Below are 104,334 nucleotides of genomic sequence, written 5' to 3' on the forward strand. Positions count from 1 at the left end.
AGGAACGACCCCCCTGATCAGAACCCAAGTGGTGATCTGTTATTGTACTTCTATGCTCACTACGGATTGTCCATATCAAACACCATATTGAAGAATAAGGATATCCATACGAGCTGCCCACTGATCACAACCTCGTGATAAGTTGGGTCTGACGGTGGGGGCAGATTCTGGTACGACGTGGAGTCCCAAACATTCAACGTCTGGGACAATCTGCTGTCAAAAGGAGTTCCAACTCCCACCTCCGGCAGAACTTCATCTACGTTCCAAAGGAAGCGATGGACATTGAGTACAAGTAGACCATGTTACGGCTATACTGCACTACTACAATCTTCGCACTCATTGGTTGACATCAGCAGTAAAGACTATTGTCACGATGAAAAAAAGAGTCCTTTGTGGCTTTTTTGGCCTGTGAGACTCCTGAGGCAGCCGATGGGTAACAGCTATGGTGAGGGAAGTCTGGATTTCCCTGGAAAAGTTACTGCTCTGCGACCCAACCTCAGAAAAGCAGAAGAAAATCGATGGATGGATGGATGGATGGGTCTCTGCATTAGTGTAATACTGAGTTTACATTTACTTGACTGAGGGTTTCTATCCAGACTACGTCGACATGCTCATATTTTTTTTCCAAGAGCCAGTAACTTTTTAGTACTTTTGATGTTTTCAAATCATTACGCTGGCTCTCTTTTAGCCAAAGGACAAAGTTCAAAATTTGATGTTCTCGTAACGAAAACATCCTGGGTTTATTAGCTTTGTATTAAGCGTCCAGAGTCCTCGGGTCATCAGAAGCGTTGATTGTGAGGTCCTGGAACTAGAATTAAAAATACTGAGGCAGCATTCAACTGTTATGCTTTTCACATTTGGAACAAACTTCCTGAACAGCTGATCTGCTCAAACTGTCGCATGTTTTAAATCAGGCCTGGAAAACACTTTAACGCAAGTTTCTTTTCGATGTCGAGTCTTTTTTTGATTTGACTTTTAATGCAGTTTTAATGCATAAAGTATTTTACATTTTCTCAGTTTCAGTTTTATGCATTAGAGCATTTAATATCAAACATATTCCAGTTTATAGTGTTGCAGTAGGATTGTGGCGATTAAGTTTTTTATTCACAGCCTTGTTTACACTACTTTTCAAAAGTGCTGAAATAGAGAGGCCTCAATTCAACTAATTTTGCTTTACTTTAGCCTGAAAACCAATTATTGACCTTGACATAAGAGATTAATATTTTAACCTTAATTTCCAGTGATGCACTACATCTCCTGAAAATTTAGGCTATAGGACCTTATATTTCTGGGCATAATTATTGTAACAGAATGAAATATAGAATGTATGTACCCCTGCGTGTTTGTAATTCTCTACTCACAGATTCACCTATTTTAATTTTTAATCTATCCTCTGTTTTTTTTGCTGAAATACTATCCTATTGTAGCCTAATGTTTTTATTTCCACATTTGAATGCTTTTAATCATGTAAAGCGCATTGAATTACTTGGTTTATGAAATGCCCATTTAAGATAAATTTGCTTTGCTTTGATATTAGTCCACAGGCTAAAGTAGGAGTATGTGTGTGACAAGTGGCAATTATTCGCATATTTGCCAGGGTACTTCAAATACGTATATGGAGTGGATTTGCCATTGATTCGTTATTGCAGTAGTAGTTAGTGGTTTTGCCTTGTCCGATACTTTTAACTATCACTTATTTTGTTGGAGTATTATTTTTTGGCCCACTTCCTGGAGAAAATTAATTTACGATGTAAAGTATACACAGAGAATTTGGGCAGCTAGGTGACAATTGATGTTAAAGTAACTGGAAGAATGGGTAACTAATAGGGCTGCTTGATATCAAATTTTCTCTTCATCAACAGTTAAAGACTTTAGAACATGTGGCTGTTGGTGTAAAATGAGATTTCTATTGCTAAAAATGACAGAGAGAAGACTTTGTAAGGACAGATTATGTGTGCTCGAGTATAAAATAGAGTTATCAAATCAGTCACAGCTGAGATCACATACTTTCTCCCCTGGAGAACCAGCCAGACACATGAGTCATTTTGGTTCAAGAACAATGCAGCTCCATTGACTGACTTGGTCTTAATTGCATTTCTAGTTTAAAGAAATTAGCATAATGCCGACGGGAACAAATGCTCAACTTCTCGAGGTGCCATGCAGTATTTCATCCAACATGAAGCCAAATGTCCAGTTAATTGAAATTAGGTTTTGAAGTTTATTAAAAACTATGTTGTTCTCTGTCTTGAACTTTCTCCAAATTGATATCGATGGAAGAAACCGTGGGCCTACCAAGTTAAGTGCATTATGCATAAGTGACAGTTTTCCAATGCATATCGTTAGGCTTTAAAAGTACTTTCATAATGGGAATTTAAAGAAATAAAAGCCATGATACTATGAAAAGCCAAGAAACGACATACAGTACATTGTCTCTTTATCTAAATAAAAAGTATACTATAGATGTACTTTTACTTTGGATGACAACTTTTGAATTTCTGTTCCATAACTGTGAAATGCCGTGTCACAAATTATCAACCTATATTATGCGCCACACCACACACAAAGATTCCGATCCACTACCGGTCCGGAAAAGGTTTCAGTGGAAACAATTCCACCGAAGCAGAAATCTCGCGTGATCACATGCGAGTTTCCGAAAACGGAAATTAGAAGACCATTCCTTGCATTCCTTCCAAAAACATTCAAAAACAATGCTACCCAATTGTTTTCGAATGCTTTCGGAAATTGGGCCATTGTGAAATGGCAATGAAGTCTCACCCTCTTTTATCCAATAAAACCACATCAGGTTAGGCATGTTTGTGTTGAATTTCCATTTACTGAATTTCTTTGATCCTGAATCAGTGCACTTCTTACCATTTATATTCTGTTCCATACCGCAGTTCACAACACTTACTGACTTAGCAAAGCATCCACATTCCCCATACAGATGAATATTTTTCAATGTAAATATTGAACTTGTTAAACATTTACGACTGTCAGCCCTGACCCGTTTCACACCTTATAACCAGGGACAAACACAGCTCTGATCAGATGACATTTTTATATGATTATCTTTTATCAATGGGACATAAAATTGCCTGCTGTATGACATCCAAAGTCTACAATTACCAAAATCGGGACTAAAACAGCCCCGTTCTTTGTGTGTGTGTGTGTGTGTGTGCGTGTGTGTTCTGGGCTTGACTTTGCTGCCTTGCTTTCGCCATTGTTCTTGTTTTGTATTGGTTGGCAGCACCTTGATCTCCGTTTCGTTCCAGTCAGTTGTAGTTATGTTTTTTAGGGTGTACTTGTAGGTACTTATATATATTTTTGTTTTTTTTTTGTCCACTTACCTACTTTTGTTAGGTAGATTTATTTATTTATTCATAACTGTACCTTCCTTCCACTGTGCCTCTGTCCCCATCTTTTCATTCCTATTTGCTACCCACCTCTATTTGTTTTGCGTTTTTTTTGGGTTAAATAATCCTGCTTGATTGCTCTGTATTTGGGTACCTGCATGGTGATACGATCTTCAGCTGTTTGCCAATCAAACCAAAACCCAAATCAGCTTCATACATGAATGACCTGTGCATTGGCCTCGCACTTCTGAAGTGTGGAGTCTGCATGTTCTCCCTGTGCCTGCGTGGGTTTTCTCCGGGCACTCCAGTTTCCTCCCACATCCCAAAAACAAGCAACATTAATTGGACAGTCTAAATTGCCCCTAGGTGTGATTGTGAGTGGGACTGTTTTTCTCTATGTGCCCTGCGATTGGCGAGCAACCAGTTCAGGGTGTACCCCGCCTCCTGCCCATTGACAGCTGGAATATGCTCCAGCACTCCCCCGCAACCCTCGTGAGGATAAGTGGCAAAGAAAATAGATGGATGGATATATATATATATATATATATATATAGGGAAGGAGAGAGAGAGAGAGAGAGAGAGAGAGAGAGAGAATAATAAGAACATATTACTCGGCACAAACAATGGTTTTTTTCCGTGTATTATGAATAGAGCCATTCTTTTCTCAATGATTTTTCCTTTACATTAGTTTAGAAATATCTGTGATAGAGTGGCCTGGTACAGGGAAAATATACCTTTAAAATGAATACATGGAAACTTTGCTCATTTTGAAACTGAAAGCCGAAGACCAAGGCTATCTTTCTATTTGAGAAGTTATACAAACAGTATCTAAGATGAAAGTTGCATTATTCACCTCAGTTTAGAAGGGGAACTGTGATTTTGGCCCAAAGTGTACGAAACGCTGTCACGGAACCAGTACAACTGCAAACAAGAAACACACCTGTGTTTGTTGAGGCAAAGTAAAAATGAGCAGTGAGGCAGCTGGAAACCTATAAAATAGTAGTAGCTCCCAAATTATCATGCTGTTGCCACTATCACACTGAATACTCACTTTGTCACATGATATGCTACGCGACACATCTATCACTGTTGGTATAACACTACATGGGATTAAAAAAAAATAATAATTCAAAAGTGACTTGAAATGAACATGCTCTCTCATGCCTACCTTGAGCTATGTTGTGTCATGAAATCAGACTTTCACATGTCATGCTTAAAACTGACCACAAATCCATTTTGATTGGATTTGTTGTGTCCACACATTAGTGCTCTGTAATGACTTATCTGCATGGGTTGCTATGGCAACAAAAGGTGCCCATTCCGTACGTTACCAACATGGAATACAAACACGAAAGTACTAAGCAGTGGAAATACATACATATACATATTCCAGACTGATGTGACTACCTTCTTTTAGAGTTGCATTCTCATTTGGTCTCAGCATATAAAAGATCAAATCTAAGATGAAGTGGTTTGTCTTCTGTGTCGATGTCCCCATGTTTTTTTTTTTTTTTGTGCTGATTCTAATTATAAAATCTATTTTCTCTATTCACTTGGAATTTGGTTTAAACAAACCTTATTGTGTGATATGGTATTATTTCATGTGATTTTTTTTTCTTTTTTGCAAAATTCATAATATCTTAGTTGGGTCGGTTGGAGTAATGGAATACATGTAATTATGAAATAAACATAAGGTCACGGTATTCTGCTACAATTGCAAAAAAAATACAACACTCAAATGACAGGTACATTTAATTAACCCCCCACCCCCCACCCCACACCCACACACCCGTGCAGCCCTCGTCTGATCACTGCTTAAATCACTAAAAACTGATATCCAAGAACCTCGTGGTGAAAATAGTGAAAAACTGTACAAACGAAGCAAAGATAGTGCTTCAAGGCGGTTTAGACTGTACAGAATGGAGTGTCTTTGAAACTTTAACTGCCAGCCTGGATGAATATCTGGACTGTGTCAAATATTTTATGAGTTTCTGATATATGTGTTTACCATCAAAAACACGTGGGATGTTCAAAAATCAATAAACCGTAGTTCAGTGCAAAACCCTACCAAATTCACCAGGCTAAAGAGGACTCCTACTGAAGTGAGGACAAAGCTCTGTCCAATCACACTAGAAATCACCCGACAAAAGAAATTCACATTGCAAAGAAAAATCATACAGAAAATCAGGGAAAACTGTTTTCTGCCAAGGACTCAAAATCACTCTGGAGAACATTAAAGTCGCTAACCAACTACAAGCGACTATTCTCCCAAGCAGAGAACAAAGAGGACTAGCTGATGACTAGAACGCCATCTGCAGATTTGAAAAGGACACTTTCCATTCCCACATCCACTCAGCCACCCACTGCTGACCATAACACCTCGGAATTCTGCATTGACCATTCAGGAACAGGATGTGAGACCTCTTCAAAATTGAAATGATCAACAAAGACATCTTTGCCCCATCCTGCTTCAAAATATTGCTGCACTCATCACACACATCTTCAATTGAACCCTGGAACTGTGTAAAGTACCATCCTGATTTAAATGCTCTACCATCCTCCCAGTCCCCAAGAATCCTGAAATCTCTGTAGTCATGAAGTCCTTAGAATGCATCATTCTGGAATACCTCAAGAGCATTACAGGGTGCCTGCTGGACACCCACAGTTTGCCTACCGAGCAAACGGGTCTCTGGCTGATGCAGTCAACATGGATTCACTTCACCCTAGATGGCATGGAGACCTACGTGACGATCCTGTTAATGGACTTCAGCTCTGCGTTCAACACCATCCTCCCCAAACTGCTCTCTTCATGCTTCTCCAGCTGAGTATCTTACCTGCCATCTTCCAATAGCTTACAATGATTGCAATCAGGTTACTGATGAGCAGGACACAGCAGGTGAGGCTGGGGGACACCACCTCATCCCTGTGTACCATCGGCACTGGGGCACCCCTAGAATTTAATCTTCTCTACTCTTCTCTTTCTACACAGATTACTGCACTTCATTGCACCTATCTGTCAAACTCCTGAAGTTTGCAGATTACAGCACAGTCATCAGCCTCATCAAAGACAGTGAGAGTCTGCGTATCAGCAGTGGACCAGCTGGAGCTTTGGTGCAGCTGACACAACCTGGAGCTGTACACCTTCAAGACTGGAGAGATGATCATGGACTTCAGAAAGCATCCTTTGCCACAATTTCCAGTTGTGCTGTTTCTGGGAGTCACGGTCTCTCAGGACCTGAAGTGTAAGACCAACATAAACTCTGTCCTAGAAAGGGCCCAGCAGAGAATGTACATCCTGCAGGTTTTGAGGAAGCACATCCTGCCACAGGAGCTGTTGAAGCAGTTCTACAGAGTAGTCATTGGATCAATCCAGTATTCATTCATCACACTCTGGTCCAGTGGCGTCACAATAAAGGACAGACTCTGGCTGCAAGAGACAATAAGGACTGCTGGAAAAATCATTGTCCACCCCTACCTGGCTTTGAGGACTTACAGACTGTCAGAACTTAGACAAGGGCATGCAAAATCCTCGTGGAGCCTCCACTTACTGGTTTCCACCGCTTCCAAATACTTCCCTCAGGTAAGCGGTATTGAACATTGCAAACTAAACGCTGCAGACATTCCAACAGCTTCTTTCCTCTTCTTCTTGCCATTAAATTGCTAGAACCCAAGTGACTCTCTCTAGTTTTTTCATGTCTCCAACGTATTCATTGTCAGATGAGCTACAGTATCTATTGTTGCACTAGAGGGGCTCCTACTCCCATAGAAAAATCCCTTGTTCCTTTATGACATACTTGCCAAGTAACGACGATTCTGATTTTGATATCCCTCATGGATTTGTGAAAAACAATTAGGTGAAGCAAACCATCTGGTTTCTCTTAATGTAACACCAAAGACATTTGAAATTGTTTCTATCATCAATGTGGAGGCACCAATCAAATTTCAATTATGTTAATCCTATTTAGGGTTACCTTGGACTAAAAACAACTTTAAATTGACCTTTCCTTAACCTCCACAGAGTGTATTGTCATTCAAATTTGTTCTATACATTCTTTCACTGTGATGAAAGTGCTTCATTGCTTTGAATGAAAGACTTTTGTTAGTTAAGGTTTTATGCAACTCCAATAGAAATTTACCAGAACAGCCGACTATATTTTATTGTATCATATCTTTGTCTCCAGACATGTAGCATAAATGGCAAATAATGTCATAGCATAAAATGGATTTTCAAGGCTTTGCATGCAGTACTCTCTGTAACTCTAAACTGTTTTCAATACATAAGCGCCAGTCCTGTCATTAACAAACATACAGAGCTGCCCCAACAGCTGCTCTGCTAATTACCCTGTTAATGTGGACCACTGTGTGTTGTTCTATAGTAGCTGTTCTCTTCCATGCATGAAATGATTTCCAATGTTATTGTAGAAATATAAAAAAAGTCTTTATTGTAAATATTGACTTTATAAGATTTGAATTTGATTTGACTTGACTAATTACAGTACTGGTTCCGGTAACCCATTGGTATTTGTCTTCATTTTTTGGTGTATTTTTGTACTTTAATTGTACAGTTGGATGGTGGTGTCTTATTCTACTCTTTACTTCAATTATGTCGGGCTATGTATGTACGTATATGTATGTACAGGGTACATAAAGCTACCTGGCCCTGTGTCAAAAATTATTGGACCCGTAAACCTAATAATTAGTCGGGCCACTCTCAGCAGCAACAACTGAAATTGTGTTGGGTTTTTTTTCCTTTTTTTGTGTTTTTTATTACTGGCAATGACATTCTCTGTGGAGATATTTTGTCCCTCTCTTCCTGGCAGAATTGTTTTAATTCAGCAACACGGACAGTGGAGTGTGTGTGTGTGTGTGTGTGTGTGTGTGTGTGTGCATGAATGCCCATTTTAATGTCATGCCATAGCATTTAAATTCGATTATATTGGAGTTTGACTAGGCCTTTCCAAAACGTTCATTTTCTTTTTGTTAAGCCATTCAGAAGTTGACTTGCTGGTGAGTTTTGGATCATTGTCCCCAGTGCAGAATCCAAGTGTGCTTCAGCTTGAGGTCACTAACTGATGGCTGAACATTCACCTTCAGGGTTGCATCAATCACAGCAACTTGTGTCACTTCTGGTTGGCCATTGTTTTTCTGAAATGCTGTGCTACATTTACACCAGATGTAACGAGATACACATCTTCCCAAAGTTTTTTTTGTTTTTGTTATGTTTTACAAAAGTAAGAAAACATTTATCTATCTTTGTGGTCAGCACTGGTTTTTGCCTCAGAACTCTGCCATGGATGCCATTTTTTTCCCCAATCTCTTCCAGATTATTGAGTCATGATCACTGACCTTAAATAAGGAGAAGGCCTGCAGTTCTTTAGATGCTTTCCTGGGTTTCTTTGCAAGCCTTCTGCATGAGTCCTCACTGGGCTCTTCGGGTAAATTTTGTAGAATCCTCTCTTAGGAAGGCTCACCGCTGTTCAATGATAGTCGACAATGCGCCTCCACATCTACCAGGCAGGCAAACAAACAAACCAAAACTGAATGATTAATAATTAGAAACATCCACGCAAGACGTTTTCCTTCTAGGTATAATCAGAAACCTACCCATGCTTTTCTCCTACACAGGGGGAGTGTGATCGCAGTCCAATATTGCTGCATAGTCTTGTGCTCCAGACAACTTGCAGCACAGGCCGCAAAATAGCCCGCAGACCTAAAAACTAAGGAAAAACAAGGTGAACAAGATGAAGACGGTGGACCCTTAAAGTACTGTATCTGGGTGTTTACCTCAACAAAAAATAATAAACAACACAACAGATTCCTTTGGTGTACAGATGTCCATTCCCCATATGATAAAACCTGACAACTATAAAATGCACAACATTTTACTCAGTGATATACATTTGATCTGGTCGCAAATCGCCCGACTGGTTAGCACATCAGCTTCACAGTTCTGAGGACGCAGATTCTAATCTGGCCTCCCTGTGTGAGGTTTGCACATTGGCCCCGTGCCTGTGTGTGTTCTCTCCAGGTTCTCCGGTTTCCACCCACATATAATTGAAGAGTTTTTTTTCAAAATGAGACATATCCGTTTTTTTCATTTTGAGAAAAGGGCTTGGTATTGAAGTGAAAACATCAATTTATGTTTCTAACTATTGGGGGATGGATAGAGATGCTAAAAAGTAACTAAACACCATACTACAAAAAAATATTGGCTTTAATATTCACCGAGTTTTTTTTGATGACAAATTTCATTTTTTCTCCAAAATGAGACATATCCAAACATTCTATTCTTGGCAAAGTGAGACATATCCAAATTTCGACTTAAACCTTCAGGAGCAGCTTTATTTTTTTTTAAAAATCAGTTGCTTTTGATAGGCAATCATAAAAACTATTTGCCTTTCAACATTTCAAGCATTTTAAAATAATATTTAAGACCATGACCACCACATTTAGAGAGTTAGGTATCAGAAATAAGGGTCAGTCACCAGTCACAATTTTCACAATTAGCTCACTAATGTCAGATGTTGAAAAAGGAGATGAAAAAATGGGAATTTCTTTTAAAAAGGTGTTTTTCAGTTATTTAGAAACTGTTTGTTTGTTCAGTATGAGGTCTTGGAAAGGCTGAGTTTACATCATTGTAATTTTGTGTATCTGTATGCGATTCTGCAATCCGACATCTGCAGGCATTGTGTCACTCAGTTGATTAATTTTGGTTCTAAGTTGATGTGAGATCATTAAGAAAGTAAACTGCTTCAAACCAGTCTGCCAAGGTTAATATGGGTTGCGAGGGATACCAGCAGAAAAAAAATGGGTAGTCGATCTCATACACACATCTCCAAAATGAAATCAGTTTCAAACTCACAAATTCACTGTTTGAAATCAGACTCATTGAGTCTGCTTTCTTTTGATTTTATTTATAGCTGTCGCTGTCGGGGGAAAGAACGCTGCAGAATAGGATATAAGTCTGTAGTAACAATAACAGTATTCATAATGCTCATAGACAGAAATTGAGTCTACTCCAAGGGTGTTGATTTCCTTTTAATGTCAACTTTTCTTAAGTCATAGCCGATAACTTTCCTTATAAAAAATGGCAAAAAAAAAAGATTGCATAGAAATATAAACATTTATTCATTCATTAATGATCGTTGGTGAAATATTTTGAACAACAAAATTACTATTCAAGCATTACACAATCATAGACAAAACAGTATGTTTATTACATTCAGATACAATGGTACTTGGATGAGAACTGAAGTATTAAATTGCAATAATTTCATAAAGAATTAAAATTAAATAGGAAAAGCACCCTCACAATGGGACAGCCTGCAAGTAAACCAGCACAATCACTGATTCATTTATTCGATATTATTGAACATTGATAAACAAAATACAAGACTTAGTTCAGCTTCATTCTCTCCGGTGTCTCGTACATAAAATCAAACTCGGCATTAGCATCTCTCTCAAACGTGGGCGCAGCCATTTTGGATGATGATGTGGAAGATACCGGAACTTCCCTCTAGACGAATTCTGATTGGATGCTGCTTGCTTCAGCAGCGCACGCTGATTGAACGAAATTATGTCGCATTTTGCTCTAAATAAGATCTTGATATGTCGCATTTTGAAATAAAACGCGATCTTCCTTGGCTGATATAGAATGATATGCCGCACTTTGAACAAAAATCAGAGTATCCCGATAACTACCATTCGGAGCTGGATAATTTTGGCGCGAGTTTCGTAAATCTGAAAAAAATGCCTATGTTGCGTTTTGAAAACAAACTCTTCAATTATAACGTGACTCTTTGTTTAACACATGTGGCCTTCTATTTTGAAGAGTATGCAGCAGAACTCTGGATTTTGGCACAAAAAATCATCTTCAAATGACACTAGTAAAAACAAATGTAAAATTTAAAAAAAGAATGCTCTGTAAATTTGATTTAAATTTCTTTCCAGTATTGTAAAGTAATTTACATTTTACTTTTGTCTGTCATCAGCTCTTAAATTAGTTTGAAGACTAAAATAGACAATTGTTCAATTTATTAGCCTCGGTGTTGGCATCAACTCATTTTATGATTTCACTCGCCCAACTGACTTGACTGAAGGTGCACATAGTGTAGGCAGAGGCTCGTAGTGGGAGGGAGCACGTCAAACTTCAAACTGTCGTTTTACTGATAAAACAGAAGATTTAGAGGAAATCTTTCCAATTGTCATTGCTGCTTCTCCTTGAAACCATAATGTGTGCAGCACTGTACTTATAAGTGCAGCCTAGCAACCACATTTGTAGTTTATGCCTTTGCGTCATGAGTAGAACCTACTGAGAAGCAGACTAAATTGAAAACGATGCAAAACTGCCTTAATGTAATCTGTGGGGCAGTTATAAAACAAAGCCATTTAAGATTTTCAATTTTTTTCTTATCTGCTTCCTTATTGTTTTTGACTACACGGATCTAAGCATTTCATTCATTTCATTTCTTCCTAATTGACAGAATTATGCTTGCTTTTCCACTGCACAGCACTTATTTGCCTCGACTCCCTGTTGTTTGAGTACCAAAAATAGTATAGCAGGTAAATGCAAAACCCATGTCGCACTGAACACATCAGTTAAAGCCACGTGTTTGAGCTGAACCAATAACAGCAATGGAAGAAAATGGCAGTCCCGTACACTGTACTTCTTGAAAAGTGGGTGTCTGAGAGACTGAACATTTATCTGACATCTGACTGAGGCTGACAGGAAAATAAATTAATACATCAGTAAACAAAGGAAGAAATTGGCAAAGTAGGGACTGTGGAGTGTAATACTGCAGCGACTAGAGCAGGGATGGGCAATTTAAATGAAGGTGGGAGCACAATTTTTCATAACTGCTTCGATTGGACCATCTTTTTTTTCTAAAATCACAGTATATTTTGTGAAAAGTTAATGGAAAACAATTGTTTTGTGCATCCCCCCCCCCCAAAAAAAAATCAACTCACTCAAAGATTGTTATGTTATACTATGTTCCAGGATATTATTTGAAATTCCCAAATTTAATAGGCAACCTCACTCGGCTGACCTAGTACTGTATAGGGTTAGGGTCCACCATCCGTCAAGACTGCCACTTGTCCACCATACACGGTTGCACCCCATTACCGTTGTTAAATACTCCAAGTGTACCTACAATGAACTGTCAGTGGTGCTAGAAAAAAGTATTGTTTTTGTTTCGATTGGACACTCTAGGGTTCAGTATTGTGTGTGGCATTACAGAACTGTTCCTTCATGAAGACATTTATCATTACTGTTCAGGTGTGTTTATGTTACATGTGGTTTGTTGAATATGAGTCCTAATCAACTGCTGGATTAAATTTACGTTGCATGTTTTTTTTTTTTTTTTTTTTTAAAAATGAGAGTAACCTTGACTAGTTTGCAATAAAGTAACATCCTCGTCAATACTGTCGACTGCTAAGTTAAAGTACAGTAAGTGTTATCAGGCATCTCAGCAGGATATGTGAGCATATAGAATATTATGAGAAAAAGTCTCCCTCTTTTCCATGTAAAAAGTCTCTTTGTACTTAAGAGACTAATCAGCACCATATAGTCATTAAATGGCTGACACTGTCTCTATATTCTTTTTCTTTTATGAGGAACTTGTGGAAGCACTTCAAAGTGATGTCTGCTTTAAGGGACAATCTAAAACGCCATACTGTAAAGAAAGAATTTTATTATTTTAAAAAATAAATGGAGGGGTAACTTTGTGTGTGGGTGTGCTCCGCTACTTCCCGTCTCTGATCTCGAAGTAAGACTTCCTTTTTTTTTTTATCACCAAACACCACCACTAGGAGATCAGATTAATAATTGGGGTCAAATACTACTGACTGAGTCAGAAGTCGTTCATTATTGCCAGTCACCATGACCATGGCTGCCCATGCAAAAGCCACATGAATTGGTCATCTTGAATAGCAATTATACAAATGAATCCAAAATTTAAAAAATGCGTATGACACCTTAAATTATACAGATTAGCATATCTTCCTACACAATGACTGACCTTGGGGCTGTCTGTCCATACTGAGGCTGATACCTCTCCTGTCTACATGTGCCGACCCAATCAAAACATAGCTACAGAAAACCCTTTCTTGTTAACGCCCACCTGTCACACGGCAGACACCGACCTCATTGCACACAAGCCGCACATACACATTGAATGGGCTGGTCGACTGTGCAATGAGTTGTGTGAAGAAGTGTGGTTTGCTCCCTGACTACTGCGACAGTCTTGGCAGTTCTCAGAAAGCCTCGTAACCGCTTGGGGATCACACATAGGTAGCTGTCTGGCAGCAATTGACAGGCGAGCTGGCGACGGTAACACAAGGCCAGTGCAATGTAAGAATACATGCTGACTGAGAAAATTAAATTTGTGGGGTTTTTTTTCCCCCTTATGTAGTGATCTAGCAAAAAGAGAGCATTTGGCCACTCTTTTAGATTAATTTTTTTTACAGCTTATGCATGAACAATTTCTTCCCATGACCAGTTCACGGCCAGAAATTGAACTAACGGTTAAACTCAACTCAAGCTGCTCGGTCTACTGTACAAGAGCAAATCCAAAGTCATCTATCCAAAGTCTGCTGGAAAGATGAGAAAAAGCGTCCTCTCTCATCTTTCTCCCCCGAGATGCTCTTTGTCTTAGCACGTTCAAACACACACAGAGCATCCTCACTCTCTGTCACACACAATCACAGACTGAAGATTCTATTAAGATTAACCTGTATGAAATTGTACAAATTGAAAAACTGAGACAAATAAAGTACACTAAGCTGGAGTTTCACCTTTCATCAGAGTTTGTAGAAAGAAAGTCCTTGATTCTCTATCTTGAATACGCCTGCAAACACACAACTACAAATACACCGGTTTGTGGAAACTTTGCAAACAATACCTAACCACCACAAGCTTCATTGCCTCTTGGATAATGTTTACATTATTTAGTCAGTAGTTCACATTTGTGTTTAATTGCTAGAGCGCGACTAATTATGGCCCACAAATTAGAGCAATAGTGTCCAAAATCCCCACATGTCGTTTAATCCAGATTTCTTGGGAAATAAATCAAAACTACAAAAACAAAATAGCATTCAAATCATTATCATGTGAAACTTTTAAGTATAAATTTGATACCACAGCTAATTGGGTTGACTCAGCAATTGACTTTTGCTTCCTGCTTCGCCTGCTGACAAACATCCATCCATTTTCTTTTCAGCTGGTTCGTATTAGGGTCACCGCTGAGCCAGAGCCAATGCTGACTTTTGGCAAGAATCAGGATACACATTGGATTGGCTGCTTGCCACTCGTAAGGCACATATTGTATATTAAATATATCTATATAGAAATGCATTTAAAATCACCTTCACATTTGTGGTCAAGGTCACATCCATGTTTTTGGATTGTGGGAAAAAGCTGAAGAACCCAGAGGGGTCTGCAGCAAGCATGGGAATGAGCTGTTTCGGCAATGGTAGGACAGTCATGGGAAGCGGAGCCTTCTCAGCTGGCATAAACACGATGAGAAGCTACATTTACAAACTAATTTGTAAAAAAAAATAGCTCCATGAAGTGGTATTAATTTATCCCCAGAAGTCTATTCTCTTGATGTTGAAGTGTTTGTCTTAGCTGCAGGGCCTTCAGAGTCAGTAGTGCTGGCCAAAATTATTGTAGTAATGGGCCTTTGTCTTTATATTTAAAGTTGTTCCCTGGAAAGCCATCAGTGACACCTGCACTTTCCTATCCTCTGATTGGTTGGTCAAAGCAAACCTTGGTAGACCAAAACATATCTATAGCAATCTGCACACATTAATATGATTTGTAATCATGCATGTAACAAAAATATTTTGTGTTATTCAATATCAGTACGGTGCGGATGTGTGCTGAAATGCGTGAAATGTGTAGTGTATTTCATTGGATTACAATAGTGGTGGAATTAAAAAAAAAAAAAGTTGATTAAGTGGGGTGAGTCTCCACGGAGGGTCCAGGTACCAAATGCGAAGCCCGCCACTGCTCATTTCATTTATAATGAATGAATGATGAATTTATGATGGCAACAGTTTGAGTCAGGAAGGATGGAAGTAATTTACATCGTTTCTTATGGGAACAAACAACAAACTATCAACTTGCATTATGGAATTAACTCTGATTAGGTTTTAGAGATTTCACTGTATAGAAGCTATATAATTTATAACATAAACCCCTCAGGGTGTATGTACCATATCTTATTCAGTGTTTGTTTACTTCAGTCTGTTCTCCGTAGAGAAGCCACTCCTGGTAGTACAATTGAAGCCCGTAATTCTTGAATAGGAATTTTCTCCCAGTTGAATGTAGAAAATCGTTTTTGCCTCTTTCAGGCAGAAACATATTGATACAATTTTTTGCTTTTTTGTCGAACGCGTCTGCGACAGTGAACTCACCATCTCGCCGATATCTCTTTAAACCACGGTAACTCTGACATCTGTCATGTTTCTCGCATCCCAGGATAATTGTCAGCCAGTAATGGAACATAACAACAGGAGTGATGTGATAAAGAAAGATGGCTGCCAAGTTGAAACATTTACCATTTGCTATTCACAGCACAATGCCTTATTGTCCTAGATATGACAGGAACTTTTTAACTTGTAGACGGCCCAAAAACAAAACCACACACCAGTGCTTGCCATTATCGTCGTCATCAACATCTCAGCCACACATGACTTCAATAATGCAGTCAATTTCTTGAGAGCAATTGTATGTTTTTTGGAAACTTTACTAATGTATGTTCACCCCTCTGTGAGCATATTCATGTTATTTTTTGGTCTGCTCAGCATTTAGTCCTTTACATATTTAACACACTTGAATCTGTTGGATTTTTTTTTTTAATAAAAGTCTAAGTAAGATGAATGAAACTTTCTTGAATAGTGCACAGAACTTAGCACTTAGTCTCGTAAAACCATTTCACATTACAAATTCCCAACAGTATTTTCTAGTTAGCAGTGGTAAACCCACACAATCATGAGTTCGGACAAATGCCTCATTGGAAGTTCATAGAGGCACAGGCGGTTCCCTTTGAGCTGCACATCCCCAGAGTTTTTAAAAGGAATGGAGCAGCGAGTTGGGTTTAGGACTCACTTTTAGCCATCAGATCAGGTGCTAATGAGCTCGATTTAGCTGGTTGTTGGGATGGAATTCTATGGACCATGTGCACCAGTTATGTGCGAGCTAGTATGCATTAACTTTCCTCCTCTGGTCACAAGAGTGGGAGAATGGACAAACACTAGAATAAGTGCACTTCAACTGCCAGAAAAAAAATGTGTAGCTATAGCATGAGGGATAGATTTCAGTTCCAGAAAACAGAGTTGGGTGGCTCAAATGAGCAACGTTTCGTGCCAGTTTGAACCAGATCAGGTCACTATAGGAGAGAAATCCGCGCTCTTTCTATGGAACACCGTGAGGGCCAAATAAATGTAACAATGGTGTTTAGCCATGCAAAATAATGAGCTGAGTCTGAGCCTTAAAACGAATCAGTCCTAAACCAAAACACACAACACCAGGAATATTGTGTTCAAATATGCACAAAGACATACAAATTATGACTGAAATTAGTACTTGTCGTGATTAGTGCACTGTTGATATGCTGATCAAAGTTTGAGTTTCTTGAAGTAATTAGCATTTCATGCTTTTTCTGGAAAAAAAAAAAAAAGACACACAGGGCCATTAAATGTAAACAAAAGCAGCATCCAATGGTTTTCATTGTTATTATGAAATAGCATTTTGATAAAAAGTTAAAAAGTCAAGTTAAAAAAATAGATCAAATGTTTCTTACTGTACTGGTGTTTTATTAAAAAAATTAGACATTATGCTGTGTTTGTGTTTTTTTTCTAACATAGAAATGATCCGGTACAAAGTGGCACACAGCAATGCTCATATGAGCCACAGACTGTTCTCTGGAACTGAAGAGTGTCCCTCACAATATATTTGCTCATTTTTAGAGCAGTTGAAACACTCATGTGTTTGTGTTCATCAATTGTCCCTGGAGGGGGAAAAAAAAAGTGGTACGACTCGCTTGCCAAATCCATGCAAAACAGTTGCAATTAGAAAACCCTGAGTTGCTCTGCCCACAAAGACTGAACCGCAATATAACTGGGAATGTAAATTGGCCATAATGGTAAATGTGAGTATCTATGGTTGTTTGTCTGTATGTTATCCAAAGCGCAGTAAGTCAGGGCATACCCCATCGCTCACCCAGTTAGTTATGCCTGTGTGTCTCACCCAAAAAACTGCTCTATGCAAAATTTTATGATGTCGTCAGTGTCTAAATATGTGATGGCCAATGGATGATGGAGAATGAGATGCATATCACTGATAGATAGCTGGCTAAACACTGTAGTTTAATGCAAAAACAGCCTATTTCCCAGAAACCATTTGTGATTTCTTTGCACCCACCTTCTTGGGTCTATACTGTAAGATTTTCTAAGATCTCAAGCAGCGAGTGCTATATTGCGTGTTTGCTAAAGTTTTGCCTATGGATGGATCCGTGAGAATGACTTACAGCTCCCTTTTGACCAATCAGTGAGTGTCATTTTCTGAACTCCGCCCATGCTGCCCACATCCGGGATCTTGTACCCACAAACAAAGAGAGTGCATGGTTACTTTAAGCCTCTGAACTGCAAGTGTATAGTTCTGCTTATATCCGATTCGGAAATATGGTGCTTAGATGTGGCTAGGGAACGTGTAATGGAGATGAGGGCTATCCAGAGACATTACTGGAAGCATATCTGGTGCACTTTCCCACCCCAAAGTGTAATTTAGATAAATGCAAACGGTGGATTAAGATTTGTACCCGACCTCACGACCTGCTGAACATATTAAAGATAAATCAGCACAAAGCCGTCTATTCCGAGGTAAGTTACTCAATTAGTTGGTATAAAGTACAATGACGATGAACATCTCCTGGAATGTGACAGGGGCTGGGCTTGCACTACAAGATGACAAAGACCATCCTATTATTTTCACTATTATTCATTATTTATTTCATTATTTTAACCTGTAGTTCATATCCGTCTGACAAAGACTCAGTTTTCTTTTCCTCCTTTCTGTTGGTTGAGCTACTTCACTCATCCGCACTGGTTTGGTTTTGGACCCTCTGGGTTTATTCCACTGTTGTGGCAGAGACGTCCAGCTTTGCTCACATGGCACATGAGAAAAGTTATGGAGTTTGAGCCCTTGTAGAGTTTTAATCAAACCACTAATATGGGAGCACACCAACACACACCAACCGCCCAACACATTGCAGAAACTTTAACTGGCGCTCCCGTTTGGGAACCCTTGACATTATGAATATATCCCTGTTGAAAGTAATTCAGGCCTTTCTGTACACTTTTTGTCGATATTTCTGACACAATGGGCACAAAGGAAACAGAAATACTATTGGGAATTCGCTCTAATGAATCGCTCATAACATGCTTCAGCCGGACTGCGTCCGACATTTTGATCGGTAGCCTGGGGTGCCTAACAACAGTATCCAAGTAGGCCTGGCTTAGGCGCCATGTGCGGATCCATCAATTGCGTACTAGATCAGCTTCCACATCTGCCTGTGTGACCATTCAAGTTTGCTCCCCTTTTTGCAAACTTATAGTCAAGCTTTTTCATTGGTTCAATCAAGTTCTCAACTGTCCTTTCCATATTCAGCCACACTACACCAAATGTTTTCTCAAGATTCCAGTTAAAAGTTGTACATAGCTCCACAAAGTATGGTAATACCAGCATTCTTCATAATGAAAGACCATAGATTTTTCTCACAAAAAAAAGCACCACAGTTGGTTCATTTGGTGGCATCCATCCTAGACAAACTGATGTTAGTCTCAAATAAAGTGAACTGAACTAACATGCAAAGAGGCTCTGACCCAGAAAGATGATTGTGGTACTGTCAGCTTTTTGCCCACAGGTATAACAAACTACTTATTAGGTACATAGTGCTTTAGATCGTTCATGTTATGCTGAAATCTTTCTGAGCTCATCACAGCATCTAACATGTTCAGTTCGATAGAGGAACGGCACGCATTATTCTAATACATTCAAAGATATTCCAATTAGTTGCTAGATGTTTTGTTGTACTTTATATGATATTTATCAGCTGTCATCAGTGAGTGACAGTGTTGATTTTAAGCCTCAAAAGGCTGCTACACTTTGGATTGGTTGCCAATCAATAGCAGTGCAAATATAAAGAAAGATAACCTTTTCATATTATCACTGAATATTAAAGTGAAGACACTCTGCCTGCACAAAAGTCAACTGAGTGAATGACTACACTGTGACAATTTAGAAGGTAGAATTGGAGGTGTGCACTACTGTACGCTACCTTTGTATTCACCCTTGAAGATGTTGCAGCGCTTCTACCAAGTCGGCATCCGGGTGCCGATGCATTCCTTTTCTGTAGGTGGGTGTCAAACTCCTACATTGCACTTGTGTTCCTCTCACGGCGCTGGTCATAACGGTGCAGCTGCATACATGTCCTTTAAAAACAAAGTTCAACAGCTTCATTCTTTTCTTTTCAGCAAAGTGCAACTGTAGTGGGTCTACTCTGCGTTGTGCATTTTTTTCTGATGATTGATGAATGACAAGACACACATGTTGGCTGGTCTCAACTTGGTTTAATCCTTTCTCTGTATTATAAAGGAGACACATTCACGGATGCTCACAGATTTCTCTTCATAATTACTCTCAAAACTCTTTCACTCTGAAGCCTCGAAACAAGAATAAATAACATATGATTTACATTGCAATCGATGGAAAGAATACGAAAAACAACTGCACAAACTCAAATACCTGTATTATAAAGGAGACACATTCACGGATGTTCACAGATTTCTCTTCACAATTACTCTTAACTCCAAAACACGGCCACCATGCGGCCTCTGCTAACACTCGTTCACACCGAACAAACCACATGGTCACTCACCAACGCACGCATGGCAACCTCACCACTCCTCCAGCTAGCAAGTTTATGTTTGAAATTAATGAAACACATTGAACACTGCACCTCTTTGACTACACCAGCTTTGCAAAGGTTTAAAACTAACTTCTATTCACATTTTATAACAAAACAATGGAAATAATTGGAGGACAACAAAATGCATACCTTTCACTCGGAAGGCTCAAAGAAGAGGAAGTAGTTCCTCCCCTGATACGACAAGTGTGGCTTCCAAATAAAATATGCACCCAAATTCCTGTGTTTCTCAGATCTTCCATGAACACTCTCACGACATTTTCAACCATACAACAACCCTGGCTGGCTAGAGGGAGAACCAAGTACACTTCTAAGTTACTTAATATTGTATGTTTCATGTGGAAATGCTAAGATTTTACTATATAATATTGCGTAATTCACCCTGCATTCGGTTATTATTTTCTTTTGACTAGCTTTTGGCAAATCTTTGGCAATTTTTTGTGGGCCACACTAAATGACACAAAAGGCCAGATTTGGCTCACAGGCCTTGAGTTTGACACTAATCCTTTAAAACATACACATAGGATTTGTAGCCTTTGCCTCTTTGTACAAATATCAAATAAATTGCAGTTTCAGACACATTCTCGCAGACATTTTACAGCAAGTCAATGGGGAAAAAAAGTGAATATGGTGACTTTGAGGATCTCCTACAAAGACTTTAATGGGTGCGATGTGATGACAATGTGAGAATAGAGTGAGATGTAATTTTACAAATCTGTCATGACAAGTTTAGAACTGATACACTGCTGGCTTGTAAAAACATTTGACGGGACAAATCAGTGTCTTCTGAGGACACAGGAGCAGCCGATAATTGCTTTACAGTGGACTAAGAGAAACTATAAGTATAGTTACAATAATGGACAGAAATTCAAGGCGCAGCCAAGGATTTTCAGAGGTCCGGTTTCGTGGCTTCAGTAGAACCTTTCTGCTTTTTGCAGATGATGTAGTTGTGTTGCCATTATCAAGTCGTGATCTCCAACTCTCACTGGAATGGTTTGCTGCTGAGTGTGAAGTAGTCGGGATGAGAATCAAATCTGAGACCACGGTACTGAATCTGAAAGAAGTGGAGGATAAGATCCTGTCCCGTGAGGAGGAGTTCAAGTATTTTGAGGTCTTATCAAGAATGAGGGAAAAGTGGCTCAGGCATCTGTTTATTATGCCTCCCAGGTTAGGTGTTCACGGCACGTCCCACCAGGAGGAAGCTCCGGAGACGACCCAGAGCCCTCTAGAGGGATAGAGGCACTATGGCCCCCTGCTAACCTGGGAACACCTCAGGATCCCCCCCGAGAAGAGATGGATAAAATGGCTGGAGAAGAGGTCTAGGCTTCCATACTAAACCTGGTGACCCCTGACACCAGGAAAGGGGAATGAAATAGATAGATGAATGGAAGGATAACAGCGGTTACCCATAAAGCAGTTTTAAAATATGTTTTCGTTTTCATTAAACCAATAACTAAAATACATCAAATGAAGGCTCTTATCACTGAAAAATATAATTTTACCAGCAGTTTTTCTCCCAGGTGGCCCAGGGACCTCACATCCTAACTAGTTGTCACTTTGCCAGAGGTAGTGTTTTGATTGAGGATCGATATTAAACTGACTACAGGCATTGGGGCTTTTTTTTTGTTAGAAAAAGGGGTTCTTTTGCCAAGCAACGCATGTGCACACATCTTATTGCAGCTCAAATTTGGGGAAATTTAAAAGCCTGACTGGAGACAGTGTTTATTGTCAAGACTTTCCCCCAAGCCATGTCATTAAACTCTCAAAGAGTTATCACATTGCATGTCAAGGCTGAGGGTGGTGGTAGCTTATCTGTAACAAGTTTAGAGCAGGAGGGTTACAGTTCAAGTCCGACTGCAGAAAATTAAAAATGGGGACTAGTTGTTGGAGAGAAGGATGTCTGCCTCTTAACTTCTGTTGAAGTGCCCTTTAGCAAGGTATTCACCTCCAAGCCCAGTTTAAGAAAAGCACTTCAATTCTGACATCTATTTTTCGATACTATCATCTATACTATACAGTTTGGGGTAACAAATCACTGCTAACCATTTGCTCCTCATGTCACCCAGTATTTTATCAATATAATTGGGTAAATGAAACATCTTTCAAAAGACGTTATTGAAAGTCAATCTAGAAAGACCCTTTTGCGAAAGACCCTTTCTATTTTGTGTGTGTTTGTGTGCTTGTGTCTGAATTTTCTGCATGGACCCAGATATAAACTTCCCTGCTCTGGAGATCCTGGCCAGATTCCCTTTAAATTCTTGTAGAGTCCTGGCAAGCTGACTAGCTCTCAAAACAGGCCAGCGTCAACAGACAGTGGGGAATGAGCTAGCTCCTTCTGCTAAGGCGTGGTGGGCGGGGCGCCGCTGATGCCCGTGGTGCACTGGTGAAGTGTATGCCCCCGAGACCAATTTGTTGCTAGTGGGGGGGCATTAATATATTGGCACCATTGCTGCCCATGAAAGCATGCACCCTAAGGGCTATTATCAATGGGGGAGGGTAGGGGTGTGCGTTAGATTCCCCCTCTACCCAGTTGTTGTGCTCATTTTAAAATGCCCTCAGTTCCTCATAATCCATTTGCCATTAACAAAATCTTACCCGTATTGTGCTATATTTTGGGAGAATGAACAGTCAATTACAAATATAATGAGGGATTGATTTTCCCGACAATAGATGAAAATGATGATGTCACTGTTTGTTTAATGATAATTTACAAACCCAGCATTATGCCGCTGTCCATGCATAGGGCACCAACATTATCAAGCGGTCGAGTAATGCATGAACAACTCCTTCAAATGTAAGAATAAATCTTCTGTGTAAATGTATGGATTGAAAGTACTTCATGAACTGATTCATTCCTTTCACAGCTTGTTGGAGCTCAGCTACAAGCAAGTGACGCACGGAAACATCTCCGCAAACATCGCCACTTGCGGGGTGACAACAGTGCCTGGGTTCCCAGGGGACATTGACAAGGTTGTCTTGATGCACAACAGATTATATGTGCCATCAAAATACCTGTATGTCTTTACATGAAACCAGACCGCAAAAAATATTCTGGAGTGCTGCCCGAGAGACCTGTGCCAAATCGGCTGATTGCGTGATCCCATGCAAACAGTAAGGATGTACTCTACCATCCACGGGCTGGCTGACAGCCAATGGCGATGGTAGCTTGAATAGTGTCCTGTATGAGGCCCCTCGGTTGGGCCACACCCCCCCACACACACACTATTCCTTAACATTGTGGGCTGGGCCAACCGCTCTCATTCCTCTTTTGGGACAAATTAGAAATAAATATCATGAAAATATAAAATGTATATTTAAAGTGAAATAAAATCTACCCGTAAGTACATTGGGACCTTGATAGAATGGAGCTCAATATAACAAACAGTAGAGAGAGAGAGAGAAGAGAGAGAGAGAGAGAGAGAGAGAGAGAGAGAGAGAAGAGAGAGAGAGAGAGAGAGAGAGAGAGAGAGAGAGAGAGAAGTCTGGGACATGTATTTTTGGTACCTCATTATTTTTTTTTTTGTCCAGCTGTACACCTTTGTCAGCGAATTGGCAACTAGGAAGCACACTAATTCCTCGCGGGACATGAAAACGACTCACCTACGATGACTAGTGTACGGCAACAATGCCACCATGACCAAGCACACTGGCATGGTAAGTTTGGATAAAATGAAACTTTCAAGCATTTTGACGCTTTTTGTATCTGTATTTACAATGACATTGTACTGCATAGGGGGCATATGGCCTTTAAAAAAAAATGCTTATCGGACAACTCCCCGACGCTATTATTGTGTTCTATCGAGGTACCACTGTACTGGTACACAGTATGGATGGTATGAACCAACAACATGTTTACACAGGTATGTTTGTTTCGGCCGCTTACAAGATCTGAACTGGTTCAGACAAACAATACACAAGCAGTATAGTGTGTCAAAAAAGTAAAATAAAATGTTGATAAGGTAATATGAACAAGCACCAAGCAACAAACTGGTGATCATTTGAGAACCAGAACAAAGTTTTTCCCAGTTATCCATGAAACTGAGTTAGAAGCTTTACAAACTGACATTTTAATAATATTCTATTTTCAGGTCATAGAGACATTTTTTTTTTACATATGAGAAAATAAAGAATTAATGAATTTATTAAATGCAAACCCTCCTTGACGTGAATTCATTTCTGAGTACATGTTGTTAGTGAACAGTACTTAGTAAAGAAATCAATACCTCCTCACAAACACTTTTCGCACATCTGTTCGTATGCACTGCATTTAGCACTCTCAGCAGCAATAATTACGCAACGTGGGACAGGCTCAAGATTGCAGTGTGCACCCACTCATTCCGTAATAATTAAAATCCTCCGGCATATGTCCCCCCCACCCCCCACCTCCACCCAACAACATAAGCGCGGCGTTGAGTTTGGGGAGCGATTGGTGATTGAACAAAGCACAAATCTCATATTTTTTTTTCCAGACGCGCCTGCAGCTGTTCAACAATGCATCGAGAGCGTGCACGTTCACTGTCTCGCGGTCTCCCTCGCGCACGCGATCCCCACGCGTTCAGGCGCGCACACGCATCTGGGTAGGCTGAGCTCGCGCCCCTGCAGAGCCCTCACACTGTCGACGCGCACTTGCAAGGGGAACCTGCTTTGGAAGGAGACCATACGATCTTATCTTAGCCCCACAAGACTTTGTTTACCCACCACCACCCTCACTTTCGAAACCTACAGAATTTTTGCCCGCGTTCTAAAATCAACTTCCAAAGAGGAAGAACCCTTTTTTTTTTCCCCAAGTTGGACTTCGATGGCACATTTTCTATTATACTTGGCAAGTTACGCAGCGTCAGAGCGCGCCGGAACAAACTTTAAACTCTTCACCGGAAGATTTTGTGATTATTATTTGTGGGACTCGAGGAAGGTGAGTCACCGCTCGCTTGAGGGGTTCCGCCTGTTTTGAGGGTCTGGATTGGAAAAGCGACACAAGGGGAGGTCGTGATCAGTGCTGAAGGATTGCACTATTGCGTATCAAGACGGAGCGGACGCGCGGATGAGACAACATGGGTGAGTTCGGTGAGGCCCAGAATACGCGTGCAAAATTTAGTTGGGCGCATTTAACGCCCCTCTCGATAACAGTGTGGCATGTTAGTGCATTGTGGATGTGCTAGAACAAAACCCTCCAGCGGTTTAAGAGTACTTTCAGCCGCACTCTCTACAAAAAGATGCATCGCAAAAGCAGTAGCGTTCACGAAATGAATATATGCTCAACCACGGGAGATTACACACTCACATTATAGTTTGTTAAACGACAGGGTCACGCGTAATATTGTCGAAGTGTAATTGCGCAGTGGACTAATGTGGGATAAAGGCGACGCATCACTCGGCACTCACAAAACGGTCCTAAAAAAAGATGAGGTTCGTCCAAACGGCGATGCGGGGATCAATCGGGACTTTTCCACAGCATTGCAAGCTGTGGCAGATTTGAGTCATTCCTCCAACTTCTGCCGCCCCCCATCCCCGAACAGCTCCTCCAATCTCATCCCACACGCCTCCTCCATTTTAGTGCTCAGAAGGTACAGCTCGCAGAAGCCACAAACCCACACTTCCCTTGCCTTCTGCAGCTTCAATCAATCTTCATTTTGCTGTGTGGGGTTGGCTGGTGAAAAACGCACCGCGGTTGTGTCTTTGAAAGAGTTTTGGATTCAAAATATCGGGAGTTTTTGCAAGCCTATGGTGTTGGCTATGCAGTGGACTCATTTCCTTGTCTGCTCGCACACACAGTGAAAGAGATTTGTTTATTTATTAAAGGTGCCTCTCATTGCCACGCACCCCCAACCCCAATATATACTGCCCTTTCACAGGTAAAGATAAAATATGATCATTACATGAGCTATACGAACAATTCTGCATTTACAATGATACTGCCCAGTTCGTCGTTATACTTGTTGTCAGCAATCATGAAGAACAAAACTGCATAATGTCAAGCTGTGCTTCTGTTGTCATTACATTTACATTAAAGCTAAAAAAAATACATATTTTGTCAACCAGATTTAACTACACGGGAAATACTCACAATGCTACACTTGCAAAGCATGACCATGCTAATCACCTTTAAAAAATAAAGATAACTGTTTGACAGTGTCATTCAAAATGGAGCATTGTGATTCTTGTGGAGACAGACTATTTTCTGGATCTCATTATATTGTAACACATGGTGTGAGTCCACATGACCCAGGCAGAGGGCCTTCCACACTGCCCACACACACATAAATAAACACTGGCTGATTTTTAATAAGCAGCTTAGTGCAACTAATTTCCAACCACAATTAAGCTTTTCATTATTTATTTGCTACTGTAGTTATTCTACAAAATCAGAAAAGTCATGTGTAGCTGCAGTTCACTCAGCAAGATTTCCCATCACGACCCCATCGACTCGTTTTCCAAACAAATTGTGCCACTTGGGAGAAGAAGAAAAAAAAAGTTTGAATTCGTGCATGTATAAAATCTGACCTGATGGTTTGTATGCCCAGTGACATCTTCCAAAAATAATGTTGTGTTGTGCTTGTCTGCATCAGTTTTCTTCCCTTTCAGTATAAACTGAGTGATGCTGGTCTAAACAAGCTAAGAGCAGCATAACGAGCGAGTGTGACAATGTAATAGGGCATGCACTTTGGCTGTCCTGAAGATGAATAAATTACCAAACACAAGAATGCTTTGGGAAGCACAGTGCCTAGTGGTTAGAATATCTGCCTCACAGTCAAGAGGCTCTGGGTTCAAATTTCACTGCATCTGTAATGGAATAATCCGAATAATGCTTGTCGAGGCAGAATATTTGCAAACACCTCTTCTTGAACCGGCTCTCACTAGACGTTCCATGTGTATCAAATGTTACTTGCTACTTGATCATGTACAAATGTAGTCGTTAATTTCCATGTGGTTTTATGTGTGGTGTCTCGGTTCAAATAGCAGCACAACTGTTCAAATATGGCAATCAAGCAGCATTTCTAATTTGTAAAACGCAATGAAAGGGAAAATAAAAGAGTCAATTGATTCCGTAATACACATTATTCTCATTCAGAAATTGTAATTGGTCCTCAGAGGAGGCCTAATTATTTTGGAAAAGTACAAATTGTGAACAGAAAAAACACAGGCATTTTAAGGAATGCCAACTATTGTTGGGAAGCACGTACAAAGCAAAAAACTAGCAGAAATATATTAGCTACTGTAATAATCATAATTTTAAAAATCTCGTTCCATTTTGTGCTTTCGTCATTTTTAAATTATCCTCAAGACATAAAATAAATGTTTATTTTGAACAAGGTACATAACTAAACAGCACAGAAACACAGATTCTTCACTATATTGTAACAAAACATATATAGACTGTATTGAATGAATAAAAATTGGTTTGAGTTGGAATTTTTAACAAAGCAATACCAGTTTTTAACCTGATGAGTTATTCCCACCAAATAACATGATGTTGCACGATTTGTGCTTCAATAAGCGAAACATTGGCTGCGGTTACACGTGCAGTTGGTTAATCTAGTTTGGACCAAAACACTTGATGGTACTTAAAATTGCCTGGTGAAAAAAAAAATTCCACAAAGTCAAAGCAATGGTCTTGCCAATCTATTTCTGCGACTTATTTAATTCCCCTAATGCTTTATGCTTCTTTTAACACTGGCCTTAAACGTAATCGGACTCCAGGTCTAATCACATTTTGTTTTTCAACAGTCGACAATTAATTTCATACAATCAATAGATTTTTATTAACCAACTAAACAATTATCCGACTCAGTCCAATTATCCAGAACTAAAGACGGCAAGTTACAGAACATAAAACTATAGAGACAAACATAAAAACTGCTGGCAAAGAAAACAAACTCCTTGGCACAGGTAATTAAACCTCCCAGGGAGAGCATGAAACACATCGACCGCACACACAAGAGAGATTAAAGGTGAAGCAGCGTGTCTCAGAGGGGTAAAATTCAGATCCGTGACCTCTTGAAATGATTGTGGCAGACAGGAGGAAACGAGATCTAACCGTGGAATACCAATTGTTCACTCGCAAGACGATACGAACAGAAACCGAAAATACAGAAGGCAGCAATTTGGACTGTCATATCTAATGATTCGGTGTGGTCAACAAGAATCAGCTAGTTAGCCCAAGGAATTGAGAGTGGACTTCCTCCAAACCAAGACTCAAAGCTCAATCTGTCGGTAATGAGGGTCAGACCTTGGACTGGAGCGGGACAATAAACTGGAATGGTCAGCCAACACTACCGTAATTTATAGCAAGGGACAGTGTCCGCTTTACTTCACGAGGCAGACGGCCGCCTTCAGTGCCTGAAGCGGAGTTGTTCTGTCAGTCAGTTCTAGCGGTCTGTCTCGCTTCTGTGTTGACAGTATATCAGAGAAACAAGAATACAGTCATTACGAGCACCATTAAAGAGTTCACACAAAAAGGAAAGAATGAGACAATGGAAAGGGAGTAACGTAGTAAAATGGTGAAATGATTTTGATGAGTGATGATCCCTGGCACAAAGTGAACCTTTGTGAATAAAGCCTTGCATTAATCTTGGCTCCGTTAGCCAGGAAGAGGAAAATCCGATTGCTGCCTGAATTTCCGAGTTGGAAAATGTGGTTCTGGTCATTTAATCATGTGGTCCATCCATACATTTTCTTTGCCGCTTATCCTCACAAGGGTCGCGGGGAGTGCTGGAGCCTATCCCAGTTGTCAACGGGCAGGAGGCAGAGTACACCCTGAACTGGTTGCCAGCCAATTGCAGGGCACATAGAGACAAACAGCCGCACTCACAATCGCACGTAGGGGCAATTTAGAGTGTCCAAATCATGTTGCATGTTTTTGGGATGTGGGAGGAAACCGGAGTTCCCGGAGGAAACCCACGCAGGCACAGGAAGAACATGCAAACTCCACACAGGCGGGGCCGGGTTCAAACCCAGGACTCCAGAACTGTGAGGTCAACGCTTTATCAGCTAATCCACCATGCCGCCCTAATGATCTGGTCATTTAATAATATTAATTAATGAAATTATTAAAAGTAGTTTTTTTAATTTATGATAATGGTTTTTATCCTAAATGTGCCTCCTTGATTGTCATATTGCTCTGATGTCATCAATAAACTGCTCACAGCAAATATTATTTCGACCTGACAATCAAAGGGTTTTGCCTTGCGAATTCCAACCCAATTTTGTGGACTGTATGTCATCATACCAGGGCAGGGATTTAAAAAAAAAAAAAAAAAAAAATCTTTCAGATATATTCATGTCAGTTACTAAACTAAATTGGCTCACCCAGCACTTCCTAAACCACAGTAGTAAGCAAAATAATAATAATAAAAAGCAAGCACAGTAGCGCTTTTTAAATGCCTTTATTTAACTGATGGATAAACACCAACATGAATACAAGCCTCTGCATTGCAAAATAATGAATTAGTGGAAGTATGTTGGATTCAAATTATGGAATCCAAATGAAAGTTTAATCAATGGTTCCACACCGTTGCATATGCCATTTTATATTGATTAGCTACCAGTGTTGGTCAAATGTGCATTTACTTCCTTTGAACTTCACTCACAAACACCAGACATCAGACGATTCAATGTCTGGAGAGGACTTTCTGAAGGGGAAAAATCTTGACATTTCTTGACATTTGTCAGTTAAAATTGGAGCGTAGCTACTGTGCATCTCTGCTGAAGATCAGTATGATGTCGTGACGTACGAACAAAGCCTCGTCATTCATGCCTCTCTCTTGTATTCTTGTGCAATTTCTGAGGGAACTGCTATTTCTAGTCGGAGTTGTGATATCTGCATGAATCAGCATATCCAACAAAATCTCATTTTAATTTGGTTCAGTCCAAGGGAAAGCTGCAGGCGGTACGTGCAGTAGAAAATATAACCAAAAGTCAGAGATTCCAGTGTGACAGGAGGAGGAACAATCGCATAGCACTAATGAGTCTGTGTGCGTGACAAGAGACAGTGTGTGTGTTATGGAGATACAGATGTCTCTACTCTCAACTAGATTTGGCTCTTGTGCAGCGGAGTCCTGTACAGTCTTGTGTTTTATTTTGATTGCGTGAATTTCAATACATACTGCATAGCGAATACATTCCAGCCAAGAGCTATATTCCATGACCCTTCAATGATACACGAGATATCAAATGTGCTCGGTAATGTCACAAACAGTTCTAGATGCTTAAATTGCCCTGATGTCCAAGTGCAACGCGCACGTTGAGAGACAAGAGCCAAAGACCAGTCTGCTCACTTTCGGCTAATAAACTCCATCGCATTTTATTTGCTGAGCTGAGGCACTCACCTCATCTTAAAATTGCTGTACATGCTTTTTGAATTTATCCTCAGTGTGTTTTTCATACAGGCTGCCATAAATATGAGGGTATATTTATTTGTTTGTATCGTGTAACAAAAAAACAAAACAAAAAAGATCTCGGCCAGTTCTGTGATGCTATCTTACTCTGGGCATCATAGTCATGTCTGATAATAGATACTTTTATTGTGCCTGATCTATTCAAACTTGCTGAAAGATTGCAGTAACGTCCTCACAAAGCAAGTAAAAAATATCCATCCATCCATACTATGACCCTACCTTGTTTTATGCATTTTGCCTGAGGGTCAGTTGTGTTTACTCCAGACCAACCAGATAATTTCCCACAGTGCCCAAATATTTTCCCAATTAAAGGGTGTGCAGTGCTCAAGTCAACGTTTTCAAATGAAGGTTAACAGAAGGGATAAATAGGAACAATTCAAAATTCAAAACAAGTTTGTTTTGATGAATTGCAGACCTGCCAATCTTGGGAAGTTAGCGCATTACGTGAGGCTACGACACTCACACAATTGCAGTCATCTGTCTAGATTATAAAAGTTGCCTTCACTGATTAGATGGAAGAGGCTCCAGCCCTCCTGTGACACTGATGAGGATAAGCGGCTTGGAGGATAAGCGACTAACCAGTCCTCCACTGGCCACCTTTGTGCAACTTCACCGGGATCCTTTTAGGATATGAAATAATAATACAGTAAGATTGTAGCTATGAGTATATTATCTTAGACCAGACTAACTAAACTAAAATGAAAATTAAAATGATGATGCATCTATAGGGATATGATATTTTATAGCCAACTCATTCTTAGAGTGCTGACTTTATGACGTTTGAGATCTGCACTATACATATTCTCAATTACACTATTATTACTACTACTACTAACAGTAGTAGTAGTATTAGTATTAATTTAGTCTTGCTACAACCAGTTCTTAAATGTGTCAGTCTGTAAATTAAACTATCACGACATTATTGTATGTTTATCTCTTTAGTGTTACAGACATAATATTGAATATATCAAAACCGAAAAAAAAACCAACAACCAGATGTCACTATTTTGACACTCAAAACGTTTCAAAGAAAGCAAATATACAACCTAAAATAGTTCTGAGTTGTTTTGATGGTGTGTGATGGTTTGGGTGAGATGCCAATGTTCCTGACAAAATCAGAACCTTCTTGACAAAATATCCAGAATGTTCCTGAGAGGTGATAATAGGGGTTGGCGTCTCATTGGGGAGACCACGCGTAGTTCACATGGGGAAGCCGAGATTCAATTTCGGAGCCTCTTGACTGTGAGTCAGATGTGCTAAACACTTAATCACTATGCTCCTCTCGACCAGACTCACTGAAGTCAAAATTTGGCGCTGCGCAGAGTAATTCTCAAGTCAACAATGAGTCTTGCTTGGAAGATTACAAGCTGTATGGAATTGTGAAACAATAAAAAAAATAAATTAAAATGGAAAAAAAAAAAAAGCAATCACTCAAGTGCAGCCTCACAGTTTGTTCTTTTGAATTGAGTCCCACTTTGTTGAGCCTTAGCAGTGCTTTGTCATTACTTATTTATATACTCCTCGCTGCACAGCTATTGAACAGTTTTGCTCACAACTAAATTAGCAGCTTCTTACTTTTTACAACGGTAGTAAATAATCAAACTCCATCAACCAGTCAATAAGACTCAAAATGCCTCAGTGGCCAGAAAGTACAGTGAATGACCGTGACAACCACTGCAATCAATAGAAAAATCCACATTGCAGCACATTTACTGTGCTTGAGAACTTGACATATGTTCATCAAGCAGAGGAATTGGCGTTCTCCTTCCTATTGTGATTAATCACAATAATGTAGAATGTTAATGGCTGCCATTCCCTTCAGGTAGTGATAGAGATGGATGAGTTAATAATTCAAAGTCTTTTCTGACAAAAGAATCAAAGAGGACCTAAAGCGCAGACTTTCATTTATCCAGTTTTATACTTTCCGAGGTCAGCGCACTCATGCGACCTCTGATATAACATCCCCCAGAAAGGCTGTCAGCATAAGTTACCTCACAAAATTGACAGTTCATCACATCACCTTGGAAAGTAGCGTGTCAAAATGCAGTTACTTATTGCTACTTACCACCTCTCTTTTCCTCCATGTCCAGTATCGTTTTGTTGCTCTTGTGCATTTAAGAAATAGTTCTCCTTTTTTCTCGGGTTTGTATGAGCAGCTCCAATTGTTGAAAAAAAAAAAGTAGCTTTTATCATAAATCAGCCACTTTAAACAACTACTTGCTTTTGGTCAAAGGTAGTAGTACATATGGAATAATAGGTTTTAGTTCTCTAAAAACATAGTTAATTCCAATATTGTTATGACAATGTGTCCAGTGAATCACCGCTGCAAAAGATGGTCCCCACGACTTATAATATGTCACATACTTTAAACTCTGGAAGTGCTTTTCATTTTATGTGCCCTAAATCTAAGTGTGCATGGTCAGTCTTGTCGTAAATCACAATACTAAAGTGCCCATTTCGGATTCTGCTTGCCTAAGCTCAGTCACACATCATATTCTTTCAAACTAGCAGCTTTTACCACTGGGCAAGAGATCCAATGGAGCTGAACTTTCCAATAATTCTGTTTTGATTCACCTAGAAGAATTTAACAGCATATTTGACGTAGTGTAAAACAAATCCGCTTTAGCTTTTCTAATACTGTATGGTCTTATTTTATATTAGGAGTGTGGCTACACTGGAGAAAATAAGTATTTGAACACCCTGCTATAATGCAAGTTCTCTCACTTGGAAATCATGGAGGCGTCTGAAATTTTCATCATAGATCCATGTCCACTGTGAGAGAGATAATCTAAAAAGAAAAAGAGAAATCCCAATGTATGATTGTTTTTAATGATTTATTTGTGTGATACAGCTGAAAATACATATTTGAACACCTCTCCATCAGCTAGAATTCTGACCCTCAAAGATCTGTTAGTCTGCCTTTAAATGTCCACCTCCACTCCATGTATTATCCTGAATCAGATGCACCTGTGTGAGGTTGTTAGCTGCATAAAGAGACCTGTCCACCCCATACAATCAGTAGGACTCAAACTTGTAACATGGCCAAGACCAAAGATCAGTCCAAAGACACCAAATTGTTCAACTTCACACGACTGGAAAAGGCTACGGAGAAATTTCCAAGCAACTTGGTGAAAAAAGGTCCAATGTTGGAGCAATCATTAGAAAATGGAAGAAGCAAAACATGACGATCAATCTCAGTTGGAGTGGAGCCCCATGCAAGATATCACCACGTGGGGTCTTAATGATCCTTAGAAAGGTGAGGAATCACCCAAGGATTACACAACAGGACTTGGTCAATGACCTGAAAAGAGCTGGGACCACCGTTTCCAAGGTGACTGTTGGTAATACGGCGTCATGATTTGAAATCATGCATGGCATGAAAGGTTCCCCTGCTTAAACTAGCACATCAAAGCCCGTCTTAAGTTTGCCAATGACAATTTGGTTGAGACAGAGGATTTCATGGGAGAAAGTTTTGTGGTCAGATGAGACCAAAATGGAAATTTTTGGTCATAATTCCACTAACCGTGTTTGGAGGAAGACGAATAATGAGTTCCATCCCAAGAACACCATTCCTACTGTGAAACATGGGGCTGGTAGCATCATGCTTTGTGGGTGTTTTTCTGCACATGGGACAGGACAACTGCACTGTATCAAGGAGAGGATGACCGCGGCCATGTATTGTGAGATTTTGGGGAACAACCTCTTTCATTCAGTCAGAGCATTGAAGATGGGTCGTGGCTGGGTCTTTCAACATGACAACGACCCGAATGAGTGGCTCTGTAAGAAGTATATCAAGGTTCTGGCATGGCCAAGCCAGGCTCCAGATCTGAACCCAATAGAAAATCTTAGGAGGGAGCTGAAACTCCGTGTTTCTCAGCAAGAGCCCAGCAACCTGTCTGATCTCGAGAAGATCTGTGTGGAGGAGTGGGCCTTCCTGCAGTGAGACAAACTTGGTGAACAACTACAGGAAACGTGTGACCTCTGTAATTGCAAACAAAGGCTACTGTACCAAATATTAACATTGGTTTTCACAGGTGTTCAAATGCTTATTTGCAGTTATATCACACAAATAAATTGTTAAAAACATCATACATTGTGATTTCTGGATTTTTCTTTTTAGATTATCTCTCTCTCAGTGGATATGCACCTACGATGAAAATTTCAGACCCCTCCATGACTTCTAAGTGGGAGGCCTTGCAATATAGCAGGGTGTTCAAATACTTATTTTCTTCACTGTACATACTCCAAAGCAGTGCAGCGGTACACCACCACAAAAAACATTTTTAACTGAAAAATAGTCACTAATATAACAGCAATAGTGACTTTTTTAAGGAGTCTGTTCTTTTATTAGTTTTGCCCCAACTTCGACTTCATCAAAATGGACCCATAAAGAATTCCTTCCTGCATACTAGCTTGGTCAAATTTAAAAGAAAAAAAAAGAAAAACACACACACAAAGGGGAAATGGCAGTTCGCATAATGAAAGTAGTTGATTTTACTACAGTTTTGTGCCAGTTTCTAATCCCCAAATATACTATAATGTTCATAAACTGTTGAGCAGCTGAACATTTAATGATAAATAGTGGATATAGTTCATTTTCTGGCTCTTTTTTCATTTGTTTGAAGTGCTTCAGAATTTGACCCGCACACTGCTGGCCAATTCACTCAGGCACTCTGGCTAATAGCCTTTGCATCGGTGCTTCGAGCATTGTGCATTCAAATGAAATATCAAGCCGTCGCAACGCCAAGCGACATGACAGCTGACACTTTGGGAACTGGCACAGCCTTCTATACCCTTAAGCTGGAAGGTAGTCTCATTTTTAGGGGATTAAAAAAAAAAAAGATGACATCACTGCATAACCTTAGGTGACTCGAATATGAAAAGATGTGTTTAGAGAATTTCTTGAAACACTGCTGGGTGGTGGATTTGCACACCAATTTTCATTGTAATTACAGAACGTTGTAGTTAGATGTTGCACCAGGGGGGAAAACACTGCACATATTTTAGTATTTCAATCTATTGTAAACAGATTTAAATAAGCAAACCGAGATCTACAGTGCTTCTCGCCCAGAGCCAGCTGAGATGGGATGCTGCTCACCCATCACCCTAATGAGTAGAAAATGGACGGAGGGATATATCTGACAATGCATCGTTACGAAATGCAAATGTTAATGGGTTGGAAAAAAAAAAAAAAAAAAAAAAAATATATATATATATATATATATATATATATATATAATATATATATATATATATATATATATATACAGCCAAGCTGTTTTAAAATGCTTGAGCTTTGTTGTCAATCAACAGTTCAAAACTTTGCATTACTTGTCATCGCTGCATTGAGTATATTAAAAAAACAACAATTACCTTCTCCCTTTTTGTTGATGTTGTGATTTATAACTTCCATCCATTTTCCATACTGCTTATCCTCACTAGGGCCGCACGCTTGCTGGAGCCCATCCCAGCTATCTGCGTGTTAGAGGCAGGACACACCTTGAACTAGTTGCCAGCCAATCACAGGTCATATACTTACAACTGCATTTACTGTTTGTTAGTTTCTGTTCTACAAGCAATAACTACGCCATATACTATATTTCTGTGAATATTTTTTCCCTCGTTGAAGAGAGATAATTCCATATATATTAACATGGTCATTTTGTACCACCACGATAGATTAGATAGATTGGTTGAGGTTTGTTGTTTGGGTATTAATTCACTTTTCACTGTATGCTTAAATAAAGCAGCAGATATTACACACTTCACTTTCAGATACTAAAGGATTTTTTTAACCAAGAATCCTAACAGTTGTCAATATTTTCAAGAGTTACTTTATATAGAAAAGCTCAGACGCCTCTGGCCACAATTGGTCATGCTCAGCACACAAGAAAGAAAAGTGAGATTATCAGATATTTGTGGAGCAGATTAGATTTAATATCTTGGGTTGCCAGCCAAAAGTATTTTCTCTTTTTCAACTTTTAATTGCCCTTTTTTTTTGGGGGGGGGGGGGGGGGTTCATGAGCATCACCACAAAGATGAAACTTCTGGAGTATTTTACATTATTTTGCCTTTAAAATATTGAAGATGATTAACTGGCACCAAGAGTCACTGAAAATATGAGATCTTAAGGTTTTCTAACACATGACAGGAAAAAAAAAAGAACAAGACGATAGCACAGAATTGCTTAATCAAGCTATACTGCACTCAAATTCATTCCCCACTCTGTTAAACCCCAAGAGGGGCCTGATACACACGTGTTTCTTAATCTTTCATCAAGCAGGGATCCATACGAATCAATGTACGTTAATTAAATATGCTGTCAAGCTCCGACACCAAGAAGAAAATGACTCAGTGCCATAGCTCTCATGCACATCATATAGCCTGAGGTTGCACGACATTGAAAATGGTCACACCCCCTCTTTGGGCTAACAAAGACCCTTGCAACTGCTCCAATGAAAATATCATTTTAAGAAAACTAATGAATGGGTCCGGTGCATTGAACATTTAGCCACTTCACAGAGCAACTAATGGATAAAATGGAAGCTGTGGTGCATTTGTGGCTTGGAGGAGTCAAGAGATTTATTAATAGAACACATTTTCACATGGCACGTTTTCCCTACTCCCATTTACTCACCATCAATTTAACTCATTTACATTCTCTATCACTGTTCTTATTCGTCGTCCAGACTTGTGTCAATTTATTTCAAATGTGTGCTTCTCAAAAGAAAAGGGAAAACAAAATATACCAGGGGGTAAGATTTGAAAGAAAAATAATTCCATCCAAAGATTATGAAGTAATTGTACCATAAATAACTGCTGTGTAATGTGTGGTCCTCTATGTGTAATGATGAGGATAACATCTGTCATTACCGTCGTAAAACCCTGCATTATCTACTTTAATGGTCTTAAATAGTGGTACAGTATAACTTGTAATGGTGAGAAGTGATAAATTTGCTTTGCTTCAAGTTTAAAGTTAGTTGCGCCTAAAAAGAACCTTTACTCTCAATAAATACAGAACTTTAATGTATTTTCTTGAGCCAGAAAATAACTTGAAATAATAGGTCACAAGACATCAATTAGCAAAAAACAAATGTGATTGTTTCTTCGCTAATGCTGGTGTTGTCAACTTTACGTGTTTACTACGCTCTGCTCTTATATTAGTTCAGTAATGAAAAAAAATCAAATGCTTATCCAAATGTAGGACCATTTTTAATGAATCATCGGTTTCCTGATTTATATTATGCGACTTTAATCAAAATTGCGGCCAATAAAATCTATTTTCTTCCCTTCTAGGTCATATGCTGAATGATGGACGAGTGACACACCTCCTCTTTCCACTTCTCCTCCTTTTGCGAATTCCCTTATTGTTCAGCTTTGGTGAGCGCACATGCCCGAATAGCTGTCGATGTGAAGGGAAAACTGTTAATTGTGATTCATCAGGCTTCTTGGATGTCCCAGAAAACATTTCAGTTGGGTGCCAGGGCCTCTCCCTGCGCTATAATGAACTGCACACCCTGTTACCATATCAGTTTGCTCACCTGGGTCAGCTTCTCTGGATATACTTGGATCACAATCAGATTTCAGCAGTCGACAGTCGGGCATTCCAGGGAGTTCGTAGACTAAAAGAGCTAATTATGAGCTCAAACAAGATCGCGTCTCTGCATAATTCAACATTCCATGGAATTCCCAATCTTCGCAGTTTAGACCTATCATACAACAAACTGGAAATCCTGCAACCGGGACAATTTCACGGTTTGCGAAAGTTGCAAAACCTACACCTGCGGTCAAATGGTCTCTCTAACATCCCCATACGAGCATTCCTTGAGTGCCGAAGTTTGGAGTTTCTAGATTTGGGCTACAATCGAATCAAAGCTCTCACACGCACCACATTTCTAGGGTTACAGAAACTGATGGAGTTGCATCTGGAACACAACCAGTTCACCCGGATAAACTTTTTTCTGTTTCCTCGTCTTGCTAATCTGAGATCACTCTATTTGCAGTGGAACCGCATCAAGGTCGTCAATCAGGGACTTCCATGGACATGGTATACACTGCAGAAACTTGACCTCTCTGGAAATGAAATACAGACCCTGGATCCAGCCGTGTTCCACTGTTTGCCCAACCTTCAAGTTCTCAACCTGGAATCTAACAAATTGTCTAACGTGTCACAGGAGGCGGTGTCCGCATGGATCTCACTGACTTCCATCAGTCTCGCCGGCAACATATGGGATTGTGCCACAGCCATATGTCCACTCGTGGCTTGGTTAAGAAATTTCCGTGGCACCAAAGACACCACTATGATATGCAGCAGCCCAAAGTATCTCCAAGGAGAAAAGATTATGGAAGTTACAAGAAACCATGGCATTTGTGAGGAAACCGATTACGTTCTGACTGAGACACCCTCACCAATGTCAGAGCTTTTTTCTGAAGCCACCAATGAGCCAACATTTGGTCCCACAAGTGGTTCTCCACTCGCGCCACCAACCTTTGGTCCGCACCTGCCTTTTAGACCTCAACCTATTCCTCATCCTACATTCCCAGGGCACATGAGCAAAGATCCAAGAGACTCAATCGCACGCAGTCGACCAACTCACACACTCCCCCCAGAGATGGAACACATGACTCTACATAAAGTGGTTGTGGGCAGTGTGGCACTCTTCTTCAGCATGTCTCTAATTTTGACCATTATCTACGTATTGTGGCGACGCTACCCTGGTGCAACCAGATTGCTCCACCAGCGATCCATGGTGGGGCGAAAATGCCGCAAAAAGAGTCCAGAGCCGGAGCAGGACCTAAGCACACAGCTGCAAGAGTATTACATGAGCTACAACCCTGCTGCCACTCCAGAGGCATTGGAAGTGCTTGGCAATGGCACTGGCTCCTGCACTTGCACAATGTCTAGCTCCAGGGAGTGTGAGGTATGATCCATCGCATCAGCCTATAACTAGCAATCTAATTCAATATACAAAGACTCCTGAGAAAGGTAAATATTTCAGCAAGTATGCCCTTTAAAAATACTAATTAACTTGAATTTCACTTTGATTTGCCACATTATGTAAGGCCTCCAATTATTCAAGTGTTAACCTTATTGTCATCATTCTAAATGTTTTTTTAAATGCACAAAAATACAATACATAGGTTTTAATTTATTCATCTTAAAATTAAAAATTAGTTTTTGTGTCAAGATTAAGGCAACCATGAATAATTGGACACTAACACTAGTCGGAATGCATTAGTGTTGCATGATTCACAATTTTAGTAAATATGGATGTTTATACAACAACTTCACTACTTTTTTTACTTTTGAGTTTAAAGGGAATAATTTTGTTTTCATACTACAAGACAGCATATGAAGCCCAAAAGACAGTCTAACAAATTGGTAAACATGCCATGCTTATTGAATTGTTTACCAGAGACTAACGTCACCACGTTTTGTTCAAACAGCATTTGGATTGCAAACTTTTGCCCAAAATAATTGAGAAATTCAGCTGTCATACATGTTTATATTGATATAGTAGCAGCGCCATCTTGCACGGCGTTTTTAATGTTTCTTCTTTTTAAATGTTCAAAGTAAATTTGTCTCCTTCTGACTAAATGGGCAATTTACTTTTGGATGAAGAGGGAGTTTCATTAAGTAGGTGGTCATTTTTAGAAAACAGTGATAAGTCTTCTGGATATTACAGGCCAGGATTTGACTAATGCAGAATGATTTGGCTTTGTTGAAATGTAGCTATTACACTTTGATACATAAATCTATGTTATTCAGATGCCTAAAGATGGAGTCTTCGCAAGACGATGTGTGAATATACAGTTAAATGGACAAATGCGTGTGACAGATGCTATCAGGTTTAATGTTTATTTATTGCAAGGCTATAAGCACACTGTTTTAGTTTCATGAAAATAGTATTTTGCTCGTCAACAAAGCTGCATCGTCTTTTCATTTGTGTCTTGGTACATCAGGTATAAAGTATTGTGTTTTGGATAAAACCGATATCACTAATTTAAGTGTTTTTTTATTTGTTTTTTTTTTTTACAAGACATTCATTCTATCATCTTCAGTTCCACTTAGCCTCACTGGGGTTGCGGGCGTGCTGGAGCCAATCACAGCTATATTTGGGTGAGAGTGGGGATACGCCATGAACTGGTCCCCAGTCAATGGCATGGCACTGATAGACAACCAGTCAGATTCACATTCACACCTACGGGCAGTTTAGAGTCCTCAATTAATATACCATGAATATTGCTGGGATGAACAGTTGGGAAAACATGCAAAGTCCAAATGGGCGGGTTTTAACCACAGTCCTCAGATCTGTGAGGCAGATGTGCTAACCAGTTATTTACCATGTCACCATTATAAGACAGAAAATGTATATTTATCTTTTTCCGGGCTTATTGGATGACATATTCTGCATTACACCCAGTGATTACTTAAGTATCTCTTAATCATAAATTCCCCATATTGCTCGCCACCAAAGTACTCAATCCGTCAATCGTGATCGACTGTTTGAAGACGTGAACAAATCATTCGTCCCGTCACTTGGTTCAGGTATGCCCAATATGCTGATCGCACACATCAACTGAATGACAGTTGGTATGACCAATCATGGCCTTTTCTGACGTGTCACTGCACATGTGCACATAATGGCACGCTCTAGCTAGCTAATGAGTTGGCAAGAACCATCGTTACATGATGCCGTGAAGCCATAGCTGGGGATTTGACCAAGCGACTTTGGAAGGACATTGCAGACTGTAAGTGTAGCTGTAGCTGTATGAGTCTACAAACGTGAGTGATAGAGCCCATTTGTGCATGTCTATTGGATTCTAATCTGTGTTTAACAAATTCATATCTCAGTGGAAGAAGCTGGAAAAGCACTACTGACCAATACAAAGCATGAGATAAATAATATAACCCCCAACACCACCCTCGTAGGTAGATTGCAAGTGTTTGGCTGGTGAAAAGTAAATCTTGAGGCAAAAAAGTTTGGACACCTCTGCTTGAGATGATAGTGCGAGGCACGACAGTCTAAAATAATTCTACACAGGGTTGCTAACATTGTGGCTTTCAATTGTCAGGGTTGGAAAAGCACACAGCGTCTCTCTGGTTGTTTCATTAAGCATTCCTTATATCTGAAATCCTGTGAGTGTAGCCTCTTCCCCTTTGAGGACGAAATGATGCCACACAGTCAGCCACGGTGCTCACTTGGCATGTTTTCTGGCTAATTTCCCCTCTAGACCTGTTCCACTTGACAGGCATCCCTCCACAAACCATTTAGAAGAGCACTTTCATTTTCCGCTCCCTGTCCCGTGTGAAGCTTCAAGTTTTAAGGAAGGATTAGGAGCTGAGGTGGAAAAAGGCGTGCAACTGCTTTAAAATATAGTTACACTGAAGTTGGTGTTTTCACTGCTGAATTTTCTTTTACATTCCATCCAAGGTAGAAAATCCTTTGTGCACAAGTTCAAGCAAAATTTTGTTCCCACATCAATAGATGACCCCATATCCATTGAGCCTGATTTTTTTTTTCTTTTGTTGCTTGTGTTGTTCAGAATCATATCTATGTCAACAAAATGTGCTTCTTGTACTTTTCTGGTTCACAAAACTAACAGCAAATTACAACTGCAAACAGATGCATGCGCATAGCGAGAGCAGCTGTTTGGGCAACAGCCCATGTATACCCCTTGTTGAGAGAGATTCTCACTTACTCAGTGAAACAACCTCTTTATACTGTATAACCAAGGGGCAATTTCATGCTCTCTTCTCTCGATTGCTAGGTCATTTTCAAAATAAGCCCCTGCAGAGAATGACCTGAATGATGATGCATGCAGTGATGTATTGTAATCGCCCAAGGCTGCTATTACACATGCAGAAGTCCTGTCACACTCAAAACAAACCCTGATGAATGTATTATTGGCCGGGTCTGGAAGCACCAACAGAAAGAGCACATTTTTATTTGAGCAACATGATATGTTATGCTATGGTTGTTGGTATAATGTAGCAAACGTTTTTTGTTTTTTTTTATGTATCATACTGTATTTAAATTTCATCATATTTTGTGATCAGCGTAAAAAGCAAGTATGTGGCATAAAAAACTAATAATAATGGCATATGATTTTAAATATTTTTTTTCAGAGGAGACACACCAAGTCTACGCTGATTGATTCATTCATAATTAAGAAAAGTAATCAAAATGTAATCAAGTGTAATTAGTTATATTGGTTTGAGAAAATAGTTAAAACAGTTCGACTGCTAAATACATTTCCACAGTAATCTTCCCAACACTGCCTGAGGTCTGGTGGTAGTGAGTTCCAAAGATGGTGTGCAGAGCAGTTGAAGGATCTGTCTGGAGTGAGTTAGTTATGCAAAAATTGGCTAATTTGTTGGTTTTTTTTGAGAAACTTGTGTAGGCTATGGCTGCGAGACAAATAATAATAATAATAATAATAAAAACATTGATACTAGTGGTGGTCTGCATAAAGATCAATTGTATTATACATGAACTCGTTCTTAAGATGCACGCAGTGGACAGATTTGCGATAAGAAACGTATGTTCAAATACAAATAATCCCAATCTCCTAAATTACACTGACCTCCTCATATGCCATATGTATATATACTGTATTTTTCGCACTATAAGGCGCACCTAAAAGCTGTTAATTTTCTCAAAAGCCGACAGTTCGCCTTATAATCCGCACCTTATATGTGGATCAATATTGAGCCTTTAGTGCAACTCCATCTAATGGATGCATAACATAACCCCAGCCCATCCTGTAGCATCTGTTCTGTGCAACTTATATATGGGAAAAGTGTTAAAATAGGCCATTCATTGGAGGTGCGCCTTACAATGTGGTGCGCCTTATAGTCCGTAAAATACGGTACATAGTATACTGAAATTCCATTAAAGAATCTAAATCACCGCAAATCAATCCAACTCAAATATAATTTTTACTATCCTCAAAGAACAACATAAAATTGTGTATCTCAAAAGACTAATCCAAGAGAATTGGGTAAAAACCCAATTTTCAAGACACCTACAAAGCAAGAACCCATTTTGCAGAAACAGAATCAGACTTAGATTTAATGGCCAAATATGTAACAACACACAAGGAATGTGTCTCCGGCAGTCGGTGCCGCCCTGGTACAACATTCATGTTGATTACTGAAAAGAAGAATAAACAAACTAACAAGAACGAAGAACAATAAACATTCAATTAATTGGAATTTATTCCTTATAAGTTAAATAAAAACAATGAAAGGGTTACACATCCTGTTTTTATTGTTTCAGTTATGGCAGTCAAATGGAATAGTGATACATTGATTATTATTACAATTAAAAAATCGGTTTAACTTGTACAGTCCCTCAAGTCTGTTACACATTTATGAGAATAGTTTACTGGTCCTTTTTCTGTCTTTGCTTTTTAAAACACAATGGAACCTTCTCAGTTTTTGTGCGACTCAGAGTTATTATAATTATAAATGTGATGTTTAAAAGAGAGTGGCAGCAATGTTCCATTTCTTTTTTCTTATTTGTTTGTAACTGGTATCATGTAGACTCAATAATTGTACCATCACAAGACTGCACTTAATTAGCGATGCTGTCTAAAGTTGAACCTTAAGGGTACAGTGGTATTTTGCTCCAGCTAAATGCCTTCTTCCGCCTGTTATTTATCCAAGGTTTAGCATGACGCTTTCATGCTCACTTGCGCTGCTGTACCCTTGAGCAAGTGTCAATTGCCATTCCAGTGGAAAGATGTCTCCTGCAGCCACTTTGCTTTTTGCCAGCATTATGTTTTATTAAATCAATAAGTCACAGTTCAACTTAACCTCTTTGAATTTAGTTACGAAACCACAGTTTTCTTCACAAGTGTGCAAAGAAATGGTGCACAACTAAAGGTTTACCGTGAATACTGACTTATAGGGGAATTAATGAAACAATACATAAAACTGTAAAAAAAACAAAAACAAAGGATCATTACTAATAAATGCATTTTTGGCCAGAAAATGGGAAATTGAAACCTCAGTTGACTTACGAGGTGTAGTAGCTATACACTTCTTCTTCTTCTTCTTTTCCTTTCGGCTTGTCCCGTTAGGGGTCGCCACAGCGTGTCATCTTTTGCCATCTTAGCCTATCTCCTGCATCTTCCTCTCGAACCCCAACTGCCCTCATGTCTTCCCTCACCACATCCATAAACCTTCTCTTTGGTCTTCCTCTCGCCCTTTTGCCTGGGAGCTCCATCCTCAGCATCCTTCTACCAATATACTCACTCTCTCGCCTCTGAACATGTCCAAACCATCGAAGTCTGCTCTCTCGAATCTTGTCTCCAAAACATCCAGCTTTGGCTGTCCCTCTAATGAGCTCATTTCTAATCCTATCCATCCTGGTCACTCCGAGCGAGAACCTCAACATCTTCATTTCTGCCACCTCCAGTTCAGCTTCCTGTTGTTTCTTCAGTGCCACCGTCTCTAATCCGTACATCATGGCCGGCCTCACCACTGTTTTGTAAACTTTGCCCTTCATCCTAGCAGACACTCTTCTGTCACATAACACACCAGACACCTTTCGCCAGCTGTTCCAACCTGCTTGGACCCGTTTCTTCACTTCCTGACCACACTCTCCATTGCTCTGTATTGTTGACCCCAAGTATTTGAAGTCGTCCACCCTCGCTATCTCTTCTCCCCGTAGCCTCACTCTTCCCCCTCTACTTTTCTCATTCACGCACATATATTCTGTTTTACTTCGGCTAATCTTCATTCCTCTCCTTTCCAGTGCATGTCTCCATCTTTCCAATTGTTCCTCTGCGTGCTCCCTGCTTTCACTGCATATGACAATATCATCTGCGAACATCATGGTCCAAGGGGATTCCAGTCTAACCTCATCTGTCAACCTATCCATTACCACTGCAAACAGGAAGGGGCTCAGAGCTGATCCCTGATGCAGTCCCACCTCCACCTTAAATTCCTCTGTCACACCTAAGGCACACCTCACCATTGTTCTGCTGCCATCATACATGTCCTGTACTATTTTAACATACTTCTCTGCCACACCAGACTTACGCATGCAGTACCACAGTTCCTCTCTTGGTACTCTGTCATAGGCTTTCTCTAGATCCACAAAGACACAATGTAGCTCCTTCTGACCTTCTCTGTACTTTTCCACGAGCATCCTCAAGGCAAATAATGCATCTGTGGTACTCTTTCTAGGCATGAAACCATACTGTTGCTCGCAGATACTTACTTCTGTCCTGAGTCTAGCCTCCACTACTCTTTCCCATAACTTCATTGTGTGGCTCATCAACTTTATTCCTCTATAGTTCCCACACCTCTGAACATCCCCTTTGTTCTTAAAAATGGGAACTAGAACACTTTTCCTCCATTCTTCAGGCATCTTTTCGCCCGCTAGTATTCTGTTGAATAAGTTGGTCAAAAACTCCACAGCCATCTCTCCAAATTGCTTCCATACCTCTACCGGTATGTCATCAGGACCAACTGCCTTTCCATTTTTCATCCTTTGTAGTGCCTTTCTGACTTCCCCCTTAGTAATCATTTCCACTTCCTGGTCCTTCACTCTTGCCTCTTCAACTCTTCCTTCTCTCTCATTTTCTTCATTCATCAACTTCTCAAAGTATTCTTTCCATCTATTTAGTACACTACCGGCACCAGTCAACACATTTCCATCTCTATCCTTAATCACCCTTACCTGCTGCACATCCTTCCCATCTCTATCCCTCTGTCTGGCCAACCTGTAGAGATCCTTTTCTCCTTCTTTCGTGTCCAACCTGGTGTACATGTCTTCATATGCCTCTTGTTTAGCCTTTGCCACCTCTACCTTTGCCCTACGTCGCATCTCGATGTACTCCTTTCGCCTCTCCTCAGTCCTCTCAGTATCCCACTTCTTCTTCGCTAATCTCTTTCCTTGTATGACTCCCTGTATTTTGGGGTTCCACCACCAAGTCTCCTTCTCCCCTTTCCTACCAGATGACACACCAAGTACTCTCCTGCCTGTCTCTCTGATCACCTTGGCTGTCGTCGTCCAGTCTTCCGGGAGCTTCGGTTGTCCATCGAGAGCCTGTCTCACCTCTTTCCGGAAGGCCGCACGACATTCTTCCTTTCTCAGCTTCCACCACATGGTTCTCTGCTCTACCTTTGTCTTCTTAATCTTCCTACCCACCACCAGAATCATCCTACATACTACCATCCTATGCTGTCGAGCTACACTCTCCCCTACCACTACTTTACAGTCAGTAACCTCCTTCAGATTACATCGTCTGAACAAAATATAATCTACCTGCGTGGTTCTACCTCCGCTCTTGTAGGTCACTATATGTTCCTCCCTCTTCTGGAAATAAGTGTTCACTACAGCCATCTCCATCCTTTTTGCAAAGTCCACCACCATCTGCCCTTCAAAGTTCCTTTCCTGGATGCCGTACTTACCCATCACTTCTTCATCGCCCCTCTTTCCTTTACCAATATGTCCATTACAATCTGCACCAATCACAACTCTCTCGCTGTCTGGGATGCTCAGAACTACTTCATCTAGTTCCTTCCAGAATTTCTCTTTCAACTCTAGGTCACATCCTACCTGTGGTGCATAGCCGCTAACCACATTATACATAACACCCTCAATTTCAAATTTTAGTCTCATCACTCGATCTGATACTCTTTTTACCTCCAAGACATTCTTAGCCAGCTCTTCCTTTAAAATAACCCCTACTCCATTTCTCTTCCCATCTACTCCGTGGTAGAATAATTTAAACCCTGCTCCCAAACTTCTAGCCTTACTACCTTTCCACCTGCTCTCTTGGATGCACAGAATATCAACCTTTCTCCTAATCATCATGTCAACCAACTCCTGTGCTTTTCCTGTCATAGTCCCAACATTCAAAGTCCCTACACTCAGTTGTAGGCTCTGTGCATTCCTCTTTTTCTTCTGACGCTGGATCCGGTTTCCTCCTCTTCTTTGTCTTCGACCCACAGTAGCTGAATTTCCACCGACGCCCTGTAGGTTAGCAGTGCCGGGGGCGGGCGTTGTTAACCCGGGCCACGACCGATCCGGTATGGGATTCTTTAGATGAACGCTCATATTTGTTTGGCACAGTTTTTACGCCGGATGCCCTTCCTGACGCAACCCTCTGCATTTATCCGGGCTTGGGACCGGCCTACAGATTGCACTGGTTTGTGCCCCCATAGGGCTGCATTTGTAGTAGCTATACACATGCAGGCTTAATTGTTGGTACCGTTCCCTTAAGGAATTTAAAACTCTTAGCGGTCCTGGAAATGCCTTATAACTTAATCCCAAAATATCTTCAGAAGAATCTGGCTTTACTTTTTTTTTGTGCTCCAATATAATTATTTAAAAATAATGAAACTGACCCGGTTTTTAGCCCTTAATTTTCGGTCTTTATCCTGTCGGAAGTTCCATAACCTCATCAAAGACACCAAAAATGTTGCCTGTGCTGTGTTCGAAAAAAAAAAACAACACTGTAGACTACCGTCTGTGAATCATGGGGTGAGTCTGAGATATGTTGTGGTGGTCCATGCAGCATACGACACATGATGTCTTGAATCTGTGCAAGGTGCAATGGAATCTCAAGACTATCAGAGCAATACAGAGTGAAAATTGTGCCAAACATATGTGCGTTCATCTGAGATGACACGCTGTGGCAACCCCGAAAGGGACAAGCTGAAAGAAACACACACACACAGAGTGAAATGTGCTCACCAGTGTTACAGCAGTTTGCCAAAAAAAAAAGCCTGACAACGGAAAGAAAAGTTATTGGTGTGCCAGGAGTCAGGATACTGGTCTCTGGACACTGAGAAAATCTGCACCGCCTGAGTGTGGGAAAAGGAAAGTGTGATTAAAATTGCCTTTTTTATTAATACATACTGTATATACATACTGTACACAGAAATGGCAAATTAGTTTTTATTTCATGGGGAACACATTTTGACCTTTCTTAAAAAAAAAAATAAAATAAAATGATGGATCAGGATGAGAAAGCATTCTGGTAAATTGGATTGATTATGCAAAACAGCCCGTTTGTGAAAAGGTCAGCATGGTTTCCGAATTGAGGGTGGGGAAAACTGAATAACTTAGTGTTCTCTGTGTGCCTGCTCATGCTGCTTTTAAAAATCATCACCACGCATTGTATTCTCAAGGTATTTACATGTCATTCATGAAGCTCTGGAAAAACATGATGACAAATGTTTTGATTTAAAAAAAAAAGAATAACAGTAAAGTACTGGACAATTTAAACGCACACTGCTTTATATATTGGACCTTATCACACCACTTGATGCGCCTTGTTAGGTATTACGGAGATGCCAAAATGTCTGTGCACATTTTGTGAGTGATAAAATGCTGAATAATTTGAAGCGAAGAATGTAGAAGAACTGCCATTCATACCAATTAGGTATTAACAGTAAAATTAAACACTGAGTACTCACTATAATTTGGACGACACTGTAACACAGAGTGACAAATATTAATGTGAAACTGAGTAGACCAACAATAGCTATGTGAATGATTGCAAAGCTCTTCTTCTTTTCCTTTCGGCTTGTCATACCATCCTTTTCCATATCATCTTATCTCCTGCATCCTCTCTCACACAGACGACCATCATTTAACCTTCTCTTTGGTCTTCCTGGTGCTCTCTTGCCTGGCAGCTCCTTCTCCATCACCCTTCTACAAATATACTCTCTCTCCTCTGGACCAACCCAAACCATCAAAGTTTGCACTCTCTAACTTTGTCTCCAAAACATCTAACCTTGGCCGTCCTTCTGACGAGCTCAATTCTAATCCTATCCAACCTGCTCACTCCTACAGAGAACCTCAGCATCTTTTATTTCCACCACTGCCAACTCTGCCTTCCTGCTGTCTCTTCAGTGCCACCGTTTCTAATCCGCACATCATGGCAGGCCTCATCACTGTCTTATAAACTTTGCCCTTCATGCTCTTCTGTCACATAACACACCTGACACCTTCTTCCACACGTTCCAAACTGCTTGGACTTGTTTCTTCGCTTTCTTACCACACGCACTATTGCTCTGGATAGCTGACCCCAAGCATTTCTTCTATTTCTTCTTCCTGTCACCTCACTCTTCCCCCTCCACCTTTTCTCATCTTTTACCACATGCTTCTCTTCTCTCTCTTTGTCTGCTTCATATTACTCCCCACCGGCAGTCTCATCTTACATGTCACCATTCTATGGTGCCTACCCACACTCTCTCCTCACAGTCAGTAACCTCCTTCCAATCACGTCTGCACAAAACGTAATCCACCAGAATGCTTCTACATCCACTCTAGTAGGTCATCCTATTTTCCTGCCTCATCTGGAAAAAAGTGTCAACTACTGCCATTTCCATCCATTTTACCATCATCAGCCCCCCCCCCTGTTCCTTTCCTGAATGCCAAAACGTACCCATCACTTCTTCATCACCCCTATTTCCTTAACCAACATGTCCATTACTAGTTACCCCAGTGGCTTCTCTCTCTTTGTCCTGGATGCTCAGAAGTACTTGGTCTTTTACAGTATTTTCCAACAATATTTCAACAAGTGACCCATTGATATCAAGGAGAAAGAAAATGGAAAAAGTAAACCTATGAGCATACTAAACACCATTTAGTGTAACAAAGCCTCTTCTGGTCATTCATCCACATGGCTACTGGCAATCATCTCTATCATGACACTGAAACACTCAGTATTTTGACACCGCTGTCATCTTCACTTAAATATGAGTCCACTTACCCCACAGAGGGAGTGAAGAAGCCCAGTCACGATCTAACTGCTAACATTCATACTCTTATATAGAGTGACAGTGTTGATCAGATTTGAGTTTACTCTTGTTACTTCAATTCCAGCAACACGGTGGAATGGTGGCCAGTTCTATTTTTTTTCTTCACATTCAGAAGATCCAAGTTCAAATTTCTGGGTGAACATCATCTATGTAAAATATGCCTATTTGGCATTGCATCAGGGAGAGGATCCAAGTCCCACAATACTGAACAATATAAGCGTATAGAAATGGAATGATGGAGGGACATTGTGTGTACTGCTATAATAACTTAAAAGAATAGGTTGTGTTTTGTATCTTTATATTGCACATAATGCTGTAGTGACACCTCACAATCGCATCCAATTGTTCTTTTAAAGATAATGTTAATAATGGTTACTATCTCTTCATAGAACCATTTGAAATTGTCCATGTGAGCTTGCTTCCTGCACAGCACCCCCCCCCCTCCACCACCTGTCTTTATTGTTCCTGCACATCAGAGAGGATTCATTTACTTGGCATATTTACCCGTATGTTTTCATAATGGCTGGCATTTTGGAACAGCTGCCAGTATTTAACATCAGACACCTTCAAAATAAATTGAGGCGCTGTCATCTCCCCTAAATCATATTCACGTTTTGTTCTAGAGCACATAAATCCGACGAACAGCCATGGAGCTGCCGTCTGTGTTCACATTTATTCTCCGGCCTCAGAACCACAGAGCTTACACGTTGTTCTGACAACCGTTTGTGGAGGATATTCCATAAAAATAAACCGGAATAGGCATAGAAAGTCAAAAAGATGCACAACATTTTATACATATCAGCTATACAATTACATTCCTACTTTATTTAATATAGAGTAGAATGAAAGAGAAACAGTCATGCAACTGAGCTGGTGGGGTTCTGCCTATAACATCTCTATGCCTTTGCTGCACAGAGATGGGAGTGATGGGGTGAGGGATGTTGTCGTAATTGTGGGATAACGTGTGTGTGTGTGTGTGTGTGTGTGTGTGTGTGAGTGTGGAGTGAGAGGCAGAGAAACGTACTCGCTTAGAAAAAGAAAGAGGTTATCTGACACAAACCTCGGTGGAGGAGATCTTCCTCATATCCTGTTTTCGATAAGGTGACAGTATTTTCTTCTTGTCATAACGTGGATGAAATGAGAGCAGAAAATCAGCAAACTTTATGAATTATGCCTACAATAAAACCAACCAAATGTATATGCTTGTCTGTGTCACCTGGGCATTTATTTATTTATTTATTTTTTTTTTAGTTGGTTTGCTAGTTTGCAGTCTTCCAGAGTTAGAACAAAAAATATTCCCTGGGGAATGTTATTGTTGGGTTGGGGCGTGATTAACTTTGGTGCAATTCATGATAAAAGATGCAAAGATTTGTTATCATTCTAAGATAAGGCATTTTTTCACATTTTGCACAATAGCTCAACCAATGAATACACATCCTGAGTTTCTTTTTGAGTTTTTTTCCTTCATAGGTCCGGTTCAATTGATCAGGTGTGATTACAGCAAACAAAAGTCTGTATGTAAGTACGTAATAATATAGAAAAAATAGTATTTTTAAAGCAAATGTTCCTCCTGTTTAGTATGTTGTTGTGTCCAAGAAGAAAAGTGAGGGATAGCTTTCTACTGTCTACACATAAAACTCGCAAGAGTGAGCCACGGAAGGATCTCAGTGATTGCTAATAGGAAAAATTTATGATGACCATAGAGCTGGAAATGGAAGACAAAGTGAGAAAGCAGCACGTCTCTGTGCTGATTACTCAGTACAAAATGGCTCTGTCGAGATTAATCGTAAAGCCTCCCGACTCCCTTACAGCCGGTTACGTCGCCATTTGCAAATATGGGATGGATGTACCCACTTCGCCTCCGTTGTTGTTGCGCTATGACGCAGGGGTCTTCCACGCTGAGCAAGTGGAGGGTGAAAAGGCTTTTAAGCGGTAATCATCTCACTCCAGACATTGTTTTTGAAAGTAAAGGAAGCGAACATATTGCATTGTTTTTACATTTCATCCTTAACAGCAGTTTGGTTTACAGTAAATTATTTTGGAAGGCCGAATAGTCAACTTCAGAAATAGACTTAGTTCGCCTTTTATGTATGAGGAAAACTTCCAAATCCAAAGAATCAGAGCTCAACCAGCATCCCGAAAGGGATTGTGATTGATTTCCGAGGTTCCGCTGTATTTCATTTTTATTTTAACTGTGAGAATAATTTAATATCACATTGAGTTGTTTTAGATACTACCACACAATATATAGTGACAGAGACTTAGAGAGGGTTGGCGTAGCTGTAGCTCCTAATGTGCTCATCCATCACCTGGATAAATCACAACCATCATAAATCACAATGCCAAAGTGCTGATAAAACATGCACATATTCACTGGCATTCTGTAAATAAAGTGCGCACGCTACGACACCTCCCTGCGGACGTGCTGGCTTTGCTCTTCTCCAAAGTCCATTGGATATGATATCCTCTGGGGGATCTTGGAGGTGTGTACACACAAAACAATGCTTGCAGTTCAGTTTTACATGATTTTTAATACTACTCGTGCTCACTGCTGCAATCCGCAAAAAGTATATTACTACTATGTACTATATAAATAAAAAACCCCACATTCATGTACAGTTGTCTCTCCTCTGCTGCTGGTGTTTATTTCATTCTCAACTTCTATAGACCATTTTTTGGTCCAGTAGGTGTATTTATTTTTTGGAGCAAACATTTTTGTTCCAATGACACTATGTAATGTACTGTTTCAATATTCATGTATTTTGACAATCACATCTGCAATACATCAACGCGTACCTTAGTATTTTATTTACCCGCGCATGTACAAAGAATTATTTGCATTTCCATTCACACCTAAGCGCAATTTAGAGTCTTCAATTCAACTATCATGCATGTTTTTGGGTTGTGGGAGGAAATCGGCACGCCAAGAGAAAACACACTGGCATGGGGAGAATGTGGAAATTCCACACAGGCAGCGTTGGGATTCGAACCCCGGTCCTCAGAACTGTGAGGCAGATGTGTGCTCGAGAAAAGTGTCAAAGATGTTTTTGTCCCTTCATTCTACTGCTTTTTATTATTGTCCTGGTACCATTTCAGTACCTCTATTGAAGTACCAGTAACCAGTATGTGGGTTTTTTTTCCGGATGCGACAGAATTTTTGCATGCCAGAAGCAGCTATGTTTTAGACTGGCACAAGCCATGAAGGATTTGCGATGAATCACTCTTCGGGTTGACGGTATTAAAGGGTTCGCTTTAATAAGGTTATGATTGGTTTCTCTGATTGATTTAGGAATATTAATTTGACTTGGTAAACTGTGCAGTCAGCTGGGCGAAGTGGCCAGGGTGGAGGATGTCAAGCATTCCCTTCTAAAGCTGCTGCACTCGTAAACTGATCCAGATAACGGGAAGAAAACGGATGCATGGACTAAACAAACAAACCGACTGGCAGCTAATGAATGCATAATCAATATTTTGGATGTTGGATCATTCGGTATAATTATTCTGTATCGTTACAGGTGGGATATTGCCTTCGCGGGCGAGATTGATATTTTCTAACATTCACGACTTGAACCCGAGTTCCAAGATGGAAACTGATAGTGTCCAGTATCAATGCATTAAAAAATTAAAGTGCATTGGCAATAAACGAGTCTTTTGCATTCTTTGAATTGTTTTTGCAGTATGCGTGAAGACATAATAATTCATAAATACATAAATGAACATCACAACTGGAATCACAACATAACTAGCACTGAGGTCGTTGAGTTTCTAGCGATATATTTGTCACATTATTCATTTACGCTTATAATCGCTGCTGTGTTTTGCTGCATTTTTATTTATTTTAACTAAAGACAGTTTCCCTGGAAACACAATTTGAAGCCATGTAATTAGTAAGACTGTCATTATCATTTCTTTGATTTAGAACAAGCGTCGCCGTCAAAAGGATTATTTCATTTCCTCTGAACGAAGTTATACCGACGCGGCTTTGTTTACCCATTTATAGCAGAATGTTAATGCATCTCGCTCTCTATTCGTCAGAGGATCGACTGTTTGAATGTCAGACGGAGAGCACTCAAGAGAAAGTACAAGTTACTGTGTACCATCCATCAAGAGCTTATTCAAGCTTCCCTGATTTTCCTTGTAAAATTCTTTTTTTTTTCACCAAGAATAAGGTTTGTACTGGAGCTTAAACCTGATGTCGTTTGTCTGTATGCAATGAGATTAAAGCTGTTCCTTCTTATTATGTTTCGTAACAGTGAGACATGCAATATGCAAATATGTAGCCTGATTAAGCACACGGAAGATTACAAATGAGATCCGATGCTCATTTTCCTACATCTATCGAGTGAGAAGGCGCAAACTGATCTTAATAAAGATAAATATCCAAGTACTAGAGCAGACGTGGGAAATTAGGGCCCCAGCCCTCAATCAATATGGCTTTGCAAGTCTTTTTTGTATTGTTTTGGGGTCACTACTTTAGTTACATTAAGGCCACACTGAAAAAAAAAGACCGTTATCTTCCAGCCATCCACTCACACCCAAGCAAATACAAATAATGTCCAATGTTCTTGGAAAATATGCCATTCATCCTTCATCATATGTTTGTATTTTGACTGTACATACACACCACTTGAATGGAACATGTAAGGCCCAAACAATATGGATTTTTTAAGGCTGATGGTGATTATGATGTCACTGGAGGGAAAAAAAAAGAATAATAATTTCATCACCCAATTCTTTTGAAGAATAGGGTTCCTTTAAATGTTAATTCATATTTTTCAACATTTTTTTTCTTTGCCACGGGTAGATGACTTTGAAATGAAAGCAGAAACCAGAGATGTCAAAACATCGATTTTGACAGAGTTGCATTTTAAATGTATGATATTCAGAGAGAGAATCAAACGCAAATGGGGGCCAGTCTTTTTCTTTTTGTTTTAAAGGAAAATGGTACACAGGGGCAAAAGTTTAAAAACTAGGAAACATGTAGTGTAGTCCACCAGGGGTTTGTTTAGTTTCATGGTTTTCATACATTTATTTTTTCAGCTGAAACATTTATTGTTCCGAAATGATCGAGCTGATTGTTTGTTTTACAAATTGATAAAAATTCATCATACCGACAAAAGGCAATGATGTTCCATTGATTTAATGGTACATATTCCATTATTTCTTGCAGCACCAAGAGGAATATTTGGCTGCCCTGGCTCATTAATTTCAATCTCATTAGATATTTGGCCCAAAGATAAAACAATGTTGGAAAAGAAAATTCTCTGTAAACTTGCATTGACGTGCTCTATCTGTGCCTTTGTCTCGATTCAAATGATCACAAAAGATATTGTCAAATTTATGGGATCGGACAGCAGACTCACATGAGTACATGTGTTGTGTTTTGGTCTCACTTCCAAAAACTTACTTGAACCAGTTGGCTCACTGGGATTCCAATAATGCCCGATTAATACTTAAATGCCTTTTTATCAAAAGTAATCGAGATTTCACATTTAACTTTCGTATGTTCCTCTGTATCAGTGTCAGTGGTTACAGTCTTATCTTGGTTGGGTGGCAACAGTACAATATGTGAATGTTTTTTCTTTGGTTTGAATCTGGTTTAAATTAAAATTAAATTAAATTTAAATGTTTACTGCATTAGAAATGTGGCAATTTTCTTGTATTTCGACATCATTACTTTAGAGTCAATAAGGTTGAAAAGTGTTTTTCAAAATGCCTGTTGACCTATGATTTGTTTGGATTGTGTTTAGTTAATAAATTACAGTCATAAAAACACGTACTAAGATGTAACTTGATGACAATTGTGTCAGAAATGGACCTCATCTCACTTTTCATCTGAGCTGCAACACAAATTTGTGAGTCACTGTAAAATGTTAGCTAAAAACAACAAAAACTTGGATCACAAGTGACTGCTTTGAACATGAGCCTTCTACATGTAAATTTCAGTGGAGGTATTTTCATTTTCTTCGCTCCAAAAACCCAACGAGTAAGCAAAACGAATACAGAGTTAATCCTTTGCATCCATATCTGGGGTCCTATGAGGTATGCTGAGGTTTTGTGTGAAATGACGCATGACAGCAGTTCGTATGCTGAACTTTATAGACACACTTCCTCAAAATGTTTACTCAATTCTGTATTCGATGCTTTAGCAGTATTCACCACAAGAGGTTTGAATGTAGATGTAAGGCAGCAAGTCTATAATGTTCATCGTAACAGTACAATGTTCATCAAGTGTCCAGTTTCGTGGTTTATGTGGTCAACTGTAGCTTCGAGTAACATTTCTTTTGCACATTTAACATTTCATGAATAAATCATTCTAGCCTCGATAGGTCATAAAAGATCATTTATATCTACATGTTGCTCTGAGCAAAACACAGATTTCTATGAGACAGTTTCAGACTCACGGGCTACCCCCACTCGGGCTTTCACATTTGAGTGCTCACTGCGAATATAATGTGGTTTCTCCTTTGGCGGGCTGCAAGAGAATTGAAAGTGTGACTTCATAAGTCAAGTTATCGCTGAGTATATTCGGCAAGACAGCAATACTGGTGGTTTAAAAATAGTCTAATTTGAAACCACCCGGATCTCTGCCATAATTCCTTTTCTTTTGTCAAACAACTCCAAGCCAAGACTTGGGGAAGAATGTCACATGAAGATGTGCGAAGGGAAGTATTAGGGGGGGCCGTAGAATGTCCTAGAGACTCAAATGTTTAATCAGTGTATCTTGTCAGCTATTGGCTTGTCTCCGGACATCATATTAGTGATTAAATGCCTCGCTGTCCTTCGAGGCAGAATATCCCCTGACGTGACCTGTTAACGCGGTTACCGAGACCATCAACAGTATCAATGGCCAACCGACTGTCACCCCGCATTCGTGTCACTAAAGGGTTCATGCCAATCTGGCCTGCAGAGTTTCTCCTGGGATCTCGCCAGCTTGGAATCTAAACTCTAAATGCAAAACTTAAGTGAAGTTCATCATCTACTTATGCAAAGATTGCAAAAGTCAAGCTAATCTCTGGTGACGGATAAGTCTGTAATACTGGGCAACCTTCCATGTCCTCATCAATGATGTGAGTGCTTTTTTTTTTTTTTTCGGTAGCTGGCTGATTATATCTAAAGGGGCACAGAATATTTTTCATATTTAATATTAATTTTCAGCTATCATGCAAAGGAAGGATGTCTTGAACTCATGGCTAAACGTTGATATTAAACTCCAAGAGTTCTGAGGACCGGGGTTGGAATCCTGGCCCCGCCTGTGTTTAGTTTGCATATCCTCCCCGTGCCTGTGCGGGTTTTCTCCGGTCACTCCGGTTTCCTCCCGCATCCCAAAAACATGCAACATTAATTGGAGACTCTAAATTGCCCCTAGGTGTGATTCTGAATGTGGCTGTTGTCAGTCTCTCTCCATGTGCTCTGCGATTGGCTGGCAACCAATACATGGTGTACCCTTCCTCCCGCCCGTGGACAGCTGGGATTGGCTCCCGCAAACCTCGTGAGCATAAGTGGCTCAGAAAATGGTTACGTGTGTATGTGTTTTTATAGCTGAGCTCAATATTAATGAAAGCTGGATGCTCTTCTATACATGTTTAAAGAACAGGAACAAAACAATAAAACACAGTAGCATAGTAGACTATGTGAAGCACATTACGGCTTGGCCATGATGTATCAAAGCACTTGTACAGTAAAGTCTAGCAAGAGAAAACAAGACAACTAAGTAGCAAAACCGCTACACCACTAATTACTTCATTACCCGTTGCAAAGCAAGACACGTCTACGATTGATTGGACCATGCTGAGGCAGTTATTAAAAGCGGGTACGTCTACTAATGTGAATTAACTTACTCCCTTGTATCCATCATCTATATTTTAATTTCTCTCATTTCCACCGCAGGAGTATTTATGTATAGACAAAACATTAACTCCCCAACACCATTTCTCAGAAAATGTTTGCACTTGCGGTTGGCAACCAGTTCAGGGTGTACCCTGACAGCTGGGGTAGGCTCCAGCACTCCCACGCACCTTGTTAGGATAAGCGGCTCAGAAAATGGATGCCTGGATGGATGAATGTTTGTGATTTAAGTGTTCACATGATATTTTCAACAGGTATTAGTAACAAGCCAAGCAATACACAAACAAATAAGGCATAATGTTCACATATGATGTAAATTTGTATTGTGTTATTGTTTGCTGTTGACTTTTGGGTACAGAAAATTAAGTTTGTTTGGCCGGATGCCCTACTTGACACAATCCATCCGTTTTTTATTTATTTATTTTTTTTAAATCAAGGCTTACTGCTGACTGTGACATTGGGACATTGGCCAGGAGTCAAATCTGTCATTTGCACCAAACACATGGACAAGTACACATTATATTTGACTTAATAGAGTGACATGCATTAAATGACATGAACATGAAAAAACTAGCTGAAATATGCCAGTTCTGTATTTAGAAAGCAAGCCTACTCATTATCATGTGAACATTAATACTGGCCTTATTAGTCAAAAATGATGGCCTACAGTATGAAAAGGTCTCTAATGATCGAATTGTCACACAAGAAGCAACTTCTAGCGCTCACTCAATACCGTTTGGATGCAACGCATACCGATTGTGATAATTACAGAACTAATGCAAATAGCCTCCATTCGTGCTCGCAGGACATTTGGACAAATGTACTGCATATGGATTACCGTTCTGAGGAAATATACTCCAAATTGAACACATGTTTGGTGTCACAGTACACGCAATGTATGACAGTGAACCAGCACAGCAGTACAAACCAAGGATGAGAGGGAAAATAGTGCGAAAACATTTTTACTAAGAATTCTCTGTCAAGATTTGCAGACAGGTTGTGTCATTTATCAATTGTCCAAAGTCACAGGTGAGTAATATACAGTATAGCTTTGGAGCTATCAGTACTAACAAAAGCTTTGATATTTCATGTATTTCAATACACTTGACTGTGTGAATGCTGGAAGTATTATTCTAAAATTCCCAAAGTTCTCAACATTAAATTTACCAAAGATTCCTAAAACTTAGGACAAGTGAGGCATTATTTTATTTACCCTTTCCAGAAATTGCCGGTTTTCTCAAAATTAAAAAATGTTCACCACTTCAAATACGAGTAATAATCGAATGAGCCATTGAACGACAACACTTCCTCATCAGTTGTATTCCAAATGTTCAAGGAGAGCAATTTTCTTCAGTCCAAAAATTCCCACATTCCCTGAAATCAACATTTATTCCCAGTAAAATTTTAATTTTTTTCCCCTCAAGTTTTCCTTTCGACCAGTTCAAACCATTACGAAAGTTCATCTGATTCATGCCAACCAGGGGTTGATCCCCATGACTTAAATTCCCCTGTTTCCATTTAAAAAATTCCCAAATTATGAATTTTTAACATATTTACCTACGGTTTCCAGATTTCCTAACAAATTGAAGCATTCTAAGACTCACATTCAACATTTCAATTAATTCCACAGCATCTCAGATTGTTTTCTAGTTGCACATAATTTATAGGGCAATATATATGTTTTGATTTCGTGGTATTTCTTTGTATGTATGGAAAAAGCAGCATTAGGAAAGCATTTACTGGGAAAGTCAAAATACTGTCTGCAATGCTTGCTTTTTTTTTTTTTGTATTGTATTTGTTGTGTATATAAATGCCAGTGTGTATCTTGTTGTGTCCTTGCATTATCGCTCATGTATATCAATAAACATATGGTAAAAAGCGGAAGGACACATTGTAAAATTCGAGGTAAAAAAAAGAATCAGGTAATGTTTCTTGAAGAAGATGCGATACAGAGAAAAGTGCCTGACAGCTTGGGTTATTGTTGCACTGCATTCTTACCATACATGCATATGCCTATTTTTCTCTTTCTGGCTGTAATTTTTATATTTTTTTGACAAGTCACACAGCTTCACTCAGAACTAACTGCCTTTAAGGTAGATAAGTTAATGTTGAAAAATTGTCAGCCTGATAAAGCCAAATCAAAGTTCAACTCAGGGCATTCCTTGGGAGACCTTTTTGCTTCTCAGATGTGCTCCTCACTGACAATTCTGGTGCTGTTGGAGCAAAGAGCTGAAACGGGATCGTTCTGAGCTGATGCTAAAAGATTTTTAACCTTTGTTTTATGAATGAATGCTGGAATTACCTTCTACCTTTTTTTTTTTTTAAAGGTTGGGTCAAAATGCAGAAGCTTTAAGAATAGCTATTTTTAAGAATTGAAAATTTTCATATTCATGCTGACTAAGCCTCTGTATGGAAAAAAAAAGGAGTTTGTCTCTGGAATGAAAGTGAACTGCTAAAACCTATCCAATAAGTCAATTTTAAGCGTGGTTTAGTTACATCCACAAATCCCTGCTGCTACATTTCTTCTCCACCTGGATGCATTTAATCCATCCATCCATCCATTTTCTTTGCTGCTTATCCTCACGAGGGTCGCAGGAGTGCTGGACCATATCCCAGCTGTCAACGGGCAGGAGGTAGGGTACACCCTGAACTGGATGCCAGCCAATCGGAGGGCACATGGAGACAGACAACAGTTGCACTCACAATCACACCTAGGGGCAATTTAGAATGTCCAAATAATGTTGCATGTTTTTGGGATGTGGGAGGAAGGCGGAGTGCCCGAAGAAAACCCACGCAGGCATGGGGAGAATATGCAAACTCCACACAGGCGGGTCCGGGTTTTAACCTGGAACCTCAGAACTGTGAGGCCAACACTGCTGATCCACCGTGCCGCCAGATGCATTTAATCTACATGGAAAATTGGAAAAATGGCATAAGCAACGTAAGATGTAGCTTCACCCGATAGTGTTTGTTGAATGAGTGATTGATTTAAAGCTATTTGAATAAAGTCACAGGTTATTTAACCAAAATTCAAAATGTTGTCAATGATTCTGCCAACAATCATTTTTGAAAAATGAATTGATTATTTAAATGATTGGACTCAGTTCCAACCCGATATTTGATCAATGCCCAAAACTAGTATACGTGTTATATTTGTCCAGACAATTGTTAACAACAAAAAAAGTCTGGTAACCTACAAACTGCATGTAATGATGCTCAGTGTTTTTGTATTTTTTTTTTTAATATACTGAATGAGGGTGTCACTTTTCTGTCACTGCTTTATAATGAACTCACCAGTCACTGCAATTGATCTCTTTGTCATGTACCTCCAAAAGCGGCATTGAATGGCTGGCTGCTCAATGATCTTTTTTGTGTGTTTCCTTGCAGAATGAGTACACGTGTCGACGCCCACTACCCGGTGCATGGCTGGGCGATCTGCCGACAATCCATTAGAAGAAACTGCTTTGGACCGTGCCGGTGCTGGGAACAACATACAAATTCAATATACAGAGAGAATTACACAGAGAAGACCATAAGGATCAAATTGAATGCAGCAACTTTAAAAAAAAAAATAACATACTGGAAAACTGCATTGCAAGGATAAATGGTAATGACACAATTGACTACTACTATTAGTTTCTTGTACTGCTGGCCTAATATGGAAAAAAAATTCTAAACAACTACTGGGAAATGACTGATCCGAACCACAATTGCTTATCGTCTCTATGAGGACAACGTGGTCGGTTTTGAGGATCAAGACTGTACATATGCAAAATTGCTTTAAAAGTTACTGATGAATATGTACTCATCCATGAGCTTCGACTCCCCCAATGACAGATGTGAGCAACTCAAGTGGATTTTGATACCATAGGAAGCATTAAAAGTGACTTTTCTTTCTTGGTGAAAAGACGCATTCGAGATTTGGATGGCGTTTGCAGTACGTGTCTCACAAGATCTGTTTTTGCACCTGAACATAAATCAAGTCACAGGTTGTAAGAAGAAGAGTGAAGAAAGAGAGAGAGAAAATAGCCAGAACTGAGACTATCCCAAGCCAATGACTTTGGTTGTTGTGCATTTGTAACTTATTATTATTATTATATCTATTTTTTTGGTACGTTTCATTTTTAATGTGGTTTCGAATGCCAATCAGACCCCGTCTCTCTGGTTTGATATAAATGAAAGAAAATGCAATCAGAATTAAAAGGATAGAAAAAAAGATTGAATTATACTTTTAGTATAATGTGATTAATTATGTACTTTAAGGCTATTTGTTTCCGCCGCTTGTAACCTTAAACACCAAATGCACTGCTTTTGATGTTGGCACTCCTATTCATGGCTTCATTTCTTTGCTCAAGTTTTGTTCCTTTCCCACCGTACAACATAGACATCACATAAACGTGATGTGTGACGTAGAATTAATGGTTTCTTTCTTACCTTCTAAGTGCATTCCATTTTTTTTTTCCAGTACCACGTTGATGATCATGTGTTGATCTAAAATGATACTCGGACTCACCGGTATTAATTTCGTCGGGACAGAAAGATTTAAAATGGCAATGAGAAAAGGAAACGCCATATTTCATTTTCATGAAGTTTAATTTTTATGCCAACAAAGATAACATACCGTGCTATGAGAGAAGCTGTTCTCACAAGAATTTAGTAGAATTTTGTAAGAAAATGTAAAAACCTCCAAAGGTAATATTGTTTTTGCGGTTTGTCCCATCCCCATTACTCTAAACAACTAGTATAATTGTTTTTTTTTTCCCCAACGATTGCTCCATAAATGAGTTGTTTATGTCGATTTGGGGAGGTAACGTGTTGACTGTTTATTGTATTGTCATCCATGTAATTCACAATGCAACATTATCATGGTACGGTATGATAATGATAACATTTTGGTGTTGTTGTGCAGTCCCAAACAAGCATGATGCATCCTTGTTTCCTTTGAGGAAAGAATAGAAATGACACAAGCAGGCTTTACCCATATAGTTCTTACAAGCTGTGAGATCCTTGTCAGAAATAACTGCCCCATCTACCTTATAATACCAAGTGGGCCCAAACTCGAGATTTGAAAATTGACAATGAGTCATGTCTTGCATAACCTGTTTCCTTCCACTTTTGTTTCACTTTTCTTCTCAACTTGAACACTCAACTAAAATCTTCGGAGAACAGATTGTCGCATAGCAAATAAACAGGAAGCTTCTATTTCTCTCTCGTGAGTGCACGTAAAAGTGCGCTGCTGTGAATCAGCTTTTTCGTTCCCATTCGTGCTGCGTGTGTGGCTTTGTGAATTTTGCAGTGATGGTATTTACTCGGACCCGTCCTGAAGAGATAACTGAGCACTTTTCCCCATCAAATGACTTGTTTCACTTTGCTTAAATGAGCCACCCTACTCTCCCTTGCGGAGACCGACATCTCTGGGCGCCGTTCTTTGTGTGCTTGTATTTCATCTTAAGGTACTGTATATTGAGTTGTGACATGCTTCTGAAAACCCCTCAATGTAACTCTTTCTATACTGAACAATTGTCATTTTCTATTGTAAATTTCTGCTTTCCTCACTGTTGATGCTTAGTAAGCTGGCTGTGTGTTTTCGTTCACTTTCAACTGTGTGTTTTCTAAATGAAAATATTGACTTGATTGGTCAGCAATATGAATTGATCAAATAAAATATGACTTAGCCATACACTGTTGCTACTCCATAACGCTCGAGGCTTTTCAGAAACTGTACGTGTGCACGAGCCGTGAAGGCCAGCTTATTCCCCGTGGATCACCGGTGCCGAAGCTGTCACGTCATCATTAGTCTGATTAATTTAGAGAGGAAGAACATCGATCTCTGCTCCACTGTTCTTGTTCACAGTCGCACCCACAGTGAGCTGCAACAGACCTAATTATGCTCCTTGTGAAATGTGCTGCATAACTCAAGAGGGACTCGTTATTATTGATCCCTCCCCATGTTCACTGCACTCAGAACACGTCAAGTGGTAAGCTCACAAGTCTCGATGGTTTATATTCATAGAGTCCCATCTGGGAATTTTTTTCGATAACCGCCCCTCCATGATGTGATCACTTCTACCTTCCTCAACTTCTACTGGATTTCTCTTTTACTTTGTCACTTACTTCTGGCCCCTCTTTATAAGCATTTCCCAGGTCCATAGCCATCAATAATTCTAGTGCTAAAAGCATTATGCTGTGCTTCTCTAAAGCCCCGCCCAGAATTCTAAGAGTTGATTCAACTAAGAATAAAAGCTATTCATAAAACATTTTAATTCTACAAAAGTCCAATACTAAGATATGAAGAGTCAGGTCTGGAGACGACTTTGAAGAGGCTAGAGAGGTGTGAAAATGTTTCCCCACATTTCATAACAATGACAACCCGTTGATATCATTATTACAGTGGTTACTGTAGTAACCTGGTTGAAAGTACTGACTGAACTCGGAAAGTTTTGTGTACCCATTCAGCAAGTCCTTTGTAATTGGGGAAAAAAAATATAGATTTTTTTTGTCAAATTCAAAACAGATTCCTCCCTCCAGGAATCAACAAAAACCAAACAACAGCCGGGTGTAACTGCATCATAATGAAAACTGTTCATGGTAGTTACTGGTAGACCCCCCCACCTGTGACTGAAGTCAAGAACCCCACGTGATCAAGCTTTTGGTAACAGACACAAGAAAAAACTCACACGAGGGAAGAAACCTTGAACAGAACTTCATCTAACCCTAACCCTAATGTGAGGGATGCAGAGCAAGGCCAGCATATGGCATTGAAATGAGTCTATATTCAAATCTTGCTGCATATTTTACCTTTAATATGCATTAATGTGGGAAATGGTATCTTTATGGAACGTTCCCTGGTTGGCTGTCATGTAACTGAACCCAGCTCCCAACCAATCAATGCACTGGAACTCTTGCACATTGAATTTCTGGTGTTGTTTCAGCAAAAGTCACAACTTTTGTGAATGAAAAAAAAATGCTAGTGTTTAACTGACTCAAACTCTACTGCTTGGGGGAAACTGCGCTACACAGAGCCTGCGTTATTCTTATAGTCTATGGCAGTGAATAAACCCAGAAAGTTTAGCCGGGCTAAGGGAAAGTAAAGTGAATTAAAAGTAACTTCACTTTCTTTTTTGTGGCTGGCAAACAAAAGTGGCATCTGGACCGGGCCCCCTCCAGAGCAAATCTCCGTCCAGTCCAACCAACACAGGGCCCGATTCTGGCAGTCCTCCCCCACATGTCATATTCTCTCTCGCCTGAATTCAGTGGGGCTTCATCCGATCGAAACATCCTTTTAAACATTTCGATTTTGACATTTTCTGTCATACATCTGAGATATTCCCATGCTTAGTACTGCCTCTGCGCCCCTTCATTCTTTTTGTGTCACTTCTTTGATCGGTTGCTGTTCACAATGATCTCCATAACTCAGTCACCATCAGTGGCATGTGAAGTGGCAGAGCAGGCAGTGTTGTATGCCTCACAGCAGATACGATGCATTATTCATGTGGCTTCCGCTCCCCGGCGAATAACAGTTGCCGCTCTGAAGCCCTTCACCAGAGACGCTCCTGGAAGAGGATGTTAAACTATAAGCTAAATGGTGACGTTAAATTTAGCACAATAAAATGTTGAGGGACCGCGACAATTTGGAGGCAGGCACTCTCTATCAACCAAATGATAGAAATGGGGGAAGAAAAAATTGCAGCCTACTAAAATAAGTAGCTGAAAACATGCATACTACTCACAAAAGTAACTTACTGCTTAGAATTACAATAAAACAAAAAACGACAATATTCCAAGGGATGGACTGTGGGAGAAACACATCATTGCAAAGCAAAATAACAATTGACGTCATATGTTCCTTTTCCTGCATCTGGGCTTTGCTTCAAATTTGCATCAACTTGCCTAAGTGACGAGGTGATTCACCAGCATTTTTTTCCTAAACAGAAAGCAGCTTAATTTGATATGACACCTAAATGTGACATTTCTTTCAATTTAGGGACGGCATCTTGCTTGTCTAGGAGAGAAGCACTGCTGTTTCAAATCTGTGTAATTTCCAGCTTTGAAGCTTACTGCCTTTTAAGTTTAAACAAGGTCGACGCATCCCAATAACTGATCTAAATTTGAGCGTGCCCCCCTTGCCCTCAACTCTGCGATTTGCGTCAGCAAAGGTTCAGTCCTCTGATGTCGCTGAAAGATGATTTTAAATAATCATCCAGTGTGGTGATGGTTTTTTCTTCTCCAATTTGCTCAGGACACAAATTTTGGACTACAATCATGAATGTTAAACCTTGTCATTATTAATGTATTATCATAAATCCGTGTGCGTGCGCAACACCAACTAGGGTTGAGCAACTGGCTGTGTCGAGTGTTTGTAAATTAAATGTTGTTCACCACAATAAAGATGACGGGGTGATGAGTTTGCAACCCCGAGTCACCAGAAAGTTAATAGCCTTGTTTCTTGTATTTGTTCCTTCAATCCTCTTTTTCTTTGCATTTTCAAGAAGCCTTGATGCCCTGTAATTACTGTAAATAAGTAATTGAGTACATAAGGAAGCATATTTGCATTTAAATAGCACTTTTTGGTGAAAGGGCTACATGTTTCCGCCACATAGTTATAGAATGCAGTCATACATAGAAACTAAAATCTAGAATCATAATATTTTTACATTTAAAACCAAATCGAGCCACAACCAAATTGAAACAAAACAAATACATGTTAAAAGAAAACAATCTTGTCTTACTGCACTGATTGCCTGAACAAATGTGTTGCAGCTGCTTTTGAAAAATGCCGAATTGAGAGGCTTTACACGATTCGGGGCCAGCGGACTGCAAGGCTGGATCACCTTTCGGTTTTCATTTCGTGTGAGGGACAGTAAATAAAAGCCAGTCGGTCAGTAGACATCAGTGACCTCCAGTAAGACATCACATCCAAAGTACCGAGGTACTGGACCATTTAGGCCTCTTTAGGTGACTGTTAGAATTGTCGAGTAGAATATTTATATTTCTGTGGCATCGCTCACATTTTTAAAATCCGGTTGCAATAGTGAAAACTTGTGTGTGTGCGCACTCCGATTTAGTCAGTCTGCAAAAGTAGCATATGAGCCTTTTATTTATTTATTTTTTTTCAAATAAGTGATGTAACTTCTTCGCAACCCACACAAGGAGTATCATCTGCTTTCCCCATCTGATCCCAACAGGATTCTAATTGAGATTCTCAACACCAACTCCTACTTTTCGGTTTTCTCTTTTTTTAATCGAGTATGTAGTGTGTATCATGTTTCTTTTCTACAATATTCCGACTAATATTCCAACTACAGGTAGTCCTCGGTGTCCGACTGAGATCTCTTCCTACAGTTGTGACTTAACTCGAATTTCAACTTAAGTTGGATTCCACCATTAAAGTCAGAATTTACATCAAAACTTTGTATAAAAAAGCAAATAGATTGAAATAAACAAGATAATGTACTAAGCATTACTGCTGAGAGGTGGATGGAGGAGAAGAAGGGGAGGCTGTCCTTAGCTATTGCGAAGGAAATTGGTCCTCAATCCTCTCCATCTCGACAAGCATTAAAGAACCTTATTTTGTGATCATTGTATCCAACATAGGAATGGAACCCTTCACACGGACTGAAATACGGCCTTTGTCTTTAATAGTCACCACGGCCGACCGACTGAAGCCTTGGCCGTGTTGGTGTCTCTCCTTTCTCCAATGTTTTTATGATCTTGAGCTTCGTTTCCATGGTAATGGATTTTCTTTTGGCAGCAGGATCATTGCTAAAAGACACAGCTTTCTTCTTTGGGGCAAGAATGTCTAAAAAGCAGGGAAAAAAATGCGAAGATACTCCCGGCGCACAAACACGGACAAGCATTAGCCAGACAAAATGGCGGACGAGGGACGGGCGTTGTATAGTCGAAACGTCTTAGGTCGAGCCCGTCTTAACGGGGACTCCCTGTCATTAAACCGATTAGACCAGTTTTGTTTTTTTTAATCTGAGACATCCTACAGACGTAGGGAATGGAAGCTGTATAAAAATAATAATAATAATAAAATCGGAGGGTTGTAGTGGAACATTTTTGAGTTGTTGAGCTGTGGAAGCATGAAAAGCTTTTGTTGAAAGCTTTAATTTGTAAACGAGTGGATGAATTGTGATATCTAGATCTCCCAGGGCTGGAACACAACATCCTAGTCTAGTTTAATGTTTAAATGGCTAAATATTTTTCACAATCTGGCTGGACCTTTGGATCAAAAGGTAACAGTGAAGCAAGCACAAAAAGTACATACACGCACAAAAAATGGCGAGCTTACCTTAAATCCGGTCAGGAGTTGCTGTGATGGTCTCTCTGCGAAGATTGCTGACAATCCTAAATCCATACCTGCTCCCTAAATTTCCAGAGTGTGTCACCTCGCTTGCAAAATGCTGATCCAAGAGCTGTCTGCTGTTCTGCTCCGGTCACTATATGCCCAAAGCTCGAGAACCATAGTGCAAGTCATCTCTAAACCGTCACATTCAGCACATTCATTCACTTGATAACTGAACTTACTGTACCGAAAAATCAATTATAAATACACCTTAGATGTTACAGTTGACTTCTTTGGACATTCAAGGAGTTATAAGTACAACTATGAAATGAAAACATATTTAGATGATGTGTTTGAGATGGACAAAGGTCATCTGGAATTTTTAAAAACTCACAAAAAAAGACAAACAAAAATGCATAACCCATTAAAGACAAATGCTTTAAAAGAAAGCTATGAAACATCTATTCATAAATGCTCCTTGTTGTAAAAAGGTCAAGATGGGTTTACAACAGAGACCTATTATTGCAACAATAAATTTTAGCATTAAATTAATTCTGGAAATTCTCTTTAAGAACTATAAAATGTTATTGAAGGTGTAATAAAGCCTCACTTACAGCAAAGCTTCCGTTCTTCAGTTGGCATGTCGGCAAAAGTACTCCAGGTAAGGCCTAGCAGATGATGGGACACCATGCCTGCTGATTCAGGCGTGTATTATGAATGCCACCCTCAATTATTTTGCAAATAGTTCACTGGTCAGCTTTCTGCACTCATCCGGTTGCACGTTTTGAAGAAATTTCACGTTACAGTGATTTTAGAGGCTCTGCATTGGATTCCTGAGTGTTTCCGGATCAATTGATTTATTTAACTAACTTGAACTAATTTATTAAAACCTCCATGGTCTTGGCTACTCTTATCTCGCAGATCTTCGCTTTCTATATTAACACAAGCGGAGCCTCATATCCTTTAGTACCGGTATTTTAGACCCGCTGCGAGATGTCTTTTCAAGTCTACGGCCCTCATCAGTGCAAGACCCTATCAGAGGATCTTCAGGATGTGGAGAGTGTTGATATTTTTAAAAATGAAGCTCAAGATCCAGCTTTTGACTTCAGCTTTCAACTGATAACGACGACTGTGTTTAAACTTTCTCTTCATCACTTACTTTTTAGCCTTCTTTAATCTAACCCATTAAGCATTGTATTTATTTTTAGGTTACCTGAGTTTGGTTGGATGTGACTTTCAATTATTTATGTGGTATTGGTGAGCTTATCATTATAAAGCCATGTAGAATAGTATTTATTTGCTACATAGGTTTGCTTGCCGGACTGATTGGTGAACTAACATTTTGCACAAATGGTGGTGAAAAGAAGAAAAAAAAATGTTCATTTTTTCATGTTAACATGAAAACAACAAACACAACAGGGATTTACAGTTACCGTATATTATTTACACGACAGGGGCAGACCTTCCCTTCTCCCATCTATCCATCCATCCATTTTCTTTGCCGCTTATCCTCACAAGGGTGACGGAGAGTGGCGGAGCCTATACCAGCTGTCAATGGACAGTAGGCGGGTACACCGTGAACTGGTTGCCAGCCACTCGTAGGGCACATAGAGACAAACAGCCGCACTCACAATCCCACCTAGGGGTAATTTAGAATATCCAATTAATGTTGCATGTTTTTGGGATATGGGAGAAAACCCACGCAGGCACGGGGAAGAAATGAAAACTCCACACAGGGCTGGGATTTGTACTCCAGTCCTCAGAACTGTGAGGCCAACGCTTTCCACCTGAACCACCGTGCCACCTTTATAACGGTCATAAACTGTAAATAGATGGTATTTTAATAGCCGTAGAACCTCTGAAGTTGAAACAAGAAGTGAAAGCAGCTTGAAAAAGTAACAGCAATCCCCCCAGAGATCTCAATCCTCGTTGATTTTGGGGAGGGCAGGAGAGGGGTTGGGTATCCGTGATATCCTGAAAGCTATGAGCAGCATTTTCCTAAAAGGACTCCGCGTCACTTGTTTATCTACGGTGGTGACGAGTCTGTCAAGCTGTTCGGCTGGGTTCATTTCAAATATCAGCAAAGGCCAGAGAGGTTTACATCATTTTCCCTCCATATCAAAACATGAAGTGGCTATGGCAACGCAATCTTTGATGTAATAGCATCACCCACTTGCAGCTCCAACGGGCACATGCAACATGTTACAAAAGATAACGAATCTGCAACCATCACTTTACAGCCCACCTGACAAGATCAGTCGTACCTCAAAACCTCTGCACCTTCACAAATGTTTTTCCTCTCTCTGTTGCATTTATTCATCATTTTAGGGGGCGGTGCGCATGTAGCAGTAGCCCTGACTAACTTGCCCTATTATTTCCATTTCTTTTTCCTTCATCATGCTTTTCCCCCTATTTGCTGTTTTGTTTTGTTTTTTTTTTGTCCAATTTGTTGGCAAGGGAGTTACTATGTGATCGGGGTCCCCTCCCCGCCTCCCCCCCTTGTTTCAGATGTAGCACGACGGGTGAATGGTTCGCGCGTCTGCCTCACAGCTCTGAGGACAGGGGTTCAAATTCCAGCCCTCCCTGTACGAAGTTTGCATTTTCTCCGGGCAGAGTTTTTTTTTTTTTTAATTAGAGCATGAACATCACAAAGACAAAATAAAAAGATGTGAAATGTGAATGTGCAACTTAAGTTATTCCCAACAATATTACTTTAGCAAAAACAAGAAGAATTGAATTAATTTCTTTGTTTACACCCATCAAACTGCATAATAGGCTCACCAAGCAGAGTTGTTCTTTTTATGAATCTGTTTCTTATTCATCTATAAGGTAAATAGATGAAAATAAACAATATAACAGAGGTTTCTGCCATACTTCATTTAAATGAGTCACTTTGAAGACAGAGGGTGATCTCATTTCTTTTAATGCCAACGTTCTTCGGTCCGCGCTCCTCCGTACTTTGATCATGACCCAAGAAATTGTCACGCCGCCATACTAAAGAGCATCTCAATTGTCTTAAATGTACTTTGAAAAGGTCCGAAGGCCTAACCAATAGAACCAATGGTGACTTTGCAGAAGTCTTTTCACTCCTCAACAGTGACATATAAAATTGATGGTATACAAATTATAACTTCAAAATAAACTGTTCCGGTGGCAGAGGAAGCCTTTGCATGATCAAAGTCGTGAAAACTGATGTGATGATCATATTTGACTTGAATTTCATCCCAGTGGAAACGTGAAGCATAAAGTGTTGTAATAATAACAATTCATACACAGGGCCGATTGATTTGTGACACAGGCCGATGAAGTGGCCTCACGTTTAGTTGTTGTCTCCTTGAAATGATGACATTGTGAACGAATGTCTCATTTCTCTAAACATCTCTCCTTCCTCACGCCTCTGTTTTTCTCCTCATGCCGTTGGCTCTCCTTGTCATTTGGGTCTCTGGTGGGAGATGCCAACATGTAAACAGAGGAGCAAGTAACAACGAGGCTGGAAATATGGAAATCAGATTTGGCCATTAATGCCGAGTTCCTATTATGCCTAGAGACAACTGTAAATAATCTTTGCTAATTACGGGTTTTATCATAAATGTTAGTAAATGTTTGTTTGCCGGTGGTGTAATCATTGTTGTTTGTGTTTTATTTTCTTATTATGTAGCATTTTCCTTCCTGCCTGAAATTAAATGGGACACTTTACGATTTGAAAATAAGAAAAGAAACTGTCAAATTTGTTGATAGTGTAACATCATCATTGCGTTCCGTCCCCGACTTGTCGCTCTAACTTGATTTTTTTGCAGGGAGCCAAAGTGGAAGAGTCTAAAAAAATGACACCTGAAATATGACAGCAATATGAAAGCAATAGCACACCAATACAGGATGAAAGAAAGCAGAGTAATCAATACAAACATATTGACACGACAACAAGGCACACCTGTACTAAACACAAGAGGCTGGACTTCTTTTATCTATTGAACAATTGCAGCGGGTAGCAAATGCCAGAATGTTCTGATTTTCTTTCAAGTGGAAGGCTCGCTGCTGTGCTTGCCAATTTGACAGACTGGTCTTCACCAAGCTGGGTGTTCCGCCACAAGCCAGGTTGTGTTCTTGGAATGCAGAGTAACAATTTGACAGCAAAGTTGGTCACAAGATGAACCCTGCTCAGACCAGCTAGTAATGTGATTTTGATGAATTTGATTGGGACACGGAGAGGTACATACATACTGTGGTCCATGGACATATTTAATTCGCTAACTGTTATCACCACTCATTCTGTATTTAATTAGCTCATGACCTGTAAATTGTAATAGTATATAGTAATCTGGAAAGTTATTCAAGAGATGAAATGTATGAAAGCGTAAGAGAGAGCCAACATAGGCTATGACATCTATTCACTGTGTCATGGCTGCAAAGCCATTTGCGTAGATGAATCGGGCTTTCAAAAAAAAAGCCGAGGTTGGCCACAGGAAATCTGCTTTGACAAAGCAAAGAAGAACAGAGGCCATCATGAAACTGCTGTCAACATAAAATCAAAGGCATTCTGAAATATTTGCAATGCAAATATTAGTTGGATTTACATCAAACCACTTGCAAATATAAAAAAAAAGCACTGAAAGAATTGTTTAGGCGTTAGATGTATGCCAATAGTTTAAGCATTGGTTAATGAAATAAAAAACAATGACTTAGTTATGTTCACAAGTTACAGTAACAAAATACAGTGACATCTGAAAAGTACATCGACTTAAATATTGCCTGGCCTTATTCTTGTCGAAATTAACTTCAATATGAATCTTTTGAAATATTCCTGTTCAAATGATAATGTCACTGCTACTACCTTAGAATGAACCTTTCGGCTGGCGATCTTCAGCTCCGCCCCCCTTAGCGACAGTTGCCATCTCCCACAATCTTCCAAAATGGTGACTGAACAGAACAGGTTTGAAGTGGATTCTCTATTGCGTATTCCTGCTTAACATTGCATATACGTCTCAACTATTACATGCAAGATTTTGGACAGAGCAGGATGCAATGTCAGTGTTACAGCGAAATGTTGGCGATCGATGCAAAAAAGTTGGACGCCTCACAAACTTTATATTGAAATTCAACAGGATAAAATAGTGGAATCGTACTGCGCATGTAAAGCAGGGTGAGTACTTTTTACTTGTAAAGATTGCGAGTAATATCATTGTAGTCTTTATAAGTGAGTGGAGCACACAACCGATAACCAGCATTGCTTGTGGGACATGACAACAAGTGGGGCATGTCAAGCCAGGGTTTAAGACAATGCGGCTATCTGATTGACTATTATTGTACGGGTGATTGACAGGTCAGAAAGGTCCATTATCTCCCCCCCCCCCTTCTGCACCCAATCAAAATAACTTTATATTCAACGAAATTACGAACAGCGCATGAAAACACAAAAAGCCTCAGTGCTCTAGAACTCATTTTCCTGTTTATATTTTGTTTTTCAGTGTTCATAGTGAGTCTTTCACCACTCAGCTGCATTGTTCTGGGCAGCCAAAACAGGGATAAGTGTCCCTTTTCACAATATTGGGATAATTACATTGCTGGCACTACTATTAAACTTCATTGCTCTCACTATTGCCCCCAAATGGTAATATTTAAAACAATATCATAAAAAGGAGAAAGTGTTGCAGAAACTAGAAATGCTCACTGAACCTAAATCTCGCATCAAAAATATCCACATACTGTTGCAATAAAGTGTTCAACCAAGTACACTTATAAGTATACATACTATTTACATGACTCATAGTGATTAATTTAATATAGCCTAAAGTAAAACACATGCAGAGATTCACTTCCAGCTCAAATTTGGTCAAGGCATGTGTTTTTCAACATATTCATCTGTTTTAATTTCTCTGTCTTCGCAGCTTGCTGCAGTGCGTGGTGACTGTGACCTTGAAAAATAAAAACAGCAACTTGTGAGTCACGTCGGTGTTATACTCATTTCTCACTAGATTCTAGCAGACTTTGTGAAAAAAAAAAATCATCAAACAAAGACTCAACAGCAGCGGACGCCACAAACTGCCAATCCCCCAGATGGCACATTACTGCATGGATGCCGTAAACTGGAGCTCGCGTGTAATGTAAGAAGCAACCTCCAAGCAGTACTGAGTCCCTAAAATAGCGTACTCATTCACCTTACCCTTCCTCTCCAGGGAGACAGAGGAGGAAGCGTATACAGTATTTTGTAAATTAGGGGTTATGTATTTAAAAACCTCTGATCCGTGTGAATCATTACTCCAGAGAGGGTGGAACAAAATGAGCCCAAAAAGCAGCAAATTGTGTAATAACTCACCTAACATGTGTACAGTGCAGAGATGTCATGTTGCTAGCTTTGATTCAGCCTGCATCGGTTTAAACGAAATCAGAGAGAATAGGCGCTTGATTCAGTGCAAAGCAGAGATAACAAAAGACAAATCTCTACCCGTGGCCTCAGTAGAAAATCGAAATCCTTTCGATCAACTGTGCAATCAAGTGATAGCGATTAACTCCCTGTCTGTGGGACATTATCATTGTATGACTAGCCTCTTCCGTCCTGTTCCCATTCGTTCATTGTTGTTGTTCACTGATGTTTACCGTGGGTACATGTGCACGTGTGGCTCTGCTCCAAGCAGCTTTCATGGCTCTCTGAAAGACAATGCAAAGCACGCCCGAGCCACTAGCAGCAAATTTTAGATTCATGTTTCAGGGAACGAAAAACAGGTACAGAGCAAATGTGTGTAATTGATTTGTGTGAGTATTTCCGGGGAAAATGTTATGAAAATTGTAATGAGTAAAAACTGAAATAATGAAAAGTTGCTATTGTGTGAACCTCCTGTTAATGTTAACATACAAGAGTGTTCTGTTTTTAAAACTAAAGAGATTAATTGTATTTCATATAATGTTGCCTTGCAATTTGAATTTCAAAGGGATATGAAAGTGTTGAGAAAGATAAGACAAATAAAAAGACCAAATACATATACAGTGCTGAGAAAAAGTATATGTTCCTGTCTCAAATTCTTATATTTTTGCATAATTCCCCCACTTTAATGTTTAAGAACATGAAACATTTTTTGATAGAGTTGAAAGTTGAACATTTTGTTTTACCAGGAGTCCAATAAGGTGGTGATGATGTGGTGGGGCTGCTGTTCTGTTTCGGGACCTGGACAACTAGCTGTGGTTGACAGAATGAAGAATTTTGCTATTTTGCAGAATATTTTAGTGAATGTTAGGATATTAGATGGCATTGCTGGGACAACAAGACTGCTAACAGTGGATGCTTGAACAGATTTTTAAACTACCCCAAAAAAAAAAAAATCTTAGTGGGCTATAGTAAGACTGGCTGAAAGCATGAAAATATGACTACGCACAGTGAAAAAAAAAAAAAGCAAAATTTAGAGACAGTCCACGGGAGTGCTGGAGCCTATCCCAACTATCTTTGGGCACAAGGTGGGGTTACCAGACAATTGCAGGGCACACGGAGAGAGACAACATCTACACTCACAATCACACCATCGGGGCAAGTTTGATAGCCCCACTAGTGCATGTTTTTTGGTATGTGGGAGTAAACCAGAGAAAGTGCCCAGAGAAAACCCACACAGGTGGGGCCAGGATTCGAACCCCGGTCCTCAGAACTGTGAGGCCAATGCTCTAACCAGTTGCTCCACTGTGGGGATTATAGTGCCTTGTGAAAGCATTCGACCCCCTTGAACTTTTCAACCTTTCGCCACATTTCAGGCGTCAAACCTCAAGATATCACATTTTATTTTTTTGTCAAGAATCTACAACAAGTGGGACACAATCGTGAAGTGGAACAAAATTGCATTATTATTCAACCCTGTTGCAATAATACTTTGTAGTACATCTTCCCATTAATTTGAACTATCTTCCCTGTTGCTGCTGAAGAAAATTCCCTCTATTATATAATTATCATCACCAGTCAACATTGGATCATTCAGAAATCCTCACTGAACTTCTGGAGTGAGTTTGCTGCACTGAAAGTAAAGGGGCAGAATAATATTACACGCCCCTCTCTTCAGTTGTTTATTTGTGAAGAAAGTTTAAAATATACAATAAATTTCATTCGACTTCAGGATTGTGTCCCACTTGTTGTTGATTCTTGACCAAAAAAATAATTTTACATCTTTATGTTTGAAGCCTGAAATGTAGCGTAAAGTTGAAAAGTTCAAGGGGGCCAAATACTGTATATACAGTGAAGAAAATAAGTATTTGAACACCCTGCTATATTGCACGTTCTCCTGCTTAGAAATCATGGAGGGGTCTGAAATTTTCATCATAGGTGCATGTTCACTGTGAGAGAGATAATCTAAAAAGAAAAATCCAGAAATCACAATGTATGGTTTTTAACGATTTATTTGTGTGATACAGCTCAAATAAGTATTTGAAAACCTGAGAAAACGAATGTTAATATTTGGTACAGTAGCCTTTGCTTGCGATTATAGAGGTCAAACGTTTCCTGTAGTTGTTCACCAGGTTTGCTCACAATGCCGGAGGGATTTTGGCTCACTCCTACACACAGATCTTCTCTAGATCAGAAGAGTTTCTGGGCTGTCGCTGAAAAACACGGAGTTTCAGCTCCCTCCAAAGATTTTCTGTTTAATTCGATTTAATTCTGGAGACTGGCTAGGCAACACCAGAACTTTGATATACTTCTTACGGAGCCACTCCTTTGTTTTCCTGGCTGTGTGCTTCGGGTCATTGTCATGTTGAAAGACCCAGCCACGACCCATCTTCAATGTTCTGACTGAGGGAAAGGGGTTCTTCCCCAAAATCTCACAATACATGGACGCAGTTATCCTCTCCTTAATACAGTGCAGTCGTCCTGTCCCGTGCGCAGAAAAAAACCCCCAAAGCATGATGCTACCACCCCCATGCTTCACAGTAGGGATGGTGTTCTTGGGATGGAACTCTTCATTCGTCTTCTTCCAAACATGTTTAGTGGAATTATGACCAGAAAGTTCCATCATGGTCTCATCTGACCACAAAACATTCTCCCATGACTCCTCTGCATTATCCAAATGGTTATTGGCAAATTTAAGACGAGCCTTGACATGTGCTGGTTTAAGCAGGGGAACCTTCCGTGCCATGGATGATTTCAAACCATGACGTCTTAGTGTATTACCAACAGTCACCTTGGAAACGGTGGTCCCAGCTCTTTTCAGGTCGTTGACCAAGACCTGTCGTGCAGTCCTGGGCTGATTCCTCACCTTTCTAAGAATCATTGAGATCCCACGAGGTGATATCTTGCATGGGGCTCCACTCCGATTGAGATTGACCATCATGTTTAGCTTCTTCCATTTTGTAGTGATTGCTCCAACAGTGGACAAGTTTTAACCAAACTTCTTGGCAATTTGTCCGTCGCCCTTTCCAAATTTGTCTCTAGTGTCTTTGGACAGCTATCTGGTCTTGGGCATGTTACAAGTTTGAGTTTTACTGATTGTATGGAGTGGACAGGTGTCTTTATGCAGCTAACAACCTCACACAGGTGCATCTGATTCAGGATAATACATGGAGTGGAGGTGGACTTTTAAAGGCGGACTAACAGGTCTTTGAGGGTCAGAATTCTAGCTGATAGGTATTCAAATAGTTATTTGCGGCTGTATCACACAAATGTAAAATTTAAAAAAATCAGTGATTTCTGGATTTTTCTTTTTAGATGATCTCTCTCACAGTGGACATGCACCTACGATGAAAATTTCAGACCCCTCCGTGATTTCTAAGTGGGAGAACTTGCACTATAGCAGGGTGTTCAAATACTCATTTTCTTCACTGTATATATATCCTTTACCTTTCACAGTCATTTCAAATGTTGTCTTTTTTTTGGCATGCTTCTCAAGACAGCCTAAGCTGTATGGTAGCTGTTTTGTCATGGTAAATAACAGCATGTGACAGTTTATGGGCTTGGCGCGATATGTCGTGTTGCGTTCTATTATGGTGTGATTCAGCATGCGGTCTGGGAGTGGGGATAAAGCTGGGGCCAGCATGGAAGCATTTTATGAGTCTGACGTAGCCACAAATGTGCTCCAAAGCTGCCGTTTCATCTGTGGAAACCCTTGATTGAATGTGAAAAACACGTCAGGCCTTGATCAGAACGTAACAAACGTTAGAGACCCTATCAGAACCTGACGAGTTAAAAGGGAATCTACAGGCATACTATTGTGTGCCTCTGAGCCTCTGGGGCTCAGCCCCTTCCCTTCTATACCCTGTCATGGAGACCATCAAAGACCATGAGAAAACTTTGCAAGACTTGAATACAAAGAAAGGGGGAAAAAAAAGAACAAAATCTCATGTCACATGTGTTGGGGAAATTGAGGCCACAATCTAAATGCTTTTAGAACATTAAAAGAAGACAAGTTCACTAATTAGTCAATCACACAGTCATTGCATATGTCTTTGTGTTTGCTGTAAAACATTATGTGCATCAATGTACTGTTAAATGAATATTTGTTTTTCATTTGTTTAATGGTGAACAAAAAAAAAATGAATAGCTTTTTATCTATAAGCCATTAAGAGAGACCCAGAACCTTTGAATCATTGCATCCTTAAATGGCTGGAATGAAGTACTGCTATGCCAATTGGTGTTATATGAAAAGGGAGAAAGAGAAGCCCGCTCTCCTTCCCTTCCGACCCTCCCCAAAAAATGACATTGCAATTTGCTAGTATTGACAAAATGTAACAGAATCTGTTGGGAAACCAAGATGGAACGGACATTCTACGAGCCAATTATTAGTCCATTGATTAGTGGGGTGAAATGGAGCCCAGACAAAACATAAACCATATATCTTTCACTTAAGACACCTCAGTGTTGGGCTCCCCATTGATTCTATGATTTGTTAGTCGATAAATGTGTTCCGCCAAGACAAAGAACATGATTATGAGGCTTCTCTGAAAAGCTAAAAGGTCGAGTTCTACTTGAGGTTGCTGAGCAGAAGGCTGAGCTCTACCTGAGCATTTGTAATCTAAAAAGGTAACCGTGATCATTAATTCAACAAGAGGCAGCTGAGGAAAACCTCCATGCCCTGGAGGCTTCTCAAATTATGTGAATCAAGGTCACAAAGAATTTCACTCACATATCTCATGCATAAAAAAAATACATGAAACCCATCCGACCACTCTTCATAATGTTTCACCTACTGACCCATTGCCTCACATAATCATATATGTATATACGATATATTCTTAACTATGGAAGCATTGTAAATATGAAAGCATCTCTGTTTGGGGGAAAGTAGTATTGCGCTAAACCCCAAATAATGTCTATTTAGTTTTCAGGGTAATGTAAGATCAGTTTAGAAATCATATCCAATGTTTTGGGATCATACTTCTGCACTTTGATCTCCCGTCTCCAATCACTATTTTTTTCCATATTGGTGCAAAAGGAAGGTAGCAGAAATGAAGATTTTGAGGTTCTCACTCGGAGTGAGCAGGTTGGATAGGATTAGGAATGAGCTCATTAGAGGGACAGCCAAAGTTGGATATTTTGGAGACAAGGTTAGAGAGAGCCGACTTCGATGGTTTGGACATGTTCAGAGGCGAGAAAGTGAGTATATTGGTAGAAGGGTGCTGAGGAAGGAGCTGCCAGGGAAAAGACTGAGAGGAAGACCAAAGAGAAGGTTGAAGGATGTTGTGAGGGAAGATATGGTGGCAGTTGGGGTGAGAGAGGAAGATGCAGAAGATAGGCTACAATGGAAAAAGATGACACGCTGTGGCGACCCCTAACGGGATAAGCCGAAAGGAAAAGAAAAAGAATATTAGTGTAAAAGGAAAATGTTTAGCAGCTGTAAATGGAATTGATGAGAAATGAGGGTACAATTGTTTTGTTGATGTTGTGAATATATATATTTTTTTAATTACTCAGAAGCTTCAGTTTGCTCTGATCTGCCTTCTGCTCCTTGCCAAAATATTACTACACTCGTGAAATCTATTTATTTATTTTTTTTACTTCTGGCTCACTATTCCTCCCAGTTTATCCCCCCATTGGTTTCATCATCTTCCTTTGTTGTACTTATTGATATTAGATGTACAAGCGATTTTATGTTCATGAATTTGTTATTTTTGGAGTCTTTTGAAAAATTTTTCCACAACATTTAGTATGGACTCACTATTTTTTTTGTTCTATTCCAGCCTTGCCGTGTTGAGAGCTTAGCCAAAGTGTCTGATTCTGGCTTCAACCCCTGTCTCTCACATCATAGATGTCACTCATTTCATTACTGGTGGGGGGGTAAGCTCTTTAGAACATATTTCTGCTGATAATACGTAGTTGTAGCGTCTTAAATATTGAGCTCTTGGTACAATAGCTCACTATTTCTCATGTGACAACAATGCTACAACCAAAGCTTCATTAAATCCTAAAATCCAAGAATTTACAATTGTTTTCCCCTCCAGCCTCTTTTGATGAACTACTGCCAAAAAAAAAAAAAAAAGATTTTGCAAGTTCATCTTGGATCTTATTGTTTCAAACAGGGAGCCACTGAGAAGAATCCAATCATTCATGAATGATAAGAAAGACGTTTCGCTCACTCTTGAGGACTTGTGCGCTTCAAGGACTAACTAGTAGGCAGGAAAAATTCTCTTGGGCCTTTCCCACCTTGGACGGCACTGTGATCCAGCTACTGTCTGGTGGGTTCATTTGCACACTGCACGCCAAAACCAGTAGACATCACAAAGTTATTACCCTTGTCATTGTCTTTGTAAACAATTGACTCCTATGTTCACTGTGACACTGTTCCTCCATTTTATATACTACACTATAGTTATTGTACAGTATTTGTCCCCGTAACATTAACTTTGAGATAATTCTGTTCATCTCTATTCTTTTTTCTGATTTGTTGTTCTATTGCATACTTTTTCTGTTGATGCTGATTTTGGGACTGTGGTAGAAAGTACAGTACTTTATGCTTTGTTGTTGTCTACTGGGGAGTACCAAATACTGACCAGTTTTCTGAATCTCCTTCAACCCAATACCAATCCTCATTCCCATACAGTAAACCTGCACATTGTTTGAATGTAGGCAAGCAGTGCAATGAAGGTGTTGGACTGCATGAGGAAAATGGTGGTCAAGGTTTTCTGACCCAACCCCAGATCCCATCTCTGAATACAGTCAAATTAGATTTCAGAAGGTGGCATCGTGGCTCAGCTGGTAAAGCATTGGCCTTGCAGTTCTGAGGTCCCCGGTTCAATCCCAGACCCGCCTGTGTTCAAATCTGTAGGCATCCGCAAAAGGATTACTTGACTTTAGGCGTCAATTGAAAGTATTATTGAGTGGAGTCTTCACTGTAATATTTTGTTTGTTAATGAAAATAATTAGTTTATATGAATGTTCAATACTCCAATAGAGTATAATGTGTATAATGTGCTATTTTAACGTGGAGTCCAAGATAACTGAGAATGTCCTGAGAATGTTTCCATAGGCATCATGGTGGGCCAGCTGGGAAAGTGTTGGCCTCACAGTTCCGAGGACCCGGGTTCTATCTCAGACCCGCCTGTGTGGAGTTTGCATGTTCTCCCCGTACCTGCGTGGGTTTCTCCTGGGTACTCTGGTTTCCTCCCACATTCCAAAAACATGCAACATTAATGAGACAATCTAAATTGCCCCTAAGTGTGATTGTGAGTGCAGCTGTTTGTCTCAATGTGCCCTGCAGTTGGCTGGCAACTAGTTCAGGGAGTACCCCGCCTCCTGCCCATTGACAGCTGTGATAGGCTCCAGCACTCCCCGTGACCCACGAGAGGATAAGCGGTGAAGAAAATGGATGGAAGGATGGATTTCAAAATTGCCTTTTGTTGTGGGCAGCCTAAGTCAGACCTGTGCAATAGTCATGCTGTTGAATGAATATGTTGATATGCCACATGTGTGAGGTAAGGTGATTATGTTGCTCGCCAAAGATTTTGATACATTTTTTAGCAATATTTATGAGGAATAGGCCTTCAATCCATCCAATTTCTGAGCTGTTGATCCTCACGTGGGTCGCGGCAGTGCTGGAGCCTATCTCAGCTATCTCCAGGCACGAGGTGGGGTACACCCTGAACTGGTTGCCAGGCAATGGCAGCGGACATACAAACAATTTGCTTAATGTAAAATAATGAACTATTGAAGACTACAGTGAGAGGCTCGAGGACCTGACACGCTTAATCGCTATTTTGTAATCTACTCTTGTACTGCCTTGGGTAAAAATATAAAAAATACAATGTACTCTTTTACTTTGATAACTTACAGTGTTTTAAATCCTAGATGCATAATAATTTGGAACACAGTGCAATATATAGCATATCCTGTATTGCCTCATTTGTCTTGAGTTGTTTCAGAGGAGCCTCACATCTCGCGCAGAGGCATTGGGGATCAATACTTCCACTGTGTCCATGTTGACGCTGGGACAGAGTATTTAATCATCCCGGCACATTTCTATCAGCCAAGCTCCGACGTGTCTTCATTACATTTGCTGGGTTTGTGTCAAGGTCACGGACTGTCCTTGGGCTTCCATTTCCTTATGGGTTGAAATGTGGATAAGGGCTACTGCCCCATGTTGCGCTTTGAGTTATGTTATGTAATGAGCTTCCTTTGCTCTCCATGAGCTTAATGTCATTATGGAAATGTATTACCTGGATCCTCCTCCCCACCTCTCACTTTCATTTGTTCAGCTTTGTGCATCTTTGAACAGGCCATTAGAAATCCATTACAGGACATTCTCCTCCGAGAATACAACTCAGATGACCTCATTTCATTTCCAAAGAAATTAGCTAATAATGGCATCCTATGGAGACATTGGGATTCCTGCAACAATATTGTGATCACAGAAAATGTGGTATTATTTGTTCATTTGAGTTATACAGTCAATAGATAGACAATAAATGACACACATTTCCAGGACATTTCTCGGACTGAAACAAAAAGCCCGATTGAAAATATGCCAACACCCAACTGTGGAGCTTCCGTACTAAGTCTGTTTCTGGTTTTCATCATCTCTTCAGCATTCTGTTATATTTTTCAAAAAACTATCTGCAAGTCAATGTCATACTCGCAAAGGAAAATTGAAATGTTGAAGACTAAGCACCAAAATCACTGAATGCCGATAGGGCAGGCTTCTTTTAAGTAAAACAGCCTTAGTTTCTTTTTTCTAATTTTTTTTTTACATTTCCAGTGGCTGAATAGATACAAGGTCAGTGACTTGATGCCTTCCACAGGGACAGCTTTAACAAAGCTGTGGTAACGGACAATGGTTTTCTGAAGAGTTCCTGAGCCCACATGACCAGATTCTGTATAAAATGATACTTTTTTTTTTTTTATCATGTAGTGCCGCCTGATGGATCAAAGGTCAGAAGCAGAGGTGTTGTTTTTCAGCCTTCCTGCCTACGTGCAGAGTGTTCTCATGATTCTCTGTATCTTTGGTGATATTATGGACTGTAGATCAGGACAGTCAAACTAATTTTGGTTTGAGGGACACATTCAGCCCAATTTGATATCAAATGGGCAGAGCCAGTATATTGGTTTGTTAATAAAAGGCGATAAATAATTACGTTTTTTCAATTGTTTTGGTGCAAATAATTACAAGTCAGACAGTTAATATTTACATTTATTGATTATTGATGTGTCGTAAATATTGCATATCACATGAGGAATCTAAATGCACAGTTCAATTAACATGCAGAAAATAAATGCAATCTAATGCTTCATGCCTGTTGTGTTAATGCATATTTAATGGGTCGCCTACTTTTCGTTAACATCCTTACCTGTTGCGTCTTTTTTTCTACTGCTGCTGAAGCAATACAAATATCCCCATTGTGGGACTAGTAAACATTATCTAATGTGCGTTATGGTATATAGGAATTGTTTATTAAGTCACTGATATATTTTGACACATACAGCTTGAAGTCTTTGTCCTTCCTGGGAATTGATGTGGGTGAAGATATTTAATGATTGAATTCGTTTGCTTTAACGAGTTTAGGGTTGGACACAAATGACTTTGTTTAGAGAAATTTCAGTCAGACTAGACAGGATCTTGTGAAGAATACATTTGTTTTGCTAAATCCAAACAACAGAAGTGTGTTGTATATTCAATTCACAAATGAATATTTTTATTTGACAAGATTGACAGGGGAACAAGATATTTATTTTGATCCTCTAAATGAATGCACCTAATTGGAGTTCACATTTAAGGACACCAACAAGAAAATTGCTTGACTTGATTACTGCATAATGTCATGTGAAAAACTAGAGCAATCATGCGAGATGTCAAGAGTGAAATAAATTAAACATTCAGGACATTGAATCAGTATGTGATTATTGTACACAATATTATTTTTCTTTTCATCGTGTTATATAAACAAAGCTCGACAACAATTGCCTGATTGCATTTGTCCATTTTCCATACCAATTATCACCACTAGGGTCACGACCGGTGTGCATCCTGAAATGGTTGCCAACCAATCACAGGACACGTAAAAAAAAACCTCACATTGCGACCTGCTAGAAATTTAGAGATTTCAAATAATCTAGCATGTACTGTATGTTTATTTGTTGGAGTAGGGGAGGGTGGAAGAAAGCCCACGGAGGCACAGGGAGAACATGCAAATGCCACACAAGGCGAGACCACTCCACCACCCCTGCATAATTTCATGCGACATTTTCATATTTCAGGAAAAGGTACTGGTATCAGTTGATATGATTAAAATAAAATGCATTTGCAATACTATCAAGAATTGTTAAGCATTCACCAAGCTAGAACATCTTAGGTTTACAGATGTTACTATAAAACTACAATTTATTGCCAACCAGCAAGTTGTTTAGAATGCGGACTGTGTCTATAGGGGCCCAAATTCAATTCCCCAGTTTGTAAGGTACAGTAATCCTGTAGGTATCACCTACCTGCTGAAGGTTGGGGTGCCCTTCTGTACTTTTCATCAGTTCCTCGTGCTGATGTTTGCACTTCTGGTATCACGCCTTGAAGAGGAAACACCCCTCAGTGATCCATGCAGAAGTGACAGTATTGAAAACAACAGTAACAAGTATAAATTCTACTCAATACACAACAGAATTCCGATGGGATGCAACTGCGGTCATAGTTTGGAAGAGAAACAATTTCTGCCTTATATCCTTATCGTCATCTTTGCTTTTTTATTATCACAACTGCAGCATGTGCCCTTTTCTCAAGCCTCATAATTAGGCTGCTGTATCCACTGCTTAGCTAAATCTCCCTTCCATTGTCTCATGAATTAGTCATTGTTAATTGTAGACCCTGCGAAGGGAAAGCATTCATAGAATTTGGCCCTGGTCTGCCTCATCCACAGATGTTTCTTGAGCTCTGCGAGTTATAAATATGGAATCTCTTCAAACATTAATGGATAGTCGTCATTCTGAATGATATACTGTACAATACAGGAGAGCAGTAGTTGGCTCAAAATAAAAATGAGGAAAAGAGAAAAAAACAAAAATAATAATAATTCTTATTAATCAAAATCATTTTAGCAGGCATGGTGGAGGAGATGTTAGCACATCTGTCTCACAGTTCTCTTGACCTGGGTTCAAATCTGGCCTTGCCTGTGTGGAGTTTCCATATTCTTCCCGTGTCTGGATAAGTGGTACTGAAAATGGAGGCATGGAGGGATAATAATAATACATCAAATTCATATGAAGCTTTTCTGAACATAGTTTTTCAGCACATACAAAAACAAATTATATCAGAAAATCACCGGGATAATTTTGTTCGTAAAGAAGGCCTTTCACCGAAGTGAATATCTCCTTGGGAAAAGGTATTGCAGTATCTGAGCCTGAGAAGCCACATGGATGTGCAGGGTATTGCCATGACTGAAGCTGGAAAGGAGCCACCGGTGGAGCTGGACAGAAGCCATTACAGATGAGCGAGAGATGGAGGAGCAGGATTTAGCACAGCGGGGCAGAAGTAGAATGCTATCAACTTGAGCCCATCATGATGGAAGTTGAGGAGTGATAGCTGGATAGATAGCTAAGTGGCTCGTAAATGAGGCAGCAGTCTCAACCTTACTATATATAGCATTTTCTATACCAACACGGTGCCAAAAGAACATTAGAGAGGCTCAAATTCACCCATATAATAAACTGGTGAGTAGCTGCTGCAATGCAGGTGCTGCCAGGCTCCTCGGAGCAGTTATGAGCTTTGTGTCTTGGCCACGAATAGTTCAACTGTGGACAGTCAGAACCAGGATTCAAACCGCCCACCCTTCAGTCACTGGACAGTCTACTTTACCCACTAACCAACGCTTTTCCCACTGGCCGAAAAATGTTTGACTCAGTGTTACAGCTTGTCAATGCGTGGAACACTGGTAGTGCACATGCTTTGTCAAGCTCTAAGCTTGCTGCAAAATAATGGGCTCTGAAGGATTGTAAAGTCTTTCCAGCTTTAAAAGTCAACCAAAGCTCATCTTTTGACTGTCGAGTCTGAGCCGCTGCCATAGCTAACAGCACAACATCTGTATCAACTATTACAATCATGATTTTATGATGGCCATTTCTGGCTACATTGATCACATCTGATAAAATGTGACTATCACCTTTATTGGGCCCATAAGGAGCAATCGAAGACTTACAGTATCTGGGAGTGGTGGCTTGCTAAGAACTTCCATATCATTTATGACAAGCTGTTCATCCAAACATCTGCTGCTCATCACAAATAATCTGAGCAGAGCATCTCAGAACAAGGCAAACAACGGTGTCTTAATGATGTCAACTTTCAAAAGTTGCTCATTCTAGAGGATTACTGCAGGACCTATCACACGTCTCTGAATCCTGTCCCAGGTCAGATAAGAACATAATCATTGAAAGTTTTTACTGAATTTTTCAGGAAACTCACAGAGTATGCAAAATGAACTTGATCGAGGCATAGAAGTAGATAACTGTTCAGTCCGAGACCGAAAACTCCCTCATCACAATTGGTGGACATGGTTGGTTCTCGTGGTTAGAGAAATTTTGTAGGTTTCCATGTTTGATCTGGAAAGCCATGTACAATCGTGAAAAAAGCTCCATTTCCTGTTTGAGAGCTATTCCTGTGGGTCATTTGTGCCCACTCGGCCTACGGCTGAAGTACCTAACACATGGTGGTGTAGAACGGCTTTGTTCTCCCAACAGGGCGCTCTCTCCTGAAAGCTTCAAATTGGTGCTCTCCTGCCTGCTTCACTTTTTTTGACTGCCTCAGCAGCTGAAACTCAAGCAATTTCCTTTCCCCTTGTGTTCATGTTTATATGGGTTCCCGAAATGTTCCTGGACACTTGTTGATTGGCCATGGTGACACATCATCTGATATTTTTTTTAACCAATCTCAAACATCTGTGTGGATCAGGCAACTTCTTGTCATCATATCTTTCATCGCAGTAGTGCAGATGGGTTGGCAGGGAGGCCAAGAGTGCCACCATCTCTTTTGATGCAACCAGTCATTTGTCTGTTCATGGGCCTAGTTGATGTCCATGGAGGAAAACAACTTTTTGGTAATCTGAGCAGTGACATTGGCTGCGCTGAATGACTGAGAGATGCTCAAGTGTGTCCTAGGGCAATCCCCAACCACAACGCTCTGACCATTTGGTACTGGACTTCACTCCACATCAAACCACATCAAATCATATCTCATAGCAACTAATATCCTGCTTTGTTGAATAGTATTTCAATTGTTATTGTTAGTCTTTTCAATTTTATAGTCAAGATTAACCCCACTTTCCCATCAGTCACCATATGACTTTCTTCAGGCTTCTGAATGAAAAACACAACCTTTTTTAAATTTCAAAACAGCCGGAATTAGATTAGAATATTTCTTTAAGAACGGATGTCCAACCAATCTTGCAGTTGCTAGATGGTTACTCTAACCCAATACTGTGCAGCCCCTCTGTGGGGGTTTCTAGAATGAATGTGCTTGCACATGACACCCCGTTCACTATATAAGTGCGACCATGGTGAAACAGCAGAACACCTTACCGCAGAGGTTGACATAGCGCAACGTGGGCATCTGCTGCCGCAGCACTGACGACATATCACAGCATGTGTTTGTGACTGTTTTAAGATTGAAAATTACATTTTGACATTAATAATGTGGTGTCCCAGTGTCACGAGCCAAGGGACACAAGACATCTTGTAGGGTGACCGGTGACGTGTTCAAAAAGGCACTGGAATTCAGAGAGATCTGACTTTGGAGGGGTGTGTAATGGCTGGCCTAGTGGGGGAGCTTTACTTGAGTCTGCTGTTGTCACAAACAGTGCTTCAAAGATGCCCTGTGTCAATGTTTAATTTGTGGAAAGTCTTGAAAGATAATACAAATGTGTCACACCATAATCAGATCATGAGAAGCGTGAAGGACCCTATCAGAACAGGATAGGCCAGAAGGGAACATAATGGCAGCGATCCAGCAATACCGTGCCACACATTTGAGCCTCTGGGATTGCAGCACCTTCCCCCTCAAGGCCTGCCATGGATACCATGATATACTATTTAAAAAAAAAAAATTGGAAGACTTTAATAGAGAGAAAAAAATTGGCCCAAATTTCAAGGCATCCTATATTTTGGAGAAACAGGGCTGTTATGCCTGCTAGGAATAAAGTAGTGTGTAAACAAAATTATTTTGCACACCGCTCATGCATGAGCATATTTTTTTTTCCCCCAAAATTTTTTGGTATCCCCTGAAGCTATGGCGTCTGTAGCATTCACCTGTTTTGCCAATGGGCAAAGCAAGATCAGTTGCTGGGTTAAAAAAAAAAATGCACATATGGTTTCACTCAGGCCAAAACTAAATTTAGTGGTTTTAAGATAGTGAGACTGAACGGCTGGCACATCACACCAACCCAGAGAATGTTAAAATCTATCTTGAAAAAATAGTAATCAAAAAGCAGATTATTTTTCAATTTTTTTCATTTCAATATCAGCAATTCTGAGGTATGTTTTATACAAAGAAAATTCAGGTGCAGAAGAACAATATTTGGGCTTTGTATTCTATTTGAGATTTTATGATAGATACCTGGAAATTAAAAACAAATCTAATCTTCAACTACATTACAAATTGTGAATAAAGGAATTTTTAATTGACTTACCTCATGCGATATTTTTGCACTTAAGTATCTCCGACCTTTGTGTTGAACTGCCTGTGAACTCTCAGAATTAAAATTCTTTAGTAATAACTGATGTAATAATCTCCTGTCTGCCACAATTTCTGTTCTGCATACATAATCAAAGAATACGCACAGTGAATATTTTGAACAGTACAATAAAAGGTCAAATGAGTCAAGCTGATCAAGCACTTCCAAGGGATACATACATAAAATCTTTATATCTTTCTTTGTAATAGTCTATTCATATAACATAAAAACACACTGATGTAGTTAAATGTATTTTTTCAGTCCTAAAAGCTTTATTTCCACTTATATTACAGCCAGAAAAAAATACTTACAAAATAGGGATTCCCGCTTTTATTGATAGCGATAAGACATTAACTGTGTAAAGACAGTTTCCGTGCATTGCAGAAAGTTTGGCACTGCATAGTTCAGCTTGAAACTAAAATTAAAGTTTTATAACACACATCTGCCACTAAACTACTTACATTGTCTTCATCGTGCATGAAAGAATGTTGCCGCAGGGCTTTTGGTATTTGACCAAGCTGGAAATCTTTCCTTGTCTCTCTAGTCTCCAAACACAATACCTTTCCAAACCTGCTTTCTGAGTAGTGACACAAATAAAGCAGCAGGTAAATTAGTTATTATACATTAGTTACAGTCCATACTAAAGTCAAAGAAATCTGAACTGAGGGAGAAGCTATTTGAATAACTCAACCGTGTTCTGGAGAACACACATTGTGACTGCAGCTGAGGCCTGGGAGTCAAAAATGGAAGAAAAACAGGGCAGATGTTTCAAAAGTTGTCTTTGTCATGTGATTGTTACTTTTTATGCATCCTTAGGAAACATTCTACCCAGTAACAAATGTTAAAAATGTGTTATATAGACAGACCATATAAAGCCTTTTTGTTTTACCCCTCCCACACGATTTAAAAACAGCCTTGATTTGTTCCATATCAGGACAAGTTACATTATTTAACATCCTTACAATAAAATGTAAATTCACCCAATTATAGCCGAATGGGTAGTTTCAGAATCAGAATCATTTTCATTCACAAAGCATGTTGAAAACATACAAGGAACTTGTCTCCGGTATTTGGAGTTGCTCTAGTACGACGACATACATGACGACAACAGACAGAGTCAATTGAGACAAAGACATTGCAGTAACAGTCATGGAGCAATAAAGGCTGCTAGCAATCTAGCAATGATGGAACTATTTTTTTCTTTGGGGGCGGGGGGACAATTGTGCAAAGGATCCAGAGTCCTTTAGCATTTAGAGCCGGAGATGATGGTGTTGAACGCCGAGCGAACAAGATCATTGCGTAAGTACCCACGCGTTTGAGGTGTTCTAGGGTGAAGTGCAGTCCCACGTTCACTTTAGTGGACCCAGTAGGGTACCTGTGACTCTCTTGAAGGGGTCCAGCACAAGACATTCAAAAGACTTCATGACCACAGACCTCAGGGTCCATTGTTTATCCACCTGAAAAGTATAGTAGTAGTTCTCTTTTGTTCGATTGTTTTATATTTATGGTCAAGTGTTTTTCATCCAAATATTGGATACAGTAGTTATGACTTTACAACTGCACTTGCATTGGTTATGCTTACAAATTCAAATTGCTTCGCCACTGTGGGAACTGAACTCCTTTGTCAAACAAGGATGTCTGGACCGTATGTTCCATCCAAATCGAAATATAAGAATACTGAAGACATGTTTAAAAATGGATTACATTTAATAATCATTCAGATTTCATTAAAAATAGACATTTAATGTTGGAGGGAGGAACCCAATATCCTTAACGAGAGATTCAAGACTGGTGTGAGTATTGGTGGGGGTGTGTGGACTGCCTCTAAGATTAAATTATGCTGGGGCAATTTCATACCGTTAATACAATAATATCATTGAATAATTAAAGGGCTGTTTTCTGATTAAAAAATAATTTTAGTGCAGGATAATGGAAATCGTGTCTTAGGGAAGATCATAGACAGAAGAAGAGGACAAAAAAGGCTGCAGGGGGGGCATGACTGCCAATTTAAGCGGCACAGCAGCCGCTTCGTTTTCAATGGTGTTTATCTCTTTGTTTTGAAAATAAATTGACAGCTAAACCACAATGTGCCCTTGCCAGTGGGTTGCATGAGACGGAAGTCCGATTGAGAAATGGATACTGTACAATCAGTAGTCACAAGCATAAAGAAATCCTTTATATGCAATAATGTGTTATTAAGGTGTATTTTCTAGAGAACTAGGAAGGTAATTGTATTAAGTACATTAAAATGTCAACTTGGAAATATTTGATACTGTCCTGAAAAATCCCACTAGAATATGACTCACTACCCACTACCGTAATGCACCAGATTTTAATTCACAGGACATTAAAAATTCTTTTGAATGATTTTTCAATATTAAACAGTGTGTGGATTCCTGGCCAATGGGCACACAATCAAAGTGGCAATTTTGATGTTACCGTCATCTAGAATTTTGTTCCTCTTGGAAGAGCATGAGATCAACCAATGTACAACAACACACAAGTATTTTTGACTCTCGCCAACATTGCCACCTCATAAAATAATAACAAAGGTGAATATCACTGCAACCAAAGCTTTTCTGCAGCAATGCATATGTGAAAAACATCAATAACACCTTTTTGATACAAGAACTAAGCAATATGAGAAATGCAAATGTATAAAGAAATATATATTATTATTATATCCATCCATCCATTTTCTTAGCCGCTTATTCTCACAAGGGTCGCAGGGAATGCTGGAGCCTATCCCAGTGGTCAACGGGCAGGAGGCGGGGTACACCCTGAACTGGTTGCCAGCCAATCGCAGGCCACATCGAGACAAAGAGCCACACTCACAATCACACCTAAAAGCAATTTGGAGTGTCCAGCTAATGTTGGACTAATTTGGGATGTGGTAGGAAACCGAAGTGCCCGGAGAAAACCCACGCAGGCACGGGGAGAACATGCAACATGCACACAGGCGGGAACCCGGGAGCTGAGAACTGTGAGGCCAACGCATTCCAGCTGAACCACCGTGCCGCCCAATTTTTTGCAATAATCTTCAAACATATATTGAGAATTTAGAAAAAAAATCTCTGAATTCACTTCACAGGGTCTTGAAGCAAACTTGGGCCTCTTGTGTTTATATGACAAAACAAACTCACAACCCGCTAGCAAAAGTTCTGCTTTCACTTTGCCTTGTGTACTGTATGCACGTTCACTTAAGATATGCAAAAGCACCCCAGATTTTCTAAGCTTCATATTGCAGCTACATAGAAAGCAGGCTCCATTGAAACTGGCGCTACATGTTGTCTCCTAAGAAAGAACTAATATATGTTCAGTTCTGTTTCTGTGACAGTGGGTGGTTAGCTCGCATTTTATTGTTGCGTGATTTAACTTCAGCAAAATGGGTAAACGATTTGCTCTCCATTTATGTTAAATGACCCAAGTGGTCATCCGTTCACAGCTTGCCTTTCTTAATAATTGATCAATAAATGTTGCCCTGCTTTATGGGTAACTGAACAATCATGTAGCATTTTAAATAATATACGCTTTATTTTTACACTAAGCGACCACGACATTAGCTCCTCACGTGGAGAAAAAGAAACACTATACTTGAGAAATCACCCAGTCTGATGCAGTACAGTTCCATGCTACGTGTATGAAGGTTGAGATCAATAAATTATTTCTCTCTCTCTGTGTGTGTATCAATATGATACAGTATACATTGAGTTATAGATAATCATTAACTTGTGCAGGTGAACACCATCAAGTCTGTTGAGATGCTAGAAAACATTGTCTAATAAAAATCTAATGTGAACAATGGTGGATTTAAGTTTTCAATTTTCTTTGTTTTCCTTATTTAGCTCTTTTTTTTTTTTTTACTTACTCTACCTGTGTTTTTCCATTTTTTTTCAACTACATATATTTCAAACAGCAGCTGCTCAAGGCACATGGAAACAAAAGCATTTCATCTCCCAAGTGTAGTCAAATCTGAATGAATTGCTGTCACAAAAAAATTTAAGATGATTCATTGCTTCAACAAACACTTTGTCAAAGCTGGGTGTGGCAGTCGTGTTTGATGATTCGACATCTGCTTCTCTCCCAATTCTCCAGTCAACTGAGGAGCTGCGACTCATTCACCCTCTTTGACAAGCCACCCCGCCCCTTTCAGTTTGAAGTTTATAATGTACTGTCTGAGCTGCTCAACCCGGACACACACAGTACACAGTATGTGCTAGATCCATTATTTTTGAAAAGTGGACCTCACATCATTGCAGCCCCCATTTGTGATCTATCCTAACTTTCGCTGCAAACTGGAGCGATCCCCTGCATTTCCAACAATTTTGGAAAAAAATATATATATCAAGCATGAGCTGATAGGCCCTGATTACCTTTAAGTGTCTGCAGTTGGGTTTTTGATCAGGACAGAGCTATGCCTCTACCACGCTAAAATTAGTCACAGTAAATGTCACTGTAGTGGCCATTGACGACAGAATATTGCACTGCTCTTTTTGTGGATCTGGCCAAGCCATTTGTTTCCCTTAATCATTCCGTTCTCCTTGGAAGATTTCTGTATAGTGGCCTCTCTGAGAACTTTGTCACTTACTGCTCTGGACTCATACAGTTCATGAAGGTGAAGTGTCTTTTCTTTGACCTGTTACAAATTGTCACTGGTGTCCTGTTGGGATCTATACTTGATGCAATACTTTTCAATATTTGCATCAACAATGTACAACCCATGCTATTGCCCATTTGTATCAGACAAGACAATTCTACACACTTGTAGCTCCTCCCTCCACAGTGTCCTGTCTACACTTTCAGCGAGATTTACTAACGTTTAAAATGCATGAATGAATAAAATTGCCTTGCCTTCTAGAATTCTGAAGAAAAGTTTACAACGTAAATGACTTGAGAGTTTCACACAGCTAAATTTATAAGCAAAATGTGTCTGTGACCTTTTGTATATACTGTATTTGGTCTGCATCAGCATTGTTTTGTTGAAGTTGAAGTGGCATCCACCCAGGTCATTTCATCTAATCACAGTGTCATCAGCAATGTGACTTTATACATCATTATTCAATAGTTTGCGTTGAATTTTATTGTGTATGCCACTTATTTTTATAATGACCAACACTGATTTTTAAAGACAAGTCACAATCAAAATAGTCACAGGAGAAAGGACGAAGTGCAAGAATATAAAACTCAACAGTTGGTAATAGAGGAGCATAAAAAATAAACGACATAGTAGATGAGAAAATGAATGTATTTTTGGCAGGGCACAAATGATACAGTGGATGTGGGCACTAATGATTTCGTGTTCATAGTAGTAGACATTCAATTCAAGTAACGAGATGCACAAGAACCATGTTAATTAATTTTGTGGTTGTAAAGAGTGAAATGGAAATGCAACAATTACAATTTCATGATGCTTGCGGCTCTTGTGTGAACCACAGAGATCGATAAAGAATCTGGGTTAAATGATTTGGCATTTGAATGTCAACATCGACTGAAAAGAGAAAGTCATTTTACAAAACATGCTAAAAAAAAATGCTTCCTTTTTTCACGCAATGCTCTTGTCTTATGCCCTTATAAAGGTACTGGTTGGTGTCAAACAGTGGAAAAGGGTCCGGCTGGGCAGGCATTGTCTAATTACATAACGACATTTAGAACCAAAATCCTAATGTGTGTTCAAAAACACGTTTTCTCTGCTGTCTGCTGTTTATTTATTACTGTTACTCTGACTGCACTTTTTCCGCAAAATATTTAACATTTGCTGTACAATAATTTCCGAAATCCACTTGTTTTACCCTCCTCACCCAGAGGTTCCATTGGATTAATTTAAATGTTCGTAGGAACTCTAAATAATAATTATAATGACTTTGCAGTACAGTATATCTGGCAGCGAAACTCAAAAGGTTTTTGACATTGCTTCACGAAAGGTCAGTGGTAGTCGCGCAAGTATCCCAAGGCCAAAATTTACAAACATTACGAAGTAGTCTTTGATGCTATACAGCGATGAATTGTTCTCTACAGTTATACAACTACAGAGTAACAGAAAATGCTCAAGTATTATTCTGTGTTATTCAGCTGAATGCCACTATTTTGTTTAAGTGAGTGTAGGTGGGATTTAAGTGCACAGTTGTTCTTCAGAGCACTTTGTGAAAGACTCTCAATATTTGTGGAGTGTATAACTCAATGCAGGGTTACAAGTCACAATTAAAGAGGAGCCTAGTAAGTGTACGTGCAAAACTTGCTGGTTGAGGTCACAGAAGCACTGTTTGCCTTTTGTGTAGCACCATTTGTCATTGGCGATGTATTGATTTCGTCTGGACTGAAAAACGATGCATTGCTTCTGCGTCTTTTTTTTGTCTGAGCTCAGCTAAACAAAACAACTTACAAACCTCTTTCTGGAGAAAAAAATACATTTTTGAATTGAGAGTCATTGCAGTGTGTCAAATACTGTTGCGGCTATTCACGTTCATTTGACTCCATCTCTACACCAACACTATCCCATTTTTCTTTATGACTACCAACAAACAGTCGCAAATAAAGAAACATTTGCGTGATGAGCAGCAGATTTAATGAGAATCAGAGTGTTCTCACCAACTTGTAGTCTATGACAACATTTTATTAGAGAGGAGTTCTTTTTATGAAGCTACACAGGTAGGGATGGCTGAATTTTTAACAACATTATGCAATCATCAATCATTTTCTCCAGTGATGAACTTCTCCTGACATACTGTATATATTAACCTGCACTGGGAATATGTTTGAGATCTGTCTTTATAATGTTACATTATTTGATTGGGATGCTTATAAGAGTTCAAATTTAAGTACTTGCAATTATAAAGCATCCACTTCTTTAATGAGAGAATTATTATCAGTACCACGATGAGAAGAAATGTATGAAAGTGGGAAGCGACACAATCTCTAGGAGGTGAAGCAGAACCATGCTAAAAGCCGACATATTATGTATCGACAGGAAAATGTCAAGTGTATCTGAAAGACTGTCAAGAGCCTGTCAACAACTTCTAAACAGCTCTTGAAATGCTAAGGAAAACAAACCCTTGGTCTCTTAAGACTTCAAAATGACAGCACTGTTAACACAATAGGGGCCCGCGGCTCATACTTGCTAATCATTTTGACTCAGACACACTAAATGGAAAGTGGGAAACTTTTGCACCTTCTTATGAGTCAAAAAGATGTTTGATAGCCAAAAGCAAAATGGGACATGTTCTTGTGTACCATAGTTTATTGGTTCAACTGTCATCTGTACACCCATGTATGCTGTGGTCCCTACCCTAAGTTTTAAATGTATAAACTGTACATCGAAGGAGAGTCTTAAAGGACTTCAAAGGCCCACTGTTGAGAAAAGATCAGCATCATCCTCTGATCTAAAAACCCCAACCAGGCAAGGAAATACTCAAATTACACACAAAAAAAAATAATAATAATTGAGTCATCTATTTTAATGTTATAGGTCACCATTTGTCGGGCACTCATGAAGAGATTTAACAAAATACAACACTTCAACCCTAAAGTGTTGCTGGAACAGATGTCAAAATTACTCCTGCAACATTTATATATATATATATATATATATATATATATATATATATATATATATATATATATATATATATATATATGTATATATATATGCAGTAAAGAAAATTAGTATTTGAACACCCTGCTACATTGCAAGTTCTCCCACTTAGAAATCATGAAAGGGTCAGAAATTTTCATCGTAGGTGCATGTCCACTGTGAGAGAGATAATCTAAAAAGAAATATCCAGAAATCACAATGTATGATTTTTTAATTATTTAGTTGTGTGATACAGCTGCAAATAAGTATCTCAACACCTGAGAAAACCAATGTTAATATTTGGTACAGTACCCTTTGTTTGCCATTAAAGAGGTCAAACGTTTCCTGTAGTTGTTCACCAGCTTTGCACACACTGCAGGAGGGATTTTGGCCCACTCCTTCACGCAGATCTTCTCTAGATCAGACAGGTTGCTGGGCTGTTGCTGAGAAATGTGGGGTTTCAGCACCCTCCAAAGATGTTCTATTGGGTTGAGGTCTGGAGACTGGTTAGGCCATGCCAGAACCTTGATATGCTTCTTATGGAGCCACTCCTTGGTTTTCTGGCTGTGTGCTTCGGGTCATTGTCATGTTGAAAGACCCATCTTCAATGCTCTGACTGAGGGAAAGAGATTTTTCCCCAAAATCACACAATAAATGGCCGCAGTCATCCTCTCCTTAATATAGTCCAGTGGTCCTGTCCCATGTGCAGAAAAACACCCCCAAAGCATGATGCTACCAACCCCATGCTTCACAGTAAATTGTTAAAAAAATCATACATTGTCATTTTTCTTTTTAGATTATCTCCCTCACACTGGACATGCACACAGCTCTATATAGCTATATATATATAGCTATATATATATATATATATATATATATTATATATATATATATATATATATATATATATAAAATTCTTAAAATATATATATATATATATTTTTTTTCCATGTAAAAAATACAGTTCTACAAACTGATGTCATGTTCACGGTCAAAACAAGTAATTTTTTTTGAATGACTAATCTTGGTTTCATTGATTTACATTCTGGTTTATAGACTTTTATCTTCCACGTTATCGTTGCCCTTTTCCTCCAAAAATAGCTGAACTTTAATCCTGGTGTATTGCGATCTTTTGCTGCGGAATTCACTTGACAGGCTGAAATGTATTTTCATGAGGAAGGAGATTTTTTTTTTCTTGTAATACACTGGCATGCAAACATAGCCAAAAAGTCAAACAGGTAAAACATACACGAAGAAGCACTAAGTGGCAGGGATAGAGTACAAGAACATCTGTGCTGACTTCAGATTACAAGTTCCAGTGAGACATACAACGGAAAGTGGTTGAGAATATAAGAGCAGAGATCTTGTGGGCATGAAGTTCCAGATTGACAAACAGCTGCTGGCTAACCAAGCAGACAATAGTGAATGCTGACAGGAAGCAGAGAACAGATGTCACAAATCCCAGATGTCAGCAGCAATGAACAGGGAGTAAGACTTACCATGACTGAGGGACCAACTTGAACTGGGCTGTGACCTCCTGAAAGGACAATCTCGAAGATCTCTGTGCAGAAGGAGGATGTCCCTAGAAAAGTTACACTTGACTGAATATGTTCTAACAGTAGAACCAACCCATAAAGCCTGGGCAAGGTTACCTAAGGTCCACAGTAGTGGAGGTTTTGTAACCATTAACCATTTTAACATCCTTAATTGTTCGTAAATAAAAGGGAACGAAACCCAAGTAATCAACATTTCTGTTACATTTTTTTTTAAATGTACATCTCTTCTTCCCAAGCTGCTGTTTTACTGGACTCTGCAAAGTATTTATTCAAACAAAAAAAGCCACCATTTTTGGTTGTTTCCACTCCATTGAGAAGACATTCTTGAGAATGTTCGCGAATTCTGCCTCGTTTACTAAGAAAACAACAGAGTTTCTAAATATTCAACAGTGACATTTTTTATTTCATTACATATCAAAAGGTACATAATGAACCTTGATCGCAAATGTCATTCTCTCCAGGTACAAGAACTTACAGTCACGAGCTGGTCTGAAGCCCTTGCAGTGGATCTCTTTCACATCAAGAAGTTCATCTACAGTCCACCACTTGTACTCTGTAGGATGCTTCCTCAGAGGACCGTTGCATATTTTCCATCCCAGCCATGGTTTACACGGGATTTAAATTAATAAATCCATCTCTCTAAACAATCTGTCAGGTGACAATTAAAATTTTTTTTTGAACGACTAATTTTCAAACTGTTTTATTCATTGATGAATGTTGTGCTATTTTGACTGAAGTTCTGGATAGTTGGTGGACAGCCAGCACATACCACGAAGGTGCTTGAGTGATATTTTTCCCTGGAATGAGAAAAAGTGAGATGATAGGTGCCTCGAAATGCCTAAAAGAGTCAAAATGATCTCTATAAAATGTGTGGTGTTCCTATTTCCTGCCATGTTTCCAAAAGAGCAATGCACAGTAAAATAGTTTTCATGCAAGACAAAGCACCACAGGTCACTTGCCTTTTGGGTCATATCTCCGGGACCATAACAGAAGGGCATCCACATTGGTTGTCTCATCCAAAATATGTCACTGCCTTGACATTAACAATGTTGAGGAGAGTGAAACAAGCAGAGCAGGTATTGTGTATCATGTCTGTAAAGTCTTTACAAAACTTATCCTAAAAAAGGACAGTGTACAGTGTCCTTAAAGTGCCACTGTCATGAAATGGATGCTCTTTAGGATTTTATTAATGAAAAATACGCAGCCGGTATGGACCCATCAATTTTTTTTCCCACCACAAAACATGATTTTGACGTGTATGGCTTTTTGTAACTCCCGCCATCAAACTCCTCTTGAGGGATTTTTTTTTCGACAAGAAGCAGGAAGTGACGTTGAGGGCAGTAGCGCACTCAAGTGGACTCGTTTGTTTCTGTTAGTTTTACTTGCGGGTAAGTAGCTCGTTGTTCCTTCGTTTTAGCCAAAACGCCGGCTCGTTGCATTGCTGGATATTGCTCGAACACTCTGGAGGATGGATTTACGCTTCATAAATTTCCAAGAGACTTGGTTCGTCGTGAAAAATGGATTGCACGGGTGCAAAGGATGAGAGTTTCGTTGGTTCCAAATTACAGGTAGGTGTGTTTACAGCTACTGAAAAAAAATAGTTGGGGTAGAGACATAATCCTTTCAGAATGTAATAAAAGATCCGTGTCTGTAAGTCGGAGGTGCTAAATGTGTCAATGTTCCTGTCAGCGACGTGTCCGCCGATCACAGCTTCGGCTGAGGGTCCATGTCGCGTGGTAGGTGGGCGGACGAGCCCACCTACTACGCCCGGCCGGGCTGCCTCATACATACTGTCTGGGAGTCTGCTGTTAGTTAGAAGTGATCTGCATATCATCTAAATATGACTCAAAACAATAGGGTAATATTGCCCCGGAGATTTCACTCAACGGTGAGATGTTCTCTTCTTTGGAAAGAGCTTCCGTGTCTCATAGTGGGTGGCAGACGAGCATGGCTTCGGCCGAGAAGGCTCATATATACTGTCTGGGAGTCTGTTGTCAGTTAGAAGTGATCTGCGTATCATATAAATATGGCTCGAAACGATAGGGTAATATTGCCCCGGTCACTTCACTCGATTGTGAGATGTTCTCTTCTTCGAAAAGAGCTACCTTGTCTGAAGGCGCGTGTCCCATAGTAGGGGCCACAGCGTGTTTTCAATGGCGAATGTCCGGGGTGACATCACGGTCAGTAGATGCAGCCAATATGGCAACCACTTGGATGTCGAATGACACTTCCACAACTTTGCGCATGGATGATGCGCTCTACACTCATATTAATGTTTTCGTACAGACATTGAAGTGAATAATGTTATATGTATTTTTCATTTCAATATCTATTTTAGAATGTTTATAGGGATGACATTTGGGCTTTAAATGCTGTCAATTGGATCATCACACTGCATTAAAAGACAACAGCAAGTGAAATGTCTAGAACTGTCCTCGGGTGAGGCCAAAATACCACCCACAGTCACAGCGTGATGGGATGCTTTTGAAAGCAGCAGTCACAAATCAATCCATGCAACTGCACCATCCACTAACCTCTTAATCCAAGGATGAAGAGGGGTGCACCGCCATGGCTGAAGTACATTACAGACTTATCAAATTATGCGTACAAACTTTGGTATTGATTGTAATTTAAAGCAGTTGGGTGTGACCTATGTACTGACTCCTTCCATGCAGAGAATATTTTCTGTGAGTTGTATTGACAAAAGAATTTCACAAAGAGGTCTAACCTATTGTCATTACGTGGATCTGCATTCACGAGGTCAATTCTCCATGCTATTTTATGCCCCTCGGAATATGTACATGAAAAAAAACAGACACTTACTGTTAGAGCAAAGAAAGGTTATATTTAGTGCATAAATTGGATACCTTGAAAATGCATGCCGCATTCGGGTGATGGTTATTGATTCCATGGAAAAAAAGGTATTTTACACACATCCTTGTCAAAGCACCATCTTACAAATTATTGTGACAAACGTTGCAACATTCTTTTTTTTTAATGCATAAATAAATATTTCCCACTCCATCACAATTAGTAAGACTGCTTTAAGCTTTCAGTACAGTAGAACCTCTAAAACAAAAATGATAATCATTATAATAATAAGAATAATTCATATAGTGCTTTTCAAGGCACTCAAATACATTTCACAATTGCACACATAATGCATTCAGTGGTGGTAAACTACTTCTGTAGCCACAGTTGTCCAAAAGCAGTTTGACAGAAGCGTGGTTGCCATTCTGGTCCCTTCCAACAACCCCCGAACATCCAACCACATTCGATCATAGGCAATGTGGGTTCATATCTTGCCCAAGAACACAACGACAACATGTTATCGAGCAGAAGTATGAATTGGTGACCCTGCGGTGGTAAGCTGTACACTTTAATTCTGCACCATGCAGAGGGTAAGTGTTGTAAGTAGTAATCAGTAAGCATAGATCGTCACGGTATTATGGCTATTTGAAGGTGAGAATGGACCTCTGGGTTTTGAGCAGTGATTTAAAGAGGCTTTTTCTTTATAGTTGCTGATGTGTCAGGCAAGTGAGATCCAGATGGATGGTACAGCAATGAAGTAGGCATCCTGAGTTCTGTATCCGATCCTCTGTAGTTGGGAGAGAGAGTTTAAAATCAGAGGAATGGAGGCTGTGGGGTGATGAAGCGCTGAGTGAAGGTGAAGAGAAGGACTTTGAACTTGATGTGCTGAGTTGGGAGCCAGTAGAGGCTTTGGACTACAGAGAGTAATGAGGTTGGAAAATAACACAGTTTTGGTTGTTTGGTTGACATGTGGTTCAAATGCCGATACTGCTGAAAAATTGCAACCCCAATCTATTTAACTAAAGCATTTTGATACAAATAATTGTCCTAGCAATCTTTTTTTTAATTATGTACTGCATTACAAAAATAATGACTGCAAGAACATATTAATTCTCATTTATGCAGTGTCCTTGGACGCCCCTCGCATTTTCACGCAACTGCTACGTGCCTGGCATGGATGGTGGCCGTATTGAATCGCTTCCCTAATAATGTACGGCATTTATCCCTGGACATGAAGGTCCATGTGTAATGTTTTCAGTATGTTTGTCCTGGAAGTCCCAAACAAAACCTGGAACTCTTGAATAAAAAAGAATGAAAAAAAATGAAAACAAAAAAATGAAATAAAGCGAAAAATAGAAGGCACTATAAAAAAAAAAAAAAAGAGCATGTTAGCTACTTCTTGAGCCCACCCCAATAATTGTAACAATTGTAAAACAACAGAGGCCAGACCAGGAAAAGCAAGGCCGGGGAAGAGCTGGGCCAGCCAGAACATTATGGCGCTTGTCATGGCAAGGGGGCTTTACTCTATGTAAACTTCTGTCTTTGAAGAAAGCAAAAATCCTTTTTCGTTACTTGTATTTGGGAATAGAAACAATTTTCAAACTCTAATTGACTTTAAATAGGAAATGTTAAGTGTGATGCTCAGTCAGACAATGACAAAATAAAGCTAATTTGCTTTTATATCATGTATGTAAAATCTGGTTACAAGTGCACATGGGGAACCATGACAATTTGGATTGGATCCCTAACATCGATGCCTTCAGCAAAAAATAAATGAGCTCTTTTCCTTTAGGGGACTGAATTCCATTGATATGTGCTGCAAGATATTGCACATTTGATCACACTGGGGTGGCCAGTGGCCTTTTGGGAGGTAGGGGGGGTCACTTTGAACCGACAAAAACACAAAGAGGCTGGAAAAGCTGTGCTTGGCAGGAGGCTTGACTTAAAGATTGCAGTAGACTGGCCCGTAGAACAAACTAAATGCCAAAACGAACAATAGGAGACACCCCCACAGCCTCCTGGTCCAGCAGAGAAACAGACGGCTCCTCTCGCCGCACAGCAGAACTGAGTGAGCACTTGCCGCTGTTCTTGCGTAGTTCACCTTTCGAGCAAAAATAATGCTCCATTTACATATTGTTATTTTTTCAAACCTTTTATGGTTATTCATTGTGGAATTAACTGTTTCTGTGAGAAGTTTGGTGTCCTGTGTATAAGCTGCTATCAAAGAGGAATAATCTTTTAAAATTGCAGAAGGATCATTGAAAAATTGTCATTGTAATGTAATTACTCCAATACAGTATAGAACAATAATGTCAGTCTGAAGGATAGAAAAGTATGATGTGATATCTTGTGCTAGATATTCTGTCTTCCATAGTTGGAAGTCCCGAAGATACTGGACTTGATGGACCAATATCAGCATTTTCATTTTAATGTATTGATTAAGCAGCAGCAGACACAAATGTGAACGGAAAAAGTAACAGTCTCCAGGGCACCTAAAACATTTTCCATTTGTCGCTCCTCCTTTTTGCGGCGTGGCAAGGTCCCAAAGATTGGCTTTACTTTTTGTTTTAAGACCCTTGTCTCCGTTGAGTGATATAAGTCCAACACTGTGGAATCAGAACTGCCACTGCAGCCTCTG

At 39.7% G+C, this 104,334-nt stretch overlaps 1 protein-coding gene across 1 annotated transcript; it reads left to right on the forward strand.

Annotated features, from left to right (window-relative positions):
* Positions 1-6,510: 6,510 nt before the first annotated feature.
* Positions 6,511-62,273, forward strand: lrrtm4l1 (leucine rich repeat transmembrane neuronal 4 like 1). The gene is made up of 5 exons (XM_061802041.1): positions 6,511-6,933; positions 34,613-34,674; positions 35,361-35,542; positions 38,032-39,656; positions 61,763-62,273. Exons 1-5 carry the CDS (start codon positions 6,511-6,513, stop codon positions 61,826-61,828), a joined length of 2,358 nt encoding a protein of 785 aa, XP_061658025.1. The 3' UTR covers positions 61,829-62,273.
* The last annotated feature ends 42,061 nt before the right edge of the window (positions 62,274-104,334 follow it).

Source organism: Syngnathoides biaculeatus, chromosome 17 (genome assembly GCF_019802595.1).
Source record: "Syngnathoides biaculeatus isolate LvHL_M chromosome 17, ASM1980259v1, whole genome shotgun sequence".
Classification (NCBI taxonomy): Eukaryota; Metazoa; Chordata; class Actinopteri; order Syngnathiformes; family Syngnathidae; genus Syngnathoides; species Syngnathoides biaculeatus.

What these genes read in the sequence shown, in the direction of transcription:
- lrrtm4l1 (XM_061802041.1), top strand. Translation starts at nt 6,511, where the DNA reads ATGATCATGGACTTCAGAAAGCATCCTTTGCCACAATTTCCAGTTGTG. An exon ending in CTTCCAAATACTTCCCTCAG is followed by an intron (nt 6,934 to 34,612) that starts GTAAGCGGTATT and finishes CGTGTTTCTCAG; the next exon opens with CAAGAGCCCAGCAACCTGTC. An exon ending in CTATACCCTTAAGCTGGAAG is followed by an intron (nt 35,543 to 38,031) that starts GTAGTCTCATTT and finishes CTTCCCTTCTAG; the next exon opens with GTCATATGCTGAATGATGGA.